The 144179-nt window shown below is 42.8% G+C and overlaps 1 protein-coding gene across 1 annotated transcript; it reads right to left on the reverse strand.

Annotated features, from left to right (window-relative positions):
• Positions 1-8429: 8429 nt before the first annotated feature.
• PKP2 (plakophilin 2) lies at positions 8430-69125 on the reverse strand. Its single transcript, XM_084622566.1, has 13 exons — positions 68632-69125; positions 60458-60570; positions 58398-59107; positions 51026-51164; positions 43239-43446; positions 37400-37577; positions 20427-20544; positions 17736-17897; positions 17051-17224; positions 16212-16365; positions 14763-14952; positions 13173-13260; positions 8430-10069 (listed from the first exon to the last, which is right to left on the reverse strand). The coding sequence occupies exons 1-13, from the start codon at positions 68846-68848 to the stop codon at positions 10001-10003; spliced, it is 2520 nt and encodes an 839-aa protein (XP_084478692.1). The 5' UTR covers positions 68849-69125; the 3' UTR covers positions 8430-10000.
• Positions 69126-144179: the final 75054 nt, after the last annotated feature.

Consider the following 144179-nt stretch of genomic DNA (forward strand, 5'->3'; position numbering starts at 1 on the left):
CTTTATTAGTGCACTCACATTCAGCAAAATAATGTAGAATTTAGCTTCCTGAATTTTGCTCACTCTAAAAAAAGCTTTGGGGTAGAGGTCAGTTAAGTTACTGACTTTTCCCCCCACTTCTATTTCTGGCCATGAAGAAAGCAGAAGTGCTAGTCATATGACAAGAAAATCTATTTGCACAAGATTTCCATCTTGTTTATTTCAGAACTAAAGACTTAATTTTCTTATCCAAACCTGAACTCCTATTTTTGGTTTCTCAACTGTAATAGAGATAGTTGCTTTTTGTATTACATGGTACCTGCATCCATCCACAAGTTTTCCCACTAAACATCACATACTCTATAGTGTCAGAAGCAGGCTGAGAGTCCCATTTACGGGGATGAACAAGATTTTCAAGTAGAATCACACCACCATGTTACATTTTATAGCATCTTGCATTAGAGGACCTCAAAGCATTTTACAAGCATTAATTCATAAATCCTTACAAAAGCCCTGTAAGGCAGGTAAGTATTAGCCCCACTTTACAGACTGGAACACCAAGGCACAGCTAAGTTGACTCACTCAAGTTCACAGACAGTCAGTAGCAGAGGCAGAACAGAACCTGATTACTAGTCCTGTACTTTAACCATAAGATCCCAGTTCCTCTTTACTACCGCAGTGCTTTTCCTCTCTTGGTTGGGAGGGTGTGCATGTTCAGAAGTCTCTGTGTCTTTGAGGGGCGTTCCGGTGATTTCTGTAAATTATATTTAATATTGACATGTCAAATGATTAACCCATTCCTTTCCTTCCTAATGTGCCTGGATATTTTAGGGCAGTCTTAGGGGCATATCGCTAGGAATAATGGGATAAAACTAAGGACATGAGAGCTTAGGATAACTAACAGGTTAATTTTGTAACCACGCTATTAAAGCCCTTTAACATGAATCATTTTAAAGTAGATTGGGTACAGCACTGGGAGATGCATTAGAGGAAAGAATTCAGATTTACGATACTGAATTAGTAACTCTCCTGCTATCTGCATATGGAAAAAACTTTTGCAATCAGTGTGTGAAAGAAATGAACAGATTGTTTCTCCCTGGAATTGTGATTCACTGGAAATAAACCTATAAAAGTGCAAAGTACACAGAAAAGGGTAAGGAAAACATCAACTTAAATTTATTGACTGCTATAAAAAGGCTGGTTGTTCTCTTTGCTGTGTCCGTGACAGAAGCACTGCACTCTACCGGCTAACGCTACCCAGAAAGTCACACCCTTGGGTTACCTTGTTTGCTTCTGTAAGCGAGCCGAGCTGTGCTCAAGGATCAAAAGATTCTTCCTCCTGCCCAAGGTCAGAATGAATGGGTTTTGTTGGTAGGATTTAAAAATGTGGAGCGGGGGGGGGGGGGGGGAAAGGAAGCAGTCCTGGGTTTACAATGGCGCCAGTGGTTCCATGGAGCCAGGCCCATGCTCAGAAGGGGCCCTGTCCTACTCCACTTGCACTGTGCCCTGAGACCCCACCAGCTCCCCTTCCCCCGTGCCCACCACTTGCTCCTCTTGGCCTGCCAGCCAGCCGAGGACTCCTCTCCGCCCCCTGGCTGGACCCCAGTGCACCTCTGGCTCTGGGCAGTCTCTGCTTCCCACCACCTGTGGGGCCCTGCCTGTCTCCCCGGAGCTGAGCTGCCTGGGACTGGTGCAGAAGCCTGGCCAGTCTCGGTCGGTTAGGGGTTAGGTAGCCACATGCATAGGTTGCTGATCCCTGGGTTACACAATCTCTCTTGGAAGCTCCATAGAGCCAGATTGTTTTGGTATCAGCAATAGACTGAGGGCATCTGTGTGGGCATATAGACAATCCTATCAGTGACTAAAGTCAAAGCATGGCAGTCTAGTTGGGCAGCTGCCATGGCCAGCATGCTCTTGTTTTCACTGAAAAGTCTCACAAGTAATTGGTGATTTGTCCAAATGGTGAAAGGTTTTCTGTATGGGTATCAAAGAAATGTTTTTATTCCAAAAATAATAGCTTGACTTTTTTCTCTAGCTGAGAATGACCCGGCTTGGTTTCAGTCAGTGACGCGGAGACATATTCACTTGACTGTTCTCCGACATCCCTCATGTTATGTGACAAAACTGGCCCTATCTCTCATGATGAAGTATCACATGACAGGATTCTTTGCCAAAATGAACAAGGAGCTCAGAGGATTTTTAGACTCCTGTAAAGGTCTCTCTTGCCTCTTTCCCCAATACCAGCACGTCTCCTTTCCTAGGAGTTGATGCAAGGGCTCTTAAAGGGCTGAAACATTTGGGAGAAACTCGTGATGATAACTTAGCATACCTAAGTATGCTTACAGCTCAGTTGTGTTCCAAAGGTCAGGAGCCTGTTCAATTGCCATGACCTGTCCGCCACAGAGTGAATCCCTTCCTTGTCTAGCTGGCAGCCCATATACGCCACTGCTGGGCTCATAAAAAAGCATTTACTTTGTTTTAAGCAAAGTTCTGCTGCCTCCAACCTTTGAAGGACTTTCTCCAAGCCTGACAGATGTTTGGTGTCATTTCTTCCTGTTACAAGGGTGTTGTCAGACCTCACTACAACACGCAACACCTTCAATTAAATTTTCCTTGGCCCTCTGACAATATTCCACATGGCAATCTACTGTACTGGCATAAACCCTTGTGGATATTTGGAGGCATATATTTCTTACAGTCCTCCTCCAGCCTCACCTGCTGGTATGCATGCAACAGGACCAGCTTACTGAATTTTTGATGCCTGCCTAACACAGCCAACAAGTCCTCCCTTCGTGGAATGGGGTAATTGTCTAACTTTGAGACTTGATTCACCGTGATTTTATAATCCTTGCAGATGTGGATGATCTTGTCTGGTTTCACCATTGGTGCTATTGACAGGGCCTATTCAGAAAACAGCACTGGTGAAATGATACCCTCCTTTTCCAGCCTGGATAACTCGGTCCCAATCTTTTTCTCTGCAGGCATACGGAACGGGTCTTACTTTAAGGTATTTTGGCTTGAGCCAATCCTAGATACCCCTGTTACATCCTCCAGGGTCACCAGCCCGTCTTTAAACATGGCTGGTTGAGCGTCCAAGTCTTCTGGAATGCTGCTATTTTGCTAAGTTCTAATTTGAAAATTTCCTCCCAATTCAGTTTTCATGGTTGCAACCAATCACTGCCTAAGAGATTTTGCCTTTGTCTCTGGATCACTAGGATCGGTAACTTTTTCTTCTGGTTTTCATATTTTACAGGAAAAAACACAAAATCTACCTCCTGTAGAGGTTCCCTGGTATAGGTACGTGGGCTGCTGCATTCACTAGTGTGCTCAGTCCTGCTTTGCACTAATATACATGTTCATTGATCACAGGATCTGAAGCCCCTTTACCTACTTCAATTTGTACAGATTGATTATTTAAACTCTACCATTACTTCGTACAGACCCACTTTCTTGCTTTTTAGATGGTACATATTGTGTACTTCCGTCTCTGTGTCTCCTATCTCCCCAAGGTAAAAAGCCCTCTGCTTTCTTCTTTTTGGCTGGCCTTTTGGACTCTACTCTCCTGGACATGACAGCTGTTTGAGAGTCACCTTTGCATTTTCTGGCCAAGTGTCCAGTCTTGAGACATATATGACACCAGGCTATTTTAAGTTTACAAAGGGTGGCAAAATGAGCTTCTCCAGAATGGAAATACACCTCAGGAGTCTGAATTCCTTGCAACTGGATTTGTATTTTGTTTATTGAGTCAGTTGGATTCTAAGTGCAAATTTTGTAAGTTTTTCACTGCTGCTTCCATTGCAATTGCTAAGTCTACTGCTTTGGACCAGGTTAAGTTCCCTTGTGGCCAGTGTCACAGAGTCACTGGGCGATGCTCTGGAACTACTCCATATGAAGCCATCAGGACTCTGGGGGAACATGCCTCCTCTCTCTGAGCATACTGTCGCCAGGGAAGGAAGCTTACACAGCTTTGACCTTCTTGGGTCTGACCTTGGAGCATTCAGCATCCCCTTCTACACTGTGTGCTTCCCGCAGCAAGTCTGTCTGGGCGGGGCTCCTGGGGAAGCCAGAGGGCCCTGCACCCCAACTCCGCAGTCAGATGTGACTCTCAGCCAGCCAGTAAAACTGAAGGTTTATTAGTCGACAGGAACACAGAGTAGGACAGAACTTGTTAGCACAGAAATCAGTGACTTTCAGCCAAGTCCATCTTGGGGAGTCCTGGGCCAGAAGCTCTGGACTCCCCCTATTCCATTTCCCCCAAGCAGACTGCCAGCTTCCAGCGACACGACCGCCGACCCCCCGTTGCTCCTTCTCCTTCTCCTTGTCTTGCTTCCCAGGCAAAGAGTCACCTGGTCATCACCTGGTGCATCCCCCTCCTGGATCTCAGGTTACGAAGGGCACCGGTCATAGTATATATGCAGGCAGCTAGAGCAGCCTCACCTGCCCCAGAGGTCTCAGCCAAAGTCTCACACCCCTATTCCCACCACCGAGGTATTGGTGCAGCACACAGGGCAACTGAGGCACACACAGTATTCATGCAAAACAGTAAAACTCATAGGCTCCACAGTAAGACGCACATACAACATAACAAGGGAACCCCCCCCCACTTCATCACAGCCAGCAATCGCCTTTGAATTCTCTCGTTCATAATACCACAAACGAATCTGTCCCTCTAGGACGTTTCCAAAGAAGCAATATTCAGTTAATCTTTTTAGCTCTGTCGCATACCCAGCTACAGTGTCACCCTGCCGCCTCATTCTACTATGAAACTGGAAACATTCTACAACGATGCTTGGCTTTGATGGATAATGCTCTGGTAGGGTCATCTGCAGACCTTCCAAATTTGTATCCCCTGGTTTCTGAGTTTGTAACAAACACTGCAAGAGGGAGGAGGTTTTACTGCCACAGGCACTGGGGAAAAAATAGCTCTCTGGCTGCCCTGATCTATCATCTCATTTGGAAGAAAATAGTTGCCGGATTTTTCAATGTATTGCTGCCATTCCTCATTTTCTGAACTTATCCCCTCAATTTTCCCATTGTACTCTGAGTAACTCAGTTAGCTCCTTGATGACCACTTTACTACACCTTACATGAGCTGCCATGACCTGTCCCAGCTTGTAGCATGACGGTAGCACTTTCATTGTGTTTAGGAAGCAGAATGTGTCTCAATCTAGGCAATGAGGAGGTGTGTGAATTCAGGCTGCTGGTCTCTGTCCTACAACCCAAGGGACAGGGAAATCTGAAATTCTTTGGGCAAGCTGAGATAACCCTTGAGACACACTAATATCCAGACTCAGGGTGATTGAAGAAACAGAAGAAGCAATCCCTCAGCTTTCATAAGCTGCTTTCTTTAGGGCACACTACCAGGCTAAATGCTTCTAAATGTTGCAAGGGCTGGAGCTCTTGTAGTCTCAGGGCTCATTATGGTTGCTAACTCTTCTCCCCCGCTGAGCTTTGCATGGGCCCAGAAGCAGTGGTTGGGTTTAACTTAATACATACCTTATCATTTCTATCCCAAACTGGAAAAAAAATCATATACGCAGTCTAATAAAGCTATTTTGGCTATGATACATAATTGTGGATGGCTGCAGCTGAACTCGGATTGGCAAGGGAGAGAGAGATAGAGAGCCCTGCCCCTCACTTACCAGCCATGACAGCAGAGAGAGGAAGTTAGATGGGCAGAACAAGGAAAAGAATGAACCACTCTCTGGCAGCGAATCCACCTCAATATCCCATGGTCCTAGCACAGCATTATTAACTATTAATTATTTCTGCTAAAAGAGAATGGAGGTTCTTCTGGTTAATACAGCAGCCCAAGACTTAGGAGATCTAGATTCAATTCCCAGCTCTGCCACAGGCTCCCTAGATGACCTTGGGCAAATCACTTAATCTCTCTGTAACTCAGTTATCCCTCTCCAAAATGGGGGGTAATAATGTTTCCCAGCTTCACAGGAACATAGTGAGGATAATTTTATTAATGTTTATGAGATGCTCAGATACTACCAGGGTGATCAGCCTGATAGAAAACACCTCTCCAAGGCTAGTGAGAACTCAGGAATGCCAAGTGTTTGGGCAGATCATTACTGCATCTGCAAGAAATGTTGCAACAGGCACCCTCTTGCAAACAGATTAATACAGGAGTTCTTTGGTATAACCAGAAACAGCTAAACTGCATCACTACATGGTCCTTTTACAGCAATTCTGTTTCTTCATATCAAGATCTAATAACAAAAATGGACTTACCCTCTTTAAGGTAGATAAGGCTTGAAAGCAGGAAGTTTTCACTCAGAACCAATATTTCCATTAAGAGCAATCCAATCCAAAGGCAGATTTTCCATTTGAGCGAGTGCTTTATTATTTCTCCAGTTAACAGTTTTTCCCCCTAGGAGTCCGGTTGAAATGTTTTTGATTTCATATATACAAAGAAGCTCAGCTGTAGTAAGTTGCCTTGGCAGAATTTGATTTTTATCAATTTAAATGTTCTGTTGCACAAAATTATGAGTTTTAAGCATTTTTTTCACAGTTGCAGGACATTTGGGTGGGTCAGACAGCACTTACTTAATGACAGCAGATACTGAGATTCAAAAAGTTACAGCTACCTAAATGGAGCCCCAGCCCCAGCTCTGCTAATGCCGGCATTACAACACATTTTGCACACATTAAGATGGGACTCTAGTAAGTTCTCAAGCAGCGTTTTTCTTACTTTGCCTATCTGTACATTTTGATTGTCATCAATGGAAATATTTTTTCACTGTTTTGTACGTGTATGTTGGTAAATGTCAATTTTACCATTTACCGATAAAAAACGAATCCTCCCAAGCCTAATAATAAGGTGTGTCCCTACATTTCTTCCCAAACATCCCTATTTATCACTTTCAAATGCTGGCTGCTCTGACTTTTCCTGCTTACAACGGCAAAATACATTTTGAACACTCATGATTTAAAGGGACACTGCCAACATAAAAAAAACCCATTCTGTACTTGCTATAACTAGCACCATAATTAATTCAATCTGACTTCAAGGGGAGCAGAGTTAGGCCAACCTTGAGCACTTTTGATAGTCTCCCTCTCAATTCTTAGATCTTCTGCTCTGTTTCTGTGGTACTTGTGTTGGTTTTCATTCTTCACTTTCACCCTCTATGCTCTTTGTAGACGTTTTTGCATTTCACTCATTTCAAGGCAAGTGCAACACTGTTCAGTGCCACTTCCTGGTGTCCATTCATTAGTACAATGTAGCAGGGTTTGGTTTCACAACACCAGAGAGAAATATTCAGATTTTAAATACCTGTTTTCAATCGCATTTAAAAAATAAAGAAAACATTTTAACATACATGAGGTTGTATCCTTGTCTTCCCCTTGTAGTTTTTTTTTTTTTTTTAGCAACATCTATATTTGGGAATAGAACTTGTTGCAAATGCCCCTATTTTAAGAACCTCCCACTTGATGCATTTGGTGTTAGTCATTCAAAGCAAAGAAAAAGCCTCAATTAATACATGAAAATGATCTAGGGTCGGAAAATAGTGATGTTTGTTAAACTTCCTGGGACAAATTCTGCATTGGGTGCATATATGTGGCTCCCACAGAAGTCAATGACAGCAACGTACATCTGAGAGCAGAATTTACCTCCCGAGTATCCAGAGATACATTTGCATATGCTACTGTGCTGTCCTTCGTTTGGTTATAGCTTTAGGTAAGGTAAGATCTGAAACTTTGGTGAGGACTATTAAAATGCATGGGAACAGCTCTTGGCCCATTAAGTCTTTGCTCCCAGTCATAAAGCAGACTCTGCTGAGGATTTCCATAATGTGGAGGAATCCTTGGGTGGATCAGGGCTACGGTAATAGCTCCTGTGCCAGAGGCTGGTAGTGAAGGTGCTGTGAGGGTGAAGGCTGGGCAAAAGAGGGCTATAAATAAGTATGGCCAGATTCTCAGCTGGCATAAAATTAGCATAGCTCCAATGCCTTCAATGGAGTGCCATCGATTTATGCTAGTTGATAATCTGGCCCATCGAGTTTTATACATTAAAGATCAGCTGCTGGCTCAAAGACAGCCGTGAAAAATTTATGAAGAGACAGTTCTTTTTTACAGAGGGCATTGCATGTTTTCTGTATTTTAGCCTACTTCCCCTCCTCCAGATACAGGACCATGTCATAAACCCCAAGTGTCGTATTACTTAGAATTTCATCTCCTGCTGTTACCTATTCCTACAGCTGAAGTCACATTCCTCTGATTGTCATATTGCAATTAACTGCTGCGGAGAGACTATGATTTTCCGAAGGATAATTTATGTCTGCAAGTGAAACCATATAAAGCAGGATAAGATGAACTCCTAAGCAACAATGTCCCTAATCTCTCACTTATATCCTTAGTAATAAAGATAAGGACCAATCTCCACTCTCGTTACCATTAAATTAAAAAATTGGCGTACAATATTTTAAAATTCTGCAAATTTTATTTGTCAAAATAACACTATATAATCATGTTAGTTTCAATTATTTTGGTACTTTATTTCAAAATACCAGCAAGTATGTCTGTACCAATATACACACAAAATTCCCCCAGGGGTAGAGAAACCCCTACGACAACCCAGTTCCTGTTTCTCCCCTCCCAAAGCCCAGCCGGGGGGCCAGACATTCACACCCCTTTCCCCCCAGAGCCCAGCCAGGGGGCCCTCCCTGGCTTAGACACTCACATCTGCTACTCTCCTAGAGCCCAGGGATCCAGAGGGAGAAACAGCCTGATGATGGGTCCCAGGCTTGCACGGAGTTTCCTGCATGCTACCACCTCCTTCCTTCAGGGCATGCTGGGAACTGCAGCTGCTGGGAACCCTCCAGTTCCCTCCCCCTGGCCTTGTTTTCTATTTTTTGAGCTGGGCTCTGATGGGTCCAGTGGCCCCTAGTGGCAGCCAACATCTTTGCAGCCCTTTTTTGTGGGGAAAAGAAGGAAACTCTGCGCACACAACATTGATTTCTGCAAAAATCTGCATTGCGCAGTGGCACAGAATTCCCCCCGGAGTAACTTGCTGGCACTTTTTAAAACTCCTTCTGGGACACAGCCAAAAATTCTGCCAGCAGTGAAAGGGAGGTGGGGAGGAAAGTGAGCTGAAGCTGTATTACTGCTTGTCAATTTTGCGGTTGCTGCTGAGATCTCAAAGCAAGAGAGACTGGTGAGCCATTGAGCACTTGAATACAAGAAATAGAAAAACAAAAAAAAAAAATAAAAAGAAACACTCCCTTCAAAAAAAAACCAAAAACCTTCTAACTCTCTGGGTGCTTTTAAAAATGCACATGATAAAACAACTTTTTGTATCTTCTGTTCCATTTCACACGGTGTGGAGATAAATGTTTAGTGCTATGCATGCATGATGAAAGGAAGACTACAATTGCGGCTAACAAAAAGTTATTATTCCCTGAGCAGCACACGTGAAATTTATTTCCTGGAGAATTCCATCTTTAAAAAGTAGCCTATAAAGAATTTGTTGCAGGTCAGAATTTCAAACCTCTCTGCACACCTATTGTTTGAAACACTGACTAGTATAGTAAGCTTAAAAAAATTTGCACTAAGAATCCCTAACACCACCATCTTCGACGATTGATATTTTGAAATACACTGAGAACAGTGTGATATAGGGTAAAGGCAGAAGACAGCATCAACTGTCATACAAAATCAGTCTCTGTTTTGTCAGATACTTGACAGCACTTTATCTGGTTGCTGATGTTGCACCAGCCCCGGCTGGGGACTGTTTACTGGTAACAGCTGCAGCAGAGCTGAAAATGAATAGATTGCAAGCAGCAGGCGGCTGGTTGTGTGCACAGAGAAGGGGGAAGAAGGACCAGGGACAGACCTGAGCATGGTTGGTGGTGTTTCTCTCAGGTCCAGCCAAAATACCCTCTAAACACAGAAAGGAAGAGAAATAACAGGACATTATTTCAAAAGATGCACTTGACAGTTCATGGTGGCCAGGCTGATATGAGTAGATAATTATACAAAACCACACACAGTCTCTATATATTTGTAGCCTGCCTTAGTCTTTGAGTGAGTTGTATGCTCTCGTTGTCCGGTTATTGATGAAATCTGTCTTCTTAAATTGAGCCTTTGGAATGAAACAAAAAGATCTAATTACAGTTAATGACAAGTCTGAAAACAAAGGGAATGCGTAGGACAAAAGCCAACTGCCAGACACAGACAAAGCATATGAAATGTTACTGTAAAAGGATGATCTAAGATTTTATTTGATATTATTTGGTCAAGTAATTCCTCTTGCTTCTTTGTCAGCCTAATTTTTCAAAAGTGAGCAGTGATTTTAGGTGCCTCAAATTTTCATTGCCCAATCTTAGACACCTTAAAAAGGTTTGATTTTCAGAAGGACAGCGCTCAGAAGTTTTTGAAAACCGGGCCCCTTTAAAGGAGTCTCAATTTGAGCACAAAAAAGTGCCCCTAGTGACTTTTGAAAACTCAGGCCATCAGCTTTTATCTTAACTCTATGACACTGTAATGAATTTGTGGTTGTACACAATGGAGACTAATGCTAAAGGTGTTTCAGTTACAGCACCTTACTTTACAACCTAGATTTCTGGTTTGCGTATATACTGCTGTGTATGCAGTACTGGTAACAGAATGTTCTGTATACTGTGGTGAAATGCTATTTTTTTATTATGAAAACTCGAGCTCCAATTTTGCATTTTGTCTACTTTAGCTTTGCTTTTTGCTACTGTGATGGGAGGCACAATGTGCAGTAGACTTGCTTGCCAGACCTTAGATGACATGCCATTACTTTTAAGTCTGCTTGGAGAGCTGTGACAAATTAAACCAACTTATTATATCTATGGTTGACTGATGCTCTAATTTCAGACAGGAAAAAACATGCAGCACCAACTCAAAGATCTGTTCTTTTAAGTTACCGAGGGTTTTAGAAGGTGAAAGTCCTAAACAGCAGGAAAAAAAGAATGAGGAAATTTTTAAGAAATTCAGGGAAGAGGCACCCAACTCATCAACCAGATTTAAGTGATCCCCCTTGTGGGCTGAAAAAAGCAATTGCGCAGGCTCCAAGTGGAAAGACGAGAGCCGGTTTGCTGGCTAATTCTGGTTTGACCATTTCCTGTTTGTTTAATTTGGCCAACACTCCTTCCCCTGCCACTCCCTTTTGTCGGTAAAACTTATGTCATGCAGGGGCTTGAAAAAAACCACACCCCTGACTGACATAAGTTACACCGACAGAAGCGCATGTGAGGACAGTGCTATGTTGGCAGGAGACGCTCTCCCACTGATATAGCTACCGCCCTCAGTGGGGGTGGTTTAATTATGCCGACGGGAGAGCTTCCTTCAGCACAGAGCAGCTCCGTGGGTGACCTTACAGGGGCGCAGCTGCAGCAGTACAGATGTGCTGCTGTAAACTCTCTAGGCCTTGTCTACACTGCATAGTTTTCGCAAAAAGAAAAGGAGTACTAGTGGCACCTTAGAGACTAACCAATTTACCTGAGCATAAGCTTTCGTGAGCTACAGCTCACTTCGCTCACTTCATCCGATGAAGTGAGCTGTAGCTCACGAAAGCTTATGCTCAGATAAATTGGTGAGTCTCTAAGGTGCCACTAGTACTCCTTTTCTTTTTGGGAATACAGACTAACACGGCTGCTACTCTGAAACTACATAGTTTTGTTGGCAAAAGGCAGCTTTTATAATTTATAATTACAGTTAATGACAAGTCTGAAAACAAAGGGAATGCGTAGGACAAAAGCCAACTGCCAGCCACAGACAAAGCATATGAAATGTTACTGTAAAAGGATGATCTAAGTACACACTACAATGTGGAGGAGTACACACTACAATGCTTCTTTTGTCGGCAAAACTCTCCTGTTTTGCCGACAAAATAAAACCACCTCAATGAGAGGCATAAAGTGCTTTGCGGCAAAGTTAAAGTGACAAAGCATCAGTGTAGATGCTGCCGTTTGTTATGTCAACATAATTGGCCTCCCCCAGTATCCCACAATTCCCACCGTGACTGCTCTGCACATTGTTTTGAACTCCACTGCCCTGCATTCCAGCTTCACAGGCATACAACCCTCCCCTTTCAAAGGTCCGGGAAGTTCTGACAACTGAGCACGCCGCTCCGCTCCAGAAGCAACCAGAAAACAATTAATGTGGAATCCTGCTCTCTCCTGCACTAGGAACACAGCGGCAAGCAGGCTGCTGCTGTGGGGGGGGGGGCTGATGTGTGTGAGGGTTCCCCCTCCCCCTAATTCAGGACTGGTTGCTTCCAGCTGCTCTTTGAATTTAAAAGACAGTATGCTAACCTACTCACACTTGCCCAACACACACACTGTCTCTGTCTCCCCCTTCCCCCCCCACTCTGTCACACATTCTCCCCCCTTTCCATTCCCCACACTTCAATTGAGAAGCGGCTGGTAATCCAGTAGGATGCCTATGGAATTATGGGATTGAGAAACCTGCATCATGTGATGGTGCACCTGCTCCTTGAGGTATTGCAGACTATTCCTAAAGCACCCTGCGGCCAGTTGCACCGTGGGATAGCTATCCACGGTGCACTGCTCTCTGTGTCAATGCAACAGCTGCTAGTGTGGATGCACTCTGCTGACACAAGGAGCATAGTGTGGACATGCAACAGTGGTTTAATTAAAGTGGTGGCTGCATGTCAGTGTAACTTTTGTCAACAAAACATTTTAGAGTAGACAAGGCCCTAGCATAGACATAGCCTAACACCTGGACTTTAAATAAACAAAGAAAAAAACCCAGCACACAACTGCCTTGACGGTGGTATCCTGTCCTGCCTTTGTTTTTGTTGATGTCTTATTTCCTCCATTTCAAATTAGTTCAGCAGGTGCTGGATTCACACCTGCTGATGTACAGCCTACCACCAGTACTACTGCAACAACAAGCAACAGCGTCTACAGCAACTCGAGCAGCACATAGGAAGCCCAAAACAGAGACAATTTGAGTATCCAAGGGGGGGTTGAGGGCACTCGTTACCGAGCAGGATCCGGCACACAGACACCAAATTAAGCATACAATTCTCCCCAGTGTGATCCACACCACGGATTTGTTACCACCAATGCAGACCTCCCAGATGTTCCACACGTGTTCTGTATACAGGACATCGCATTCTATGAACTGCACAAAGAAACCCGCAAAGCAGTTTAATTTGAAGGCAGATTCAATGTTTGCAATAACCCAGATCTTACCTTTTTGTAGGCACTGTGGAGATCAGTATGTGACCACAAGGAGTACAAGAGGACGGAGGCAGCTTTGCTAGCTTTGCTGAGCATATTACTGCAATTTGTAAAAATAAATATAAAACATTTAAAATACCAATTTGTGAACACAGTGTGTGTTCAGACTTAAAAACATGATTGTTTATGATCAGGTCCTCCTTCATTTCCCTGACAAGAGTTGAGTTCATTCTCCCAGGTTCTCCAAGACAGCTCATGACATCCCTACCACCTACAGTAGCATAGGGGACACGCTTCCTTGCTTTAGCTATTAGTGATGATATTCCCAACAGAGTAGCCTGAACTCTCCACCTCTAAGGGGTATTCATTAAGGGTGAAAGACACTGCAGCACAGTGGGCCCATCGAAGGCCCTCTGTACTAGTTAAACCCAATATTAAGGGTTAAAGTGGGGCTTTAGTTTATGGACAGTCCTGGGTAGGCCCCCTGCACTGAGGTGAATTTCACCCATATGAGAGAAGGGCTGGCACAAAGAGAATTATTCATATAAAAGACCTAATCCTCCAACAGATGAATTTCCTATAATATAGGGTACGCCTACGCTGCTCGCTCCTTACAGTGGCTGATAGACTACATACGTTGCACACCCCCCAGTACAGGTATAAAAAGCACTGCTGTGGGTATCTACACATGCCCTACCTGATGCCATCAGTGGTATGCAGTGGAGACACAGCCCTAGCATATTACTAAGGCTATGATTTAGTCATGGGTATTTTTAGTAAAAGTCATGGGGTCATGGCAATAAACAAAAAGTCACGGCCCGTGACGTGTCCATGACTTGTATTATAAATACCCCGACTAAATCTTTGGTGGTCTGGGGGGCTCCAGGGTGCTGCAGGTGCTCGGAGTGGGGGACGCTCCGGTAGACACTGCTGCCGCTCTGGCACACCACCGCTGTTGCTGGGAAGGTTGGCCAGGGCCCTGCCCTGCTAGGGGGGCAGCCCAGGACCCTGCAGCTGCTGCTGCTGATGGGGGGTGGCCCGAGGACCTGCTGCAGTTTTTTGTGGGGAGAGGGATGGCCTGGGGCCTCACCGCTGCTGCTCTGGGGTGGGGGAGGAGGGAGCGGCCTGGGCCACAATAGCTGCTGCTGGTGGTGCATCGGCCCGGGATGCAACTGCTGGTCCCAGACCATTGTTCTGGGGCAGCGCCCAGGACCAGTTGCCTGGTGCATCCGGAGCAGCGGCCGGTGTGGCTGGCCCTGGTGCTGTCCGAGCTGCAGCTGTTGTGGCTGGCCCCGGGGCCACCTCAGTTTCAGGCAGCCCTGGGGTCAGCCACACCTGCTGCTGCAGAAGTCACGGAGGTCCCGGGAAGTCACAGAATCCGTGACTTCTTTGAAAGATTAGCTGCCTTACCTATCACCTTTTGAGGAGCCATTAAAAAAGACAGGGTAGAGCAGTTATTTAAAAAGGCTTCGTTGTTTTACCCAATGTATTTGATTTGAGTCACACTACGATTATTATTTAGGCTGTCTATTCCTTTAAGCTTTATTCTTTCCAATGGTGCTGCTGCTCTTTTATCTTGGGGGGAACTTGAAAATGGCTTACTTGTCACTCATGCTGATGTTCATTATTTTTGGTAGGCCATCTGTATTTAGGAGAAGCCGTGCATTCTGGGAGCTGTTCTGGGTCAAGTTGTACAAGGCGTAGCAGACAGAAGCTATGGTCTCATTGGTAACATCTGACCCTTGGACAGAGTCAGGAAGTACGGAGACCAAATCTGGTAAGACGTTTCTGGCTAGAGGATGAAAGGGAAACAAAGAATTCAGCTACAAATGTACCATATATTCTGCTTTGTATAAGCAACACACGAATACCAGGTTTACTCCACCTATGTTACTGGGTGTCTGCTAACAGGTGGGCTGCCACTTCATAAGAAAGTTCACGGTGGTATTTTATAGCCAATTGTGGGTATAATGATGTCTAGCTATAAATATTGTTAGGCTGATATTTCCTCCCTACAGTGTATTTTGCAGCCCCCCAGCCTGAGGCAGAAACATGTATTATATTTTACTCCAACCCATCCAAGCTGGGGACACTTCACTAACTTTCAATTAATTCATGTAACTTATAAAATATTTTTGTACTAACTGTGCAAGGTGTGATGCATATAGCATAAATGTTAGCGTAGCAATTCTGAACTGTGAGGTATATATATTATGGGCCTGATCACAGGAGCTACTGAGCTTTCTGAACTCCAATTCAAGGCCCTGATTTAAGAAAGAATTTAAGAATGTACATAAACCAATCCTGATTCAGGAAAGCACCTAAGCATGGGCTGAACATTAAATGTGCTTAAAGTTATGCATGTGCTTAAGAACCCTTTCAGAAAAGTGATACTTGAGACCAAATCAGTGGGAGTTCTGGATACTCAGCACTTCTCAAGAGATGCATAGCAATATGCAGCATGGATCCCTACAACAAAATATACTCAAGTTATTGGGTTAAATGCTGCACTGGTACAGTGGGTAAGGAGCCTCCTGGGTTCGTGTTTCTAATCATGTCTATTACAGTAGGGCCTCAGTTATTCTCAGTTATTCACTAGTGCCAGTGGGAAGAGGCTGCAATGCCAGCATACTGTGAACTTGACAGCTAGTGGCTACACTCAAAGCGCCAAACATAGGGATTAATTACATCATGGTAAACCTATGAGTGTGTGAATTACTTTAAATGCAAGACTATATTCCGTCTCCAAAACTGGACTGATTTAAGTTCTTTCATTTAACCTTTTCTGAAAAGATATGTTGAGAAATACAGAATACTGTTAAACAGAGAGAATCTGAGCCTATGTTCCTCACTTGGGCAAAACCTATATTTTAGTCAATGGGACCTTTACCTGAAAAAAGACTGCAAGCATTTGGCCCTAAATCTGTTAAATCCACTAATCCAGTCTTTTCTTAAAAAAAAAAAAAAAAAAAAAAAAAAAAAAAAAGGAAAACTGAAAATAGAGAAGAAACAGAGATAAAATCTGAAAGAAAACATGAGTCCTTTGCTCACCTATTTCACTCTGCAGAGAGGCATTATGAGATAAGTTCCTGAGCAATGAGACGGCAGTCCTCCTTGTACTTGGATTGCTTACATGCAGCATGTATCGAATACTCTGAAGGCCATTTGTCTTCTGGACAACAGTATGAGCGGCTGAAAATGGCATCTGTCATAAGGCACACAACTCTAATGAGCAATTGTTATGACTCTACTGCTGTATAAATAAACATCACATTAAGTTATCTCATCTTTTGAAAAGTGCAGGCAATGCAGTTACGAAGGTCCCTATATACCATTTTCAGGAATGTTTGAGATATTAGCCCAGACCCTGAACTAAGCAGAAGCTGGGACAGAAGAGATGGGTGATGCAATAGCAGCTTTAAATCACTTTTGTACCACCTGATCCTGGGATTGTTTGGCCAGTCGGTGGCGTACACTAGAAAAGTGATGACACTTTAAAAATACTTTGGCTGTGGGTGTGCCAGAGGGAGTTCTCTGCTCTTTGGGGAAATTCATAGAGAAATAATTATACTATTAGAAGAAAAAATGTGTTACATCCTAATTATTTTCACCCATGTCTTCCTCCCTGTCCCAACGAATTAGCTTGTTACATAGAAGGAAACACATACAGAGAAGGAACAGCCCCTTAATGTGCTAAGCAGAACGTATCCACAATTCTGAGCCTGCTCCCCCACGTCCATAGTCTTAGATTCTTTCTTATTGATCAATTCTGTGAACTTGTAACTTCACAATGGGGGTCTGAGCTCAAAGCTGTAAACATCTCATATTGCAGCCCTAGTCTCCACATTTCTAAATTAAAGAAAAAAGAAACAAGAAACAGGATGACTCACTGGTCCACTGCCTGCTGTGAGGTTCTGGAGAGCTCCCAAAGATGCTTCTTGAGTGTAGTCTCTTGTACTTTTTGCTATTAAGGAGATATAGATCCTAATAAGTGTGGAATGCCAGAGTGATTCTACACCTTTGGGACTGCTCTTTTCCTCGGGTAGCAGAGTATCTTGTTGCCTCTAAACATGTAAAGAGATCCAACTTTTAGAACTGAAGACCTTATATGATCCAGCGCACCACAATCTAGAGGAGGCATTCTGTAACTGTAGCCTGATTTTGCTTTTATTTTTAATAATGTCAATCAGGAGTAACCCCACCAACTGAAATCAACAAAATTAAATCAGTGTAAAACTAGTGTACAATCAGAATCAAGTCCATTGCTTGGATCTTCAGACACCCAGATATAACAAACTACAATATGTTGTGGACTCAGACAATGGTTTATAAAAGATAAGTATTTAAAAATATTGTGACATCAGACTTTGTAATACTAACAGCAGTGGGTCAGAAACCTACATGCTTCTAGTGAAGTGTCATTCATTTGAAATGAGTTTGGCTGGCTCACCCTGCCAGACAAGTCATTAACCCTGAAGAACCCCAGGTCTATTGCAGCTGTCATTAGATCACCATTCGCCACCAGCCACACTAGATCTGCCTAATAATTCAAAGTATAATAAATTCACACATTACCACTTTTGCTTTCCTGCTGCGTGTTCCAAAGCACCCCAAGATTTTATCATTGGTAGGAGTATTTTTTCTTTGTATATAGATGTTCTGGGCATAACTGCTAGGCAGCTCTGACTCTAGCTGGTAGGAAAGGTTGTGAAGAATGCACACGCAGTTCTCTGTGGCCTAAAATAATGAAGAAGTAAATGTCATTATAGCTCTCTGCATGTGTCAAAGAGACAATACAGACATGGGCGGAATGTTTGATTCAGGATCTTACATGGCCAACCTTTAGTTTCTGGTCGCCTAAAGAAGAACTAGACAATAGTGATTAGGCCACCAGAAACCACAGGTGCTTTTGAAAACCCCACTAAGTACCCATCTACATCTTTAGGCTTCTAAATACATTAAACAAATCTAGCTCTAAATCACTTTTTAAAATATGGGACATTTTATTATATTCACTTAGACATTTTTGAAAAGTTTACTCTCTACCTATGTGTTATCCTCATAGGACACAATGATAAATCCCCCTACGAAAAGTGTCTCATCTGACATTTCATCTCTGCTAAGTGAAAATGTGGTAGTTGCTTCACAATCATTTCTGCATACAGTAGAACCTCAGAGTTACAGACACCTTGGGAATGGAGGCTGTCCGTAACTCTGAAATGTCCGTAATTCTGAACAAGACATTATGGACTTCAGCCACTGAGGTGGGGGGGAGGTTGGGGCTGCAGCTGCAGGGTGGGTCAGGGCTCCGGACAGGGTGGGGAGGGTCAGGGCTTCGGACCCTTGGGAGCACCAGGTCTCAGGGCTTTAGATGTGAGGGGAGTGCTGGGGCTTGGGGCGTCAGCCCGTGGCTCCATTCCTGGCTTCTGATGCAGGGGTGAGGGCGCTAGGGGTTGGGGCTGCCCACGGCTCCACTCCTGGTTTCCGCTGCAGTGGGGGGGCGCCCTGAGCCCCAGCACCCCGAGCCCCAGCACCCCCCACTGGGCTGAAGCCAGGAAAGGAGCCAGGGGGCTGAAGCTCCGAGCCCCAGAACTCCCCCCAGATCTAAAGCCCGGAGCCCTGGTGCTCCCCTACTGTGACCTTCTGTACCTTGGGGGAACACCCAGCACCCCCATGTTCATTCTTATAAAATGATTGTGTGGTATCCAATGCAAAGTTTGTCAGGTCGGGTGTCTTTGGAAGGCTCATGATGCACTGTGCATTGTTGTTATAGGCTCTGTCTATACTACCGTGGTAAGTCGACGTACCTTAGGCCTTACTCTTAGTACCTTACGATATCTTACTCTTCTCGTCAGGGGTAGAGTACAGGGATTGACTGAAGAGTGATCTGCTGTCGATTTGTCAGGTCTTCGCTAAACCCGCTAAACTGACCACTGGAGGATCGATCTCAGAACATCAATCCCAGCTGTAGTGTAGACCTGCCCATAGTGATGATGTTATAGTAACTGTTGTTATAGGTTGTATTTTCATGTATATAGTTATGAGGCTGAAAATGTGTCCTCACGGCTTAAAGCAAGCCCAGGCAAAACTCCCCAAGAGCAGAGGGGCAGTTCACACCTCATCAGGGCATGTATGGGACAAACCCAGCCCAACCTCACAGGAACAAAGGACACTGGCCCAGGTAGCAACAAACGATCTGTTGGACTCTTGAGTGAGTCACCCCGCTTCCTTTGGTCAGTTTGGGACTACCATGAGGTAATGCTCACCTGACTCTGAAGGGGGTAGGGGGTGCAAAGACAAGGGGAAAGAAAGGACATAATAAAAGGGACAGATGTTTTCCATGCTCTTCCTCTCTTTTCCACCTCCATTTACAGACACCACACCAAGCGACTGAAATGTCGATCAATGGGGAGAGCCTGGCTGAAGAGCAATCAGCCAGCCTGTGGTGACAGGCATCTAAGTTTGTAAGGGCACTGAAAGTGTTAAGATCAGCTTAGAATGCGTTTTGTTTTTATTTCATTTGACCAAATCCGACTTGTTATGCTTCGACTTATAATCACTTAAAATCTATCTTTGTAGTTAATAAATGTGTTTGTTTATTCTACCTGAAGCAATGCGTTTGATTTCAAGCGTGTCCGAGACTCCCTTTGGGATAACAAGCCTAAGACATATCAATTTCTTTGTTAAATTGACGAACTCACATAAGCTTGCAGCGTCCAGTGGGCATAACTGGATGCTGTAGAAGACGTAGGTTCCTAGGGTGTGTCTTGGACTGGAGATATTGGCAAGTGTCGTTCGGTTACACAATCTAAGGGGCAACTTACATGCCAGAGACTGTGCGTGAACAGCCCAGGAGTGGGGGTTCTCACAGCAGAACCGAGTAAGGCTGGCTCCCAGAGTCAAGGATTGGAGTGACCTAGCAGATCACGGTCCAGATAACACCAGAGGGGAATGTCACACCCGCCCAGAACCCTGACCTCCTCACCACCCTGGAGCTGCAGCCCTAACCTCCCTCTCCCCAGCTGAAGCCCTGAGCCCCAGGGCTAAAGCCCCAAGACAGTAAAGTATCTGCTTTTGTTTGTTTGTGTGTGTCTCTGCTGCTGCCTGATTACTTCCGATTCCACAGGATGTCCAGTTGACCGGTAAGTCCGGAACTCTGGTGTTCATATCTTTGAGGTTCTACCATATCCCTATGAATTGAATGGTTTGGTTGTTTTCCGCTCCCAATTAGTTCTGGTGCAGAATCCTTTCATTTTGAAGAGATACCTTGTCATCAGGCTTGTAGTCTGCAGTGGTTCCTTGGATGTAATACACAAGAGAATCAATCAATCCATCACATTCTCTCATCTTTTTCCTTCCTTCTGGGCCAGCAGAACTCATGTTTCTGTCCAGAAAGGAATACATAGGTAAGAAGAGATTTATATTGGTCACTTCCTTGTCTTCCTCCCACCCACTGGCTAAACAGTAGAAAAGATACTGAAGTTGTGGGGGCATGACTTGACTCCTCTGCTGGGTGTCACCAGATGTTGATAATCAAAAAGTCATCAGGTAACAAAAGACTCTGCTAATTAAGGTTGCCATCTTAAAACCCTGGAAGTACTCCCAGACAATATAACATACTGTAGAAGGATAGGTGAATCTATTTGTATAGAATAAGACAGGTATTAAACCTTCGCCCAGAAGCTGGACCAACACTTTTTTTAAAGTTCGAACAAGTTTGATAGACTTTTTCCATTATTTAATTTTCATGTGCCACTGAGATTTCTAGTTCAGTTCAGGACTGTAAATGGATGTGTCAAAATATCAACGGAAAGATTATTTTAAGATTTCTGCCACAGTATGGCAGACCCCAAGTCTTGATAAGCATCCATACTTTGGGGCAGTTATCTCAACCAATTAACTCCTCCAAACCACGATCACTCATCTAGAGTTACACGTGAGAAGAAGTTCTGCAACCTTTGCACATTAGTTATAAAATGTAGGTGTTGAATAATGGAAGACGACTCCCTTCTCCATACCCTGCATTCTACATACTTATTCCCCAATTCCACAAATTGACATAAAACAAGTTCATACTTCTTCAGCTCACTGCAATTTAAAGTCTTAGTTATGAGGCCAAATTCAAGTAGCCTTTCTATAGATTTTTTTTAAAAATTCTATCATATAGCACTTAATAGAGAACTATATTCTAGCAACAGAATTTATTAGGCTGATTTAAAAAACCTATAGAATTTAATAGAGGATTCTATAGATTATTTGAACCCTATTGGCTTCACTCCTACTATATTCTAATTTCTATGTGTTTGTTCAAAGGGGTACCAACTTGGTTGGTGTCTAGATGCCGCTGCAATACAAACTGCAAATTACATTAGGACTTTTCCATAAGGGTTCCCAGGAATCAGTAGTTCCTTTGGAGCTGAACTCCAATTGAGAGTTTGTTCTTCAAATTCACTTTCAGAGTTAATTCCATATTGTATTTCCTCTTTCCCCAGCCTCTCTTTCTACTTCCAGGTGGCTGAAAGCAGAGACCAGAGGCAGTGGTGGAGTCATGCTCTGTTCTTTTTGGGGTTTATTTTGGTGGCCCAGACATTATCAGAGTCCTTGTCCCAGCTCCTGTACTGGGACAGTGAACAAATGTATATTTCCCTCCTTTTTTGTGACTGCCCTTCACCTCACTTGGTAAGCAAACGAGAACCAGAGATTAATTCTGCTGCATAAGCAACTTCCCAAACTTAGTGAGTGTTGAAGAGAAGCCCACATCTCCTGTGAGTGTAAGGAGAGCTCAGTCCAGGAGGGAAAAAGGCCCAGAGCTTCCTTACAGCAGCAGTGATAGGAATGTGGCATGAGGGAACAGGAAGTAGGCTTTCGCTGGAAGTGACAGCAGCAGTCTTGCCTCACCTCTTGGAGTGAGGAGATGAGCCACTTTTGCTGCTGCATGCAAAAGGGAAGCAGGAGAGGTGACTTTTGCTAGATCCATTGGGAAAGGCTCCCTTCTCTCCCCTATAATCCCCACAGCGATGCTATGAAGAACTGATGGACTGGTCAGTGGCCAAGCACCTCCTCCTTGCTCACCTCATCTCCACGACCACCTGGTGAGTTTGTGGGCCTATCTCCTCATCAGCTATAAATCTTTAGTGCCCCTTTGCTCCCACAGGTGAAAGAGAGGTGGGGGGAGATTTACACTCTCCCGGTGTCCCAATATAGGATCCTAGCCCTGATTCCCTGTTTGCTTCAAGGCCCCTTTACATAAAAGGGGCTTAAAGGCAACAAGTAGGTGTCTCCACCCCAGGGAATGCCCTCTGTGTAAGGGGCTTTTGCTCAGAGGTGTACAGCTGACAAGGCAACTTTACACTGGCCTCCCCTGCTATCTCCAAAGGTAATTTACCGAGGGAATGGAGAGGTAGGGGACATGACCAGAGCATACTACTCTCTGGCTATTCTCTCCTTTCCATGGCCCATAGAAGCCTACTGGCAGTTGGACTCTAAGTCAGTCAAGCCCAGAGGGCTCCTGAAGAGTCCCAGAATATAGGAGTGCAAAGGCAGCTTAAAGCCATCTTTCCCTCCCTCCCCCATTCCAGCGCAGACTGCCACTGAATCTGTGCTGCATGATTTCTTCTGCCTCAGAGATGACAGCTTTCAGTCAGAAGATCTGTGGTTTGTGAGACAAAATCTTAACATGAACTATAAAAGTGATTTAAAAACCAAAAACTCCCACTTGAACCTGAGCCCCGAATGAACTACCAATTTATGGAGAGACCAATGAGGCCAATAACTTTAAGATATAGAAATAAATGTAATGTGATCTGTCAAGGTTTCTCCCCCACTCTGAACTCTAGGGTACAGATGTGGGGACCTGCATGAAAAACCTCCTAAGCTTATCTTTACCAGCTTAGGTCAAAACTTCCCCAAGGTACAAAATATTCCACCCGTTGTCCTTGGATTGGCCGCTGCCACCACCAAACTAATACTGGTTACTGGGGAAGAGCTGTTTGGACGCGTCTTTCCCCCCAAAATACTTCCCAAAACCTTGCACCCCACTTCCTGGACAAGGTTTGGTAAAAAGCCTCACCAATTTGCCTAGGTGACTACAGACCCAGACCCTTGGATCTTAAGAACAATGAACAATCCTCCCAACACTTGCACCCCCCCTTTCCTGGGAAATGTTGGATAAAAAGCCTCACCAATTTGCATAGGTGACCACAGACCCAAACCCTTGGATCTGAGAACAATGAAAAAGCATTCAGTTTTCTTACAAGAAGACTTTTAATAAAAATAGAAGTAAATAGAAATAAAGAAATCCCCCCTGTAAAATCAGGATGGTAGATACCTTACAGGGTAATTAGATTCAAAACATAGAGAACCCCTCTAGGCAAAACCTTAAGTTACAAAAAAGATACACAGAGAGAAATAATTATTCTATTCAGCACAATTCTTTTCTCAGCCATTTAAAGAAATCATAATCTAACACATGCCTAACTAGATTACTTACTAAAAGTTCTAAGACTCCATTCCTGGTCTATCCCCGGCAGAAACCCAGCATATAGACAGACACACAGACCTTTTGTTTCTCTCCCTCCTCCCAGCTTTTGAAAGTATCTTGTCTCCTCATTGGTCATTTTGGTCAGGTGCCAGCGAGGTTACCTTTAGCTTCTTAACCCTTTACAGGTGAGAGGAGCTTTCCCCTGTCCAGGAGGGATTTGAAAGGGGTTTACCCTTCCCTTTATATTTATAACACGCCCCCCAAATCTCAGCTAGGGTGAAACACTGGCTGGGATTTCTTCCTAGAGCTCTAGGAAAAACAGAGTTAATAAGACACATGCATCTCTAAATATACTACCAAGTACATAAAGACTAACAATATTTTCCACATCTCAAGGACGATTTTAACCAGTTGATTCTGGGAAACTTTCACGGGAGAGTGCATCAGACACTTTGTTAGAAGCTCCTGAGATGTGTTCGATGTCAAAATCAAAATCTTGGAGAGCTAAACTCCACCAAAGAAGTTTTTTGTTAGTTTCCTTGACAGTGTGAAGCCACTTCAGTGCAGCATGGTCGGTTTGCAGGTGGAAACGCCGTCCCCAAACATATGGGCGTAGCTTTTCCAGAGCGTAGACAATGGCGTAACATTCTTTTTCAGTGACTGACCAGTAGCTTTCCCTCTCAGACAGTTTTTTGCTGAGAAACACTACAGGGTGGAATTCTTGATCAGGTCCTTTCTGCATTAAAACTGCTCCCACACCACGCTCGGACGCATCTGTGGTTACTAGGAACGGTTTGTCAAAGTCTGGGGCCCTTAGTACAGGGTCAGACATGAGTGTCGCTTTAAGCTTGTTAAAGGCCTTCTGACACTTTTTGGTCCACTGAACAGCATTTGGCTGTTTCTTTTTGGTTAGGTCTGTCAGTGGGGCGGCGATTTGGCTGTAGTGCGGTACAAATCGTCTGTAATAACCGGCCAAGCCTAAGAAGGATTGAACCTGTTTCTTTGACTTTGGGACAGGCCACTTTTGGATAGCATCCACTTTGGCCTGTAGGGGGCTGATAGTTCCTTGACCCACCTGGTGTCCAAGGTAAGTCACTCTGTTTATGCCTATTTGACACTTCTTAGCCTTAACAGTTAGTCCTGCCTCCCTTATGCGCTCAAGGACTTTTTGTAGATGTTCCAGGTGGTCTGCCCAGGAATCCAAAAATGGGGCCACATCGTCAAGGTAGGCGACTGCATATTCTCCTAATCCCGCTAGGAGACCATCTACAAGTCTTTGGAAAGTGGCGGGTGCATTTCGCAGCCCGAAAGGGAGTACATTAAATTCATACAGCCCGAGATGTGTGGTGAAGGCTGACCTTTCCTTGGCAGATTCATCCAGCGGTACCTGCCAGTACCCCTTGGTTAAGTCCAAGGTAGAGATGAACTGGGCCCGTCCCAGTTTCTCTAATAGTTCATCTGTGCGTGGCATTGGATAGTTGTCTGGGCGAGTTACAGCATTTAGCTTACGGTAGTCCACGGAAAAACGTATTTCCCCATCTGGTTTGGGAACTAGAACCACTGGAGATGCCCATGCACTTTCAGAGGGGCGGATTACACCCATCTGTAACATATCCTGGATCTCCCGTTCTATAGCAGTTTTAGCTTGAGGAGACACCCGGTAAGGGTGGACCCTAATTGGGTGAGCATTACCTGTGTCAATGGAGTGGTATGCCCGTTCAGTCAGTCCTGGGGTGGCTGAGAACGTTGGCGCATAGCTAGTGCACAGCTTCTTGATCTGCTGTCGCTGCATACGCCCAAGGGTCATGGAGAGGTTCACCTCTTCCACACCACCAGCACATTTCCCTTCGTAGTAGACACCTTCAGGCCACTCAGCATCGTCTCCTCCCTGGGCTGTAAACTGACAAACCTTTAATTCTCTGGAATAAAAGGGCTTTAGAGAATTAATATGGTACCCCTTAGGCTTTCGGTTGGAGGTGGGGAATGCTATGAGATAATTAACAGCTCCCAGGCGCTCCTGGACCGTGAATGGCCCTTCCCACGATGCTTCCATTTTATGGGCCTGGAGCGCCTTTAAGACCATGACCTGGTCTCCTACTTTGAAGGAACGCTCTCTGGCATGTTTATCATACCAGGCTTTTTGCTCTTTTTGAGCATCCTGTAAGTTTTCTCTAGCAAGGGCTAAAGAGGTTCGGAGGGTGTTTTGTAGGTTGGTTACAAAGTCCAGAATGTTAGTTCCTGGAGAAGGTGTAAATCCCTCCCATTGCTGCTTCACCAACTGCAATGGCCCCTTAACCTCACGGCCATATACAAGTTCAAATGGGGAAAACCCTAAACTGGGATGTGGTACAGCTCTGTAGGCAAAGAGCAACTGCTGCAACACTAGGTCCCAATCATTGGAGTGCTCATTTACGAATTTACGTATCATGGCCCCCAAAGTTCCATTAAACTTCTCCACCATGCCATTTGTTTGATGGTGGTAAGGAGTGGCAACCAAGTGATTTACCCCATGAACTTCCCAAAGGTTTTTCATAGTTCCTGCCAGGAAATTAGTCCCTGCATCTGTGAGGATGTCGGAGGGCCAACCTACCCTGGCAAAAATCTCTGCTAGTGCCTGACACACTTTTAGCCCTGGTGTTGCTTAGAGCTACTGCTTCCGGCCATCGGGTGGCAAAATCCATGAAAGTCAGTATGTACTGCTTTCCTCTGGCTGTCTTTTCCAGAAAAGGACCCAGAATATCCACAGCTACTCGCCGAAATGGAACTTCAATGATGGGGAGTGGCTGGAGAGGGGCTTTGACCTGGTCTTGGAGTTTTCCCACTCTTTGGCACACCTCACAAGACTGGACATAGGTAGAAACATCCTTGCCCATTCCCTCCCAGTGGAATGACCCCCCCAAACGGTCTTTGGTCCTGTTCACCCCAGCATGGCCACTAGGGTGATCATGGGCTAAGCTCAAGAGCTTGGCCCGGTATTTAGTTGGAACTACCAACTGTCTCTGAGGATGCCAGTCTTCCTGGTGTCCACCAGAAAGAGTTTCCTTGTATAAAAGTCCTCTTTCTACAACAAACCTGGATCGATTAGAAGAGCTGAGAGGCGGTGGGTTGCTCCGTGTCGCCGTCCAAGCTCTCTGGAGGCTTTCATCTGCTTCCTGTTCAGTCTGGAACTGTTCCCTTGATGCTGGAGACATCAGTTCCTCATTGGATTGGAGACCTAGGCTTGGTCCCTCTGGAAGCGATATAGGGGATGGAGCTGTTTCTGTTGACTGTGAACCGCTCTCCGCTGGTGCACTATGTTGGGATTCAGGCTCCGGCTGAGCCTCTTGTGTAGGGTTATCGGCTGCTGCCAGTTCAGGGTCGGTGGGGCCCTCTGGTGTTGAGGTTGCAAGTACTGGATTCAGTGCTGACACTGGGTCTGGTGTTGGTTGTTCGGCTGGTTCCGGTTCTGGGACTGGTTCCATCTGGGTCTCTGGGACTGGATCCACTACTGCTGTTGCAGACATTGGCCTGGGGTCCGGGTCCATCACCTCTGACCGGGTCCTGATAGAAGTTTCCGGAACAGAGCTAGGCCTCACGGCTTGTTTAGCCTGGCTGCGGGTGACCGTTCCCACCCTCTTGGCCTGCTTCACATGATTGGCCAAGTCTTCTTCCCCCAACAGCATGGGGATGGGATAATCATCATAGACTGCAAAAGTCCACATTCCTGACCAGCCCTTGTACTGGACAGGCAACTTGGCTGTAGGCAAATTGAAAGAGTTGGACTTGAAGGGTTGAATCGTCACTTGGATCTCTGGGTTGATTAAATTGGGGTCCACTAAGGAAGCATGGATAGCTGACACTTGTGCTCCGGTGTCCCTCCACGCGGTGACCTTCTTCCCGCCCACACTCACAGTTTCCCTCCGCTTCAAGGGTATCTGGGAGGTATCTGGGCCTGTGGACCTCTGGTGTGATTCCGGTGCAATGAACTGTAATCTGTTGGGGTTCTTGGGGCAGTTGGCCTTTACATGCCCCAGCTCGTTACATTTAAAACATCGTCCAGCTGACAGGTCACTGGGGCGAGGAGGGTTGCTGGAGAACGGGGTGGCGGGACGATAAGGGGTCTGGAGGGTTCTTTGGGAGGTAGGTGGGGCTTTGGGCGGCCCCCGGTAATAGGGTGTGGTCTGGGGTGGTCCCTTCTGGTCTCCGCTCCAACTGCGACCAGTTTTCTTCTTCTCTGCCACCTCCACCCATCTGGCTCCAATCTCTCCTGCCTCGATTACAGTTTTGGGTTTCCCATCTAGGATGTATCTTTCTATTTCCTCAGGAACACCCTCTAAGAATTGTTCCATTTGCATTAGGAAGGGCAAATTTACTGGAGATTCAACACTTGCTCCTGATATCCAGGCATCCCAATGTTTCACAATATGGTAGGCATGTCGGGTAAATGACATGTCTGGTTTCCACCTTAGGGCTCTGAACCTCCGACGAGACTGCTCGGGTGTTATCCCCATTCTGACTCTCGCCTTGGATTTAAACAGTTCATACTTGTTCATGTGTTCTTTAGGCATTTCAGCTGCCACCTCAGCTAAGGGTCCACTGAGCTGCGGCCTCAGCTCTACCATGTATTGGTCAGTAGAGATGTTGTACCCAAGGCAGGCCCTTTCGAAGTTTTCTAAGAAGGCCTCAGTATCATCACCTGCCTTGTAGGTGGGGAACTTTCTGGGATGGGAAGTGGTACCTGGAGAAGGATTGCTAGGGTTTGTTGGTATATTCTGCTGGGCCTTTATCCTCTCCACCTCCTCCACATGCTTCCTCTCTTTTTCCTTCTCCTCCTCCACATGCTTCCTTGCCTCCATTTCCCTCTTGTGGGCAGCCTCCTGTACCTCCTTCTCCAGCCGCATGAGTTCTATCTGTCTTTCATGTTCCCTTTGTTTTTCCTCAGCCTGAAATTTGGCTAATTCCAGCTGTAGTCGAGCTGCGGATTTTGTCATTCTAACCTCTCTGTTTTTAACTAACTTTACACCCGAGGTTTAGAAATAAACAAACAAAACTTGGCTGTAAAATTTTGCTGTGCTGGAATAGAATACCTATTCTCTGATAGTGATTGTCAGCCTACAGAAAAAGACAATTCCCTTGTCTCTGCTCTGGGCCCAAATTAAAGCAAAAAACCTCCAACTACTTGGAAACCTGCTTACCCAGCCCAAAGAAAAAGCAAATGGGTAGAACACACACCCCCTATTTACTTTTAGGAAGAAAAGAAAAAAAAACAAAACTCTGGGTTGGAAGACTGTGAATTTCCCTGCAGGAGTTAAGTACCCTGCCTCCAGGCAAAGAAAACCTGCAATTCACAAAGATAATCCCCTTTTGTCTCTGCTTGGCCACAAAGCAGAGAAAAAACAAGCTGCTTTCAGTTTCAGCTGCTTTCTGGATTTCCTTTCCAAAGGGAAAAAAAATTTCCTTTTTAAAATCTGTATTTCTAGTTCAAAAAATCTCAACTGGATCTCAAAATGATTTCAGGTTAATCCCACCACTATGCCACCATGTCAAGGTTCCTCCCCCACTCTGAACTCTAGGGTACAGATGTGGGGACCTGCATGAAAAACCTCCTAAGCTTATCTTTACCAGCTTAGGTCAAAACTTCCCCAAGGTACAAAATATTCCACCCGTTGTCCTTGGACTGGCCGCTACCACCACCAAACTAATACTGGTTACTGGGGAAGAGCTGTTTGGACGCGTCTTTCCCCCCAAAATACTTCCCAAAACCTTGCACCCCACTTCCTGGACAAGGTTTGGTAAAAAGCCTCACCAATTTGCCTAGGTGACTACAGACCCAGACCCTTGGATCTTAAGAACAAGGAACAATCCTCCCAACACTTGTACCCCCCCTTTCCTGGGAAATGTTGGATAAAAAGCCTCACCAATTTGCATAGGTGACCACAGACCCAAACCCTTGGATCTGAGAACAATGAAAAAGCATTCAGTTTTCTTACAAGAAGACTTTTAATAAAAATAGAAGTAAATAGAAATAAAGAAATTCCCCCTGTAAAATCAGGATGGTAGATACCTTACAGGGTAATTAGATTCAAAACATAGAGAACCCCTCTAGGCAAAACCTTAAGTTACAAAAGAGATACACAGAGAAATAGTTATTCTATTCAGCACAATTTTTTTCTCAGCCATTTAAAGAAATCATAATCTAACACATGCCTAACTAGATTACTTACTAAAAGTTCTAAGACTCCATTCCTGGTCTATCCCCGGCAGAAACCCAGCATATAGACAGACACACAGACCCTTTGTTTCTCTCCCTCCTCCCAGCTTTTGAAAGTATCTTGTCTCCTCATTGGTCATTTTGGTCAGGTGCCAGCGAGGTTACCTTTAGCTTCTTAATCCTTTACAGGTGAGAGGAGCTTTCCCCTGTCCAGGAGGGATTTCAAAGGGGTTTACCCTTCCCTTTATATTTATGACATGATCTGAATTTCAGACTGCTGGCATCATAAATCTAAGCCTCACTATTTAGGCCTCAGGCAGTTCTGCTGGGGAGGGGCCTGCATAATGCACCACATTTCAGGTTCTTTGTTGGAAAACAATATAAAATACAGTCTGATATCACAGTTCATCACAAACAAAGTAGCAAAATTTCCCTTTAAATGAATCCCTCACAATAAATTCATCAAAAAATGTTTACACAACCAGGTGGCAAATTACAATAGTTTAAAATTTTATTAATGCCATAAAGCTGATGAGCTCCCACTTTAAAAGTTCCCTATTGTTTACGCATTGTAAAACAGATGTGGTGTTTTATATGTTGCCAATGCAATTCTCATGTTTTTTTGCCTCTGGTGGTATTCATACAGTTTAAACAAGGACACACTATAACTGCAGTTTTCTTTTCAGTCATGCTTTGTTGTTAGTATGCATAATTCTGAGTTCATACATTTCCTTGTGAAATTATACTGAGTAGAATTAATGCACTTGGAAATCAAGCTTATTCACATGGTGTCCATCGGTGTTGCTTTGCAATTTTAATTTTCCTCAGATGCAACACACTTGAAACAAGTCCTTTTGTCAGTTTACAGTTATGTCAACAGAGGTGTGTGTGGGTGTAACAGCCTTGCTTGTGCATATCAAAAATAGTTTCACTAGCACATAAGAGCTAAAAATATCATGAATGAGAAGTATGGAATTTCCATTACCAGCGAAGACACACTTGCTGATATGGAATTGCACTATGCCACCGCATACTAGTTTAAAATCACTGCACAAAAAACCATCCGAATGTATGAATTTTTGACAGCAGCAGCCATAGTGCATGGATATGTAATACTGTCAGATCTTACAAAGGGCTAGAGTGCAGCCTTACAATTGCTGGCCAGGGCTGGCACATGGCTGCACTGCCTAAGGAGCAGAACCAAGAACAAATTATGATTCAGAGGCACAACTCCTCCTCTGATCTAGGGAGAAGTAAGTTATTTCATCCCTCCCTTTACTCTCCACTGTGTGCCCAGCTGTGTGTGCGCGTGTATGGCCATAGCTCTTTTCGTTCCCTACCACAATTTGAGCAGGGGAGTAACAGGGAGGGAAGACTTACTCCCCTGTACATGACCAAGTAAGGGCTGCGACCATCTGGCCCTAAGCAGGGTCAGGCCAGGTCAGAAAGTAGATGAGAGTCCTTCAGGGAGCACCGTGAGGACAGAGGATGTTGTGAATCAACAGGTGGTGCTTTTTGTTCTGAGGCTGTACTGAATCAATGCTGCAGTGTGCTGGCGAATTCAGGGATGAATTTAGTAACCGACTAAGGTGGTGGGCTGCAAGCTGCTGAGCTGGAAAGAACAGGGAGGAAATGAATGGGTTGTGAAGCTGGGTGGGAGACCAGAAAAGATAGCAATAATTGGAAGGAAACTTTAGAGGATGGAGATAATGTAAAAAGGTCCTGCTGCAACAGGGGTCAAAGAGGTGTAATATCATTACTAATTTATATTACAGTAGCACCTACAGGCTCCAGTCTGTTGAGCACTGTACAACCACATTTTGAGAGACTAAGTGACTCTTCCAAGGCGTGTCAGGAATTCTGAGTCACAACTGGGAACTAAATCCAGATGTCCTAAGCCCTAGGTCAGTTCCTTAAGCAAAAGGCCATCCGTCCTTTCAAAGAACTGGGATACATTTTGCTGTGGGACATTCCAGTTATAAAGCGACCCATAGGAATGATTTTAAAAAGCCAGGACTCCTCTGCTGAAATAAGAAAGATTGGCGGCTGTGGTATGCTGAGCACTAGGTCCTACGCCCTAGGTCTGTGTTGTTTTAAACAAAGAATGAATTGGTATGGAGAAGGAGAAGTGGACAGTGAAGCGGGAATGAACATTCCAGAGACTATTAAGGGCAGCACACAGCTCTGATAAGGAAGCAGCCTTCCCACTCTGCAGTTAAGGAGCTCTGCCTCTCGCCTGGTTTGTGTAAATCTGCTTCTGCAGCAGCTCGGGCAGAACAAATCATCTTCTGTCCAATGCAAGGCATTCATCTCCTGTTATTCATGAAGAACCCTTCTGAACAGGTATTTCATGCCAAAAGGGAGATCACATTCTCATCCGTGTTCAAAGTACAGCAAAGAAACACGAAGTCTTGTGCTAAGAACAGGGTTTTGTTTTTTATATTAAAGGCAGAGCCATATCAGCCATTCACTGACATACCCAAGACCAGTGGTTCTTAAACTTTTGTACTGGTGACCCCTTTCAAATAGCAAGCCTCTGAGTGCAACCCCCCTTATAAATTAAAAATTCTTTTTAATATATTTAACACCATTATAAATGCTGGAGGCAAAGCGGGGTTTGGGGTGGAGGCTGACAGCTCGCGACCCCCAATGTAATAACCTCGCAACCCCCTGAGGGGTCCCGACCCCCAGTTTGAGAACCCCTGCCCAAGACCATATATTCAGTGTGTAGTGGCTACCATAATATTTCAGGCTGTGAGGCTACTCAACCCATCTAGTTCCACTTGTGGAATGAATGAAGCCAAAGCAGAGCAGAGTGCAGTACTTTCAGATCAAGAGAAAGACATGCAACATTACCTTTAAAACCCACAACAGTTTTCCTGGGTTCGATGCCAGGTCTGCAGCACTCCTTTGACTAACTCATCAAATAATAAAGCCAATTTTATCTATTTGCTTGGTTGTTAGGCAACACACCCTTTCTTTTGATTTACTCTGCGTGTTCAGGACACAATGCAGAAGTTGCTTTCAGATACAAACAATGCCATTGTGTCAGAAGCTCAGTGTCTGACAGCCACTGAAACATGCCTGATCATTTTCTAATGTTCAGCTTTATAACCGGCAGTATTTGCAAAAGGGAGCACACAATTGGAGGGGGATCACAAATATCACAGTAGGAAGGGATTTTGAAATTCTTCTAAAATCACAACCCACTATCACTCATATCACTTGCTCAGGGTAAACAGTGCCAATATTTTAACACTCAAAGCAAAATATATGAAAATCAGTTCAACCTTCATCCTCTGCCCACTCCCCACCCCTGCTCATGGGCCTGATCCTGGCCTCAAGATTGGACTTCTGTGTTTCTCCTGCAATAATTGACCAAGATCATATACACACTGGAACAGAGGTGGTAAGCATTTTCCTGTGTTCATTGCAGTGTTCTAGCTATTTGCAATGTTATCAGCTGTTGAAGGTGAATCTTGAATTTAGGACTTATCTTGTAAGTAAAGAAGTAATACATTTTTAAATATTTCAATGTCAATTTTTAAAAACATTTTTCTTACTTATTTTTTGGCCTGCATTTATCTTCTGCAGCTATTCATGAAGAATATCTTCATGAAGATATCAGGAAGAGTGTGTTAATTTTTTGAAAAGCAGCTTTGCAGTTCACCTTTAACACGAGAAATATGCCACGCATAATTTTTAAACTTCAAAGCACAGCTTTCATGCTGCAATACAGGCTGCAGGCTACAGACTTTAACAACATGAGCAACAAACATAGCAGTTATTACAAAAGAAAGGACTAATTACAGATTTATATTCTGGCAATGTATATACATTAAAACAAATTATTTGCCAGCATAGCACCTTCTGTGCCCTGTTTTTCACTGCATGACTTTTCTGTAGCATTCTCTTGGATTTCAGTGATCCTTTGAGCCAGATTCTCCTATATTTAATACAGACACACAGCAGGGGTAATTCCACTGTAATCTATGGGACAACAACAATGTTGAAGTGTGAGAGAAAAAAATCAAGACCATTTCTCTTTATCCTTTATTGAAAATGGACAATTTTATAAGGCTTGGCTTGGCAAGGATTCTAAATCTTATCAGAATCTTTTTTTTCCACTAAGAACTGGGTTACACAATCTGACAGGTCAGCCTTATTTGTGAGTTCCTCAGTACTTCTTGATCTCATTTTGGTCAGAAATACATCTTCTCGTGGTATTTCATTACACAAAAGTGGGAAGGGCAGAAGAGTGCAAACAAAAAGACTTTTGAAAAAAAGTTAATCAAAACTCTTTTGATTCTGTGAACAGGTTTTGTAATTCCACTGAACTCTGTGGAGCTACCCCAGCGACGAGTTTGGCTCAATGTCCATTTTTATTTGATCCAAAACAGTTCACATTGTAAGTCTTTATCCTTTACTAAGCAAATATCAAGGTTTGTTAAGTTGCCACAATAAGCTGTGTAAGACTAGTACCCGGCCAGAACTGGGAATAATTCTGTGCCTCTGCAACCTGGCTATGAAGTGGCTGTTCTGGGCTATATATGTAAACAAATAACTAATCGAGCCTAAGATGACAGATGCCCATTGTAAAGGGGCACAACTAACAGGCATATCTCTTTGCATACACAAAGCTTTGGTACAGTTATAGGTGCCAGGATTATCTTTTTAGTTGTATGTACAGTACCCCATAGTAGACATTAACTAGGACACAAAAGTTTATATCAAGTAGTTAATATTTGCCTCAGTTTGGTTTTATAATCCTTCAAATAAAATGTCTTGCCTTTTATATTGGTTTATTATTCCTTAGAGCAGAAGTTAATTAGTAGTTAGGATATCTGTGGCCTTGCAGTGTTCCTACAGGAACAGAATCTTCATTGTTGAACATAAAAAGAAAAGGAGGACTTGTGGCACCTTAGAGACTAACAAATTTATTAGAGCATAAGCTTTCGCGAGCTACAGCTCACTTCATCAGTGAGCGTTAGCTCATGAAAGCTTATGCTCAAATAAATTTGTTAGTCTCTAAGGTGCCACAAGTCCTCCTTTTCTTTTTACAGATACAGACTAACACAGCTGCTACTCTGAAACCTGTCATGGTTGAACATGTGTCTGGTATAACCACGACTGCATGTTTGCTGTAAAACCATGATGTTTGACAAAGGAGAATGGCTTATGCAATACCTTTAGCGCAGCAGCAGTGGTTTCTGCAATATATATGCAACTATTCCACTAAAGGAGATCTGTATGCCAAAGCCAAAAAATTTGTTAACAAAACACACATCTGCAAGCTGATTATTTTCAATTAAAGACAAAGGAACATTTCTGTAATGTCTCCACCACGAAGGTGTGTCTCAGTGTATCCCATATCAGATTTAAAGAAAAAAACCATATGCTGCAGACTGAAAGGACAGAGGGGAATACAACTGTGTTCACTGACTGTTCAGTTTTAACCTCCAGTTCTGACACACCTTAGGCTTCCATGGGCTAATTTTGCATCTCATCCATGCTCTCAATAACAAGTAAAAAGTCAGTGGCACAACACTTATCAGTAAGTAAGTGAGTAAGTGTTTGGTATAAAATTACTATAACTGAATAGTGTCTGTTTTACAATTCCTGGGTGAATAGTTTGAAAATTACTCATTTGGTTATTCAATGATCCTGACTCCTTAAAGTCCATGGAAAGACTTCTTTTACTTAGTACTGGATCAGAACCTAAACGCTCGATAGCTGAGTTCACAAATTAAATTGTTACCTATGGTGATTCTTTTCAGTGGGCTAGCTGCTTGGGGACCTCTGGAATCCAGTCTCACTCAAGCAGATGCAGTACAGCAGCATGGAATAGAAATATTTTGGCCAGCTCGAGGACCATAAATAATGCAGCTGTGTATTTGACGTCCTTCCCCTTGCTACATCACTGCTTCATAGCACTGTTACAACAGCTGGGAAGGCAGAGGAGCAAATTCTGCATGGGACTGATCCCAGTGTCACAGACTCACCACAGAAGCACCTGCATTGCTCATGTACCTGGAGCCTCCTCTCCAGAGGCTGCACAAGCCATTGTTTTACAATACCCTAAGCTTCATTAATTATAAAGGTAACCACGTTGCTGAAGTCTTGCCTGTGAGCAGTCAGTGAACGCAGAATTTCAGAAAATACCCCCACGACAGTGAAATCAATAGAACAGGCAGCCTTCTGCCTTGTTTGACAATATCTTAAGAAACCACCCCAAAGTAGCTATACGTGTACACAATACAGCTTTGCTTCACCTTTATTAGAAGGCCATGTTCTAATCAAGGAATCGATATATCAGTCACTTGAATGCTTAAGACAGGTTTCTTTGTATGTATGTATGCACTGAGGTGAGCTGTAGCTCACGAAAGCTTATGCTCTAATAAATTGGTTAGTCTCTAAGGTGCCACAAGTACTCCTTTTCTTTTTGCGAATACAGACTAACACGGCTGTTACTCTGAAACCTGTTACTACAATTTGTAAGTACTTTCCATAACAATGTTTCATTCTAGCACAATAAAAAAAATAACTAAATAAACTTTCTGGTTTAACTTTTATTCTCCAGCCGCATCAATGAGCATTGCAAAATTACTTTTCAAATAAGAATGCTTCATTTATTGCAATCCTAAATCCACCCGGCTGCCCAGAGGTACTGACAAATATCCAAGCTGTGTGTGAGTATGTTAAGTATTTAGGGCGTGTATGGGAGGGAGAAAACAAAGGGGCAGACCATGTTTTTGTGAGACTACCAAATGTACAGCTACTATTTGAATGAGAACTTCACTCTTCCTATAAATTATACTGAACAAAATTAAACAGGTATTGATTTTGCAAGTGATGTGACAACTGTGTCAGAGGCAGTATTTTTGTGGATGAGATACATGTGCTCTGACATCTCTTCCCCGTGGAGATGATCACTACCTTTCACCATCCACAGTTTAGAGCAGTAGGTGAGAGAACTTTGCTACAACGGCCCCAGGGTTTGGAAAACCACTCCTGTTGGATACTCAGTTTCACCCATCCCTCTACGCTTTACAACACTGACTGGAAAAGTATTTTTTCAGGGTTTTTTTAAATGACTGTCTTCCCTTGTATTGGACTAAATGACTCTCCCCACCCCTGCTCAGACTTTGTAATGGTGCACCTGGGATTTTTTTCAAAGACCTTTAATATTATAATGTATATTTAGGGCCTAATCCTGCAAGCCACAGCAACAGTTCCTGCTCACATGTACCTTCCCCTTGATTTCAATGCGAATAAGGCTTGCGTACCTGGATCCTTGATTACTGGTCATTTTTACTGAAAAGTTTTAGCTGTGCAGCACCCCTTGGAAAGGGTTGTAGGAACTTTATAGATAAAGTTGTTTTTCTGATACTGATCAGCAGCTCTTCAGTTCAGATGCATTCTAGGTTGGCATTTCAAAATCTGACCTACACATCAGCCTGAAAACAAGACATTCCCCTCTGTGCTTGGAAGCATATGAAGTTCAAAAAGAGTGTTCAACCCAGCATTCTCACCAGTAGCATTTAGGGTATTTGTAGATGGAGAACTCACCTCAGGCATCCTGTGGCATTGTAGAAGACATCAGGGTCAGATACAATAGTCGATTTTGGGTAATCTCTATCTGGCCAACCAGAGTAGGGGATAAGAATGGTCTCTGTCAGTGGCTCCAGGGTGTCTCTGATCAGCAGGGTCTTCAGCTGGTCATTGGAGGACAAGTTCCACAGCAAACCTACAATAGCCAAAATAAATTAGAATGGCAACAAGAACTCAATTTACAAGGTCTAATCCAAAACCCACTGTAATTAATGATGCACATTGACTTCAGTGGGCTTTGGATCAGAGGTGAAAATTTGATAACTTTTAAAAGAAGACTCAATCCCCACTATCCACAGTTATATTAGACCCAAAGCATCAATATGATGGAACAGATATTACGAATTCCCAGTGTTGGCAGGCTGAGAAGCATGGCAGTGCATCATGCACAGAAGGAAAGGCACAGTGATTTATGGCAGAGGTTCTCAAACTGTGGTCCACGGACCACCAGCGGTCTGCGAGCTCCATTCAGGTGGTCCACAGATAGTTCCCTCTACGGTGCGCATCTGCACACGAGAGAATGAAGGGCCACCACCTAATTAGTGGAGTCGTGCAAGTGTGGCTCCACTAATTAGGTGCCTGGACCCTGGAGAAGATGCACATGTAAGGTGAGGTGGTGGTCCTCCTTCCCAGCCTCAGCTCTGTGACTGCTGTGGTGGGGGAGACACCCCAGCTCGGGGGCTGCCATGGTGGGGGAGAAAGGGCACATCCATCGCATTAGAAAGGTAAGACTGCCGATTTTAAGATATGAGTTGTGTGCTTTTATTTGTAGAACAAAAAATATTAATTATTATTAAGTTTTTTTTAATATAGTGCTTTTATCCAAAGCGCTTTACAATAGTTAGCTACTGGTACAAACAATGTTTGGAAAGATCATTACGTGGTCCACAGAGACCCTCAGCAATTTTCAAGTGGTCTGCGAAAAAAAAAGTTTGAGAACCACTGAGTTATGCTTTTTAATGCATATGTTTAAATTTAAACAGGAATTTTAACTGAGCAAGTCAGATGTTTAATAGTTCATGTACTACTGGTTTACTAGACAAGTATTACATTGTTGATCTTACTATGTTTACAAGCCATAGCTTTTAATTCTGAAAGTACTGACAAAGGACTTAAAACAATTTTAATTGAAGTCCGCAAGCTAAGGTTTTGTCCTTAAAGACAACCCTGTCTTTTTTCTTTAAAACCAAGTATAGAAGAACTTCTCCCCTATACAGCAGTGACCAATTAATGAAAAGCAATGCCAAAAATCAGGAGACAGGCAGCTAGTGTGGAACAATGATCAAAGAACTCCATTTGGCATTTACTGTACCTGCACAAGCAGGTAAGAAGTGCCCAGGGGCCTACAATGGTAACAGAAGTGACTGCATGTTTCTGAGTTTTTGCTCATAGTTGATGTATTTTTTTATTCACTTTCCTTGCTCTCTCTCATGATATACATTTTAGCATTTAAAAAGCATTTTAGCATTTAAAAAGAGTTCCATAATGTAATTAAACACACAGATCAAATGAGTGAGAGCTCCCTTCCCCCACCATGGAGCTACTGTAACATAATATACGCACTATGTCAAAGGATAAAGACAAAAGGATCTGAACGACATGGTGGGTGGAATTTACCTGATCAGTGGATGGAATTTTAGCTCACCAACAATACTTCACTACAGAATATTTTGCACATCACCATCATATATTGTAGACACGAAGACGAGAGATTCCTGTTACCAAGTTTCTTCCACATTTAACAGCAGAATTCCTCACAGGAGTGAAAAATAGTAATGTTTGGAATTCTGTTATCTTCCAGCCAACCAGCCAGCCAAAGGAACGCTTTGGAAGAGGTGCTGTATACTGTGTATGTTCACAGTCTACATAGCTAGTTTTAACTAGTTAGAATAGTGTAGGGGAAAAACTAACAGACTAAGCCAAGGATTTTAAAGGTACTGTTCTGAGTGAAATATGTAAACTGCTGCTCTGAACTACAAAGAGATCGACTGTTTTTCCAGCTTGCTGCTCTGATTTTCATAAACCCCGTCCTTTAAAAAAGCAGCACAGTGCAGGGCTGATGTTCCTCTCAGCTGCTCATGGATACGGTCTCCTTTATAATGCCTAGATACAGCATGTGTTTTAATTTCAATAATTGCCAACAGTGCGGAAAAAAAAACACTTAAATTTTGGGAATGCTGACACACCTCTGTATTAAGAGAACTTTCTTCTAGGAAAAATGAAACACTAAACAAACAAACAAAAATCAGTGCAGGAAATAGGAATTAAAATGGAGGGTCCAAGTAAGATATGTTGTGAATTGGCTTCCGTAAAACAAAATTCATGTAACAAAACAACATCAGTTTGTCACAGGAACATAGGTGTTATATAAAAACAAGAAAAAAAATAAAAGCACCTTGAACAAAAGACTCACAGCTGCCAAAATATTATTTAAAAATGTTGCTGATACTGCAAACACTCCCACACACACTTAATTTTACCGATGTGAGCAATCCCACTGAGACTATAGGCATGAATCAAGTTACTCAGATGCAAAAAATGTTTGCAGGATCAAGCCCTTTACCTTCAGATATGCTACACAGTATGCTAGTAAAAACAATGAGGAGTCCTTGTGGCACCTTAGAAACTAACATTTATTTGGGCATAAGCTTTTGTGGGCTAAAACCCACTTCAACAGATGCATGGAGTGATGCATCTGATGAAGTGGGTTTCAGCCCACAAAAGCTTATGCCCAAATAAATGTGTTAGTCTCTAAGGTGCCACAAGGATTCCTCATTGTTTTTGCTGATACAGACCAACATGGATACCACTCTGAAACCTGTCAGTATGCTAGCAGTGGAATACCTTTCTCCCCTTAGAGAGCTGATTTGTGCAAGATGGGAGGGTTTTCCTTTTAAATTATTATTTCTTTCTATGACAGTTCGGCCTGTCTGTGCTGTAGTCCGGCCTGCAGGAGAAATTTTCTCTAATTTTTTAGATAAATGTTGCACAATAACAAGATCAATAGGTTAGACACTCCCCTGCAGGCTTACCTGGCTCACCTTCAAAAGCTGATTTTTCTTGTTGTTCTGCGTGTTCTACTTTCTGTTCCCCGCTGAACTCTCTACATAATCAACAAATATGCTGTTTGATGCATACACGGCAGTGAAACGAGGACAGACCCATGCATGGAATTAAGCAGTAGGCCGCAACTTTTATTTAACTTTTGCATATGGGAGGGTCGCTACCTGTCCATCACCCAGACTCTCCTGAAGCAGGCATTTAACTGGCTCCAGTGCAGGGGTTACAGGGTTCCTTACCATATAACCCATAACGTGGGGTAGACTCTCCTCAGCCTACCCCCCAGGACTCAGCTCTCTCCGAGTCCTAGCACCTTCCAAACTGCGAAGGGCATAGGCATGGACTCCGTGGGTGCTCCAGGGCTGGAGCACCCACAGGAAAAAAATGGTGGGTGCTGAGCACCCACCAGCAGCCCTCCTACCAGAACCTCCACCTCCCCCCAGTGGCTCCTGCATGCTGGCGGGCCCCACTGATTAGCGCCTCCCCCTCCTTCCCAGCGCCTACTGCCTGCCACAGATCAGCTGTTTTGAGGTGTCAGGAGGCGCTGGGGGGAGGAGGAGGGAGGGCGCAGCATACTCAGGGGAGAAACTGGGCGGGGCGGAACGTGGTGGGAACAAACAGGGCAGGGGTGGGGCCTTGGAGGAAGGGGGGGCAGGGCCACCCCGGTAGATTAGAAACCTGGCACCTGTGGCGAGGGAGACATAGGGTGCAGTGCAGCAGAGTGGGGACCTCAGCCCACGATGGCCACAAAATCTGACCCTAGCCCACAAATGCCACAAGGTCTCATCTTATCACATGAGCCCAAGGCCCATCACCAAAATCCCAGATCTTTCACCTCTGGGAACCGTTCATTTATCCTTTTAACTGCACTGGAACCCGACTGGAAGCTGAGACAAATTAACAACTCAACCCAAGTACCCGAGTTAGGTACTAAGTACATTCCTACTTAATCCACTGTAGCTTGAAGGTGCTGAGAGGAAGGCAAATAACACTCTGATCCATGGCCAATTGGCCCATGAGAGGAAAAAAATTCCTTTCTGGCCCCCAAATGGGCAGTTGGCTAGACCTTCAGCAGCTGTCATGCCGGGTTCCCATTCCTAGTTCAGGGTGGGTACGGTGGGGCTGCTGGAATGGAGCCAAAAGAGGCTCTACATAGCCCCTGCACGGGGTTAAATCCTGGGAGCTGTTGAATAGTCCCCTCCCCGCCACTGGCCAATGGGTGGCAGAGGCTCCCAGGAGGGGAAGGGCTACCTAGTGTCCCTCAGCGAGTGTCTCCTCCTTTGCTGCTGGGACTGGCTCCCCTCGCCACCGGTCTCATCAAGTTCTCCCACTCATTGAAGCAGGTGGGTGGCATTTCTCTCAGCTCGTCCACTCTCCCAACCAGACATACTCTTCTCCAACAATTAATTTGCAACTTCCTTCCCTGCCTAAAAAGAATCTGCAGTTAATTTCTATAACTTGGAGACGTATCAGTTGGAAGTGACAGAGGAGAAGAAAGACTGGGTGTATTGGTTGACCACAGGATGACTACGAGCCACCAATGTGATGCAGCCGTGAAAAAGGCTAACGCAGTCCTAGGATGCATCAGGCGAGGTATTTCCAGTAGAGACAGGGAAGTGCTAGTACAGATGAGGTTTCACCATTATCCACATGGCACAGGCATTTTTACCACCATGTCTTCTCACGCTGGGATTGGACCAATGGTGATGGAAAGTGTGAACATTCCCAGAGTGAACATTCCCAGTGTAAATGCACCACTATACACAGAGAGAACGTGTTGCATATGAAAGGACCTGAGGGATCTGATTTTGCAGTTGCTGCATGTAAGGAACTCTCATGCATTTTAATGGTGCTGTGGCTGCTCTGCCAGGCCAAGACAGATGATAACATGAGGCTTCGTTTCCAGTCCTCGGGAAGCACAATATTTCAAACACTTAAAAAAGACATCTTCAAGTGCTATCATTTTAATAGCTTTTCAATTCAATATTTTTACTCTCCTCTTGTTTGAGAGTAAAAATATCTTAACATAAAATCCCTTCAGTCTCCCCATTTTGTCTTCCTCCATTTGTGAAAGAACAGACAATTTTTTCCTTTGTGCATTAAAGAGCATTAACATGGCTCCCTGTTTGCTTATTTTCTAGTTTGTACACAACTGCCATAGAGAAGTATTGGGGAAAGCGTTTGTCCATTGACTGGGTGCTGTGGAGCCAACAGGCAGTGCTCACAGAGTGATCTTTTTCTCTGTGTGAAATGGTGACTTAAGTTCTCTCACAAACTGGAGTTAAGCTGTCAGGAGGTCAGGGCAGAGCTGCAGGGGGCCCAAAGCTGCTGCAGAGATACAGGGTGTCTGTACCAGCGGCCCTCTGTCCCTAATGGATTTCTCAGAGCAGCATGAGTCTGAAAGGTCCCCGCACTGTCTTCTCCGGAGCTATAGGTCACTGAGCCCCTCCAATGTAAGGAGTCAGAAGAAGATCAGAGAGGGGAAATTACAGTTTCCTGGCCCCTATGTGGCTATTACTCCCTAGGAGAACAAAGTGGCCTTGAATAAAGACTTCAGGGTTTGGTTGAGGACAGGAGCCCTAACTAGTTGACAATGTCCCTTTAAATTCTTGTTCCTCTCCTGGTTATGCTTGACCCATCAATCATCCAGCTAAATAAACAAACACATATATTACAGCAAGCCTGTGCACTATGTAGAACACTGCAAACTTGCATACAAATACTCTGCAAGTATTACCTGTTATCTGCTTTTTAGTTTCCACATCCTTGGTTTGTCTGAGTACATGGAGCAGGACTGGGATCCCGTTCTGCTCAGACACTTCTAGTTTGTTGTCATTGTCCTCATATACCAAGTTCCTCAAAGCTCCGCATGCCACACGCTGAACATCCTCATTCTGCGTTTTCAGAAGCTGTAGAAGCTTGGGAATGCCACCAAGTAAATAAACCTGGGGAAGGAAACCAAAGAGAAGTGTTTTCATTGTTTACGTATAGGGGAAAAAAATGCCTTCTCAAATATAGCTTCTGTGCACTTTTTCATTTGCTTAGGTCTAACAATGGGCTGAACGATTTGAAGCTCTGATAGTTAACAGTTAGGGTTGTGAATTGGCCATGACTGTACCTAGAGCTGAGTGAATAACTGAGTTTTTAGTTCAGTGGCGGAACTGCAAAGTCTGGAAGAAAACTGGTTAGTTTTGAATGGAAAGTAATTTTTTTCAGGTTTTCCTATTGAAATGAAAAACCAAAATTTCAAAATCAAATAGGTCATTTAGAAAATAAATGTCAAAACACTTTGTTTTGAAAATGTTTTTGGCTTTATAAAATTTCCCTCCCCTATATTTTGTATCTAGCCTAAATTATTCATCAAATGTGACTCAGATTCCTGAGTGATTTCAGTTACCCCAAAACTGCATTTTTCAAATGTGCTATTCACCTCCCCCGAATAGAAGAGTATGCCCAGCTCTAATTGTAAATTTTGTTATGGAACCCATTATCTTAGGGCTTCTGTATAAATCACAGTCAAAATCCACAGCTCAGGGCGGTAACATAGTTTAAAGGGTGGGGCTGGAATTAAAGAGATCAAAGTTCTGTTCCCAGATATGCCACAGTCTTGTGCAACCTCAGGTAAGTCATTTAACCTCTTTGTGCCTTAGCATCTACATCTATAAAATGAGGATGATGATAATTGTGCACCTCTCAGGGTTGTCCTTAGATTTAATGGAATAATATTTGTAAAGTGCTTTGAGCTTCGTGGATGGAAGATGCTACAGAAGTTCAAAATTATTATTTTCCTATGTTAGCCAGCCTTCTGGAAAGGCTGCAGCTTTCCTTCTTGTCCCCTGCTGCATGAGCTGAAGGCATAATAAATAACCCATGTTACTGACTAGGCACTTCTTAGCAGTAGCACACTATACAAGACTTTAATAAAAACACAAAACAAAGCCTCAGAGTACATACACCTATAAATTAAATAAATAAATCAGACAATTCTTAAGTCACTGCAGTACCTATAGAAGAAATCTCTCTTCAATCTCTTTTTAGAAGACCAGGTACTGAGGATCTCACCCAAAAAGAATGCAAAATAAAAAGAGCATTTTATACCACAGCAGCAGTAGGGAAATAAAATATTTTTCAGGGATTATATGCTGTGGCAACTCTCAGTATCCCAGTTATCCCAAGATGTGGTATAAATGAGTTTTGGCTTCTTTAGGAACAAGTTTCTTATTCAGTATGTCTTGCAGTCAAGCACAATTAGGAATGGTTTAATCCAATATCCCATAATGCAATCGGGTCTTTTGGACAAACTCATTCTTGTGTAGCAAAGGTTGTACGTACAAGACTTAGAAACGTGATATAACTATTATGGGTAGCATGGAGCCGTATGATAAAAAGAATATAATCTAACTGGCAGCTGCTGAGATCAGGAAGAAATGATATGCAAAAAAGCCTCCTGTTATCTTCATGCCCTGGCAAAGTAACTCTGCACGCCTGCCTTTGCTTTGACTCAGCTGCCTAAAAGGTAAAGTTTCCTGCTAATACACTACTGACGTGGTTCCCTATGCTTTCAACACTGTGATTCTCATAGAATAAGCGAGAGAAATAGCCATCTCTCATGATAAGTGGAGCATAAACACTGAAGGCCTATTTGTTTCCTGCTACAAAACTGACACGTCCCTTTGACATTGGTTTCTTAGTTTTGTTGTTTTTCTTTAAACATTTTTACCTGCTTTCTTTTTGTAATTGTCAGTGACTCTAGCGCTCATGAAAGCTACTGGCCTATTTATATCCACCAAACAACAGAAGGCCATGCTCTCAGATGAAGAAGGGGCCACAGGACCTAACAGATTACCGGGAACAAAGAATAAAAATATGGGGACAGGTGCAGGTGGAAGGGTTAAAACAAGGGAGCTCGAAAGGAACACCAAATAGAGAACCCCAGACAACATCCACTGCTTTAAGAAGGAATCCAAGGAGTCAGTGGACACCATCCAGAGGAACTCTGCCTGGATGCGTGAATGGACCAGGGAAAGGTAAAAGGCCCCACAGTCAAGCTGCCAGACCCGGGGGCTGAACTCTTTTGTTAACCCACACAAGTACAACACAAGCAGCAGCGATACCAGCTTCCTTAAGCTCTGGTCTGCTGGGACCGTCCTTCACAACCCCTTCGGAGACTCTCTGCGAAGACTGAAAATAAGGGTGCTAATTATGCCGGTAGTTTTTAAAATGCAGACATCAGTCCAGCAAGAAGTAGATGAAGACCACCAAAGAAGTGAACAAGGTTTGGTCTCTGCTAACCTAGATTTTATTTAGGGTTTCTGATTTTTGTTTTTAACTGATCAACACCCCCACTACCAAAAAAAAAAAAAAAATCAGTGGTTGTCTAATAAAGACTGGAAATGGTAACTTGCAGCTAAGGCTTGTCTACACAGAGCAGTAATACAGACTGTAGGGGGTGTGATTTCTAAAGCTCACTAGTGTGTGCTGGTGCACACTGGTTCCTGAGTGTGCTTTGATATAGTGCTGTTTGAATCAGAACTACATTAAAAGCATAATTGACACATTACAAAGAGATTATTCTTCACAGTAGATACCGGGTTCTGGTTTTTGGGAGTTTATTAATTTCATTTTTTTATTTATTTTTAGCAATTTGTGAGTTTTATGTAGATGTCCAAAAACTGGGTTTTTTTGAGGCTCTCTCTGGGTATAAACTGTAAAGAGTAATGTATACTTAATATTATATGTTATAATGTAGTATATACTGTAATGACTAATCTCTTTGTAATGTTCCCTAGTGCGCTTTAACATTGTTCTGTTTCAACGTTAAAGCACAGCAAGGAATGTTTAGGGCACAATGTTTAGGTGAGCATCTATACAAGCCAATTAATGCACAACATGTTAGTGTGCTTGAGAAATCACACTCCTGTAGTCTGTATTACTGCTCTGTGAGGACAAGCCCTTAGATCCAAGTAACCATTTCTGGTGTTTTTTCCAGTGTTTATTGGATAAATACTGACATTTTTTTAAAATCAGGGGCATTTTATCAGTGTTTATCAGTTAAAACCTAAAATCCGAAGCCCTCAGTATATACTAACATAATGTAATATGCATTATTTATTACCATATATACAAGAAGAAAGCCCAGAAACATGCTGATTTTTTCACATCTACATAAAACTCAAACTGCTAAAAATAAACCCAGAAAATGGAATGAATAAACTCAGAAAAACAGAAGCCTATGTGTATTTGAGCTGAGACCTAAGAAGGAAAATGCTCTGTAGCATGTAACCAACACAGTAAGCCATATAATCCCTTCAACATCTGGCATTTAATGAAAGAAGTAATAATCCATCCATACATAAGATTAGTATACATAGCAACATAACATGTTCCCAGAAAAAGACTACATTAAAATGGAGTTAAGGTTGAGAGTATATATCAGTAACTTAGGGTAGACTACACTACAAGGCTGTTGTAATTATCTCAAAACCAAGGAAACCCAGGAAATTCACACTTAGAGATTAAATTTAAAGGAAATCCAAACACGTTATGGTTTGGTAATGCACAGTTTAGGGCACCCAATCAACCTTAACTCTGCCCTGTACTGACACCATAAAAGGGAGAAAAATCAAATGTGTCTTCAAAACTCATTTAATCTAAGCAGACACGAACAAGCAGTCACAAACATGAACAAGCTTTAAACATTATTGTATTGCTCTTGCATTGTTGTCATTTCAGAGCAGAATTAAGATTTTTGCAGAAAGAGAAACTTTCAGTTATGAAGAATAATGGGGGGAAATAATAAGTATTAATCTGGAAAAAATTCAATGTAGCTTATGAGTTTTAACTATATGAGAAGATTGAAGGGTCTGTGAAAGGGCAGAGTTAAGGTGGTCCAGAAATTTCCTTGTTTATTTTTCAATTTAAAAAATTCACACATGAACCCTAAACCAGAAATTCAAAGGGAATGTTGCCCTGTAATATTTCTAGTGATTTGAAGATCTAAAATATCAACCTTTTTTATATGTAGATAGTAATTTTAACTTTTATGACCAGATTCTTTGACACACTCTTTGACTGCTTTGCCCCAATCTGGAGCAGCAAATAGCAGCCAAAGCATATGGGGCTAGTTAAAATAGGTTTACAGCTGCTTTATTTAGCCAGAGCAATGCAAACCAGCCAGAGTGTACACCCTGTTTCCCCCTCCCTCTGATCCTCCAAATGCCCCTGCCTCTTTCACCCCCCCCCCCGCACCACAAACCTCCACCCATCCAATTTCTCTCTCCCTCCTGCACCTTTGTGCATTATCCTGCACGTACATACCTGCTTACTTCTGCCTCCTGCACCCCTTACGTTTATAGATTCATAGATACTAAGGTCAGAAGGGACCATTATGATCATCTAGTCTGACCTCCTGCACAACGCAGGCCACAGAATCTCACCCACCCACTCCTGCATGCACTTGCATTACTTTTCCCGCTCCTCCCAGCCTACCAGTTGAGTACATCTGGTGCAAAGGACAGCTTTTGAAAAGATGGTTAGGATTAATGGCAATTTTTTGCCATTATTTTCCATAACTGAAAGTTTGTCACAAAGAACTGCTCCTTTCAAAATGGCTACCACCTCCCCTTGTTCTCAGTGGGACTGAGGACACAGCTGTCCTCAGGGAAAACTCCTATGCTGGCCCCCTATGCTGTGCGGCGGTAGAGACACTCAGAACCATTGAGAACAATGAGAGAGAGAGAGAGAGAAAGATCATACAATCATAGAATATCAGGGTTGGAAGGGACCTCAGGAGGTCATCTAGTCCAACCCCCTGCTCAAAGCAGGACCGATGCCCAATTAAATCATCCCAGCCAGGGCTTAAAAAAGGCCACCAGTAGAGGTCAGCAGTAATGTCAGTACAACTGACACCAACTAGAGAAAGCAGCCATTTTGAACGAGGGAGGTTCTTCATGGTATTCTCTGTAGGCCATTTTAACCTTTCAGCCTCTACTGCAGGAGAAACTTTCAGTTATAAATAATAACAGGGAAAAATGATCCTTTGATCCTTATCATCCATCCATCTATTCAAAATATCCCAAAATTTTAACTTTATGGGACGCTTGAAGAGTCTGTGTTATTGTGTCACTGAGTTTTTTGGGGGAAATGAAAAAACAAGTTTGATACTAGATACTCGCTTTCTTTAAAGGACCCATTTTTAATTAGTTTTAATTCCTAAACAAATTAACAGATTTACTTGTAAATTCTCAGAAAATTCATTCTGTATTAATTGCAGTAATTTTGGGGAGGATACACTGTATTTCTCTTATAATAATAAAAAGGTTGATTCTCTGCTTTAAGTGCAAAACTCAACTCAGCCTTACCTATGGAGTTACTCCAGACACCTCCACAGTTACACAAGATCATAGTAAAAAATAAAGCACTCAATAGCATCCAATATACTGTGAAAATTGATCACACAAAATACTCAGTAGCTTGGTTCCAGAGGTCATAAAACATGGACTAGAAGGAATGGTGTGCATACAGTCTACATTCTCCCTGCCCCCCCCACCTTCCAACTGTGGGACACTATATTCCTGAGACAGCTGCTGATCCAAGGACAGAAGAATTTGTTAGGGGAACATTCCACAGTTCACCATGATCAGCATTTTTACTGTATGACAAAAGTGGTTTCACAATCAACAGAGATAAAAATGCTTATATTGTAAGTTAATGCTTCTATTTAACACAAAAAGAAAAGGAGTACTTGTGGCACCTTAGAGACTAATCAATTTATCTGAGCATAAGTTTTCGTGAGCTACAGCTCACTTCATCGGATGCTGTAGCTCACGAAAGCTTATGCTCAAATAAATTGGTTAGTCTCTAAGGTGCCACAAGTACTCCTTTTCTTTTTGCGAATACAGACTAACACGGCTGTTACTCTGAAACCTATTTAATGCAGTTTTCTATGTAATTCAGCTTTTATGTAAAATAACCTAATAGGGCTCTTTAAAATAAAGAAATCTGTGTCACTTATCTATTTGCTATTCCAATGGTTACAAGTCTAGTAAGAGCAAACAAACATTAATATACAAAGCAGACAAACCCAGCACATGTAATAGTCTACATAATGACTTCATAAGACAGCATGCTGAGCAGTAACAAGAACTATGTATAACTATTCTTTCTACTTTGTATGTCTTGGGAGGGTGTACAAACACTTGGGTTATTTAGGAAGAAGGTGGGCATTACCAGATTTTGTATTTTTTTCAGGCTTTCATTCCATTAAAAACAGCAAGACCACCTCCCCAAATCTAGGCTTTCCTACACTATCAAGATTTGAGATCATCCGGTATAATTCTTACTACAATCCCTTGCTGAGAGTTTTGCCTTAATAAAGATTTGTTAGACCCATCTGCTGAGTAAGTGAATCTCAATCCAACACAAACACTACTCCTAAACCCCAAAAAGGTACTATACAAATCTAGGTCTTAACTTTGCAGCTCAGGTCCATATCACCTCAACTATAAACAGAATACAGTCATAAAAGGCTTAGTTTTCAAACCTGGGTGATCAAACTTAGATGCCCAAATTTGTATTTAGGTACACAAATACCTGTTTTAGTCATCCAAGTACTGGTTTAGGTATCTAAAATGGACACTTAGTTACTAAATGTAGATTTTGTCCAAGATCTTTTTTAACAATCATGTCTAAAGTGAGGCTTTTAAGTTCATATTTAGGAGCTGCTGGGTGCTCAATAGTTTTGAGAATGAAGCCACTATTTAGATGCCTTAATATGAATTTAGGAGCCTAACTCTGGTCACATATCTTTTAAAAAAATATTGGAATTAGTGGACCATAATTGATCATTTTCTTCTCAAATGAGGAATCACACTACTCACTTTACTATATATGTATATGTAATTTGCTGTGCTAGGTTCAGCAGGTTATGTGGGGTTTTTTTTGGTTTTGTTTTTTAAATTATTATTTATATGCCCAATCCTCAGATATTGTAGTGCTAAATAACCGGGTAACTGATTTCTCAACTTAAATGAGAAAGACCCTTAGATAATTTTGCTCTTTCACATTATCCCACAGTGTATACTCCTGTCCAAACACCACAGCACACTTTGATTTCCACTAGCACAATGAAAGTACCCTATTTTCTTTCTACCTAGGTATTTATCAGGCTGCCATCTCCACTGTAACCGAACATATATATTAATGAAATTGTCCCTCATTTTTAAAAAATGAAGAAGGGAGAAGAGAAACAGAAAATACATATTAATTGTATGGTAAGCACAACTGCTTGTACATACTACATAGAGGGCCAGATTTTTTCCCAATGTAAACTGGAGCCACTCTATTGACTTCAATGATGCTGGAGTAAATTGCAGCAGCAGAGAGTCTGGCTTAGAATGTTATTTGTTATTTCCCATGATGCTTCTTAAACTGTCATTTTCTTTCAGTGGCAGACAACACAGTACAGTAAATGCAGAACATTCCTTGCTCTACTAGCATGAAGTTGATATGAAAACAATTACTCACTTTCCTTCTGGCTTCTGCTTTCTGGAAGCACTCACGCTGTATAAAATTAACTGCAGCAAGGATCTTGGGTAACGAGGATGTCTTTTCAGTGTCCAGAGTGTTCACTGCAAGCTCCAGAGTCATCTCCCCTTCTGAACTCCTAAATATACAGCCATGGAAGTTATGGTGAATCAAGATGGCAGAATACCAGCATTCAGCCAGTGTTTTTTTACCAGGCAATTCATAACTATCAACACTCTTTAGTTATGCTTAGACTATGATGCTCCTCCCAGTAACTGGAGAGTTGAGAAAGGTCATGGTATCCATAACTGCCTAACACATGCTTTGGAAAAAATCCCGACAAATGGAGTTGTTATAACATGAAGTGGGTCAGCACATGATAAATCCTGCCAGAATTATGCAACCACACCAGAAGGTCCCAAGTCCCCCTCCTTGTGAGGTGCAGCGCAATCTCCACTCCCACTGACCTTAGGAGGTGCATAGCACCATGAAGGATGGGCCCCATGGGAGGCCAAATTAGAAAGAGTGTTCGTTTGTAACTGTCAAGGTTCTCTGATGTTTATTTTTCTCTGCAATACTATTATGATGGCATACACTCACCATGTCCTATCCTTTCTCAGCTGCTCTGTGCATGGAACATCTGCTGCATTGGCCCTTGGGTTTTTTGGGGGGCTTGAAAATTGCTTTTGTTTCAGACAGACAAAATTATTTTCCACTCACTGAATGAAACATAAAATTGCCTCACAGGAGCATTCAAAAGTATGTTCCCATTTCCCCCCTAATTGCCACCACCTTTGCCTGAATGATGACTACATCAGGCAAAATGTCAAAAGCTGGAAGAAGAAGTCACCAGGCCCATGTGTTGTCAATAAAATGTATCTACAGGGGATGTAAGCCAATAAAATGCATACATGTGCATGTGTAGAATTAGGACAGGTAAGGTACATCTCTCATTCCCTTTCACCCCCAGCACATTTCTCTACAATGTAAGCAGAGCTGGCCAGGAAACTGAATTTTAGTTCCATGAAAATTTTTGAGTTTTCAGAAAAGAAATTCATTTTGAATTGGGACAAAAAAAACCCCAAAATTTTCATGGAACTGAAATCCTGCAATAATTTATTTTGGCAACACCAAAGCATGGTGTTTCCAAAACAAAATATATTCCTGAAATCCCTGGTTGCTTATCTGATGGTCTGCAGCTGAACCCAGGACTCAGGAAACCCTGGCTGTTCTTGACTGAAATTAACAAGAATCTCCTCAGATTTGCTTGTGCCCACCACTGAATAACATGGTGAAACTGACCAGAATCTTGTTGTTAAGATAACAGTGGAAAGTCAGTTGCCATAGGAGCCTGGATGCCTAGAGATCACCAAATAGTGAGCTGCCCTGGAGCTGCAGACCCTGGAAGCTCTGGTGTTCCCTGCAGCCTGTGAGCTGAGTGAGGTGGCAGGAAAACAGGCAGGTTTCCAATGGAAAAATGTTGTGTCAGAGTTTTTCTGACCAACTCTAATTGTAAATTATAATCTATCGCTGCTGGAGGTTCATCAGAAGGCATAAGATGCGATGAGTATGGCTGCAAGAACAGCAAAGAGAAGGAAAACAACCGTGACATCGTAAGAATGGCCATACTGGGTCAGACCAAAGGTCCATCCAGCCCAGTATCCTGTCTTCCGACAGTGGCCAATGCCAGGTCCCCCAGAGGGGGTGAACCGAACAGGTAATGATCAAGTGATCTCTCTCCTGCCATCCATCTCCACCTTCTGACAAACAGAGGCTAGGGACACCATTCTTGCCCATTCTGGCTAACAGCCATTAATGGACTTAACCTCCATGAATTTATCCAGTTCTCTTTTAAACCCTGTTATAGTCCTAGGCTTCACAACCTCCTCAGGCAAGGAGTTCCACAGGATGACTGTGCGCTGAGTGAAGAAGAACTTCCTTTTATTTGTTTTAAACCTGCTGCCCATTAATTTTATTTGGTGGCCCCTAGTTCTTATATTATGGGAACAAGTAAATAACTTTTCCTTATTCACTTTCTCCACGCCACTTATGATTTTATAGACCTCTATCATATCCCCCCTTAGTCTCCTCTTTTCCAAGCTGAAAAGTCCTAGCCTCTTTAATCTCTCCTCTTATGGGACACGTTCCAAACCCCTAATCATTTTAGTTGCCCTTTTCTGAACCTTTTCTAATGCCAGTGTATCTTTTTTGAGATGGGGGACCACATCTGTATGCAGTATTCAAGATGTGGGCGTACCATGGATTTATATAAGGGCAATAAGATATTCTCCATCTCATTCTCTATCTCTTCTTTAAGGATTCCTAACATCCCATTTGCTTTTTTGACTGCTGCTGCACATTGCGTGGATGTCTTCAGAGAACTATTCACGATGACACCAAGATTTTTCTTCTGATTAGTTGTAGATAAATTAGCCCCCATCATATTGTATGTATAATTGGGGTTATTTTTTCCAATGTGCATTACTTTACATTTATCCACATTAAATTTATTTTGCCATTTTGTTGCCCAATCACTTAGTTTTGTGATTCATCCATATCACAAATGAAATACATTCTTATGTCCTGATGTCTCCACTATGTTTTCATTTATTATGAATCATGCAATCTCCTGTCTTCTCGTCTTCTCTGAATTAGTGTTTTGAACTGATCTATTTAACAGACAGGTGCCAAGGAGTGCTCTTGTAGGACATAGACATCTGCTAGGCATATCCATAATACCTTTTAAAAGGATAGGACAAAAATGAAAGCTGAAGTGAAGGAGAAACTGGAGGAGGGTGTCAAATAGAAGGGAGAAATAGAAACAGACTTATGAGCAAAAATAATATCAACATGGGTTAGCTTCTCTTGTGCACCAAACTGTGCTTGGCGCCAATTACAGCGCCCTGATTCTCGTGACTGGCCCTGGCACCAGTGCAATTTAGTGCAGCTGCTGAGGTACTCTAAATTGCAACATTGGTGTAAGGATCTTACAATTGATCAAAATCATACATAATGAACCTGAACAGCACTGAACTGAATCACATCCCTTCCTCTTACTCCCCTTAATGTGAGCCAGAAAAGTACACCCTTTCCCACTCTTTTTGCTATAAAAGTAGGCCTGATAGCAGGATATGTACATCAGGAACAGTTAATGAATGGCACTGAGATCAGTCAAGAAAGACAAGGTCATGTCCTACCCAAAATGAATACACACAACTCCCATTGAAGTCAGTGTAACTCTGCAAGGTGATCTAGAGCAATATGTGGTTCACTGAAAGTCTTTCTTCATGGCTGATATCTGCATTCACCTGTCATACCCCAAAGCCTCCATCCTGTTGTTGTGTACTGCAGTCCTTGCACTAGTCATCACAGAGTAGCTGCGATGCACCATTTTGTCTGATAATTTTAAGGTGGCACTCAGCACAAGTAGAATGATGACTCCAGAAGGAACTGCTCTCTAAACAGCTGTGTAACATCAAAGGGCAGCAGCACTCCAGGAAATCTCTAAGCCTTTGATATGGGAATGGTTCTGGTGCATCATCCTATTGGCATGTCCAAAAGATAGGGCTAAGTGTCTCTGTGCCCTGAGCTCTGAATTCACAGTGTTAGCTAAATATTCTGTAAATGTTTAAAATGCTTATATGTTATATATAAAGAATTTAATGATTTTATATCCTCTCAGCTAATCTTTAAAGAGACCGGAGTAGGATTAAATCCTTAAGTTTTAAATAACTTCCTGCACACAGCTGTAAAATACAGTGTGTGCCTTATTATAAGGCTAACTGCTGAATTGTTCTAAGGCTTAATGCTGAAGTTTTTACTCACGTCTTAGATTAAGAGATATTTGGGGAAGGGGATTGCTTACTCTGCATGAAATCTTGCCTCCACTGAAGTCAATGACAAAACTCCAATAAACTTCCATGGAGGCAGGATTTCATCCTCTGTGCCTTACATGAGTAATGCCCTGATCCTACTCTCATTTATTTAAATAGTGCAGAATCAGACCCCAAAGAGTCAATAAAGTACTACAGAATTGGACTCATAACATTTAATTATCCAGCATTTACTGGAAGAGAAAGACCTATCTGATTCTTCTTCATCTGTGGCGATTACTATTACAGAATAATATTTGTAGGGCCAAATTTTGTTTTTGGTATCACTGATGTAAACCCAGAATAAATCAATTTGTGCTCACAGTTTATTGTCTTGACTTCAGTGTAGTTACACTACTCAGTTTACAATGGTGTACATGAGAGCACAATGTGTCTGGTATCTCTTATACCTAATTCTACTTTATGTTGTGCAGTCTGTAAGAGTAGATGGAGCATGTTAATATGGAATTGAATGAACTGTAAAAAATACTCTATTTAAATGTTATTCACATCTAGAGATGTTTTTTAATAAGGGGGAATTTGTAGAGTTTGTAATTACCATTTTTGTAGGTGCCTGAACATAACACATCTGCAGAACACGGGTATCTTATTATACACCAGCACCTGTAACAAATCTATTCTTAACTCACTATTTAAAGACAGTTTACATGATTATAATTTATTCTTTACTTTTTGTCTAAGATCAAGTGTACTATCAAATGATACATCTCTTTTCAGGGACTATATCTTGACTATTTGTCTTTTCCAATCTCTAACTAATATGACCCATCATATAGGTTCTTATACTTCGAGTAAATGCCATATCTTTATGGAAATTTAAGGCTAGATTTTCATAATATGGCTGTAATTCAAAATTGCAGTTTAGGGCATTTGAACATCTAAACTTGGAGCATATAGGTATTTAGATACTCAAGTGACCTATACGCTTCCCACAATAATTTGTGCCCATAATTTGCGGGTGCAAAAATATAGAGTACCCACAAAAGCTAGGCTGAAAAAATTGGCTGTTAATTGCTACATTTTCAAAGAGGGCCTCAATCTGCCCACTAATTTTGCCTCTGTACTTGAACATGGTCACAATCAGTTATAGGCACAACAACAGAATACACACTTGTAGGTGTGAACAGCAATTTTGCCAACAAGCCTTACAGTCTGACATCTAAATTCTAGTATTTGTGCCCACAATTAATTGCAAACACAAATGTTATTCCAGCACAAAGCTAAAGGATTTTGTTTTGTTTTTAAATTGTGGCCCTTGAAGTGTTGTTACCTGTGGGAGATACAAGCCAAGTTGTTCGCTAACTGGATTTTGGCATTTACTTTTGGGCGCTGCCTTGAAAACTCACCCTCATGTTGTCTAATTGTGAATCATTTCTGTATTTTGTTCTATGCTGCTCCTCTAATTTTATAAAAAAACCTTCTCTATAAAAATATACTGGTGTCTGGGTAAAGCACTCCTTTTTCCCTTGAATGAGTTTAGTTTGAAACAAGTACAGAGTTAGGTCATGATTCTGGAAAGCACTTACGCACGTGTTTAACTTTAAATACATACTTAAGTCAGTGGGACTTAGGCATGTGTGTAAGTGCTTTCATGAATCAAGGCCTTAGTGGAGAAACAAATCCACTTAAATTACCATTCAACAGTTAATAGTAGCTTATACAGGAAAATATAATATGAGGGCCTGATGCGTTCTGCCTGTAGAATCCAAGATGTGGGCTTATGCAGTAGAAATTTCCTCTGGTGTTGGGAGCAAATGATATAAACATGTCCCCAGCCTGTGCACTGCTGGGGGACCTGGAGTCAACCGACACTGCTCACATAGTGAATAGAGTCAGCCTGAGAGAGCATGGGATCAGGGTACCCAGGAGATGCTCTGATTTACCTTAATTTCTGGGAAGTCTCAGACAGTGGCTGCTTCCCCCAGCAGGACCTTTGAGGGAGGGCAGCAATGTGACTTGTGTCTGCCTTATCTCCGGGATAAATGTCTCTGCTGGAGCAGCTTGACCAGGGTGAATCAAATCCAACATTTAACACAACGGAAAGTCATACAATGGAGAAGTGAACTGGCATGGATAAAATAAGAACTGGCCTAAATCTTGAGCTAAAACTTGAACCAACTCCTTCCTCCGCCCCTCCCCCCAAAACACACTTGTTCTGAGTTTTTTGTTTTTTAAAAAAGTGTGGCTAATTTTTATTCTGATTCTTTCATTTTCCTGTGTTTCTGTACTTCCTTGTTCTGACTAGGACCAGAAGTGCCATAACACCTCAAGGCAGACCATTCTCAGAACTGGCCAACTGGACACAGGAAGTAAGGAATACTCATGAGAGAGGCTCTTCCTGAGAGTTTTTAGGACAATTTCGCTGACCAACCAAGGTTCAGATATTTCTTTTCAGGTACAAATAAAATCTGAACTGAAATGAACAGCAAAACCTTTTAAGTTTCAACCAGTCACTTCCTCATACCTAGTCAGAGGATACATACAGAAATTCAGTTGTCAGCACTGCCTGCTCCATAGCCTCAGTCAGCTTAATCCCTTAACCTTGCCTGCTTTAAAAGAGTATCAGAATCATATCAGGAATTCAGTATTTTTGTTTAAACAGGCTGTATTTTGACTGGAATCGTTTTACTGTATGATAACTTGTCCTGACCTGACAACACACAGAACAATGCTCTACTCTGATACTGCAAACCTCAATGGTCTGTACACTTAATTTCTCAGAAAACAAATGATGCTGTAGCTATCTGATCAGAAATGTTCAAGCCCCACAGCAAAATTCCATCAAATAGAATAGCAAACATAAAAAACAACAACAAAATACAAAAACAAACAAAGCTTTGGAAAAAAAAGGAATTTGAAGGCTACATGTTTGTGGGGAAAAAAGGAAATTCTCTAATTACACTGTTGGTGCTAGCAGAACAATTAACATTTAAATTACATGTACAATAAACCATGAAATAGGAATGTGAAGTATAGTAAACTGTGTAATATTCTTCTGGTTATTAAACCGTTCAATCTATATAAGAACTGTCAAATGAACCAGAGCTGAAATGATCTGATCTACCCAACAGCACAAGGCCTGTCAATATGTCATTGCAAGTTAGACTGTAAATTATTCAAGGCAAATAACATGTCTCCCTATATGTTTGACTAGTGCCTAGCACAATGAGACCACAGTCACGAGGCTTTTGGGCACTACAGTATATATAGTTCACAATAATAGTAATAATAATAATTTTCCCTTCTTCCGTCCATTCATCCAAAATAAGAGTCCAAAAAGAAATCATAAAATGACTCTTCCACACTGAAATATTTTAGATTGAGTCGGCTGTTGAGCCACTGGCCAGAAATGCATCTATGCTTTGTGAACTGATGGACTAGGATCATTTCTTTTTCTACTGGGAAACACGTGGGATACAAAATCCGCATGAAAATGTCCAGGTATCTGTGAACTGGAGAAGATTTAGAGTCAGACTTACCCTAGCTGAGATCCACTGGAGACTGCTTTCCCAGCGTGTAAGAGAACATTTTCTGATGATGCTGCCGCCAGAGCTGCAGTCATTGCCATCCTCTTCCCACCTGTTTCGGCAGTAGCACTGGTCCCTGCAGCTGGCTGGGGAGTTTCCCTCATGGACGGTGTGCTTCTGAAGGTACTTTGTTGCCAGCTGGACTTCAGAGACTGCCTGTTCTGAAATCCAGGTTGGGAAGCAACAGGTGCTCTGACTTGTCCCACAGCACTACCTGTAGTCAGGTAGTTCTCTTTCTCTAAGAGGTTGGTCATACTGCGACTGAATCCAGCTTGTGGGTAGATAGATACACTTGGGCTGGTGGGGGCACTGTCAAAGACTGTGTCATTAAAAGGTCCTCTATGGAACTGGGTTTGATAAATCTGCTCTCTGATTGCAGAATCACGATTACCATGACCAACAATCTCAGAGCGAGCATATCTTGGTGGGGCAATAACATTGGATCTCCTGCTATCACCATGCCTTGGAGTGAATCCAACTTGGTTTCCCCTGTTGTAGCGGAAATCATTGTATACATATGCCAGCTTCTCAGGACCTTTCTGAGGAGAAACTTCTAATCTCTTCAGAGGCTGCCTTTGGTACCTTTCTTCCATGGTCTTGTATGAATTATATTGTGTGGCTGTATTCCCCCAGCCATTTCTGTAAGTGATTGGTAAGCTCATCTGTACAAAACCAGCAAAAAAAGGGACAAAAGTCACCAGAAGAACAGAGCTTTTTTTGTTTTCTTAACTATTATTTTATAATTTGGGTGGATAAAATGTTTTGCCAGTTGCTAGTAGAATAGTACAATAAAACGTGAACTTCAGTCAAAGACGCAGATGATAATGGGTTTTATTGCACTTCTTCATTAACCTCCCACTGAAACGAGGAGGGAGTGCATTCTAGTGCTTAGGAGCCCTGGGCTAGGAGTCAAGACTCCTGCGTTTTAGTCCCTGCTCTGCCACCATCTTGAAGTGTTATCCTGGGCAAGTCACTAAATTGAGAGATATTCAAAAGGGCCTCTACATTCTGGGTCATCTCCATTTTTAGGTGTTCAACTTGACACGCCCAGAGCTTGATTTTCGAAGACACTGAACACCAACATCTCAAGCTGAAGTTAAACCCTCAGACAGATGAAAGAGGCTATGTCAGTGAAGAGCATTAACAATGATATTCTAGTCAGGTTTGTACATGCAGTCAGCTTATCTGACCTTGCACTGGAGCAGTGATGAACAGCTTTTCTGGCATCAATGGTCATACTGGCAACTTGTCATAATCCCTAAACCACACCTTACTTACATACACATGCATTAAAAAGTTACTGTGAATTATGAATTTAGGGTGGAGGCCATAGCATCTAGGGGCCAGACTGCAAACTCCTTACTCTTACTGGTGAGGAGCTCGCTCCTCACAGGGATTGTCTCAAAAATGGGAATGCTCACCAGTGGAAGGAAGGGGTGCACAATCTAGCTGTAGGACTGGGTCAGGCTCGTGGGGTTGGTTGCATTTGTTATTGAAGAGAGATACGTATTTAAGGGCAATGGAAGGAACTGTAAGGGGGAAAAGAATGCTTCATTTCAGGAGTCACAGTCCCACACTGTGGTATAGGGAAGCTGCAAGCCATTGTCCCATGCCATCCACTCTCCCTGGTTCTTCCATTTCTACCATCAAAACCATGATATCTCCCTGAGGTTCCTGTGTTACCTCCAGTTTCTTCCCTCAGTGCTCCCTCCTTTCCAGAGATGATACTATTCATTCTGTAATGTGGAGTGGGTGACATGCTGCCTGCGACTCCCATTGGCCGAGAATGGCGAACGGTGTCCACTGGGAGCTATGCCAATGTAAACAAACAGTCTGGTGGCCCGCCAGCGGATTGCCTGCATGCCACAGCTTGCTCACCACTGGTTTAAAGAGATTACAGTGTGAACATTTAACATGATAGAAAAAAAACCTGAGCTACTGTTTGTGGCAGCAAACAAAGTCATAAATTTGCAATTCTACATATTTTCAGTTATTCCCTACATTTTCCTCACCTGGAGAGAGGGATAATATGTGACTCCATGTGCAAGTCTTGAAACAAAAGAATTATCAACTGTGTCCAGGTTATAAACATGTTCTGGAACACTGGTGGCCCGATGGAGACCTCCTGTAATTGAAACAAGACTAATGTAAATACAATCTTATTTTATAACAAATTATTTTATAACAAAAGGACAATATATGTCCAGCCTAAAACCTTGTGGAGCCAAGAAACCCAGCAGGTCTCAATATAATCACACCCCAGCTAGTCAGAGTCCGTTAGTGGTCATGATCTTCTCATGTTGCTCTGGTTTTTCACCTCATGAATCTCTGTTCCCCACCCTGTCTCAGAGTGGGTGAAAGCGTCCCCTACAGGTAACCTTTGGAGTTCTAGATTCCTGCTTTCTTCCTTCTCCTATTTCATATTCAAACATTCATGAAATACAGAAGCACTTAGATTTCTACCATACTGTATCAGCCCTTCGCGGAATCACAGATGCTCGAGATGGACTGAATGATCTGGATGACTCTATCTCCCTGCCAATGGAGGAGTGATCTCTACAGTATACTTCCTAATGTTTTATACTTTACATTTGTCCAGGCTGGAACAGTTGCACAATTTCTCATAGTTTAAGAAAAACAAAAAGGCTTTATTATTTAGGAAGAAGTAGCAAAGAATTTAACAGGAAAAAATATGAATGGAAGCCTTCAGCAAATGTTCCTTCTACTTAATGCCTCTCTCTACTACAATAATTTTAAAAGGGAATGATTTTCTTTGTTTTTAAATGTGAGATTGAGTATGATCCAACTTTCTACTGAAACATCTACTCAAACTAGAAGAGAGAAAGTCAGCTAAATGCAAGGGAGAAAAATCCCATTAAGACCTTGTCAAGGTTCCTTCCCCACTCTAAACTCTAGGATACAGATGTGGGGACCTACATGAAAAACCCCCTAAGCTTATTTTTACCAGCTTAGGTTAAAACTTCCCCAAGGTACAAACTATTTTACCTTTTGTCCCTGGACCTTATTGCTGCCACCACCAAGCGTCTAACAAATATAACAGGGAAAGAGCCCACTTGGAAACGTCTTTCCCTCCCAAATTCCCCCAAGTCCTACACCCCCTTTTCTGGGGAAGGCTTGATAAAAAATCCTCACCAATTTGCAAAGATGAACACAGACCCAAACCCTTGGATCTTAAGAACAATGAAAAATCAATCAGGTTCTTAAAAGAAGAATTTTAATTAAAGAAAAAGTAAAAGAATCACCTCTGTAAAATCAGCATGGTAAATACCTTACAGGGTAATCAGATTCAAAACATAGAGAATCCCTCTAGGCAACACCTTAAGTTACAAAAAGACACAAAAACAAGAATATACATTCAATTCAGCACAACTTATTTTATCAGCCATTTAAACAGAACAGAATCTAACGCATATCTAACTAGATTGCTTATTAACCCTTTACAGGAGTTCTGACCTGTATTCCTGCTCTGGTCCCGGCAAAAGACAACACAGACAGAGAGAACCCTTTGTCCTCCCCCCATTACAGCTTTGAAAGTATCTTGTCTCCTTGTTGCTCATTTTGGTCAGGTGCCAGCAAGGTTGTCTTAGCTTCTTAACCCTTTACAGGTGAAAGGGTTTTTCCTCCGACCAGGAGGGATTTAAAGGTGTTTACCCTTCCCTTTATATTTATGACAGACCTATACAAATGAAGAAACATAAGGGAGACATAAAAGGGAACCTAATCCATAACTGGCCTACACCCAAAACTGTCCTCCAAAACCTCAGAAGATTTATAGGTCTATTACTTATAAAATTGAATGTGACTTCTTCAGTGAAAGTAATTATATAGTCAGGGCCCTTTTTGATAAGCTATGGTGCCAGATTCACCCATCAATAAAATTGTTAACGTAAAGGAGTGTGGACTTTTGTCAATCACTAAAGGAATGGAAATGCGAGATACAGAGTTAAGTAGCCAGTAAAGACACATCAAAGAGATCCAGATTGGTGAAAAGGAGAAACAAAAACAATACAACCGCATTTGCTCTAGCCCCTCAGACAGAGACAAACACCTACAAGATCTCTATCAAGCATTCTTACAACTACAGTACTCACCTGCTGAAGTGAAGAAACAGACTGACAGAGCCAGAAGAGTACCCAGAAGTCACCTACTACAGGACAGGCCCAACAAAGAAAATAACAGAACGCCACTAGCCATCACCTTCAGCCCCCAACTAAAACCTCTCCAACGCATCATCAAGGATCTACAACCTATCCTGAAGAATGACCCCTCACTCTCACAGATCTTGGGAGACAGGCCAGTCCTTGCTTACAGACAGCCCCCCAACCTGAAGCAAATACTCATCAGCAACCACACACACCACACAACAGAACCACTAACCCAGGAACCTATCCTTGCAACAAAGCCCGTTGCCAACTGTGTCCACATATCTATTCAGGGGACACCAGCATAGGGCCTAATCACATCAGCCACAGTATAGAGGCTCGTTCACCTGCACATCTACCAATGTGATATATACCATCATGTGCCAGCAATGCCCCTCTGCCCTGTACATTGGTCAAACTGGACAGTCTCTACGTAAAAGAATAAATGGACACAAATCAGATGTCAAGAATTATAACATTCAAAAACCAGTCGGAGAACACTTTAATCTCTTTGGTCACTCGATTACAGACCTAAAAGTGGCAATTCTTCAACAAAAACTCTTCAAAAACAGACTCCAACAAGAGTCTGCTGAATTGGAATTAATTTGCAAACTGGATACAATTAACTTAGGCTTGATGGGAGTGGATGGGTCATTACATAAAGTAAAACTATTTCCCCATGTTTATTCCACCCTCCACCCCACACTGTTCCTCAGACATTCTTGCCAACTGCTGGAAATGGCCCACCTTGATTATCACTACAAAAGGTTTCCCCTCCCCCCTCCTGCTAGTAACATCTCACCTCAAGTGATCACTCTCGTTACAGTTTGTATGGTAACACCGATTATTTCATGTCCTCTGTGTATATAAATCTCCCCACTGTATTTTCCACTGAATGCATCCAATGAAGTGAACTGTAGCTCACGAAAGCTTATGCTCAAATAATTTGGTTAGTCTCTAAGGTGCCACAAGTACTCCTTTTCTTTTTTTGAGAAATATAATGGGTTCTAATTTGTTGAAGAGCACATGAAATCACCACTACTGTTAAATTACACATGTGAACTGAAGGGAGGAATTCCAGACCCATTATTGCATAACATTTTTGATACTGCTATCTCTCTCTGTGATTATAAACTCTCTGCCACTTGGTCTCACTGCAAAACAGAATCTGTTATTTATTTAGACAATCAAAATTTTCATTTGACTGCTTTAGTGCTCAATTTTATTTCTTTCTGACCAAACTTTTAACTTAGAAAGTGACAGCAACTGGTTCAACAGTAGCTGGAACTAATGCCACTTAGTATCTTATATTTAATAATAATATAATAATTTGACAATGGAGATTGTTTATGGGTATTTATCACTGACCAGGTGTTTTTCTTTTAAAATAGAACTGAAACAGCACTTAATTTTAATCGTATAGCAACTGGAGCAATTCTCATTTGAAGATTAACTATAAATTTTTTCAAGGAATAAAAATGCACATATTTCAAGATGGATTTGAACTTGTAACAAACAAACAAAAAAGAAGCAGAAAAACACCCACAACAACAAAATGCTTTCAGGATTCTTTATGCATTATGAAACAGCAAAAAAGGGCACAAACCCAATGTTTCTCTTTGTAGGTCACAGTTAAGGCTGAGCTAGAACAATTAGTTTGATGCCTTTTATAGAAAATATACTGTTTGATGCTATACTCCTTGCACACCCAAAACTTCCAGTTCAGTCAATGAAAACTATTAGGGCACAGGGACAATAGGATTGGGCCCTTAGTGCAGTATGTACCATTGTTTCCTCTTGACACATGTAGAAACAAGTGCTTATGTGTTTGCCTAACTTTAAGTGTGTGAAAGCTGGCTACATTGTCGGGCCCAGTGGGTAGTGATCAACTGCTCGATGTCTAGTTGGCAGCCGGTATCAAGCGGAGTGCCCCAGGGGTACGTCCTGTGGCCAGTTTTGTTCGATATCTTTATTAATGATCTAAGATAGTGGGAGAGGTAGATAGGCTGAAGGGGAGGGATAGGGTCCAGAGTGACCTAGACAAATTGGAGGATTGGGCCAAAAGAAATCTGATGAGGTTCAACAAGGACAAGTGCAGACTCCTGCACTTAGGATGGAAGAATCCCATGCATTGCTATAGGCTGGGGACCGACCAGATAAGCAGAAGTTCTGCAAAAAAGGACCTGGGGATTACAGTGGAGGAGAAGCTGGATATGAGTCAACAATGTGCCCTTGTTGCCAAAAAGGCTAACAGCATATTGGGCTGCATTAGTAGGAGCATTGCCAGCAGATCAAGGGAAGTGATTATTCCCCTCCATTCAGCTCTGGTGAGGCCACATCTGGAGTATTGCGTCCCGTTTTGGGCCCCCCACTACAGAAAGGATGTGGACAAATTGGAGAGAGTCCAGCGGAGGGCAACGAAAATAATCAGGGGGCTGGGGCACATGACTTACGAGGAGAGGCTGAGGGAACTGGGCTTGTTTAGTCTGCAGAAGAGAAGAGTCGGGGGGGGGGGCAGGGGAGATTTGATAGCAGCCTTCAACTACCTGAACAGGGGTTCCAAAGAGGATGGAGCTCAGCTGTTCTCAGTGGTGGCAGATGACAGAACAAGGAGCAATGGTCTCAAGTTGCAGTGCGGGAGGTCTAGGTTGGATATTAGAAAACACTATTTCACTAGGAGCTTGGTGAACACTGGAATGGGTTACCTATGGAGGTGGTGGAATCTCCACCCTTAGAGGTTTTTAAGGCCCAGCTTGACAAAGCCCTGGCTGGGATGATTTAATTGGTGTTGATCCTGCTTTGAGCAGGGTAATGGACTAGATGACCTCCTGAGGTCTCTTCCAACCCTAATCTTCTATGATTCTATGAATAGTCCAGTTATGTGTATGCTTAAGTGGCTTGCTGAACTGGGTCTGCAATGCTTACCAATAAGGCATTTATATCAGAGGGGATTGGGCATTCTCCTTTTGAAGTGCATGAGAGTTTTCCCATTGACTTTAAGGGATGCAGGATTAGGCATTTGGTGCATATTTAGCCAGTGGTGTTAAAGCAAAGTTTGAAAGGCTTTATAATTCAGGAAGATGGGTGGTTTTTTCCATCTAAACTAATAGCAAATCTCTGTGGAGGGGGCTTGCCTAAGTATAAAAATTAATATGAAGCAAATCCAGTTTTCTTGGGTCTTTCTGTGTTTTGAGTTGGAAATAACCCAAAGAAGTGTGATAAATTGAGTAGATAAGGAAGAACAACAGTGGTTAAAGTCCTTAGTGGAATAACTAGTGCACATATCACAGGTATTTTATATATAGGCTTCTTGTTTCTGAAGCCTATTTAAAAAAAATATTGGCATTTCAAAAATGCAAAATGTCTGAAATACTTGAATTTTAGATAAACAAAGCAAATACACCCCCCACCCCAATATCCCAAATCCACCAGAATTGCAAACAGAGGAATTAGAGAAAGTAGTAGGTCTGGAGGTCTCTTTCAGAGTGTTTTGGGTGTGTTGACATTTGCATTGTCCTAACTCACCCTCATTTGTCAGCTTCAGTTTAAAGAAGCATTTTTCCAAGTTTCAACTCTATTGTCAGCCATAATATAAAGTAAAATAAAAATGCATTTCAACAGAACAAATGACAACTGTTAAAATCTTTGGAAGCTTCTTTTATACTCAATACTTTTATAGCTCAGAATTTACATATAAACTGTTCTGTCTAGAGCTACTGGCCAGTTGATTGTGAAACCAAGGGTACGTGATTTTGATGGATGTCTTGCAAAGTTTTTTAACGAAGGTACAGTTATGACTGCATCCGATTCATTTTTAGTGAATTTTTTGAGCTGGAAGCCACCAATAGCACTAGATCAGATTTTTTTTTTTTTTGCTGGGGACAAGACAGCTGGATGAATTATATTTATCCATAAGGGGTACTTTCTCTCATATTTTTATGAAAACAAAAAGATGATAGCTTCAGTACTTAAAACTCAGCTTAAGACTCTTCACATCAATGGAGCATCAGACTATAATAAAGAGTGAGTCAATATTTCTCATCTTTTTACTTAAAAAAAACAGGATTAAAGCTTTCATGATTGATCCTTATACCCTAGCTTTGGGATGCCTCTGTTTTAAAATAAAATCATATTTCCAACACCAATTAATACGAATATAAGGCCATATTATAAGAAAAGCTGAAGGTATCTAGCTCTCAGCGCTTTAGAGGATCAGGTTCTTAGGCCCTGGATCCATGTGGTGTGTAAAGGGTGTGGCTGCATGAATCCAACCCATAGGTCAGAGACTCCTAAAGGTGGGGATTGATACCCTTTTATTTAACTATAAAGCACTACGCACACCAATGTGTAGTGTAAATAATAATCTTCTATGGCAGGGATCGGCAACCTTTGACATATGGCCCATCAGGGAAATCCGCTGTTGGGCTAGGGCGATTTGTTTACCTGCAGCATCTGCAGGTTCATCCGATGGCAGCTCCCACTGGCCACGGTTCACCATTCCAGGCCAATGGGGGCTGCAGAAAGCAGTACAGGCTGAGGGATGTGCTGGCCGCCGCTTCTCGCAGCCCCCCATTGGCCTGGAATGGCGAACCACAGCCAGTGGGAGCTGAGATTGGCCAAACCTGTGGACACTTCAGGTAAACAAACCGTCTTGGCCCGCCATTGGATTTCCCTAACGGGCTGCGGGCCAAAGACTGCCAATCCCTGTTCTATGGTATTATCATTTCCATGTCTCCTAATCACTCCTTTCCCATGTGTATTTTATTATGCCTCTCCTTTGTTTACTTTTTGTTTGCAGCCTGAAGGCAGGCAAGACATTATTTTCTTTATTCTTTCCATTTTCTTTAGCAAATGGGGACAGTTAGAAAAAATAGTTATTAAGAGAGGATTAAAATAAACACACTGGAATGGTTACAGGATGGCAACAGAAGACACAGGGAAGGGATAGCTCGCTGGTTTGAGTATTGGCCTGCTAAACCCAGGGTTGTGAGTTCAATCCTTGAGAGGGGCCATTTGGGGCAAAAATTGGGGATTGGGGGTTGAACTAGATGACCTTTTGAGGTCCCTTCCAACCCTGATATTCTATGATTCCACACCTGATAAACCAGGAATAACTCAGCTAAAGTCAGTGGAGTTATACTACTGTGAAAATACTGTAGCAAGATTGGAAAATCAGGGCTAATTTATTTAATTAGAAAGGAAAGAGAGAGGGAGCATTAAAGAAAAAAGAAGAAACACAACTATGATCTTATGGTAAATATTGTAAGAGGCAGGAAAGGCTCATTAGATCACCTCAAGGCCATTTCCCCGAGGACCACTGCAGTTTACAAACACTAAGACAGAGAACATAACCGATACTGAGCTTAATCAAAAGGCCCACGATCTTCAAAAACACTGATAGAGCATAAATCCCCTTGACTTTCAAATCAGTATTGCGCTCCTAAATCGTTTAGGTACTCCTGGTTACATTTATATAGCGACAATTTCAACTGGAGACATGACACACAGTTGAAAGAAGCCAGAAAAATGGAGAACCTCACAGCTGGTCTTAGCATAACAGCCGATAAGGGGGAAGACAGGCAGAATGGTTTCGACAGGGGGAGGAAGAGATTTGTAAGGGAAACATTTGACTCCTGGAGGTGACTGATTCAAACTTTTCTGTAGGCAAGATGAGAATACAGAGAGCCATGGAATATCAGTGTCACCTTCAGGAGGAGCCTTCCTACAGGATAAGGCTGCCTTGTGAGAGAACTGTAAAGAAGAAAGCAAAATGTACCAGAGACTATTGGTATTGTTGTATTAATCTTGGTAAGGAGGAGGGAGGAAGAATCAAAAGAACAAGGAGAATGAGGAAGAAAAGAAGGCGGGGGGGAAGAAGTGGTGAGGAAAGCAAGAAGAATGAGAAGGGAGAAAGGGAGTTGGGGGAATAAGAGGAAAGAGTGGAGAGAAGGGAGGAAAGAGTGGAGAGAAGGGGAGAGTCAGAAGGGGGGGGGGAAGAATCGGGTCCTGCTTGGGGCACTCACCATTTGACAGGGAGCCTCTACTTTTCCTGGCCAGCGTTTGCTGGACCTGCTGCTGGATGCGGAGACTCTTCTCCTCCCCGGCGCGGTTGCCCACGAGCTTCAGCCTGGCCTCGGAGGGCAAAGCCAGGGTGGAACTGTCCAGCTCCTGCATGGTCTGGTGGCCCAGGACGGTGCGGATGTAGCTGTGCTCGACGGCGGAGGAGCCCGGGGTGCCCATGGTCCAGCTGGGGGAAGAAGCTCCAGCGGAGGCGGCGGTGGAGCCTGCTCCCTACGGTCCCTGGCTGAGCAGCCGCCGCCGCCGCCCAACTCCAGCGCCCAGGGTTACGGGGCTGGGCAGCCGGGGGCTCTGCCACGCCCTCCCGCCAGCGCAGGTAGCAGCTGGCTGCCAGGAGCCGGCCGCCGCGCTCCCTGCTCCTCCCCCTGCCTGGCGACGGCAGCAGGGAGGAGCGCACCCTCCCCGTCGCCCCGGGGGCAGGGCTGCTGGACTTCCCGGGCGTGGGCGCGGCCCCCTCCGATCCCGCACGCCCAGCCGGCCTCGCCCTGCGTTTGCTCAGCGGCAGCTCGGCGTGGCAGGAAGCGCCCGGGTGTGCGGATCAGTGGCCGCTTTGCTGCAGCGCCCGCAGGGGCAGGACACCAGGCGGGGCGGGCTGAGCCTCTGGCGGGGCGGCCGTGGGCTCAGCCAGGCCGGGGGCGCGTTGCAACAAGCGCTGTATAGCAGGGGAGGGGAAAGAGCAACTTTGCCATGAGTTTTGGTCAGGGCAGAAAGGAGAATTCTCCTCCCCCCCCCCCCAAGCGTGTAGGTAACAAAGCGTGTAGGTGGCCAACTTTCCTGCCCCGCCCTCTCTGAGGCCGTGCCCCAGCTCACTCCATCTCCCCTCCCCTGTCGCTTGCTCTCCCACACCCTCGCTCATTGTCCCCCGGGGCTGGGCAAGGGGTTGGGGTGCAGGAGGGAGTTTGGGTTCTAGGGTGGGGGTGCAGGCTCTGGCATGGGGCCAGAAATGGGGGTTCAGGGTGCAGGTGGCTCTGGGCTGAGGCAGGAGGTTGGGGTGCAAGAGAGGGTTCAGGCTCTAGGAGGTAGTTTGGGAGCAGGACGGGGAACAGGAATTCAGGATTGGGGTACAGGAAGGAGTGCGGGCTCCAGGGTACAGCTCAGGGCTGAGGCAGGAGGTTGCAGGAGGTCGTTTGGGGTGCAGGCTCTGGGTGGCGCTTATCTCAGGCGGCTCCTGGAAGCGGCCAGCATTTCTCTTTGGCTCCTAGGCAGAGGCTTGGCCAAGTGGCTCTGTGCACTGCCCCAGTCCGCAGGCAGAAAGAAAAGGAGTACTAGTGGCACCTTAGAGACTAACCAATTTATTTGAGCCTAAGCTTTCGTGAGCTACAGCTCACTTCAAGTCCTCAGGCGTTGCCCCCGTAGCTCCCACTGGCTGCAGTTCTCAGCCAATGGGAGCTGTGGAACCGGCACTTGGGACAGGGACAGCATGCAGAGCCCCAGCGGCAGCTCCGACGCTTTGGGGGACGCATGGACATGCCAGCCACTTCCAGGAGCCATGTGGAGCCAGGGCAGGCAGGGAGCCTGTCTTAGCCCCGCTGCGCTGCCGACCGGACTTTTAATAGACTTTTAACTAAATGGCTCTGGAGCCACCAGGGTCCCATTTCGACCAGGCGTTTCAGTCGAAAACTGGATGCCTGGCAACCCTCTAGGCTGCAGACTAGCTCTTCTGGCCCAGTAGCACCCAGTGTGCCCCCACATGAGCAATACATGAATTATGCCCAATAACAGGCCTCCGTCAAAGTTTGTAGTGTAGATAGGGCCTAGAACAACAGCTTGAATTACAGATGTAGAAGTTTTGACATACACTGCCATACACCCGTGTGGCTGGGCTGCACCAATTTATCTAATCTGGTTTTAACTCACACCTGTTGTTATTTTGGTAAAAGTCTGTGGCCTAATCTACATTTTAAAAAGTTATGCCAGCATAGCTATGTCTGTTAGGAATGTGAAAAAAAATAAATCATACTCCCAATCAACATAGATGCTAGCAAAAGGCCGGGTGTAGACACAGCTTGTACCAGCAAAAAAGACCTTTTTCCAGTGTAGTGCGTGGGCACATATGTTAGAATAAAAGTGTCCTAGTTTGATTTCAACATAAAACCACATCTAGTAATACAGGCCTACACTGTCACATGCGTTAGTGCAGAGGGCTGGACTTGATGACCTCTGAAGGTCCCTTCTAGACCTACGTTTCTATGATTCTGTGCTCGCTCACACATTCAAACAACCAGCCATCAAGGCACATTTGCAAATGCAAATACTGCTAGGCACGCCCATGCCTACTCATAAACACACCCAAGCAACCAGCCATAAAGGCACATAAAAGATAGGCACACATTTACAGAGACAGCCCCCTCCCCCAACCACACACATGGACACAAAATTTTACTTACGATCAGCAGCAGGCACAGTGTGCTGGGCACTATCCATACAGGAACGAATGTATAATCCACATGGGCAAGGGGCACACAGTCCAAAGCACATCTAGATATGCCCACACATAAATACAGGACTTGTACATCTTTTCTCCCTTGTTAACTGTGGTGCTGATCCTGCCAACTCTTAGGCATACAGGGCAGTAAAGTTCAGCACTAGCCTAAGTGTTGGCAGCATCAGGTCCCTGTGTGGGGGTGGTTGTGTTCCTACCATGTTAGGAGGTATTTATTATTTTTAGTTCTTTCTTAAGACACAGAGGTCTTAGGGTGTGAGTACTTAAAATGATAAATTATTATTATAAATAATGACAATATGTACTACACTAAAAGTTATGTTAAAGCTATAATCATTTCCTTATGGTGAATATGGGACACCTGGTAAAATTACTCATATTCAAGCGAGTTCAATGGCAATCAGTCAGAACTATGCAGTTACAAACATTAACACATTGACTGAACCCCTGTTAAAAAGAAATATTGCGTAGTTGGATTCCTTTTATTTACCTTCTTATCTTTAAGGCTGTAGGGTTCACACAAGGAGGGGTGACACACGTACCCTTACCCAACCCCCCCCCCACAGAGGGAGAGGTGACACACACACACTCCCATACACCTCTCTCACACAGGGAGGGTGGCTGACTGACCTGACCCGACCCTCCCTGCCCGGTGCTCTCCACCCTCCATGCCTGGTTAGGGCCCCGGGATGGACCCGCCTCTCCTGGTACCTGGCGCCATGTCTTCCAGAGGTAATACATGGGGGGGGGGAGTCACACAGGTTCACATGCCCCCCTCCCCCTGCACGCTGGAGTCCTGAATCCACCCCCTAAAAGGAAAAGCCCTGAGAGGCCCCCCCCGACCGGAGAAGCCCCGGCCTGCCCGCCCCAGCTGGCCTCCCCGACCCACCGTTGGGCCGGGCCGAGCCGAGCTGCTGGCCACCCCGAGCGCTGGGATGGCCCCAGTGGCAGGCTGAGCCACCGGCTCTTCCCCCACCAGAGTCGAACCGGGCCACAGGCAGCCTCCCTGAGCACCAACTCCTCCTGCCCCTGAAGGGCCTCTCCCCCAGCTGATCCGCTGGCCCCAGCAGCGCAGTGAGCAGTGGGGACCTTCGTGGGTGGGTGGTGGAGTGGAGAAGGCAGTGGGGGTCTTGGGGAAGGGGGGGGCACCATGGCCCAGTTGTCCGGCGGCTGGTCAGCAGCTGCACCAGGGAAGGCAAAGCCTATTATGACCCAGCCATCTCTGGCTACAGTGCTGGCAGGAAGGGGTTAAGACAGGAGTTGGCAAACTTTTTGGCCCGAGGGCCACATCGGGGTTGCAAAACTGTATGGAGGGCCGATTAGGGAAGGCTGTGCCTCCCCAAACAGCCTGGTCCCTGCCCCCTATCCACCCCCTCCCACGTCCCGCTTTGTCTTATATAGGCGCCTATTACCCCCCACCCTCTGTCCCGATCTTTCATACTTGCTGTCTGGTCAGCCTAGCCCAGCCACAGGCCGTGCAGGAAGGAAGGAGCCTGCCGGCCAGGCTGTTAGTGAGCTGAGCACTCCGACCAGGGGCTGGTTCAGTGGGGCTGGGGGGAGGGGGTGAAGGGGCAAAGCAGGGAGAAGACAGCAAGAGGGGAAACATGTAAAGGGCTGATGGATGGGCAGCAGAGGTTACATGTAACTGGCTGCCACCTGGTGCCTGCCCGCACTCACCAGCCACCACAGCTCACAGCACGCACCCAGTGCTGGCAGGAAACGGGACAGGGGGCGGGGCCCTGCTGGCCAAGAGCCAGCAGGCAGTGGGGGCTGCGCTGATGGACCAGCCAGGGGAGCAGCTGGCCCCACTCTGTATCTTATCCCCACCACACACTCACCTCCATCATTAGCTGGTGGGTGGGTGGCTGGCGAGCAGGAATCCGGCCAGCAGCAGGACCCGCCAGTACTGCTGGGGGCAGGGCGTGCGGGGGGAGACAGAAAATACAGGACAATTTTCCCCTTTTTAATAAAAATTCAGGATACCTGCAGGAGGGCTTAAATACGGGACTGTCCCTTCAAAAATGGCACATCTGGTCACTCTAGTTATAACAGTGCTTTAATTGCTTCAAATGCAAGTTTGAATCCAAGTTAGTAGATTTACGAGAGCAACCAGACAATTAAAAAAAACACATTTTTTTCAAAACTAGAAGCAATGACACATTCCAAGACATGTGATACTGTAGTAGGAATGATCAGATCTTCATGCACTCAGACCTCAAAACATAGCTAAAATATGTTATTAGCCTATAAGGCGAGTTTTGACATGTGTAATAGCATACATATATCACAACCATGAAGTATTGTGAAGGCTACACTTCGCAGCTATGACTTCACAGAAGCAATATCCTTTTCAGAATGTGAGGAAGTCCAAAGGAAATTATTACAGGCACCGTTTTAACCGACAGAACCATATGCAAATAAAATAAAGAAATCAGCATAATAATTTTCGTTGTTATCTCTGATATAATCATCTTGCTGTTTTTTTGGTTTTGAAAAGAAACAAATGTGGGGGTTTTTTTACAACTCCCAAAAAGCTTCATACCTTCCTTCCCATGTTTTCAAGAAACTGAATTTTAAAAATAGTAAACATGCAGACAGGAGGATATATTGTATATGATTTTAATAAACATATTTTAAAATACAAAATATTGGACAGTTCTTTAACTATGACACTTCTAATCTGTGAATAAGTCTGTTTATGCAGGATTCTGACAACTTTGAAAATGAAGTCCTACTGATTTCAATGTTTTCACTGTGTAACAGATATGGCAATCATCTGGGAAGACCTTATTGTATTAAATTTATTAAGGTGGGCCAGGATTGTATGTAACTTCCCTGAGGGGAGAGATGTGACAGATGTGAGAACTGGAAAGCATAAAGGAGTTCAAAAGACTGTATTGAAAATGTGCCAGACAAGTATGGGAGAGACAAAGCGAGTGAGGGAATACCTGTTGTTGGACCAACTTCTGTTAGTGAGAAAGACCAGCTTTTGAGCCACAGCAGACAAGTATGGATTTTTGGGACAATAAGCATTACATGGATTCCTAGTAAATCCCTAGGGAGAGGTTTCCCCAGCTCCGGTTATGCAAAAACCCAGCCTTTTGAAGTTATGCCCTGAGGAGATAGTCATTGTCTGCTGATTACCTGATACATAAGGCCAAGTTCAAAAGCTAGAACTGTATAAAGAAATGGCTGCTCTGCCCAGCTTTTGTTCTGGTTCTAGATCAAAGGCAGATATGAACTTGTAACCATGGGGGAAACCCCAGTTGTGGGTTTTGAGGGACTAAAACCTCCCAGAACCCTGTGCTGGAGTTGAACTCTGATAGGCTTTCTAGCATCTGTCTAGCAGCTTCTTTTATGGTTGTAGTATTTTGTCTGAAGTGCTTTTATATGTGCTGGCTCAGAGGGCGCTGTGTGGTAACTTATTAACTACGGGCAAGGCAATACACTAGTCATGTTCGCCAGAGAGAGAGCAAAATGCAACTGCTGGCCTTTTTAAGCAGTTTGTCTTGCTGGGGATATCACAGTGTAAGGCAGGGAGCTGTACAGCCTTAAAATCCCCAGTCAAGAGGAAGTGAGATGCTGGTCTCCATCCAAGAGAGGTGACCTCTGGGAACCACAAGCATGAAGTGATGAGGAGTCCGGTGGCACCTTAAAGACTAACAGATTTATTTGGGCATAAGCTTTCGTGGGTAAAAAAGAAGTGGTTTTTTTATCCATGAAACCTTATGCCCAAATAAATCTGTTAGTCTTTAAGGTGCCACCAGTCTCCTTGTTTTTTTGGATACAGACTAACACGGCTACCCCTCTGATACTAGGTAAGCATGAAGTGGGTGCCCTTGGTGAACCATGCAGGGGAAATACGGGTGCAGTTGCCCTGAAACTGTGACATTGACATTATCATTAGAACTTCCTGAGATGTGTAAATATATACGTTCATTACTAAAAATAAGAAAAGAAAAAAAGAAAAGAAAAAAGTTGAGGTTGAATGATTTACTTAAAAGTCAAAAAATGCCAAAGTTAAGGCTCAGATACTTATGCATGTGCTTAACTATACTGCTGGGGGTGAAAGAATACGTGTGCAGAAGAGTTTTCTGGATCAAGGCTTAATTTTGGGCATGCAATCTCAAAACCAAGTGTTGATTTTCTGTTTCCAGCCAATTTGGCAATTGAGTGGTTAAAAACCCACAGGAATTTATTTAGAATGGGAAAGTGCATACTTTTCCTGTTCTAAAAAAAAAAAGAAAGGCACAGAGGAGCCAGTGTTGCTCAATTTAAAAACAAAACAAACAAAACCTTTGGACCAGCTTTGGGGAATTTTAGCTAAAAAGGTGACTTTTTTGAAAATTAGGAGCAAGTGGAAAAAGGGTATTACCCCAACAACAGGTAACTGTGAATTATGGAGAAATCAGGGCACAAACTGAGCTGGTATAGCCAGTATTTCCTCTTAGTGTTTTTTTCCATATTGACATACCTGCTACACCAGCAGTATAGGTCCCCTCCTCTGGGCTGATTCAGCCTATTCATCTCCCATTTTTCTTCACTGCAACTCCCTGCCTGTCCCTAATAGCTTCCCTTTCCCTCCCCTGGCGTTGGCCCAATACTTTTTCAGCTGCCATTTCCTGTTCTTTGAGGTAAACTGTGCTACTACTACGGAGGATCAGACATGATCTGGGAAGTCCCTTGAGGTAATGTGGCTCATCAAAGAGTCAGTGATATGTGAGGATAGTTTCAATGTAAGATAAGAAGAAGGGAGACCTACACTCAAAGTAAGTGATTTTTCTGCTCAGGGAGGAAAAGGAAGAAGAAATCTGGGGGTGAGTTAGTGTGGAACCTCATGGGAACAGGAGATATGGAGATAACTTGCAGGACAGTGGTTCTCAAACTGACTTGATTAGACCCCCCCCTTCTTTGTGTCTGTAATCGTTTACACCCCTCCCCCCCAGGGCATAAACCACCACACAGCTCTGAAGACAGAGTGGAGAGCAGCAGCTGCTGGCCAGGCACCCAGCTCTGAAGGCAGCGCTGCACCAGCAGCAGCACAGAAGTAAGGGTGGCAATGTAAAGAGTGATATGTTAATATCACTTCTCACAGCAGATTTAGCCCCTAATTGCCACCCTTACTTCTGTGCTGCTGCTGCCAGCCGGAGCCCTGCCGTCTCCCGGTGATGCATTGTGGAAAGGAGGGAAGGAGAGTCTGAGCCCGGGATGCCTCCCGGTGAGGGATTGAGGAGGTGGGCGGGGAAGGAGAGCTGAGCCCGGGTTGGGACACAGTCTGTCAGTTCCCGCACGGCGGGGCTCCATCTGTCCCCTTTATCCCTGCCTCCCGGGTGTACACAGCCCTTCTGCACAAGCCCCAGCCACCCAGGGCTGACAGCCCGAGCTCCTAAAATAAATAAATAAATAAAAAGCACACAGCTCGCACCTCTCTTGATACACTCCTGAGCCTCCCTTGGGAGGCATGCTCCAAAGTTTGAGAACCGCTGCTGCAGGGGTACCTAGAGAGAAAGAAGGACAAGGAATTTGTGGCGAGGAGGGAACCAGAGATATGGGGCAGTCATGAGGTAAGGGAGGACTTGTAGGTAGAGAGGGGTGAATGGCCAGAAAACATCTCAGGAAAATGGAGAAAAAGAAAATGTAAAGTGGGGAGAAGAAAGATGTTGGATCATATTAAAAGTTCTGTGAGTTTGATTCCCCATAGTTTAAATTCCAGGGTATTACTAATTAAGAGGTCTCTTGGTTTTTGGTACTGTTTCTCTCCCTCTCTGTGTGAAACTTGCAAGCTGCTAATTGTGTTAGTACATTCTAAGACAGAGTCTGTTCTCAAAGCAATTCTTTGTAACAACAACTACTCACGTAGAGAGAGACTCTTTAACAACAGAAAGAGCACCCAGAGACTCCCCGCCCTTTTGTTGTATTCATCTCGCTTTGTTAACAATTGTGATTAAAATAGAGATAGAGGATGTATGTGGATGGATGCTTGGTGTGGATAATAACTGAATGATCAGGGAGGTGCCAGCCAAAGAATCCAGTGTTCATCGGCTGAAGAAGGCGTCAAGTGGAAATAACCAGAGGACCCCCGGAGGGCAGACTGGAATCCACCCAACAGCCTCAAGAATGGGAGAACCAAAGAACACGATAACATCTGACAGCACGGAGCCGTCAGGAATGTGCCATCTGCTGATTGATTCAGCAACAGCATGATGAAGCAAGCACTGATTGGTGGGATCGCAATGTCGTGCAGGTGTGGGATGAAGACCAGTGGGTACAGAACTTTCGGATGCATAAAGCCACCTTCCTGGAGCTATGTGCTGAGCTGGCCTCCGACCTGCAGCGCGAGGACACCAGAATGAGAGCTGCCCTTTTGGTAGAGAAGCATATTGCAATCGCTGTGTGGAAGCTGGCGAATCCAGACTGCTACAGGTCAGTTGCAAATCAGTTTGGAGTGGGGAAGTCCACTGTTGGGGCTGTATTACTCCAAGTGTGTAGGGCTGTATTACTCCAAGTCCTCCACCCTGCTGCGGAGGACTGTGACTTTGGGAAATGTGCTTGAAATAGTGGATGGCATTGCAGAGATGGGTTTCCCTAACTGTGGCGGGGCGATTCATGGTGCACACATTCCAATTTTAGCACCAGACCACCTTGCCTCAGAATACATCAGTAGGAAGAGATACTTCTCCATGGCGTTGCAGATGCTTGTGGATCACTGGGGGCATTTCACGGACATCAATGTAGGCTGGTCTGGAAAAGTGCATGGTGCATGCATCTTCAGGAATAGTGGCCTGAACAGAAAGCTGCAGGGAGGGACTTTCTTTCCAGATGAGAAGATCACAGTGGGAGATGTGGAAATGCCCATAGTAATCCCGGGAGAGCCCGCTTAACCTGTACAGCCCTGGCTCATGAAATCTTACACAGGGCACCTGGACAGCAGCAAGGAGCGTTTTAACAACAGGCTGAGCAGGCGCCACATGGTAGTCAAATGTGCCTTTGGCCATTTGAAAGCTCCTTAGAGGTGTCTCAATGGCAGGCTAGACCTTACTGAGGATAATATTCCCGTGGTCATAGTCACGTGCTGCACTTTGCATAATCTGTGTGAATCTAAGCGTGAAATGTTTGCTCAGGTGTGGAGCACTGAGGCAGAGTGCTTGGCTGCACAGTTTGAATAGCCAGATGCTAGGGCTGTCAGAGGAACCCAGAGGGACCACTTTGACAATGAGGGGCAGTAACACATGTCTGCTTTGGAGTTGCTTCCCTGGTGCATCCATGTACAATTTTGGGGCCCAAGAGGCATGCAACAAAATGCTTTAGAAGCCTGTTCCTGAGAGTGAATTGATTGCTGTACGCTTTTGTAGAACACAGAATAAAAATGCTCTACCATTAAACACCTTAGCCTTTATTTATTATTAAAAAGGGTAAAACCTCACAACAGTGTGTAGCTCCAGCTATCATTGTGCAAGCGGTGAGCCGGGGGGGAGCGATGGGGAAACTCAGGAGGGCTGTGAAGTGAAAAGGAATGTGTGGGCATAGAGGGGGGTGGGGTTGGCAAAGAATTCTGCGTGTGCTGCAGTGGAAGTCGACCACGGATCTGCTCAGTCTGCAGCTGTATCAAAGACTTGAGCATCCCTGTCTGATCCTCCATCACTTTTAGCATCCGCTCTGCTGCTTGCCTAGCAAATGCTGCATTCTCTTTTCTGTCCTGCCTTTCGGCTTCCCAGCACTCTTTGCATTCCCTGGTCTGTCTCTCATCGCGCTGCAGCACCTCCCGGAACATGTCTTCTTTGCTGCGTCTCAGCTTCTTCCTTATTTGCGGAAGCTGGTCGGCAGGGGTGTGTGGTGTGTTCCTCAAGGTTTGGGCTGCACAGAAGAGGGATCGCTACATTCCAGCAAACGATTGAAACACTCTAGGCAGGCACACAGCTCCACGAGCACCCCAATCATGGTGAGTGTCGGGAATGGGGGGAAGGCAGTTGTGCGTATGGACAAAATGGTCATGGCTTGCAGGGCAGCTTTGCAGGGAACTCATTCTAAAATTATCCCACACTTTTTTCACAGGCAGCCAACGTGCTGGCTGACAACTCACTGCTGTGGTTAACCAGGGACACCAGGGCCCAACTACTGCATGCTTGCAGCTTTCACCCTGGTCTATATGCGGCTCAGCTATGTGCTGCTTTGGTCCCAGCTCCAGTGATTGCTAGATGGCATGGTACAGTTTCCTAAATGGGGGAACTAATAAGGCTGCAATCCCTTGGAATCTGCTGCAGAGGATTAACAAGTACCTCTTGGAAACTTTCCAGAGCCTCTCTCTGAAGGATTCCCTGCAGGTCTTGATGTCCATTGACACCCTGCTTGGCCATGCAGATTAGCTACACAGGGCAATGTCCAGCTCACAGAAAACACTACCTGCCTCCCACTTTTTGATTCCGTACACAAGCCACAGCAATTTACCTGGTGTCTCATCTGCTTCCTGCTCCCCGTAGAGCACTTCTGGAGTGGAGAAAAGTTCCTGGCTGCCTGCCCCACCAGGTGACCCCACTGGGAGCTCCACATCCTCTTCTAGCTCAACTTCTTCATCCAGCATTTCAGCCTCTCTTTCTGCTGCCTCCGCAGTGTCCACAGGGCTATCGGCGATGGAGGTGGGGTCACCACCAAGGATAGCATTCAGCTCCTTATAGAAGCAGCAGGTCTAGGTGCACCACCGGAGATATGGTTCGCCTCCCGTGCCTTATGGCACTCCTGCCTCAGCTCCTTTATCTTCGCTCTGCACTGCTGTGTGTCCCAATCATAGCCCTTTTCGCACAAGCCTTGAGAAATTTGCCCATATGTGTCCCGATTCCTATGGGTCAATCGCAGCTGCAACTGAACAGATTCCTCTCCCCATATACTGATCAGATCCAACAACTCAGCTGTGGTCCAAGCGGGAGTGCGTTTGGTGCGATAGCCAGCCATGCTCACCTGGGAAGCCACCTGGGAAGCTCCTCTGGGAAGCCAGCAAGCAGGAAATGAGATTTAAAATTCCTGGGGCCTGCAAGGGGGAGGGGCGGGTTGGCTGCAGGGCAGCGGAGTTCAAACCACTGACCAGAGCGGCAGCATGGGAATTGTGGGACACTTTCTGGAGGCCAATAAAATCGAAAAAAGAGCCGTGGTGTCTACACTGGCTGTTTGTCAACGATAAAGGGAGGGGAAAAGACAAATGTCTCTTGCAGGGGTGGAAGTTTTTTGTTGCCAAAACTGGGCATTTTTTCTGAAAAAAAGTCACATTGCAGTGTGTACGCTATCACTGTTTTGTCGCCAAAAGGCAGTTTTTGGCGACAAAACTTGACAGTGTAGACAAGCCCTAAGAAAGAGTGGAATTTGCACACATTATCAATGTCACCTCCTTTAGCAGTCAGTTTAAGACTTGGAATTAAAGCACAATCACAAAACGTGGATAGTTTTAAAAATCTAAACCAAGCCAGTTTCACATACACAATAATTGTGCAGCAGATTTGTTTAAGATTCTGAATACAGTGTTGTGGCAGGAGTCACCAGATGGCACTGTTACACACAGTTCTGAAGAACAGGGTCTTTTGGGCAAGCTCAATGCAAAAGACCAGGCAGTTTGTTCTCTGCCTTAATCTCTGCAACAAAAGTCAATTGTTGGGGCAAAGTTTCTTTCTGGGACCTAGACACTGGTGTTGGGGCTGAGAGTTCTGAAAAAGGAGTTTGCTTCATGCCATCTGTGACCACCTCTGTTCAAGGCCTGCGGTATAAAGTGCCAATAAAATGAATTACACTAAGAAAACACGCAGACTCCATTGTCACTGCTTTCTCCTCCAATGGGAAACTTCCCAAAATCTGCTAATGGCTGGTGGAGGGGTTGACTGAAATACAAAATGTGAGAGTTGCTTTTGAACAAAGCAGTTCATCAGGGCCATCTGCTTGATTTATTCCCAGAGTGACAGCAGCAGCTAGTGAAAGAAGAGTTCTCCCAAAGGGTTTGGTGGGACAGGACATTTGAATACATATAGTACACATATAGATTTGAATATATATGGTAAATCATTCAGAAGCCCCATACTAAGAAATCATTTATTTTCTGACTTGCTAGGTCATTTAACCAAAAACATTTCAAGTTAAAACTTATTTATTTTGTTGTAAAGTTTTTGGCCCCAAACCTGCAAACCTTAGGGGGAGTTTTGACTGGGTAAAGTAAATGGGAGTTTTTCCCTGAGTGAAGACTACAGGAGTTTTGACCAGGTCACTCTTTTCTTTGAATCCCTCCACTGGCTCTCCCTTTGTATAACATCACACATAAGCAGCTTGTATTCATTTTCAAGGCTGTTCCTGGTAAATCCCCACCCTATCTGTTGTCTCTCATTTGCTACCAGGCTGCTGATGCTTGCCTCGGATCAGCCCAGGATATCATCCCTCCATTGCCCACTTGTTACATTTTCAGCAACCACTTTTGTGCTTTCTCTCATGCTGCCCCTCATGCCTGGGAGGTGCTCCTCATAAATAGCTGCAAAGCTGCTTTGGTATTGCCCTTCAAAACCCTCCCCAAAACTCTCATTTGCCAAGATGCCTACAAAACACTTGGCAAACAGGCTGCTGGTGTGCAGAGAATAATGCCTACAATGCTGACAATACTGTCTCATTGTTTCCCGGTACTCCCCTGTCTGGTTGTGTCCATCACTCGTCTCTTGTCTTATACTTAGATTGCAAGCTCTTTGGGGGCAGTGACCATCGTTTTGTTCAGCACCTAGCGGAAGAGGGTCCTGCTCCGTGACTGGGGCTCATATGGTCGTACAAATAAAGAAAGATTTGGCTCTTTCAGCACAAATTTCCATTGCATGTGTCTGGGTAGACCCAGGTTCTGACCGTGAGGCATTGAGAACAAAATAGTGTCAGTAACAGGGCCTGGGTAGTGGAACTCCTTGTCAGAAGAGATCAGAGTAAGTTTAAGCCCCATGGAATTCAGATCAATGAGCAATTTGATTCTGTGCTGCCGACTTGTATAACCTCAGGGAGAGCAGACACTACACTGCCATCATGTGGAAACCACATTTATCTCACAATAATCCTCACAAGCAATCTGTTTTTCTTTCATTGAGTGTTATGGTATATCTTGCAAGCCCTGGACACCTCAGGATGTTTAGAACACCATGAAATTCACTGTTTGCACTAAACGTATAGGCGATCAGCATTTCATCTCAATTCATGACCAGTAGTAGAATTTTTAGGCCTTTTCTGCATGTGCAAAAGCACTAGGCAGGTCTCCTCAGTTTGTCTTTTAAGCCATCTAAATTCAGATTTTCAAAGCCACCTAGAAGCAGGGCCAGCCTTAGGGGTGGGCCAGCCAGGCAGCTGCCCAGGGCACCCGGTGATCAAGGGGGCGCTGTGTAGCAGTGCAAAGGTGCGCGCTGCCGGTGTAGTGTCACAAACTGCTTGCTAGGGGGTGCCCAGATTTCTCCCTGCTTCCTCCGAGCGGAGGAACATGGGTGGGGGGAAAGCGGTGACACACAGATACAGCACCCCTCCCACCACATTCCTCTGTGCCCCCATAGGGGGTTGGGAGGGGGTGCGAGGAGCAACACCAAGTGCTCCATGCATACAGGTCACTTTCCCTACCTGGGCTGTGCTGTGAGGCGAGCATCAGAAGCTGCTGCTCTCTGCCCTCCCCTTATGCAGCCCGGATGGGGAAAGTGACCTGGATGCAAGGAGCCCTGATTTCGCTCCTCGCTCCCCTGTAACCCCCTAGGGGTGCGCGGAGGAGCAGCGTTCCAGTGGGGAGCGGGCAGCAATGCCAGCTGTTCCATGCATCCAGATCAGTTTCCCCACGTGGGCTCAGGAGGTGGGTGCGGGGGTTAGGGGTGAAGAGGGAGCAGGAGGGGGCAGTGGCTGGGGGTGCAGGAGGGGAATGCAGAGTTAGGGACAAAGGGACACAGTGTAGGGGTTAGGGCATAGGAAGGAGCAGGGGTTAGGGGTGAAGGGGTGCAAGGGCTGAGAGTGCAAGAGCTAGGAGCAAAGGGGGAATGGGGAGCCCACGAGGACCAGGGGCAATGGGGGCGGGGTGCCAAAATACAAGTTTGCCCAGGGTGCCATTTTCCCTAAGGCCGATCCTGCCTAGAGGCTCTCTGTGCCTCAGTTCACCATCTGTAAAATGGGGAGGGTACTAGCCCTTCCCCATCTCACAGGGGTGGTTAGAGATAAATACATTAAAGATTGTGAAGTGCTCAGATACTATGGTGAGAAGGCTCATGTACCTCGGACAGATAAAACACCACACCACGGAGGGGAAAGAATACCAGAAGGGATGGAACTCTGCTGCTAGTCCTGGAAAGTTCAAGAAGCTGCTGTGAGAGCAGCTCAATCAATCTGAACTATGAGCTCAGAAAGCCAGACCTCAGACTAGTCAAGGCTTTGAATACTATAACTGCAATGTCGAATTGTATTTTACATGAATAGGATGCCCAAGCAGAGATCTATGGTGTGCCAAATTCATCCAGGATACATATCTAGATGTTATACACAACAGAAGAGATTTCAGGGCTAGATCATACTCTGAGATATGTGTGTGGATGGGGCCCTCCACACACAGGGGGTGTGTAGCTGCTTTTGTGGCCCCTTTCCTTGTGACCCTGTGAAGAGGTCCCTGGGAAGGATGAAATGGCAGAGACTGTGAGGGTTGGCGTGGGGAGTTAGCAAGCCAGCTTTGGAGTCAGCTCCATGGAGTTTCCCAGGGAGAGGAAAGAGCTGGGGTATGTATTACCCTGTCTGTGCTCCTCCAATGGAGACAAGCTGCCAGGGAGTAATGTGGGAAAGGGACCAGAGCTGGTTGAGATAGCGCAGACTTCCTACAAAGTTCATGGGTCCTGGGCTTAGACCTGCAGCTCATTCTGGAGTGGAGAGCAGAGGTGAGGCCAAACTTGCAGCTCATTTTGTGTGGGCAACAACCCTGTCCCACTCAATGGAACAGCAGTAGAGGAGTTCCTTATGGAGTACTCTACCCTTAACCCACTTCCTGCATGTTTTACCATTAATTGCCCATCTGTGCCCTCCGTTCCTTCTTTCCTCTCTCATCCCTTCTGTCCTTGTCTCTCTCCTTTAAAATTCCAGTGAAACAATTAGAAGCTGTTTATATTTTAGACTCGGATGGATAGGTAGTTGGGCCAGTTGAGGAGGGAGCTCAGCTCCTGTCACTTTTTGCTCGCTCTGGGCACAAGCAAGACAGCCAGGAAAGTGGCAGGAAAAACATTCAAATCATCTCACTAGTTGGTGGTGCTGAAAAGAGCCACGATGTGAGTAGAAAGTCACTTTCTTTGTACAGTCAGCTCAGTGCCGGAAAGCAACGAAGCAGGGATAATCCCTGCTACAGCCATTGCCTTAAATGACAAGTGTGATTAAACTTCTTGAACAGCTGTTGTTTCTCAATGCCTTGACAACCTGGCCACAGTAATAAATAATAACTAAATAGAAATGGTGTTGCCTATCTCAAGGCCTTATTTTTCATCAGCGCCCCCATAGTGCTGTACATACCTATAGTAAGAGAGTCTGTGTGCCCTGATGAGCTTACAGTACAAATAAACAAGACAGACAAATAGCGAGGCACAGAGAGATTAAGTGATATACCCTGGGGCATATAGAAAGCTGGTGGCAGAACTGGGAATTGAACCCAAACCTCCTGAATCTTAATCCAGTGCTTTAACCATCCCGCCCTGTAGGTATTGTTTATAGTTTACCCTCTAGACTAGAGAGTGGTGCAGAATTGTTCAGTTAAAACCAAGATGCAGCCGTACCTTAAAATCTATTTTGAAGAGTTTGTGGGAAAGCTTTTTTAATGAAAATGGCTTTTCAGCCACAAGAAAAATTTTGGTGGAATAAAATGGAGGAACCAAGAGGAAGGCAGCTGTTACCATGAGAGACAGTGAACTTCGAACAGAAGTCTCACTGACTTCTCTCAATATTTCCAAATTTCCAACAGGCTATACCCTAGTTACATAAAAACTAAATTATGCGCTTTCTCTCCTCCCTCCCTGCCCGCCCACATAAAGATATACAAGACTCATTTTTTCTGGGCTGGAAATGTATTGATTGGAGAACACCTTGTGCAGTGATGATATCTCCTTTGATTGCATTTTAATTATATTAGTTTGTATAGTTACAGGGTCTTCAATCCAAGGATCTCAAGGTGTTTTGTATACAATAATGAATTAAACATGACAACGTCACTTGGAAGAAAATGATTGGAATCCAGTTCCCTTATTCCAGGCAATCTGCAAACTGAAGTGAAGCTTTGGGGATTTTTCTACAAATATGCTGCTTGATCAATATGCTCAAGCTCTTTCCTGTTCTCACCCTCCTTGGACTTATTCATTTATATTTATCAGTTTTGTGTCACTTGCCATCTGTTAGCTCAGGTGTTAGACCTAAATGGTAGAAGTTCTCTGTGCCAATACATGGTTTCTCATGATTTGTGTGGCTCTCAAATAATATCATTAAAATATCTGATGCAACTCTGGATGTGTTGCTTCTATTGCCAACTCTTGGAATTATTTAAATAAATAATAAAAAATGCTAGGGCTCCAATTTCTGTCACTGCCGTGTCTGCTTCTTTTTAGCTCAGTGAAGTTGAGTACAAGCATTTTCCTCTTTCAGAGCATTTTCAATCCACAGTGTCCCTCCCCTTTCCATTCCATGATTCTTTATCAACTTTAGACAATAAGTCCAGATGGGAATAGAGAGCTCTGTAAAAGCATCTCCTGGAGATCTGAACATATCTGGCCAAACTTATCCCTCAAGTGGTGCCATTGGGGATAACAGAGATAAATCAGGAATGAATGTTGTCCATGGTGCCCAGTGAATCTTTCTAATTTGTTTTGGTAGAACATCCTTGGAGAATTTATTTAATGAATTAGCAAGGTCTGCCATAGTGCTAGACCAGGTTTGCTATTCTTATTCAAGCTGTGCTCTCCCAGCCAGTGGCCAAATTAATCCCTCAGAATACCATTGTTGATAATTGCTTTGCTGCTACTGGACTTTGCTTATAGCCCAGGGAGCAGTTTAAAATAGAATATTCATTCCAATGAACAGAATGGAAGGCAGCAATGTACACTTCTTGCTTGTACCCTACCTGTCACAATAGACTGCACAAAAGTATTCTAGTTCAGCTGTGTTTTGCTATTTACTGGGATTCCAGTGGCCGAGTATTTAGCTGAGAGTTTCATGTTGTGCACCCTCTGTTCCTGGTAGGTCTGTTACTCTGTTGTAAAAACTCTGCTACAGGTTTTAACAATACTTCTGTACAATAATTATGAAAATGAGTGTGGCCGTGGAATATGCAGACAGTTTCAAAATGTGAAAATTACCTTTACTTAGTTTGTTTTATCACGGTGGGTCCTCTGCACTTGCTTTAGAGTGCCAAAGTTCTTCCCCAGTATGTCCCCTCTACCCTTTTCGATCCAGTGTCATAGTCGTCATCTTCTCATTCAAAGAGAACAATTAGGAACTCCTTTTGGAGCCCCAGTCAGACATACTATGGTACCTACATGCAAATAGATTTTGCACAGGCAAAAAGATACTTGCGTGTACAAGTGCTGAATGTACATGTAAATTCTTTCAATTACAACAGACTTGCACACACAAAAATGTTTTGAAAATCTGACTCTGCAGATTTCTGTATTACTTTCCATAAAAATAGCAGTGTTGGTGGACGATTCATGGCCATTCAAGTAATTTATATTCTGCTTATCTATATTTCTGGTGTCGTTTCAATTTTTTGGGGTGATTTTTCTTTATTTTCTGTCCTAGCTGCTGTGCAGTGCTACTGTGGCGTTTGTAAGCTGCTGCTGTGCTCTGCTTTCTGAGATTGGTGGATTTTAGCAGTGGGTGAAGTGACACCTTTCCTCATATATGAGCACATGTATGTATTCATATGTAAACATACACATGCTGAAAATCCTGTATTCTTATGTGGGAATGTTAGCTGGGGTGTGGGGTTATGCAGAGCTGTGTTGCTCATGCACAGCTGTGGGGCAAGACTACAATTTAGTCCTCAAACAAGCACTTAATTGGTCACATGGTTATCATGGCTCCTAGCAAACCACAGCCATAAGGAGGAGAAACCTGCCAGGTTGAGGGCATGGACGTGAATCAAACAGATGTAGATTTGATGACTGTGCTCTCTAAAGCTGGTGTTGTTTATGATTGCTACCATTATTACTTGGCAATTACTGTAAAGTGAAAACAAATGAGACTGTGTTTGTCAGTCATTTTCCCTGCATTCCCTAAATACAGTCCCAGTCATTTAGGGACATTATGCAGCAGTGATATATCTGGTGGACCTTACTGAGAAGCAAAATTAAAATACATCCAGATTTACTTTCTGAATTAAAACTCTGATTGAAGTCAAAGTTGCCTAAAATGGTGCCTATTCCAATTTTCTACAGTTGGGTCTCTTACTTAGAATATGGACAATAACATTTTGATAGTGAGGATACTCCTGCTTTCACATATGTACTTGTACGATATTAATTTTGAAACCAAATGGCAAACCCTGAGACAGAGAGATCAGTGAGTCTGAACATGCCCTTTTGAGAGGCTTGGTTCCTTATTTGCAGATGAGTGGCCTGAGTCTCCTCGCACACTAGTGTAAGCAGAAGCAACTCCACTGAAACCAATAGAATTGCACTAGTGTAAAACTGTTGTGAGAAGAAAAAAATCAGCAAAACAGTTGTAGGAGCCTGAACACCAGCTGGAGTCCCTGATAAAAACAAAGCAGGCTTTAATGGAGAGACACCAATGGGAACAATCAGGAGAGACATGGCAGGCTGATACATTTGATGGGGGAGAGTAGGAAAATGAAGAAAGATGGAGAGGTCAAGGAGATTACAAGCTGCACGAAGAGAAGAAGGGAAACATGTTGGCACCATTTAATTTGATATCAACAATAGCTATCATGCCCTTGATGTGACAGGAGGAGGATCAAACTAAGAACAGCTCAACTGAAGAACACATGGCAGCACTGGGAGACAGTATTCACAAAGAAATCTGTCCATAATAAGGAATATGGCCCATGACATATGCAGTCCAGATAAGGTAAACAAAGGAAGGTAGGCTGCTGGGAGTGTGCTAAAATAAAGTATGTCACAATAAGAGTAAGAGCAATCCTTAAAAATGCTGGTACATACCACTGAATGGAATTAATATGGGAACAACTGACATCAGTGGAGAAAGGTTTGATCGAACCAAAAATGTCTTAAGGGCCTTTGCAGGAGCAGAGCATGTAATCTTCTCAAAGACCCTACCACTGGCAAGCACGAGGAAAGAAAGGAGAAGGATGATATCAGTGAAGGCCTCAACCGTGATTTGGATTCAAGGAGCACTGGAATTCCATACGTTACAAGAGAGGATTATTGGGATTTGATAGTTTCCATTTACGTAAAGGGTGTATCAACTGCAGGGTTTTAAACAGATGAAGTTTGTTAGGTGGGACTTAAAGTAGTTATGCAGGAGAGATGGGGAGCTTATGCTTATGACCTGTTGAAGAGTAAAAATACTATGTAGGAGAGACAGAATGGGAAGAGGTGGAGGGCTGGTGCTTTTCTACAATTACATACTAGATAAAAATGCTACTATGAAACCGGTAAGTCTGAGAAGATATATCTGAACATGGAGATGGAGACAATCCACATTTAGTTTAGGGATATTTGGATCTGGGGTTTGCATTATGAGTCTCTCTAACTGAAAGTAAACTTCAGGATTTTTTTAAATGCAGTGCAGTAACCTGTACATACTGAATGGTTGAAATAAAAAAAAAAGTAAAAATATGTAAACTCAGCTTCTGGAACTATAAAATAAATGAGGAGCGTATATATTAAATGCCATAAAATGTGGGACAAACATTAAAAGAAAAAACTAAGTTCTGCTTGTATCAGTTTGTAGAGACATTTTTAAAAGTCATTGCACGCAATAAAGAATGGTGGATCTCGGAAGCCACAGCAGATGTTCTGGGGGGATTGATTAATAGTCACAGTGGCGATTCATAAAAAGTCAATGCATGTCTCAACATTTACACTTCACATCCCTTATGGAAAAGGTACCAGGGGAGAAAATGTTTCCTACTTACTAAATTAACTCCTTCTATGGAATTTAACAGAAAGCAGCTACAATTATAGAGGCTGGCTCAGAAAAAGCCTAGAGAAAGATTATTGTTTAGAATAATTTATACAGAACCCCAGTAGTATTTTTTATGGAACTTTTTTTTTTAAATCAGTGGCATGGTCTATTTATGAAAATGTCTAAAGACAGTTACATCCACAAGCGGAAAACAACTCTATAAAATAGCTGATATTTAGAAGCAGTGTCTGTATGTGAAAATATGTTTAACGCTTTAGTTCTGCTATCTTTAATGTTTAAGTCTTTAGTTGTGCTGTGTGTAAAGCACTGCATAGAGACCCCTTGTTTAGCTGTGCTTAGGAAAGTGGGCCCCAGTTCTGAAATGTGTAATTTCACTAAGACCTTGATTGATCCTGTAATGAAGGGTGCAGAGTTAAACCCCTCTGTCTGAGTAGACACCCAATGAAGTCAATGGATTCCCACAAGGGGTTATAGGCCCACCTGCATAAACGCATTACAGGATCAGGGTCTAAGAGCTAACAAAGAAGGGGGTAATATTGTAACTGTTGCATATATTTGAAAGGTGTAAACGGCAATGATGGAGAGTCTTTATTTGAGCAGTAAACAAAGGAATAATCAGGATTAATAGGATGAAATTAAGACATGGAAATTCGAGCTTGAATATCAGGAAAAGCTTCCTGACAGTGAGATCTCTTAGGCTGTGGTATAGTCTTTCAAGGGATGTGTAAAAGGCTATCACTTTGGGGCATCTAAAACTGGATGGAACAATGCACTAGATAATGTCTTGTGGGAAACAATTCTACATTAACAGAAGGGGAGAGGGATGGACTTTTTTCTATCTTTAATTTATGTGAATCATAATTCCCATTGCACCACATGGAAAACTTCCCTGCCGTGGCAATTCAGACTGAGTGAAAGTCACCGTCCCGCTGTATCAAGCCCATGTAATTAATCTGCCCCCTAGCCCATGGGCAATCCATGGCAATTAGCCTGTGGACTACAATAGTGGTTCTCAACTTTACCCATATTGCAATGTCTTTTCCATAGTGGGACTACTCTCCCAACTAGCTAGGAAGGGCAGAGCGGCTGTAATTCCTTTGACACCTGTTGAGGGTCATGACCTGAAGGTTGAGAACTCATGGCCTACGTAAGAATACCTGATGTTTGTTTTCTCACTCCATTCACAGATCTCTGGGATGCTGGATCAGCATGGTTGTGGATCCTGAGGCCCCTCTCCCATCTCATTTCTACAAGCTGGCTCCAAGTCTCTTGGCTACATACAGGCGTGTGGAAATCCGGCTGTGTAACTGCTTTTGCTCCCAGCTTCTTCCCCTCTCTTAAGATTTGTCTACACTCAAGCTGGAAGGAGTAAACAGAAGTGTAACTGCAGCAGTGTGAGCGGTGGGCCAGGTTAGCTGTCCCAAGTATGAGCCCATCTGAGACCGTAGGTATGTACTCTGGGTGGGTAGCACCTCCAACCACTAGCGTCGCTACGGCTACACTTCTATTTTTAGCAGGGTAGCTCGACCGGAGCTAGTGACTGTGTCTGTTCAAGCTGGAAATTACACCTTCCAGCTCCATTGTAGACATACCCGTAGGTTTCATTGAAACAGAGGGCCTGGATGTAAGGGAAAGGAAAGAGTCAAAGTTATCATCCTCCTTGTCACTCAGAGCTGTGGGTTGTTACTTTCAGCACTGACTGAAAATGGGAGAATGTGGAAAGTTGGAGAGGAAAGAGGAAGAGTTTGGTTAGTACTTGGGAATCCTTTTCTCTATTCCCCTGTGAGAAATGCTTGTGCTGACATTGCAGCATCTCCTGACTTGACCATGAGGGGACCGGGAGTGAAACTAATTTATTGCATACAGCAATGTTACAAGCAATCCAGGGGTTCCCAACACAAGAAAGGGAACGTTAACATAAGCAGCATACTATAGGAGAAACAAGGATAAAATATGCTTTCTATTAAGACATGACTGAACTGTCTGGGGCCAGTGAAGACAGGAATTTCAGTCTCTTTTGGCTGATTTATTTTGAGCAGAAATGCCATAATTTCCTACATAAAAGAAGCAGTGATAAGTCATGATTGAAATAAGAAATCTCAATATTTCTTGCAGGTCATCACATAGTGATGGATTGAAAAACCTGAGCTAAAATGATAATTGTCAGGAGGGTGCTTAGATTTAAATTTAGCCTGAATGAGAGACTGTGGAAATGAGGTCATGAATGGTCTAAATTCCTCTCAAAGCCAGGAGGCTTCTCAAAGGAAAACTGAAGAGATCACTTTGGCTATTCAGCACCTATTAGAAATTTAACAGTTTGAAAGAACCAGCTAAATGGAGCCAAGTCAAGCTACACACTCTAAGACTACATCACGCTGCTTGAAATTGTGATTTGAAAATGTGGTTAACTGCAATTTAAGTAGTCATATAAATCCACATAAATTAACCTCTGGAATGACCTTCATTGGATCTAAACACCAGAGAAGAGAGAGAATATGAGGAAGTGTAGGAATGATCAGTATTGCACTCCCTAGAAAATCTCTCTTGTTATTAGGGTGTTTCTGCCTAAGCAGCTGGAATCAGGCCAAAATGATGACCAAGTGATGGACAACAGGCCTTATTCTGCTCTGACTTATGCCAGCATCACTCAGGAGTCATTGAAGTTAAAGGAGCTACTCCAGTGGCAGGTTGACTGAAGTAAGAGGAGAACCAGGCCAAGCAGTGGAAGGATAAGACAGCAATTTCAAATCTGTGTTAACGTTGTTCACCTACCCCTATCCACCCACATCCTTCCTCCAGTCATCCTTTCCAACTACCATCCTTCCTACCTCCCCCCAGGGAGTTTGCGTGACCTGTCCATTTCTGTGGGATCTTCAGGAAGTGTAGTCACTGACACCTCTAATAGGGTTTTTGTGCAGGTGTCCTCTATGGGCCTGTACACTCCTCCAACCTATATATGGGCAGGATTCACCTGTCCTTCCCAGGAAGACAATGAACGGCATGAATGTGTCCGATTCCTTCTGATGCTGACTCAGAGCTGGCAGGCACAGATGCCTCCAGTGTTCTCGTCACTACTCTATGCTACGGCACAATTGCTATGGAACTCATATAATCAAGTGACATACTGTCAATACGTGAATTTACCCTGTGCGATATGGTTTCCATGAACTTGCATGGCTTGCAAGTGACTACTGCAGAGTTTGCGCAGCACTATAGGCAGGTGTGTATTAAACCACAGGTTCATGAGATCCAGGACTAGGCTGTGGCAATTTTGGAGGTACTATTTTGGAGAAGGATCTGGGCAGGTAGGTGGCTCAGATTAGAAGTTGTGCAGGGATCTGCGCAGACACAAAAACTGCGAAGAGAGGCTGGCTGGGCATACATTTAATGGCTGGGAATTGCAGCAACAGCATGTCAGTCATGCACAGTGAAGGAACAATATGCTGACTGGAGAAGGTGTGGGAGAAGTGATGTAGCTGTCCTGGCTGGAGGAGTTGAGACGGAATGAGAGAGGGAGCAGGGAGGAACTACAGAGGGATGAGATCTGCCATAAAAATGGTTGCAGTGGATTGGGAGTACTGCTATTCTTCAGCCTCTGAGCTGTTTCAGATGTATCACACATGGTTAATTGCTAAAAATATAGAGGGAGGTGCACAAAATATTAGGGACTAAGGCTCTCATTGGTTCAAATCCTACCCTACACTGAGGCCACTTTGCACAGCAAAGACAGCACAGTTAGTCCTGGGAGGATCTTCCAGTGCCACAGAGCCTATGTAAAAAGAAAAGGAGTACTTGTGGCACCTTAGAGACTAACCAATTTATTAGAGCATAAGCCTATGTAATGACTCCTATGTCACTCCCTTCTTTGCAACTGGTGGATGAGAATGGCCATGGGAAAAAAGGGTATAGTTGGGGCTTCTTTGTGTTCTGGTGATCACCCACTGACATAAAAGCATTTGAAGGGAGTTGGCAGCCAAAATAAATTACAGGCACCTTCCAGCTGCCCTAGCTGATGATTGAGGATCGGCTCAGCACAGAACTGAGGGAGAGAAAAGGTGGCTTAAAGCCATCTTTGAACACACTGTTGGCCTCCATATTGCATTGCGTACTCTCCTTGTCTGTAGCCAATGACTGGGGCAATTGTGCCGATCTGACCCTGTCTACAAGCAGTGCAAGGTGTCCAAGCATCAATCAACTGTGATGATGATTTCTTATCACAGCATTGACTAGTGGTGGCAGCCACAACTGGAGTTTCATCGTACTAGACACTGCACATACACGTACTAAACACATAATGAGCTTACAGCCGAAAATGTTCTCTCTTCCTCCCCCACCCTGCACTCCAATTAAAAGAATATTAAGGTTGTGACGTCAAGTACTGAAAAGTTTGGAAATGCCCAAATTAAGGCATACACCTGGAATGTAAAATTTCCGTCTGATTGGCAAAAGTTTGGCAACATTATAACTGAAAACAGGGTCTCATGATGGAAAATGTCAGTGCACCCTTAATAATGGGCATTGCTACCAGCCCTGCCTATAATAGACAAGGCATGGAATGGGGAAACAGAGGCACAGAAAGGCAAAGTGACTTGTCCAAGGTCACCCAGCAGATCAGTGACACAGCCCAAGTCTGAGTCCCAGTCAAGTGCCCTTTTCATTGGACCATGCAGCCTCTCAATGATTCTTTCTTCTAGAGAGGATTGTTAATTTTTTTTACTGCCTATGTAAACACATTCAACATTTAAACCAATTTTTTTAGAAAAGGATCAAGTCTGATTATATTGTTATTTTCAATATGTTTTGACGCATGAAATTTTAACTTCTACATTAGCTCACTTGAACATTGTATGTATTATATATAACCCAGGTATTAATATGCTTTCTAATCCAATTGCAAACCATAATTGAAATAAAATTAACCAATGCCTAATCTCCATATCCAATTTCATTTTAATTAAATTACTGACCCACCTGCTCAAGCCTGTGACAAATACGTGATATTGACTAGAATTTAATAAAGTTGATGTGGCAGAATTCATTTACCAGGAAAACTGTTACATCTTGCAAGGTTATCAATTAAATATTCTTACCTCTAACTAAAAATAGCAGGCTAAACTTAATCTACTGAATAGCAGCAAAAAAAAAAAAAAAAAAAAAAAAAGCTAGTAATTTTGAAGTAATGTCTTTCTTGATTACATTTATCAAGGTTTGTTTACTAAACTGGCCTACCTATTTTCTGCTCACCTAATTAAAATGGATTAAGACAGGAGTAATTATATTTGCAGTGAGAGCTGTTACTCTGAGCAGATTATCTACTTGAAATCTAATTCTACAGATGCATCTGACTTAACAGAACTGAATGTTTGATAGGCTGACACTAATCTTTCAGTTTGTACAGTATATAAAGTGAAATTACTTGCATTAAGTATAAATACTGAGATTTAATTTTCTACTGTTATTTTGATCAGGAATTGGACAGGTTGCAACTTTGCCATGGACAGATGGAACTTACATTATAGAGCTACTGAGAGTTGTATAAGTACATTTTAAAATATACATCTAGTTGAGTTACTGCCTTTTCTTTGTGTATTAGAAGAATTATTTTATACATGCACACATACCCACCAACATACAGGGGGTGAACCTAAACATTTCTCATTTGAGAGGTATTACCAGTTCTATCAGCATTCCCCATTTTCAGCCTGATACAACACCCAGTGCAGTCCAGTGAGAGTCTCATTGACTTCAACAGGAATTGGACCACAACCTTTAAGAATAAGGAATTTCTCTCAAGTCAGTAGAAGCTTTTCAAATGGAAGAAACTTTCCATGTGCAAACAGTGTGTGTGTGTGTGTGTATGAGAGAGAGAGATGGCTAATACTGGTGCTCAAAAAATGACCACGGCTTTAAAAAATATTGCTTGATTTAACTGAATGAAATGCCTCCAGTCTTCTCTGGAAAATAATGTTAACAGTTTGCATCCTTATCAGTTAAGTGTAAATTCTAATTTTACATTTTGACATAGAAGTGAAAAGCATCTAAACAACTTGGAGATATTAAACATATGCATAATTTCCAAGCTACAAGAAATGAAGGCAGACACAAATTATACCGGTATAAAAGTTGATTTATGTCTGACCAGGAAAAGGTTACATTTTTAAGAAGAGCTTTCAAATGAAAGGAAGGGAAAAGTGATTGACTGACTAAATATTTCTATATACTGCAGAGTAGATACCTGCTGCGGTATTAAGGGTGCTGCATAAGAACAAAACCGGATTAAATTATAACCGTTGAGCTTTTCAAAGCATACTAGGGGATTTAGACACAGCTAATGGGCTACTGTGGCCTCAAGGCACGTATGGCTGTTGAGAGACTATCATGGATGTAATTAAAATGTTGCTTACATAAATTCAGTGACTGGAAAAATCACTTCTATCATGGCTGATAAATGGCTTTCCATGGTCTAAGTGTGGTTGAAAGTGACGCCAAGATTCTCAGCTTGAGGACAAATCACTCCCCCCACCTCCTTGGGAGAAAGCCACCAGCCGGGGGTGCCATAAGATTCCCTTGGCAGAACTGCAGAACCCATGCTGTTGGACAATCCACTGGAAACCAGGGGCTTCTGTGCTGCCTTCACACCCTCCTCCCTCTGTCAGCTTCCCTCACTGTCTGCTGCCTCCAGAACTCCCCCAATGGGGGGTTTCTGGCACAGAATACAACCACTCAGCCTATGGTCTCTTTTGAGCAGATTCTTTTGTGGTTGGGAGAACTTAATGTATTTAATTTATTAAAGAACAATATTACACCTTAAAGGACAACTGGGCCCATCTCTACACTCTGTCACCCTGGTGTAAATGTAGAGTAAGACCACTGAAGTCAATGGCTTTTCAGAATTTATTTCTTGAGGAAGCTTGTAATGCCCCTATTGTTTCTATGACTCAGTAGTCTGACTTGTACCTCTGCAGCAAGATTGTAATATATAATTCTGCCATCCCAGCAAAGGAAAGTAAATAATAACCTTCCAGGAGGGAGATACAGGATGTTATATTTAAATGGAATGATTCACCTAACCCTTGCTTAGAGTTCTATACCGCCAGTACCCATTTTCTATCATTATCCGTTAGCTATGTTCCTGCAAGTTTAACAGCTGTGCAGAATAAATTTAGTTACTACAGTGGTTTGTCTGTTCTCCCCGTGACGGGTCATATGCACCTAGAATGCACAACACAGGGGGAGTTGCTGGTCCTGTAGGTAGACAAAGGTCATCAACGTCTAGTGGATGTGCAGTGTTGCTTTGCTAAGACAAGCAAGGTGGGTGAGGGTACCTTTTATTGAACCAACTTCTGTTGGGGAAAGAGAAGCTTTCGAGCTACACGGAGCTCTTTTTCAGCTCTGTCTCTCACTAACAGAAGCTGGGGCGATAAAGAATATTACCTCACCCACCTTGTCTTTTTCTAATTGAATGGGACTAACAGCTATACCACCACTTCAAATTGCTAAGAGAAAGTCATTTATTACTATAAACTCTGGCTTTGGATAGGTTAGTATCCTGGCAGTGTTGTAATGCAGGTAAAACACTAAGAGCATCTGCTTCAGAGGGACCCTGTTTTGACTGAGATTTCTGATCATCACACAACCGCCAGAGCACACTGGGACCTTGGAATGTGTGAAGCACAGCATCAAATGGATCATCTGAAATCAAAGAAATGATCTTGCGAATGAAATAATCATTAAAAAAAAGACAAATGCAAAAATGTATTTAAAAACATCCTGAACAGTCTTTGAAAGTCTTACATAAAGTGGTAACATTTATCAAGATGAAATGAACACATTTACTTATAGTTTACTTTTTTTCTCCCCACCCCCCACCCGCAAAATTTGTCAATGAACACCCTAGTGGATGGATAACACTTCATGAGTTTAGAAAAAAACCCACATTTTTTGGGTGTACAGTTGGAATATCCTCAGAATATGCTGATTTATATTTTGGACAGTAATGAGGAAGAGGGGGTTATAGATGTTTTTAAATATCAATCAAAGACTTGCTGATATAGGGATGAAAGATGATTTTGTACTTGAAGTGGGTGGCCTGAGTTATCTTCCTGTGAGAAGGATTGGTAAATGTTAACTTAATTCAATGTCTGCTACTGTATAGTTCTGTAGTAAGATGCAATTTCCCCGTATTTTTAGATACATAGGGTATTTCTGTTTGTTTATGCCTTCTGAATGCTGCTTTCCTTAAGTAAGAAGTCCCAAACCCAGCTTCCTTAAACCAAATGTTGTCAATTGACACCTTCTAAACAAGATTGCCTTTCATGAAAGCCTCTCAGACATGGCTGATCTTAACCCAGGATCTCTGATCATAGTCATCCCTAGACAAGGCCTTCCAAAGCCAGCTCGCCAAAGCCCAGGGTGAAATCAACGGTGATTGACTTCAATGAGGCCAAGATTTCATCTTAAGTTTTCAAGATCAATGGCTGTTTGATTATGGCCTCTTGAATCCACCCATCCTGAACTCTGGGCTGTCTCAAAAATTTCATCAACTTTAAAATAAAGAAAGGAAAATAAAATAAAGGAAATAAAATCTTATGTGCTTTGCAGGAGAGAAGCTGCAGAGATCATAAGCTCCACAGGAGGGAGCCTTCCTCCCACTGAGCTTGCAAATGGTCAGTTGGAAGCATACAGAATTCATTACAGAATCTCAGGTTTCAGAGTAGCAGCCGTGTTAGTCTGTATTCGCAAAAAGAAAAGGAGTACATATGGTACCTTAGAGACTAACAAATTTATTTGAGCATAAGCTTTCGTGAGCTACAGCTCACTTCATAGGATGCTCACGAAAGCTTATGCTCAAATAAATTTGTTAGTCTCTAAGGTGCCACAAGTCCTCCTTTTCTTTTTGCGAATACAGAATCTGTTTCTGTATTGAAATCTGCCTGTGAAGGAAGTCTCCTACACTGAAAATTGGAGATGATGGAAAATTTATTGAACAATTTTTTAAAATAGAAAAGTGGCCCTTTTATCAAAAAATCTTTGAGAAAAATTGTCTGTTGTTAAACTTTTCCCAAGATATCTATAGAAAGTTTTCAAAGATGTCATCACAAAATTCAGTTTTCCAAAAAACTTGGTCTTGTAAAGAAAACTGGGCTTTGGTAAAGAAAAAATTTCAAAAAACAATTTCAGTTAAAAAAAATTCAATAGCAATTTTTTTGAAAAATCAGGAAATGGGTCCATTTGGAATCCTGTAAAATGGGGATAACTTTGAAATTTAATGTTCACATAATGATTTTCCTGTTTATCATCCAGCTCTCCTGAAAACACTCCATACAGATATCCACTACAAGAGTGAATTGGTGGCAAACGCTGAGCAAGCTGTCAGACCCATTGCACTCTCTGAGGCTACCTGTGCCACTGAATGTTCCAGAACGGCGTAGTGACGGAGCACAAAGAGAAGGCCTTGGGCCTGCTTTAGCAGCTATGAAACAGCTCAGATGCCACTCTGCTGTCTGGAGGAGGATTCCTTCTCCACTCCTTTGCCCTTCCTTCTCTCAGTACACAGCCCATTAATACTGGCTCTGTGTTGTAGACAGGCTTTAGTTTTGCAGTTAGTATTAGAGATCCCAATATTAGCATAAAATTACTCCTATGCATGAATGAAAACCAAGTATATAAATGCTTCCAACTCAGTCATTTTGTGAGAAGAAAGAAAGAACTTAATCTGGGATTTTCAAAGAAGTCTGAGGGCAGTTCTACATTTAATACACTGAACTGGCAGAGCTGCACCGCTGTAGTACTTAAGTACTCCAACGCTACTGACATAGCACTGTCTACAAGGGGGGTTAGGTCGGTATAACTCCATTGCTCAAGTGTGTGGACTTTTCACACCCCTGAGCGACGTATTTATACCGATACAGGTCTGTAGTATAGAAAGGGTGAGGTAACTGGCTCGTACTGATATGAGAATTAGGTGTTTAACTCCCTAAGGATTCTTTGATAATCCCAGCCTTTCTCTTCAGAGGTGGGCCTACAACATTTCAAATTGTAAACTTCAGCTGTTTTAAAGATTACGTATAATCTATATAATTCCCTACAATGGGATTTTTTTCATTCTCATAACTCAAAGACAGAAGGAGAAAATTTTGCTTCAGCTTTCCAGAAATAGTTCCCTCTGGGTGGAGGCTGACCACAGAAAATCTGAGCCCCAAAAGAGAATCTTTTAGAACACAACAAACATGTTGAAAGAAGGAATTTATAATGAAAGCCTCAACATAGCCTTAACTACAGCTGGCATAAAACATCTGCATGCATGCTGTGCTTATGTGTGCCCCAAGTCTGATGAAGAACTGTGTAGCTTGAAAGCTTGTCTCTTTCACCAACAGAAGCTGGTCCAATAAAAGATATTACCTCACCCACCTTGTCTCCCTATGGATGTATACACATGCTGTATGTACAAGATCAGATGTCTGCAAGTGTGGAAATGTTCTCAACTTATCTATAATGTTTTATTAGGTCATACCTTCATCTCCAATTGAATATCCTAATCTTAAATAATCATTAAAGGGAATATTTAAACTGTCTCACTGAGGCAGAAAGCTATAAGGGTGAAAATCTGAGAGCAGATTATTGAAATGTCATGTCATTTATGCGGGCATTTTTCATTAGTTTCTTTAAATGCCAGTAACCTTTGGGATACATCATAAACCCTTTAAAAGAAGCTAAGTAGGACAGGTAAACAACCATCAGATCAAATATAATCTAACTCCTTTGAAATGTTCCATTAGGAGGGAATAAGGATATGTTACAGCCATTAGCAAACTAGTACAAGGAATCCCAGAAGAGAAGCTAAAATGCTCCTTCAAGCCATAGGAGACAAAAATGGGGCCATCACACAGCTGGAAATGGAGATTATGAAGGGCTGTCTAGGGTGTTTAAACTTGTTAGGGTACAATTTAGTAAAGCACTTAAATACATGCTTAGGTCCAATTAAGCAAGGGATGGACTGAAGCATATGTTAAATGCTTTGCTGTAGTGGGGTCTGCTTGTGGGTAATATTAACTGCTCTTTTAGCCTGATGATTACTTTCCTCTGATAAAAGGCAAAATTGGAGTAAATTCTGTTATAATTGTAACTGGGTGAAATATTTCCCCCATTCTCCCTCCCCCTCCGTGCTTTTCTGACAAAAATGTTACCTGTCCATAAGACTTCACATTTTCCAAAGGCCAGACCTTTCTGCATGGAACAAGAGTCCGCCCTTTTGGATGGAGAGTCCTCTACTGCATCAGGCATACAAGGGAGTGGGAGACCAAGGGAATGAGTGTGCTGAACACACAACCACATGGAGAATACACTATCAAGGCAGTATAGCCCCAGACGTAGAGGTGGTCGGAAATGGATTTTTTGTCCTGCAGAAAATTGATGAAAACAAAATTTAATTTTCATCCAAAAGAACCACCCCCCAACTTTGCTTTTTGGCTACATTTTTGTTTCTTCAACAAAAAGTTGAAGGTTTCTGCATTTCATTTAGTCAAAAACACTGTTGCAGGCAAAAAACAGTTTTGATGGCAAATTTCTAACTAGCCCTGCTCAGTCACCTTCTCTGTGGAGCTCCCCTATGAGGGTTCTGGGGCAATAAAGCTAGAGACCCAGAGGACAGAGGTCTGGAAGCCAGGCTGGAGACAGAGACTTAGATTTTCAGAAAGCTTTTGATAAGGTCCCTCACCAAAGGTTTTTAAGCAAAGTAAGCTGTCATGAGATAAAAGGGAAGATCCTCTCATGGATCAGTAACTGGTTAAAAGATAGGAAATAAAGCTTCGGAATAAATGGTCAGTTTTCAGAATGGAGAGAGGTAAATAGTGGTGTCCCCCAGGCGTCTGTACTGGGTCCAGTACTGTTCAACATATTCATAAATGATCTGAAAAAGGGGTAAACAGTGAAGTGGCAAAATTTGAAGATGATACAGATAACAAGATAGTTAAGTCCAAAGCAGACTGCAAAGAGCTACAAAGGGTTCTCACAAAACTGGGTGATTGGGTGACAAAGTGGCAGATGAAATTCAATGCTGATAAATGCAAAGTAATGCATATTGGAAAACATAATCCCAACTATACATACAAAAAGATGGTGTTTAACTTAGCTGTTACCACTCAAAAAAGAAATCTTGGAGTCATTGTGGAGAGTTCTCTGAAAACATCCACTCAATGTGCAACGACAGTCAAAAAAGTGACCAGAATGTTGGGAATCATTAGGAAAGGGATAGATAATAAGACAGAAAATATCATATTGCCTCTATATAAATCCATGGTACACCCACATCTTGAGTACTGTGTCCAGATCTGGTCATCCCATCTCTAAAAAGATATACTGGAAATGGAAAAGGTACAGAAAAGGGCAACAAAAATTATTAGGGGCATGGAACAGCTTCCATATGAGGAGAGATTAATAAGACTGGGACTTTTCTGCTTGGAAAAGAGACAGCTAAGGGGGGATATGATAGAGGTCTATAAAATCATGATGGGTGTGGAGAAAGTAAATAAGGAAGTGTAATTTACTTCTTTTCACAAACACACAAGAACTAGGAGTCACCAAATGAAATTAATAGGCAGCAGATTTAAAACAAACAAAAGGAAGGTATTTCTTCACAGAAGAGAATGTTGTAAAAGCTAACACTATAACAGGGTTCAAAAAAGAACTCATGGAGGATAGATCCATCAATGGCTATTTGCCAGGTTGGGCAGGGATGGTGTCCCTAGCCTCTGTTTGCCAGAAGCTGGGAATGGATGAAAGGGGATGGATCACTTGATGATAACCTATTCTGTTCATTCCCTTGGAAGCACCTGGCATTGGCCACTGTTGGAAGACAGGATACTGGGCTAGATGGACCTTTGATCTGACCCAGTGTGGCCATTCTTATAGTCTAGAGAGCTACTGATGTCCCACAGTATAATGGGCAGCTGTTTCGGTCTCCAGCAGCCACAGTTTCCTTGAGGAATCCAGGCGACAAGAAAGGCACCTTGGATTTTTCCTGAGATGGAGTGATCTGGCCCATTATTTAGTATGTAAATATGATTATCTCCATATTACTGATTCTCAATTTCCCCAACTAAGAGGTCAAGTACCATGTCCAAGATCACAAAGAAAGTCAGTGTTGGAATCTGGATTCTAATACATGATTCTTGAATCCTCATAGCCTAATCCATTAGAACACAGTGCCATCTTGAAGATTCAAGAATATCCTTCAGAAACAGTCTAAATACTTAAAGTGAATCAGATGATACTGCATATTTTAGAGTCAGGCATGTGAGCTACAGAGAGAGAGAGATTATTAATAAAATATGCTGTTTCAGTTATTTTTCAGTACCACTCACATGATAACAAAATTACAACAATCTTGGAACTACAAGACTACATTTAATAACTTAAGGAAGGGAACACAATGTATGAAGAAGACAGTCGTCAATGCTATTTATTTCTTGGGAGAAAATATCGAAACAGAACCATGTGTAGAGGTATAGAAAATAAATCCTGAGCCCACTATACTACATTGAACTTTTTGACACCAGTCCAAAATTTAGCAGCAGATGCGTCTGTTATTTCAAATCAATAATATCAGAACAGATGCCAAGCAGGGCCAGCCTTAGGAGTGGGAGATCAGGGTTGCCACCCGGGCACCAACATTTGTTGGTGCCAAATCTCTGGGTATTTTTGGGGGGAGGTTGAAGGGGGAAGTGTTTTTGTTTGTGCTTTTTGGGTGTGTGGTCTGGCCACCTTTGAAAACTTTTGTTATTTTTACATCTAGATTGAGTTTTTGTCTTTTCTTAACCAGAAAACAAATTTTATTAACAACTGCTCTGTGCAGGCTGTATACAAAATGAGTTTAGCAGCCTGTTTTACAGAGCTAGACCTGCTGACAGCAGAACAGCGCACCAACTGGATATTTATCATACTGGACAAAGATTGTATGTAGCACAAACAAAAAAGCTCAGCAGCAGGGTTATTTCTTCCCTAGTAAATTTGCTCATTGCTGATATTCAAGGCAGTATCTTTGCCCTGTTTTCTTAAATTTCAGAATATTATACTATAAATTCTTTGTATCTCATTAGTGCCTAGAGCCTCCAACTGAGGTCGGGGTTCCATTGTTCTAAGCCCGGTACAAAAGCACATTTCCCTGTTCCCTTCTGTTTGCAGAAACTGCCACAGATTAAACAATATTGTACTTTTTCTTGGAATTACATCTGAACAGAGTATCAAATGCTGAGGATTAAATGCAACAATATAACCTAAAATACTGTTAACATATCACAGTGGGAAGTGATGTAGAGGTTTAATAATAATGTTATATAGAATTTTCTCTTTAGCTCTGATCAGCCTGTTGGAATTTATTGAGGGCTCTCTAGAGGACAACTGGATCAGAGAAATGCTGGAACGTGATCCAAATACAGCTGAGATCCAAAGACCTCAGAATTGAGTTTAGAAAAAGGTTCTGGGTGAAAATATTTGTCCAAAATAGCTGCAGTAAAGCAAAAATTCAAATATACAGTCCTGCAAAAACCTAGTAGGACTGAAGGATAATATTATCACAATGAAATTGAATGCTGTACCCTCCAGTCACAAGGCTTTGCTCATGTCACAAAACCGTGGGTTACCTACAGGCTACCAGTAAAAGCTGAATCAATCTGTATTTACCTTGTAAATTGATATTAATTGTACTAGTCTAGAGAATACAAGCTGCTTTTTCTTTACAAATATGGAATTCTAAGCAAATTTACATTCATGGAATTTGGTTATAGCTTTGCACAGGGGATGTGTGCCTTATTTACATCAGTTTACCTCCATTGACTTCAGTGGGTTTACTCTGTATTTCCACTGGTGTAAGTGAGACTGGAATTGGGTCCTACCTATATAATTGTGCATGCTCTAATTTGTATTACTGGTTTAAATCAGCTACAAATTCAATACATTGTGTTGCCCTCCAAGAAAACTGGCTCATACAGAACGTTCTAGAACATAAAGTTCTTAATAGGAGAAATAGGTTCCTGTGCAGGGAGCCAACACAACATGTATCAGTGACCTAAAATCCCACTTAAGCCCTGAATATAGTGCTTAAATTGTGCAGCTTGTACTCACCCTCTGAACAGGAGAAAGTTTCACCCAGTGCAAAGAGAAAAATAAGACAATTCCTTCAAAACTTTAAACAGTGTTAAAACCAGAGTGATTCATTGTGCCTGCATATGCTTGTTCTTTATTCTCTTGGTGAACTACTGTGTGTCAGGATAGGTACCTTGGCTGCACAATTTGAGAAAAAAATCTCTGGAATGTTGACTATTGCATGGCCTGGGAATGGATTATGCTTAACCCTAATTTAAGAGGGTTCATAAAAGAATGATTTTTGGCCTGGCAAACATGCCTTAGAATGAGGCTATGTCTAACTTAGGAGTCATGTACCAGTATAGGAACAGAGTATACTGCATAAGAATGGCCATACTGGGTCAGACCAAAGGTCCATCTAGCCCAGTATCCTGTCTTTTGACAGTGGCAATGCCAGGTGCCCCAGAGGGAAAGAACAGAACAGAACAAGTGATCCATCCCCTGTCACCCATCCCTGGCTTCTGGCAAACAGAGGCTTGGGACACCATCCCCACCCACCTGGCTAATAGCCATTGACGGACCTATCCTCCATGAACTTATCTAGTTCTTTTTTGAACCCTGTTACAATATCCTATGGCAAGGAGTTCCACAGGTTGACTGTGTGTTGTGTTAAGAAATACTTCCTTTTGTTTGTTTTAAACCTGCAGCTTATTAATTTCATTGGGTCACCCCTAGTTCTTGTGTGTTTTTGAGAAGGAGTAAACAACACTTCCTTATTTACTTTCTCCACACCCATTATGTTTTTATAGACCTCTATCATATTCCCCCCAGTCATCTCTTTCTCAAGCTGAAAAGTTGCAGTCTTATTAATCTGTCCTCATACAGTAGCCATTCCATACCCCTAATGTGGATGCAGCTTTACCAGGAAACCCATGCTTTGGGCCAGTATAGTAAAACCACCACCCTTACCAAGCAAAACAAGCTATGTTGGTAAAAACAAAGATTTGCTGGTATAACTGCATCTAATCTATGGACTGACCTACCAGTATAGCTATGTTGAAGTCTATAGTGTTGATCTGGCCTGTGACACTACAAGAGCTCAGTCTATTTAGTGCCTCAGATACTGTATAAGGTAGATGATTTAATCATGGTCTACAAGTACCTAAACCAGAAAGATGATATTTGATATTAGAAAGCTTCTAAAAGTTGGAGTGTTTTGCCATTGGAACAGGTTACCACGGGATGTAATAAGTTCTCCACCACTTGAAGGTCTTCCTAGGGGATATGTCGTAGTCCAAATACAAGTTGTTTGGCTTCATGCAGGAATCACAATGTTCTGTGTTACACAGGAGTCAGACTAGATGATCACAATGCCCCCTTAAAACCAGATGGTGTAGCTGAGTGCAGATTTCATAGACTGAGACAAGGAGTTCCTTCCCTCCCCACCCCACCATTTAACAAAGTTTTCATTTCAAATTACGCACTTTAGGCTGCAGATGAGCCTAAAGAATATTAGAATAATGTACCCAAGTGTTCCCACCTCCCCAGATGACTGGAGGGGTGTGAAGGGAAAAACCCACCATGTTTCTGCAGGATCAAAGCCCTGATGAATAGAGTCTGGCAAAACCAAAACTAACCCGCTTAGGTCATCTATACTTCAAACTCTATTTAGCAGTACCCAATAAACTGGCTTTTCTGTCTTCATGATTTTTCTCCTTGTGCATTTTCACTCAACAACATAACTTTCCTCATTCTGCCTGAATGCCTGGCTGGAAATTCAACATATCTTTCCTACCCTTGCTTTTTTTCTCACTTTAATCCTAATTACAAACCTAATTTGTAATATTTATAGCTAATTGATGGAAATTGCAGTCAGCTTTGTAGTTTGTTTTATTGTCTTAAATTTGCTATTAATTGGGTTGGACCTTATGTTAACCACTAACTCATTTTATAACATTACCAATGAGCATCCCTAAGGTGAATTAATATGATTAAGTCTGGGGATCAGTCTGTGCTTACTGCAAATTTTCCCAAAAGGAACAGATTTATTGCAGATGGCAACAAGGTCTACTCTGAATAGAAATAATTAAGGGCCCAATTTACATTCTAAATAAGGACAAGTTCTATTGCATTTTAAAAAGATCATTATGCATTCTGAGAGGTTATGCTTTTCAAAATGAAAAAGAATGACAGACAATTACTGAAGCAGATCCCATAATGTTTTGGTTGCAGCTGAAATGAATTATATTATTAAAAGTTTCATGGGGGTGGGTGAGCTACATCTAGCAGCCAATTTACTCAGCAACATGATCCTCTTGATATGATATGTAGGTGTTTTTAAAAAATGTTTCAGCAACTTGTGAAAAGAACACAACATTATTGGGAAGGCTGTGTATTTTGTTTCTAAATAAAAAAATTAGAGAAGCCAATTTTACAAGAGCTCAGAAGCAGTGATAAGTGTAAAGAACAATGCAGCCAAATAAGCTAAATAACATATTAATGCCCCCTAGTTGTTGTGCCATTTTATCTAAGCATATTAAAATTCACATCACTTATAACAGTTCATGCTTTAACTACAATATCATAGCATCTGGATGTACCAGAGAATGGCAATGAAAACATACATATTTTGTAGAACAACAATATTTTGGATATTAGCAGTAATTAACTAGCTGAAGTCAATGCGCTACTCACATATATAACACTATTCACTTGTGTAGTGGTTTATAGGATCTGGGCCTAAGTAACTCCAGAATATAATTACATTATATATTAATTATTGTAATTGTAATTGCAATTTAATTGCAGGTAATGTAATTGCAGTATAGTGATGTCTTTTGATCCCTGTCTACCACTCACTCTTATAAATGGAAGATGCCATAGTTAAGAGAATCTGCATCTGTATTCCCCCTCTGTGGTCCACCAAGAGAACCCACTCTAGGCTCCCAGCTGTCACACCTCTCTTGGGTAGAGATGTGTACCTCTTTCCCTCCTAAGCAGGGTTTTTCCAGGCTGCACAGTTCCTTGCCTACACTGATATTCCCAAAAAGCCAGGCTGCCTAAACAGGCCAGGGTCTGCACTTTGCTCTCTCCAAAGGCTATGAAAAGCTGTAATTGTCAGCAGTTATGAGCTACCACACAGCTCTTTCTAAGCAAGCACGTTTATTCTCAAGGAGAAAGCAGTACAGAGAAAACAGATTAAAACAATACAAGAAAATATCTGCATGCTAATAAACTTACCAACGATCATCCCCCCCCCCAGTTCCAGACAGGGCTCTGGTAGGAGTCAAGCCTTCAAACCAAGGAGTTTGTCTGTGGTTCCAAGTTCATGAAGCCTTAGCTCAGAACCAGAATCTCCATGAATAATCCAGTCTTTCCTTTATAAAACTTGGGTCTTTGAACTTCAGATTCCAGAAACAAATCAGCAGATGTTGGATCTTCTCCCAGGGGGTAGCTTTAAAAGTTAGGTTTTCACATAACCAGAGGTGGGAAATTTGCATTCACTTCACCCTAGAGATCACAAGGAAACCACTTGATACTGTTTGTCGTAAAAGTCCATTCTTGTCTGGCACAATGTTCAATACAGTTCTTTGAAGTTTGTAACACTTCCCAGGGTTCATATCATATTCCCCCATAGAGAGATTACATACAATCACTTTGCACTTAATACAATGGACTCTAAAGATACTTCACCTTAATTCAATAAGGTTTTTCAAGGCTATTGCATGAAATTGCCACATCTGTCATAGAAGCTATTTACAAGAGCAAGGATTAAAAACTAACACAAAGAAAAAAAGAGAAGAGTTTTGGAAGGGACACAAATCCTCTGCTTTAAAGGCACAAAAACAATTTGTAACAGGGATTAAGAGGAAATTTTCCCTGAGACCAGGTTACCTACATTTGATTACTGCAAGGTTTCTTGCACCTTTCTCTGAAACAGCTGGGATTACTCAGTGCTGGAGGCAGGATAGTGGACTAGATGGACCATTGGCCTGGTCCAGTATGACACATCCCATGTTCCTAAACTGCCCAGATGCTTTATTTATTTACTTAACTTTAAAAGACACTTTTCTGCAGATCTAAGTGCTGTGTAGTCGATTAAAAATAAGAACTATGAAGAAAAAAATTCAAAACAGAATTACTGAAGGGGAGGTTGAACATCTGGTACTAAAGTTAGATATTTTTAAAGTCAGCAGGTCCAGAAAACTTGTATCCAAGAGTTTTAAAAGAGCTGTATGAGGAGCTCAATGTATAATTAATGTTGATTTTCAATAAGTCTTGGCACACTGGGGAAGTTCCAGAGGACTGGAAGAAAGCTAAAGTTGTACCAATATTTTAAATGGGTAAATGCAAGAGCTACTATAGGGCTGCCAGACTGACATTAGTCCCAGGTAAAATAATGTCACTGGTAATACAGGACTGGTTTCATAAAGAATTAAAAGGAAGATTATATAATTAATGCCAATCAACATGATTGTATGAAAAATAGATATCAAGTTAGTTTGACCAGATCTATTTCTGACTAGAATACAATAGTTTGCTTGATAAAGGTAATAGTGTAATATACTTAGATTTCTGTAGGACATTTTCATTAAGAAGCTAGAACAATACAAAATCAACATGGTGCCTATTAAGTGGCTCAAACACTGGTTACCTGATAGATCTTAAAATATAATTGCAAATGCACCTGCCATTCAGAAAAATTAAGCTCCTTTACTTAATACGCTATCCCTGAACCAAGCAACAAAGAGGTGGTGGAGGATAATGCAAAATTTAAAAGGATACATTTATCTCTAATCAGACACTAAAAGGAAATGATACAAAAATAAAACTGCCGCCCTACTTTAAAATGTTTAGTTTTAAAACAAAACCCACAAAAATGTCTTATATTATATTTTTTTTTTTGGAGGAGGAAATCCCACAAACTCCTCCCAGTCATTTTTAGGTGGAAAGATATCTATTTTTTCCTGGGACTCTAGAGTCAGGCTCATTCAGAGTTTGAGGCAGCGGTTAAATTATTTACTAGTGCACAAATCCTTTGCATCCAGGGCTGGCACTAAAACTGGACAAGTTTACCAGTTGACACCATGCTGAGTGTGAAAAGGTGGAGGGAGAATTTAGGTAGGTCACATGTGGGATCTGTACTCTAGTGCTGCCTGGCTTCTGGTGGCTCCCTTCACATACCGACATAGTGAGGCAGGGTAGTGAGGTCTGGTGGGAAGAAGGTGAAGGGGAAGATGAAGCTACTATCTGCTGGCCACTGCTCCTTATAAAACAATGCTGCTGCAACAGGAAAGGCTGTTACAGCCTCTGAGCTACAACAGTGGTCCCAGGATTTAGGCATTCCCCTCTCACTGTCACAGAATCCTCTTGCACCAAGGCCAGCTATTTGGGAATGTCTACACTGCAGCAGCTACTGTAGCGTAGATGCTTCCTACATCAACAGAAGGGTTTTTCCATGGCTGTAGGTAATCCACTTCTCCGAGAGGTGGTAGCTAGATCAATGGAAGAATTCTTCTGTCCACCTATCTACATTTACAGTGGGGATTAGGTTGACCTAGCGACATCACACAGGTTGAGAAATATTTCACAGCCCTAAGAAATGTAACTAAATCTACCTAAGTTTTAGGTATAGGCAAGACCCCGGGATTGATATTGAAGAGGAAGGCTTGTTCCTACTATAGGATCCTATTAACTAATGCAGGACAGCATGTGCTTAGTTTTAAGCATGAACAGCCCATTGAAGTTCAATGGGATTATTTATATACTTAAAGTTAAACACATGCTTCAGTGCTTGGGCAAGAGGCAATATTAAAGTAAAGTTCATACCTTCCCACTTTACACATATACCTCCTTTAATATGGGTCTGCTAACGGCATGTCTCTGTAATGGATTTGTAAGGATACAAAAAGACAACTTAGTTAATTAAAAATATAGCTCCAAGTACTGCATTAGCAAATCTTTCTATACAATGGAATTCCTGTGAATGGACAATTCATCCTACTTCCAGGAAAAAGGGGTTTGAAAAGACCAAAATTGTATCTAGCCCAGATGCAGGCACATAGAATGGGGTGTGGTGTTGCCCCTACGGCAGGGCTATGCGCACTCCAGCCCATTGTTTGAAAAGGAATATTTTCATAGAAGAGATTTTGTTCATTAGGAAACAAAGTGTAGGGAGTTAGTTAAGTAGATGAGACATTTCCCTCTTGTTCAGTCAGCACAGATCAAAGACAAAATGAAAATCCCAAACTAACGGCCCTATTGAAGTCCGTGGAGGGTTTGCCATTGACTTCATTAGGGCCAGGATTTCACCCAGAGTCTTTTATACATATTTCTATGAGCAAAAGAGAAGACTCCAGGATGGGTGACAAAATCTACTAACAGCAGAGAAACCTTTCTTTCTATCCAGCCTATTCAGTTCAGGTAATTCTTTTATGAATGGAAACATGATTTGTTACCAAGAACGATGATAATGCTAGACTGACTAAAAAGGCCCATTAATACACTCATTTTAATTTTATTATTCTGATATTACTTTTGGAGACTTCTTTAAGTATCAGTTTAAACCTAAAAACGCTAGGTGGCTCCTAGGGGCTGTGTGTATGCTATAATAAGTACATCATTGCCACTGAAAGGGAAAAAACCTGTTAAAATCATGCAATGACTCTGCAAATAAAAGCATCACTCCACCAGGGATACCTCAGAACAGGTGGTAGGAAATCAATGAAAACAAATCTATCCACATTTACTTGGTGGACAGTTCAATATATTCTTGCTTTCTCATATCTCCAGCATTAATTACTTTCTTTCCTCTCTAGATCAATTTCTTGCCGTTGTAGAGCAGAGCAGCTGTACTGCTTCCCACTGGCCTGTGCTCCTGGGACATTCAGGGCAGCACTTAGTCTTCAGGGGCAGTCTTAACTTCCCTGATGCTGGGATCCATGCGTCTGCCATTGGGTACATACATGCTTGTATAAAACCTTTGACTTCAAGCTATCACCACAAAAAAAAAAAAAAAGTAAATTAGTGAGCAGTAGGCCAGCCAGGGCAGGGCGATAAAGCTTTAGGTGTTAGTCTTTTAAGGCCTTTTCAAGGAACATCAATGGAATAACACTGGGAAATTATTCCCCAGAAGCTTTTCCTGCTTTAACCAGCCAGGAGGAAAGAGAATACACCCGCTCCTTGGTTTCCCTTTGACTCAGCTTTCCCTTCCCTTTTATATTCTGTCCTTTAAGCAGCCATATACCAAGGACCTGTTAACTTTCCAGACTGCAGCACCCATACCTATCACATTCATATTACACACACACACCACGGAATATATGATGATGTGCTTTATAATTGGCCTGAGTGTAGGATGTCCTGAATGGCAAAGTCACACTTACTTTATGTTGGTTATCCCAAATCAATGACAATAAAACCTTTGTTCCACACTGCCCTGTTATGTGTTCACTATCCTTGCATATTTATGAGAGAAATTATTTCTGAAATGATTGACAGTTTTATAAAAAAGTGTCTTTGGCCAGGTCTATACTATAAAGTTTTGCCAGCAAAACACCACGTAGATGCAGCTTATACAGGCAAGAGATTCCTTTTGCTGGTATAGCTTATCTTGTTCCTGGAAGTAGTTTCACTATACTGACAAAACAACTTTTTGTTGATATATACTGTGGCTCCTCTAGGAGACTTTGCCAGTACAGCTATGCTGGCAAAACCTTTGTCGTATAGACTCGCCTTTAATATTCTTTTTTGTCTGTAAAGAGGAGTGCCAATATCTTCACTGCAACTGTATAGGGAGAAAATAACATTGTAGGAACCTAAAAGGAACTCTTCTATATAGAATAATGTTATGATTTTAAGATACGATATCTTAGAACCTATCAAGCCAGAAGCAAGTGCTCTTTGTCCCATTGCAAAATTGTGAATCTTCCTTTCCCAGGGGTATAAAGTTCTCATTTTTAGCCCTGAATGGTCACACTTAACTGTGTCACTATTACAGAACTGCATATTGCCCAGTCCTACTCCTCAAGCCAGTGTAATATGTGGGAAAGTTTACCTGGCAGTTTCGTTGCTTTTTGAAGGCAAAGCTCTTCTGGGGTTTGGAATGTTAGACGGAATCCTGGTGGAGATGAATTAATGTGCAAAGTACAGGTGAGATAGTCAAAGGTGCAAGATAAATACAATTTATCACAAAGGTCACCAGCACTTGTGTTATTTACAGAGAGACTATAGTAACACATACATTTTGGGCTCCAAAATGTCTCAGGCTATTTATATTAGAGTTGAAAAAAAAACTCTGAAAATGTTAACGGACCATTAGTATCAAATTGTCTCTTGCTCTTACTGCTGAACAGTCTAGAAAAGCAAGATGAATCCAACCCTTTGCCATCTTTATTTAATAGGTGACAGTGTTTAAAGTGTTCTTGTTCATTGTGATCAGCTGAACATTAGCGGCATGTTGGAAATATTTATGAACACTGAGAACACAATACTAGTAAATTAGGGCATTAGCCTTTGAGAACTAATTTATTTGGCTGACCATTCTTAGGCTTATCAAATAAAAAGTAAATTCTATGTACATTAGTGGCTCTTCTACTCTGTCCATCACTTATATCTGTCACCACCCTGTTTACACAGGGCCAGATCACATCCCCACAGTCTGCATGTGGATATTCCCCCTCCCCAGGCAAAAGAGTGGGACCAGCACCTCTAATGCAACATCACGCCTTTTAGGAACCCAGCAGATGAGGACTCAAAGGGCTGAGACAGGCAATGGGTGACTCCATATTGGCTGAGGGTGGGGATAGGAGGAAGTACATGACCCCCATCTAGTCTTGCAGAGATTACCTAGAAAAGGTAATACAACCTAGCTTCTTGGTAATGGGAATCCCCCTTTATGGATTCCCAGGTGCAGCTACTGGCAGGAAGGAGCTCCTGGTAGTGCGATTCCATTGTGGCAGAATTTTCAGGAAGCAGTAGGCTCACTGCGTGCAAAGAGCTGGTGTGGAGGCACAGGACTGCCCTGCAGATGGCTTTAGCCACTTGTAGAAACCTGGGGATCCGACAGGTTTGGGGGTGAGTCCCAGGGCTAGTGGAAGGCAACCCTGGCAGAATAAGTGAGGACAAATTTGATTAGAGGATCCTCAGATTCCTATTGCGTTAGCCACCTGTCATGGCTTGTACCATGGGTGGGTGTGGACTGGCTCACATAAGCGATGTCTGTTCTAAGAAGTGTTATCAACATTTCCTAGTCGTGCCAATGTTGGTTAATCTGAATGGATGTTAGCAATGTTAGAAGCCCTAGTTTAGATACAATTTCAATGAATGTCATCAAACCCTGCTGGGCCAGGCTAATCAACATGGTGCTGAAAACCATGTTGACAGCCAAAATCTTTTCTTACAGTAGGGTTTCTGACATTGCTAACACCCATTCGTCAGAACCACTGAAAATCCTCTAGCATAGATAAACCTGATGGCAAAGCTGTAAACAGTGAAGCAAGCTGCTAGATGTCAAATCTGGTGAAGTGTAAGCTGGCTGAGTCACTTAACAGAGCATGCCCTCATATCACACTGAAAGCTTTTTTGTTTTACTGGGAAAGGGAGTAAAAGATTGCATTGCTCAGTTAGAGGAATATATTTCAAAACACAAACAAAATTAATGTAAATCTATAGAGAGGCTCCAGGGTGAAGAAGGATATTTTTATAAGCGTGTACTTAGCTCCTGATCCTGCAAATGCTTATGCACCTGAATAACTTTACTCATGTGAACATTGACATTGACTTAACTATGAGTCCCAATGTTAGGTTTTTTTTTTTTAAAAACTTGTTTAATCAGAAATTAAAACATGGCTCTTAATATCAACAAAAGCAAGAAATGATATGAACTTTGACACATTGACACGCCGTGCAGCACAGTGGTAGTTTATTGTGCTGTCATGCTGGAGACCTGGGTTCAGAAATGAGACTGAGAATCCTGATGCCTTTGTCCAGCAGATACTATGCTCATTGGACAAGCAATGCACGGTGTAAACAGGTCTACTGGCCCTTTAAGGCTACGTGGGGTGGGGAGTCTTCCCAGCCAATCTAGGTGGAAGGAATTTAGAGGGCCAGCTGAGTGTCTTAGCCTGTCATATATTTGGTTCTGGGGAGGAGGGAGCCATAATCATCACTATGTGAGAAAGTGTGCTATAGCCAAGCCATCAGGCTAGCCAGGAGATTTAGAATTTAAAGATTTGGGTACATGCACCCACAGGGGTATTTGATGAGTCATGGATTAAGCTACCTTAAGAATCAAAATGGCCATAAAGCTTCATTTGTACAATCTGTAATTCAATTGAAACTATACTATTAAAAACAAGCTGTCATAAATATAAAGGGAAGGGTAACAACCTTTCTGTATACCGTGCTATAAAATCCCTCCTGGCCAGAGGCAAAACCCTTTCACCTGTAAAGGGTTAAGAAGCTAAGATAACCTCGCTGGCACCTAACCAAAATGACCAATGAGGAGACAAGATACTTTCAAAGCTGGAAGTGGGGGAACAAAGGGTCTGTCTGTCTGTGTGATGCTCTTGCCAGGAACAGATCAGGAATGCAGCCCAGAACTCCTGTAAAAAGTTAGTAAGTAATCTAGCTAGAAATGTGTTAGATATTTTTTTGTTTAATGACTGGTAAAATAGTTGTGCTGGATGGAATGTATATTCCTGTTTTTGTGTCTTTTTGTAACTTAAGGTTTTGCCTAGAGGGATTCTCTATATTTTGAATCTGATTACCCTGTAAGGTATTTACCATCCTGATTTTACAGAGGTGATTCCTTTTCTTTAATTAAAATTCTTCTTTTAACAACCTGATTGTTTTTTCATTGTTCTTAAGATCCAAGGGTTTGGGTCTGTGTTCACCTATGCAAATTGGTGAGGATTTTTATCAAGCCTTCCCCAGGAAAGGGGGTGTAGGGCTTTGGGGGATATTTTGGGGGGAAGACATTTCCAAGTGGGCTCTTTCCCTGTTCTTTGTTTAACACGCTTGGTGGTGGCAGCATATGGTTCAAGGACAAGGCAAAGTTTGTACCTTGAGGAAGTTTTTAACCTAAGCTGGTAAGAATAAGCTTAGGGGGTATTTCATGCAGGTCCCCACATCTATACCCTAGTGTTCAGAGTGGGGAAGGAACCTTGATGCAAGCAGTCCCCAAACATTTCTTGTACTTCTTTTGAAACTTTCTGTGCCTGGCACACACTGCTGAGTCAATTGGAGTGATGTTTGACATATCACTATTTTAAGTTTGACAAGGTTTGGTTTGTCTTGGGCTTCTGTGAAATTAGCCATCCCACATAACATTCATTAGGTTAGAAGATGGTGGCGGTGGTAGGAATCTTCAAAAATAAAGCACCAGTACCACAAGACTAGAATTAGAGCAGATTTCTTTTTACAGTGCTTAATCTCCTGAATCTCTCTAGGAGGGCTCTTGGTCACTCACTCTCCGACACAACAAAATGTATGGCAAGGGTTCAGTTTCATACTCTGATGAAACACTGACTCAAGGTCAGCTTTGTTTTTTAAGCAAGGTTGTTGAGCTAATTTTTGAGCTGCCTTCTCCATGATCCCACACTGTTACTTTACATTCCCCCTTCCTGAATAGCACTCACTGGGCCTTTTCTATCAGTGACTGGCATATCAGTATAGCTAGGAGGGATTCTTTACTGACAGAGCAGGTTGTAAACGTTATATGCCACTTTCATTTTCTAGTCTTCTGTATCACGCTTTCTGGTCCCTTTCTGAAGCAGTAGCAGCTGACTCCACAACCTCCCTTAAGGAAGAGCAAGTGGCCAGTTAAAGAACTAGGAGTGTAACAAATATGTGACAGTGAAAAGCACATAAAATGTTTCCTCCTCTAGCTAGCGAAGAGAACAACAAAAGACAGGAAGAAATCAACAAAACTGGAGAAAATGCAACATGCAGTTGTTAATGACTAACTCAGAACTCTGTTACACCTGTGTAAGGTCAGTGTAAGCTGATGGAGAAAGAGCAGGATTTGGCCTCACCAGTCATCCTTATTGTTAACAATTATAGTTTATTTTTAACCTTATAATTATAGTTGGGCCCACGCCAAAAACCTGGATCCAGATCTGAACACTTCCAAAGTTGGAGTGTATTTGGGGTCAGCCTATTGTAGAAGGGGCTATCTGGGGGGTTTGAATCAGTTACATAGCTAGTGCTATTTATCACTCACTTCTATGTTAAAGTCTCTTGGAAATTTGGAACAAAACATTTTAATTTGATGATCAGAACTGACACTCTGTTGCAGTCAAAGAGGCATGTTAGTTTTCATGAGACTTGGAAAAGAGGTTTTGCTTCTTAACACGGTCAGGAGCTAGAGGACTGGATGGTGGAGAGATTAATCATTCTGATACCTGAGAAAATCTCCAATCTGCTGCTTTTACCTACCTGCAGTCAGTATTTACTCCACAATGGGAAGAGGGCTGTCACACTGACTAATTTATTATAGATGGCATTAATGGAGTGTACAGTAAGTTTTAGTACTGTTTGACACTTCCAGAAGCCAGGGAATTTCTGCCATCATGGGTGATTCTATTGTTTTGACTCAGTGAAATGTTTTTACTTGCTTTGTGTGAAGTATCATGTAGGCAGCATCTACACCTAGGAAATGATGCAGTCAGACAGAGAGTAAGTAGTGAACAGACTTTACCAATGATGTGAAACAGCTTCTAGAAAGAACCGTACCCAAATTAACAATAAGCCTTTCTCTAACGTCCAACTGCCCGCATATGTATTCTGTTAAATTGAATTTGTAAGGCTATCTGCAATCATATCATCTGGTGACTTTCAAGAATATTGGCGCTGGAATGTCTGCCTTTACAATAAGTAATAAAATAATAATAGTGGCAATGGAATTAAATTAACCACCCCATATCTTCTAAGTACCTGGTTAAACAATGGGAAAATATAATAAAAAGAAATACAGCTTTATGCCTTGCAACAATGGCTCCTCATCTCTTCTGCCATCCAATCCTTGGACTTCAGGGAAGTCACCTCTTGATCCTTAGGGTCCTTTCCAGGTATGTCCTTGTTGGGCTCTTGGGTAGCTGCCACATGCATAGCAAACTTGCTGGATGGCCTGTCCAAGAGACTCAAATGCAGCTTTTCAAAGAAGAGCAGCTGAATCTGTTGGCTCCAGAATTCTGGGCCTTTCTGAACTGCACTTTCAACCCCTTTTTCTTATCATTGTGCAGCTTGGCACCAGCTTCAATGTCCAACTCTGTCAGTCTCTGTGACATTTTGCAAGTAGATCACCCAGGACTTTGGCAGAGACAAGCTTGGCCTGGATTGGCTGCTAGCTCCAGATTCTGAGCAGGTCCCTCACTCATGAGTTTGCGTCCATCTTGCAGCTCTTCATATTAGCTGAATAGTCACATGAGACAGGCCAATGGGGTCTGATTTGTCAACAGTATACTACTGGAATGGCCTCAGAGTGATTCTGAATATTCAGATAATAAAAATGTATTAAGTTTAGCATCAGAAAACAAGAATAAATGCCCTCCCATAATGTGCAATAAAAAATTCTTCACTGCAGCAGGAAGTGTTACAATCCAAAAGCAGTGGGAACCTAGCACAGGAGTTCAAGGAGCTCGCTAGTGGATGCTGCTGATCTGGTACTTGCTATAGTTACCTGTAACATATGTTTGCCTTTTTTTTATTACAGGTAAGGAACTTCCTGTAGCACTGCCCCATGGGATACTGGGGGGGAGGGGATGTATTGCTGTACCCTTGCAGTTATTGACATATGAGGCTCCGCATTGTGGGTTGGAACTTGGGGAGTGGCTGAATCATTCAGCTGCAATGCCTGTGATTTCCAAGCGTGGGAAAGCTGGTGCACGTTTCACTAGTACAACTGTATGCAAGTGTCACTATTATTATTATTATTATTATTACTAGTATTACCAGAGAGCCAAGGAGCCCTAGTTGTGGACCAGACCTCATAAAATCCTTCTGCCATGTGGTTAAGAGCAGTAATAAGGACCAGGTTCAATATGTCTAGGGTCCGTCTTGAAGAGCAGAGCAAGCTTGTTCCCCCATCCCAAATTCCATGAAAAATAAATAAATCCATTTGCCCTTAACAGGCAGAACCGCCTCTCCTGCAAATAAATTGTGTAGTCTGGTGGGCCTGTCTACCAGCTTGGGGGGAAACAGTCAGCCACACCAAACTCTGTTTTAGCCTTCTGCGCAGGCTCTTTTATTCTTCTGCCACAAATGCAAGAAATATGGAAAAAACTAGAAGTGATTGTCCTGACCTAGGCAGATACTGCAGGGTTCTCTACTACCCAGTAACTCAAGGGTCATGGCCCTCCCTTAATGTCAAGGTTACCACAGGGCAGGCCTGCTGCTGAGGAATGTGTTTGTTTCTCCTACCACCCCCTTATAGGCCTGGGTCCTCATTTATATCTTCCTGCTGGGAATCAGCCAATCATTAGGTTCTGCTTAGCTGGAGCAGCTGGTTCCCAACACCTGCCTGCTGAGCTTCTCCTTAAGCCAGGGCTTGCTGGTCCCTGGCTCTGGAGGCCCTTAAAGGGGCAGACTGCCCTATTGTACTCCAAGTCTAGATGCAAAACAAGGGAATCTTTATAAGTGGAAACAGGGTCATAGAATCAGAGAAAACTCAGCAATATTATAACACTCAAAGATTAGAGCACTCTATAAATCTACTATAATCCAATCAATGCTCTCCCCTCCAGTCTCTGTGAATGCCTGGCAGGTAAGACTTCCATGGGCACATCACTCCACCCACCCCAAATCCCATTCACAGCTCATGTCAGTAAATAGTAACAATCCACGTATCTAAGGACAGTGCTTTCTACAGATCTGGCTCCAGCACTGTTGAAACTGCTGCTTAATCCCATTTTAAAGTACCACCACCTGACCATACTTTGTATTTCAACTCAGTTTAAGCAATGAGGGAGAACCTCACTGACCTTGCCTCAGCTGTACTAACACCCCACCAGTCTCCGCTCAAGAGTCCATTCTGCCAAAGGACCCTCAGAAGGGGGATGTTAAGAGCATCTGACCCAAGAGAAGCTGTCTTGCTACTCAGAGATGAGCATCTCTCCCCAAAGAGAGAGATCCCCCCTCCTCTGTCAGAGTTCCAACCTCCCTTCCCTACCAAAGGGAAAGTCTGGTGCAGTTAGGGTGATTTCTAAGTGTGGCTGATGGAATTATGGGTATGTAACATATGTAAAATGATGCTCTTTCTATAGAGATAGTTTTCCCTTTTCACCAGCAGGGGGAGCAGAGAGCTTCCTCTACTCTGAGCTCCTGACTACAGACTTACACAAGCTCTAAAGGCTTGCTCCCAAATGGTGCAATCAACTGATGATGCAAACCAAGACAGCATTTATTTTGCATGTGTTGCACCCACAGTTTTGTAGCAACACCATTTTTTCTGAGCATAGATGCCCCTCATGTTTCTTCATTTGGAAAATAGATGGCTTATCTCACATCCCCCAGAGAGGGCTTCCAGGCTAAGATATGTTAATGTTTATAATGTGCTTTGAGACAGTCGGCTAGAACATGCTATAAGCATGACATTACCCAAGGTATAATCTGAACTGTTGAACAGCTGTGTCCCCTCAATTTTCCAACCTGGGGTGTCTTTTACACTGTTTCACTATGAGAGCAACCATTCCTGGTCTGCTCACCCACAGCCTCTTGCATGTAAATTACTCCCAACTGTAAAATACGAGTGCTCTAGCCAGCCACTCCTGAATTATATTAGAGCAATGCCAGCAAATTTCCAGTCCCAGATTTGTCCCCAGAAATGTGTATCATGTACTGCCCAGTACCCTTCTGGACAATACAAACTCAGAGAAAGTTTGTCATTTTATGACTAGAAGATATTCACAAACCTTATGGCAAATGGAGTTTCCCACATGCTTCAATCCAGACACACTGGTTTAGATAGAACAACAAAACAAATTAACTACAGAAAGATAGATTTTAAGCAATTGCAAGTAATGAGACGTAAAAGTCAGAACTGGTTACAGAGAAATAAAAAGGTACAACACAAACTAATACTTAACGTAACAAGCTAAGTGAATTCAAAGTGAAAGTCTCCCTCACCATATGTTCTGGCAGTCTTACTGGTTGACTCTTCCAGCCAGGATCTCTCCCCAGACCAATGATGATTCCTTTGTCTTTCAAGTGTTGTTGATGCCAGGAATAGAGATGAAGGGAGAGATTTGTGTTCTCTGGTCTCACTTATAGTTATTTTCCTCTTTGAAAATCATCTCCAGCTAAGGTTCAGGAGACAGAAAGTCTGTTTGTATGGGAGCCTCCAGCTGCTCCATTGCCAAGATGTAATTTTCTCACTCAGATCCTTCTTCCTGCCAGAAAAATGGCAACTTAACCAGGTGATAGTCCATTTGATTATGTTGACATCTGGCTGAGTGTTGATTAGCATTTTGTCTCTGGGGAACTGGTCTGAAGCTGTTTCTCCAGATTTGGAACATGTCTTATACAGTAGAATTTTATAAAACTTTATGTACAATGTTGCCACACATTTTACGGGGACAATAATGTTCTGCAGATTATGAGTTTTAAAAATGATGCCTCACAAAGTTCTTTTGTAAAAAAAATTGTCATAGTCTTGGAAAAAGGGTGAACATAAGGGTACAGACTGTAGAAATACATACAGAGTATTATTTACTTATCTGTACATTCATGGCTAATCTTTTGCGCTAGTCAGGCTTTTTGCATTGAAGTGTTGCCAATTTATACTTAATTTGTCACTAATCATGCAGTTCAATATTTACTAAACTGGTGACAAATGGTTTCCTATATCAATAATGTAGGCAGCTTTATCAAATCATTTATAGCATTAAAATCAGTGAAATTTGAGAGAAACTGGGTCCAGAACTGTTTGTCTGTGTGCCAGTGCTTTGTCAGACTGGAAACTGTAAGCCATCTGTCAAGAAAAAGCATAATTCAGAAAAGTCAACACATACAGTTTGAAGGGATCTTTCTAATTAAATGTGGATATGGAAGTAAGAGCTGACTCAGTCATTCATACTAAAGTAAATAGTGATTAGTATCTAGCAGATGAGATGAGAGCCATGTGATCTTAAATTCCTGCTTCTGGCCAAATATGAATTCTTACAAGGGGCTCATTCCCTCTACTGTGAATTACAGAGTGTAATTTCATGGACCATTTCCCTCTTGACACTCCCAAGAAATTACCATTGATGTTAATAGCAATTTGAAATAATTTAAAAATACATTTTGTATGGATCATAATTATTTTTTAGCTGTATAACAGTAGAACTTAGGTTTCAGAGTAGCAGCTGCGTTAGTCTGTATTCACAAAAAGAAAAGGAGTACTTGTGGCACCTTAGAGACTAACAAATTTATTTGAGCATAAGCTTTCGTGAGCTACAGCTCACTTCATCGGATGTATTCAGTGGAAAATACAGTGGGGAGATTTATATACACAGAGAACATGAAACAATGGGTGTTACCATACACACTGTAACCAGAGTAATCACTTAAGGTGAGCTATAACCAGCAGGAAAGTGGGGAGGACGGGACACCTTTTGTAGTGATAATCAAGGTGGGCCATTTCCAGCAGTTGACAAGAACATCTGAGGAACGGGGGGTGGGGGTGGGGGGAATAAACATGGGGAAATAGTTTTACTTTGTGTAATGACCCATCCACTCCCAGTCTCTATTCAAGCCTAAGTTAATTGTATCCAGTTTGCAAATTAATTCCAATTCAGCAGTCTCTCGTTGGAGTCTGTTTTTGAAGTTTTTTTTTGTTGAAGAATTGCAACTTTTAGGTCTCTAATCGAGTGAGCAGAGAGATTGAAGTGTTCTCCAACTGGTTTTTGAATGTTATAATTCTTGAAGTCTGATTTGTGTCCATTTATTCTTTTACGTAGAGACTGTCCAGTTTGACCAATGTACATGGCAGAGGGGCATTGCTGGCACATGATGGCATATATCACATTGGTAGATGTGCAGGTGAACGAGCCTCTGATAGCGTGGCTGATGTGATTAGGCTCTGTGATGGTGTCCCCTGAATAGATGTGGGCACAGTTGGCAACGGGCTTTGTTGCAAGGATAGGTTCCTGGGTTAGTGGTTCTGTTGTGTGGTGTGTGGTTGCTGGTGAGTATTTGCTTCAGGTTGGGGGGCTGTCTGTAAGCAAGGACTGGCCTGTCTCCCAAGATCTGTGAGAGTGATGGGTCATCCTTCAGGATAGGTTGTAGATCCTTGATGATGCATTGGAGAGGTTTCAGTTGGGGGCTGAAGCTGATGGCTAGTGGCGTTCTGTTATTTTCTTTGTTGGGCCTGTCCTGTAGTAGGTGACTTCTGGGTACTCTTCTGGCTCTGTCAGTCTGTTTCTTCACTTCAGCAGGTGGATATTGTAGTTGTAAGAATGCTTGACAGAGATCTTGTAGGTGTTTGTCTCTGTCTCAGGGTTTGGAGCAAATGCGGTTGTATCGGGCAGCTGGTCTACACTGGGGGCGGGGGGGGGGGAAATCGATCTGAGATACGTAACTTCAGCTACGAGAATAGCATAGCTGAAGTCGACGTATCTTAGATTGACTTAGAATCACTTACTTCACGTCCTCGTGGCACAGGATCGATGGCCACCGCTCCCCCGTCGACTCCACTTCCGCCTCTCACCGTGCTGGAGTTCCAGAATCGACGGCAGAGCAATTGGGGATTGATTTATCGTGTCTACACTAGACGCGATAAATCAATCCTCTATAGATCAATCACTACCTGCTGATCCAGCGGGTAGTGTAGACGTATCCTCAACCCAGGTTAACTGACTCGGACTGCATGAGTGTCTAATTGCAGTCTAGACACAAACCTTGAGACTCATCCCCCCACAACAGGGTTTCAGAACCTGGAGTTCAGCATGAGTCCAAACATCTACACTGCAATTAGCCCTGCTGAGCAAAGTCCCATGAAGCAGAGTCAGCTGACCTGGGTCAGCCATGATCGTCCCATGGATCTTTTATTGCAGTGTAGACATACCCTTAAAGGCCTTAACTAAGATCAGCCCATTATGCTAAGTGATGTATGAACACATGGCAGAACAGGACCTGCTCCAAAGATTTTACAATCTAAAGTGAGAAGACAAAGTGTGGGAGGAAGGAGATATTGATGGACTCATATTACAGATAGTAAATGAGGCACAGAGATACAGAATCTGATCCAAAAGTCACTGAAGACAGTGAGAGGTTTTCCTTTGACTTCAGTGGGCATTGCATTCTGGAAAGTCAATGGGAGTTCAGCTCCTAAATGAGCTAGATGCTTTAGAAATCTTATTAGGCATCTGCAGGTGTTGAAATATCTTTGTAAATCTGGCCGTAAGTGACTTTTCCAAGAACCCACAGGAAGTCTGTGGCGGAGCTGGAAATTCAACCCAGATCTGAGTCCCAGTCTAGTGCCTTAACCATGAGATCACCCTCTGTCTCTGGACAAGTACATATATACAGTGTACCCCTACTACACAAGAGACAAAACTACTGCTAGGTCATAGGAATGGTGGGGTGAACACGGAGCGAGAGGAAATGTGTATGTCAGGATTATTGTCTGATTAACCTATTATGGTGGCTGACTTTAGTAAGAGGTTACAGTTTTTTCAGACGAAGACACCACAATGATGTGGTAACTAGAAGCCTTGGACTGCTTCAAGGGGATTAAATGATTTTTTAATGTTCTGTCTCTTTTTCTATTGCTAGATTGCAGCAGCTACCATAAAGGAAAATCAGCACAGTAAATATCAGCTGACTGAGGAAGAAAGTTGATTTCACTTTAAATAAGTGAGCAGGAGCACACACTGTGTGCATATGATTAAATAATTTGGGCAATTTTCCCTTTGGCTGTAATCAACACAATATGAAATCTCACCAGGAAATGAGATGGAAGGAGATACTGCTGGAAGCCCTGTGGAGGGTAAATGCCCTATTTTGCTCCTTTTTGGTATGCAGGCTCATTCTGGGTTTTATTAGAATGTTGGTCACTTCTTGCCCCCACCCCACTTTTTAAGGGCTGCATCTCAGAAGATTTTAAATGATCAAAGGAAAGACAATAAATAGTCACAACTGAACAGACTGAATGCGTAACAGAGGTGTAGAATAACAAATGACTAGACAATGTAACATATCATATATGATTATTTTGATGATAGGCCAGCTGGTTGCATAGTGCCTGATTTAAATAATACGTTGTGGGCAAATGTTCTCAAAGTGATCCTGAATGGTCAGGTAATCAAAATGTCCTGGAGTCTTCAGCATAGAAAAGGGGAACGAACCAAACAATGCAATAAAAAATAGTGTGCTATTCAACTGATGAAAAGCGCTATATAAGAGCGAGATATTCATTATTATGATGATAGAGGTCAATCCATAGCCATGACTAAAGTCTTATAGTAAATAAAAGAGGCTTGCAGAAGTGAGGGTAGATCCATAGGAGGTGATAGTGTTCCCGTCTAACCTAAAGCCATGCACCAGCTGTTCCAACTCCCAAGGCAATGGGAAGGTACCCAAGAACTTGCAAAATGGCACAGCACATCGGTCACTATTCACCTATGCTTTAAGCTGCAATACCAGAGAAAAAAATCATGCAACGCACTGTGGGGGGAAAAAGCTAAATATTTCTGAAGGTGAACTCTCCAAAAGCAAGAGTGCCAAAAAATAATTAAAGGGGAATGTTTATAGTGGAGGTAATAAACACCATTTGCCAACAGAAGCTTGCCATTTGGTTCACAGAGATTGGAAGTGAATCAACCATTACATGTCTACAGATAGTTCAGTGATTCTGAGCTACTGAGGAGTACCTCCAACAAGCAACCTTATCTTACCCCCTCTGATGGGCCTTAAAGGTCAGGAGGCCTCACATAGGTGTCTCACAGGGGTTCTCATGAATGGAGGGGTCTGATCTTGAGGGATGCTGGTGGGGATATTAAGCTCATTAGTTCACAGCTATGTTAACAACCCTCAGCTCATCACAATGTTGAACTTTCACAAGTATGAGCTGAAGCCCACCATCATGCTGTGTGATAAACCCACTCAGGTTCATTGTGTGAACTTGAGTATTTCCAGCTCTAACTGGTGTTCAGCAACTAGACAAGCTGAATTACTCTGAGTTCCCTCCATTCATACTACATCTCAGCATGTGTCCAACGTTGGTATAGTTCCATTGGAATCAATGGAGGTAATGCCAGTATACACTAGCTACAGGTCTGGCTCGTCGTTCTTTACATGCAGGGAGAAAAAAGATTTAGTAAATCAGAGTGAAAAAAAGCATTCTTCCTGCCTCACGAGGCTTTAAAAGTTCCTTCGTGTCCTGTTTGGGGCCGAGTTTACATGAACAATCGCTCAAGGGTGCGTTTTAAAAAATGATAGATTTCAGGGATGGATTTCTATGACTTAAAGGGTCTCAATTAAGGGCTGAGTTTATTAATCTCAGATGAAAGAGTTTCATAACAAAAATTTTAAGGGCATGGTCATATTGCATCAATGCATTTTTAATGCTTCTTCTTTCTCCAGTGAAGCAGGGTTCTTTTGGTTTTTTTTTTAAATAATACTAGGTAGCAAACTCAACCGGGATTCAAATATAAAGTGGTCTGGGATTGTCATGTGACTGCACCAGCCACATGACAGCTGCCCCAGGTGTGGAGGTAATGCACCAGTTTGACTTTGCATCACCTTCCCCCAAATGACATATGCAGGACTGGCAAACCCAAAGTATCAGAAGATAAATAAAAATAGATCCATGAAATGTATCTCAAACCCCGAATGCACACAGAACCCAGTAACCGTGAATGTGACCCTGTTACTAGACTGTTCTTAAGCTTGCAGCAATTTATTGTAAGAACTAAGCAAAAATGAGGAAATGAATAGATATTATATTAAAAACAGAAAACTTAGAGAAGTTAATAGCCCAGCTTACATTCACTGCCTCAGTACCTTAGGTGCCAGTTTGTCAGTCCCCAGTCTTGAACTTGGATTGGTGTAGGCAGACGCTTCTCCTTCCTCCACTCTTCCCAAAGAATGAGCTACTAGCAGAAAAGCCAAAGCTTACTGCAGACAGATAAGACTGAGGCCAGAATCCTGGTGCTTTAAACAATCAATGCCCATTTCAGTAAAACATTATAGCTCCTCAAACTATAATGGACGCACAATGTCTTCTGCACAGCTTTATCAATTACCTGTATCTTCATACTATCCTGTTGCTACTCAAAGAGCTTTCCCAAATACATTTTAATAACTCATTCTAGTTCCTGTCTGCTAATGTAATTAGCAAAGACAAACTGTGTTTGATCCGTCTCACCAGATTAATCCATCACATCACACACTAAAATAATCATCTATGTGCTGTACCTCAGAGATTAATTCAGTTAGAAGACAAGGTGTCTGGAGAGTTTCCTACCTCCTTTCTGAAGTTTGTTTTCTAATCTCCTGTGAATATTCTGTAATGAGAAGTACAATAAAAGCTAAATGGTGTTCTTTAAAATACATCATTTATATGTTGAATTATATTAACTGATCATAAAAAGGTAAGGGACTAATCACATTGTATGCAACTTAATGGACCTCTAGCCCTACTGACATTAGAGCTCATTTCCTTGCACAAGGAGATACAAGTTATATCAGCAATATGTTTTACATACTGGCTGTACTAAAGCTTTATAGCCGCTTATGATTTGCAGCTGATTGCCTATCTGCATTTTTATGTGCCTAAATACCTAAGTCTGGCCACTAGTCCTAAAGCACCAAACTGCCATTGATCTCAATGGGAGCTAAGCACCTAATCTGTTTAGGAGTTTCTGAAAAATCCTAACAGCTGCCTAACTCCTTTAGGTGGTTTTGTAAATTGTATCATAGAATCTCAGGGTTGGATGGGACCTCAGGAGGTCATCTAGTCCAACCCCCTGCTCAAAGCAGGACCAAGCCCCAACTGTAATAGGTGCCTATCTGTAGTTTTAGGCAGCTAAATATATTTTGAAAATCTGGGGCTAGAAAAGTAGTCTATAGAAGGCAACATCATGTAATGCAGGCCCACAGCTCAACTTCATCTTGTTCTATTCAAATTTAGCTCCCTGTTTTTAAAAATAAATATATTTCCACCTCTTATTTAGTGCATTTTGTAATCTGATTGGCCAGCAGGGGTTTCAAAAGAGGGAGTAATCACTTAACTACACTAGATTAAAAAAAATTATAGCCTTTATGTACATTAACGCTCATCTTTAGTTTTTTGGTATCTGAGATGTCCTTGGCATCTCGAGGTGTATTTTTGCACTAAGGCCCCCAGTTCAGCAAAGCACATATGTTTAATCTGAATAGGACTTTAGCAGATGTTTAATTATAAGCTCATGAGTATGTCTTTCCCTACTCAGCAAATTACTTAAGCCCGTGATAGAATACTTCAGTGAACCAAAGTCTAAAACTAAAACTTGATTTCAAGGGGAGTTAGACCCCTAAATGCCACTGAGGATCTGGGCCCACGTTCCAGGGACTCCAGGTCCTGATACAACCCATAGTTTGCCACATGCCTTTTATTTATATACAGTATTCTATACCCAGATTTGCTTTCTCCTCTTTCAGTCAACCTCGCCTTATAACACACATGCAATTATCATAACCAATATGAGATGAACGGCTGCACACTGTAGATCACAGACCTCCCTGACCAGCCTTCCAATTTCAAATAGAAGCAAGAACTTGCTTTAACAACGTACATTATGTTCATTCCGCCTTGAATTCAAGCCACTAGGTAAGGTAATTGGGCTCCTGGCAAATGTGGCAGCTGTAGGCAGTAATCATAGCTCTGCTCCTGCTCCCATGGCAACCAATGTGTTTACATTCACAAAATTACACAAAACTTTCTGCCTCCGCTGCACAGGAGAACACAGAAAGCAAAGGGATTTGAGAAGGTGAATGTTTAACCAAGCGATTGGGGAGGAACCGTATTTACTCTTTTGAGTGCGTTGGAGTAAAAACTTCAAGGATAACAGGTTGTCTTTGGATAATGATTAAGCATCTGATTATCCCCCTCTCTCCCAATCTGCATTCAGCAGGTAAATTCCAGGAGCAGATCTCACTCCGTTTAAGTCAAGTTGCCCGGGAGACAGAGGGAAGAAGAGTTTCAGAGTAGCAGCCGTGTTAGTCTGTATTCGCAAAAAGAAAAGGAGTACTTGTGGCACCTTAGAGACTAACAAATTTATTTGAGTATAAGCTTTTGTGAGCTACAGCTCACTTCATCGGATGCAAGAGGCTCCCAAGAGTTAGGACACAGCTACATTGCAATCAATGATATGACTGCAGCATGTGTAGACATACCTGAGATAGTTTTAATCTAGCTAGTGCAAATATTAACAGGGAAATTGCAGCAGCACAGGCTTCAGGGTGGGCTGTACAAACCTGACCAGGACCCTGGGTACTTATTTGAGTGGCTAGCCAGTGATGCTATGCTTCACTACAAATGGTAGTGACAAAGCCCTAGCTGGGATGATTTAGTTGGGGATTGGTCCTGCTTTGAGCAGGTGGTTGGACTAGATGACTTCCTGAGGTCCTACCTCTCCTCCCAGTTTAGTGTCATCTGCAAACTTGCTGAGGGTGCAATCCACACCATCCTCCAGATCATTAATGAAGATATTGAACAAAACCGGCCCCAGGACCGACCCTTGGGGCACTCCACTTGATACCGGCTGCCAACTAGACATGGAACCATTGATCACTACCCGTTGAGCCTGACAATCTAGTGAGCTTTCTATCCACCTTATAGTCCATTCATCCAGCCCATACTACTTTAACTTACTGGCAAGAATACTGTGGGAGACAGTGTCAAAAGCTTTGCTAAAGTCAAGGAACAACACATCCACTGCTTTCCCCTCATCCACAGAGCCAGTTATCTCGTCATAGAAGGCAATTAGATTAGTCAGGCATGACTTGCCCTTGGTGAATCCATGCTGACTGTTCCTGATCACTTTCCTCTCCTCTAAGTGCTTCAGAATTGATTCCTTGAGGACCTGCTCCATGATTTTTCCAGGGACTGAGGTGAGGCTGACTGGCCTGTAGTTTCCAGGATTCTCCTTTTTTTTAAAAGATGGGCACTACATTAGCCTTTTTCCAGTCGTCCGTGACCTCCCCCGATTGCCATGAGTTTTCAAAGATAATGGCCAATGGCTCTACAATCACATCCGCCAACTCGTTTAGCACTCTCGGATGCAGTGCATCCGGCCCCATGGACTTGTGCTCGTCCAGCTTTTCTAAATAGTCCTGAACCACTTCTTTCTTCACAGAAGGCTGGTCACCTCCTCCCCATGCTGTGCTGCCCAGTGCAGCAGTCTGTGAGCTGACCTTGTTCGTGAAGACAGAGGCAAAAAAAGTATTGAGTACATTAGCTTTTTCCACATCCTCTGTCACTAGGTTGCCTCCCTCATTCAGTAAGGGGCTCACACTTCCCTTGACTTTCTTCTTGTTGCTAACATACCTGAAGAAACCCTTAGAATCATAGAATATCAGGGTTGGAAGGGACCCCAGAAGGTCATCTAGTCCAACCCCCTGCTCGAAGCAGGACCAATTCCCAGTTAAATCATCCCAGCCAGGGCTTTGTCAAGCCTGACCTTAAAAACCTCTGAGGAAGGAGATTCTACCACCTCCCTAGGTAACGCATTCCAGTGTTTCACCACCCTCTTAGTGAAAAAGTTTTTCCTAATATCCAATCTAAACCTCCCCCACTGCAACTTGAGACCATTACTCCTCGTTCTGTCATCTGCTACCATTGAGAACAGTCTAGAGCCATCCTCTTTGGAACCCCCTTTCAGGTAGTTGAAAGCAGCTATCAAATCCCCCCTCATTCTTTTCTTCTGCAGGCTAAACAATCCCAGCTCCCTCAGCCTCTCCTCATAAGTCATGTGTTCCAGTCCCCTAATCATTTTTGTTGCCCTTCGCTGGACTCTCTCCAATTTATCCACATCCTTCTTGAAGTGTGGGGCCCAAAACTCCAGATGAGGCCTCACCAATGTCGAATAGAGGGGAATGATCACGTCCCTCGATCTGCTCGCTATGCCCCTACTTATACATCCCAAAATGCCATTGACCTTCTTGGTAACAAGGGCACACTGCTGACTCATATCCAGCTTCTCGTCCACTGTCACCCCTAGGTCCTTTTCCGCAGAACTGCTGCCTAGCCATTCGGTCCCTAGTCTGTAGCTGTGCATTGGGTTCTTCCGTCCTAAGTGCAGGACCCTGCACTTATCCTTACTGAACCTCATCAGATTTCTTTTGGCCCAATCCTCAAATTTGTCTAGGTCCTTCTGTATCCTATCCCTCCCCTCCAGCGTATCTACCACTCCTCCCAGTTTAGTATCATCCGCAAATTTGCTGAGAGTGCAATCCACACCATCCTCCAGATCATTTATGAAGATATTGAACAAAACCGGCCCCAGGACCGACCCTTGGGGCACTCCACTTGATACCGGCTGCCAACTAGACATGGAGCCATTGATCACTACCCGTTGAGCCCGACAATCTAGCCAGCTTTCTACCCACCTTATAGTGCATTCATCCAGCCCATACTTCCTTAACTTGCTGACAAGAATACTGTGGGAGACCGTGTCAAAAGCTTTGCTAAAGTCAAGAAACAATACATCCACTGCTTTCCCTTCATCCACAGAACCAGTAATCTCATCATAAAAGGCAATTAGATTAGTCAGGCATGACCTTCCCTTGGTGAATCCATGCTGGCTGTTCCTGATCACTTTCCTCTCATGCAAGTGCTTCAGGATTGATTCTTTGAGGACCTGCTCCATGATTTTTCCAGGGACTGAGGTGAGGCTGACTGGCCTGTTCTTCCCTTTTTTAAAGATTGGCACTACATTAGCCTTTTTCCAGTCATCCGGGACTTCCCCGGTTCGCCACGAGTTTTCAAAGATAATGGCCAATGGCTCTGCAATCACAGCCGCCAATTCCTTCAGCACTCTCGGATGCAACTCGTCCGGCCCCATGGACTTGTGCATGTCCAGCTTTTCTAAATAGTCCCTAACTACCTCTATCTCCACAGAGGGCTGGCCATCTCTTCCCCATTTTGTGATGCCCAGTGCAGCAGTCTGGGAGCTGCTTCTTGTTACTCTTACTCTTAACATCTCTTACTACCTGCAACTCCAGGTGTAATTTGGCCTTCCTGATTTCACTCCTGCATGCCCGAGCAATATTTTTATACTCTTGCCTTGTCAGTTGTCCAGTCTTCCACTTCTTGTAAGCTTCTTTTTTGTGTTTAAGATCAGCAAGGATTTCACTGTTAAGCCAAGCTGGTCACCTGCCATATTTACTATTCTTTCTACACATTGGGATGGTTTGTCCCTGTAACCTCAATAAGGATTCTTTAAAATACAGCCAGCTCTTCTGGACTCCTTTCCCCCTCATGTTATTCTCTCAGGGGATCCTGTCCATCAGTTCCCTGAGGTTGTCAAAGCCTGCTTTTCTGAAGTCCAGGGTCCGTCCAGGGTTCAATTATTATTGAAAAATAAGGAAATGAAAATAATTTTTGACAAAAACTTGAAACTTTTCTTGGCGGGCGGGGGGAAGAATGTCTTGGCCAGCTGTACACCTTGCAGGAACAGAGCTTTCGAGCATAGAATGAACCTAAAAGTTGTTTTGTGTTTTAGAAGGGAGAGCGGTTCCTTTGGCCTCTGCTGTACTGGCTTTACAGAAAATCAAGGACATCCATTCCCAGAATTATCGCCTTTTACAAAAACTGGATTCGCTATAAAAAAAGTGTTTGACTTGTTTATTCAATACACTTGTGTAACTGATTTGGAGATTATCGCAATGAAAGACAAGCTAATTTGCAGTCCTACTGTTCTTTTATCAAAAATCCCTGCTGCAAAGCAGCCATAAGAAGAGAGGCTGACAGCTTTGGCTTAATTACTCTCCTTAAAAGACTCTCTTCAATAGAAGTATCAAATGGAGGATTTCAGGATCATGAATGCATTATTCTGGTACCCCATCTGACAGTAATGGGGGATTTTAATATATGCGGAATATTAGTCTAACAGAGGTTCTCTTGTTATTAAAGTGAAATAATTTTCATAACCATTTTAGAAATAAAGCATTCAGGTTTGGACTAATTCTGTTGCCCCAGCTCATGCTCAGTAGCCCCAGTGGAATCAGTGGCACTGTTCACATGAGTGAGGAAGTGCTTGATGTCAGTAGAGGTGGCAGAATCAAGTCTATATGTGCGAAGACTGAGTCAGGGCACAAGGTGATGCTTTCTGTTGTAGTAAGATCGTTAGAGGTGGGTGAACAAACAACACTGACTGGATCATTTGTCACTGGTCAGGGCAACTGCACCTGTATTTTCCCATCATGGTCCAGGAAGGGCACACACACTTCAGCTGCCAGCTCCCAGCCATCACTTCTCCTGTGTGGAGACCTGCATCTCTTTCCCTCTTGACTGGCGTATTTTCCAGGCTGCACAGTTCCCTGCCTACACAGAATTTCCCAAACTGGGCAGACTGCCTCAGTAGACCTGCTCTGCCTTTCTTCTTCAGATGCTGTAAATACCATAATTGCCCACAGTTAACTTACCACACAGCTCTTTTCTAAGCAAACACATTTATTCTTAAGCCAAAAGCATCAAAGTGAAAATATTACAAACAATGCTAATAAGCTTACCAGAGATCACCACAACCCCAAACAGGGTTCTGGCAGGTTAACTGTCCTTCAAACCCCACTAAGGGGTTCTTCTGCGATCATAAGTTCTTAACTGTCCTGATTCAGAACAAGCAGCCTAATGAATCAGTCTTTTCTTTATACAGTTGGGGTCTTTGGTCGGCCCTCATGTAACAGGTGGTCAGCAGCAGACAAAAGGTCCCCTCAGAGCAAAGCTCCAAGAGCTGAATTCTTGCATAACCAGAGGGTTTACATTTGCATGTAACTCTGCCTAGAGATTTCCTGGGAAACCCACATAACTTTAAAAGTTCACATAGATTCAAAGAGTCATTTGAAACTCATAATACTTTCCAGGGTTTGCGTAGTCTGGTCTCCTCGCTAGAGATGTTACAGATAATCCCACAATATATAAACTGTTGCATTTTTTCCTACAATGAGCTCCTAAGGTACTTGCACTTAATTTAATAAGGCTTTGCCCTTTCACACCCTTTTCCATTGGAAAATGCAGTTCCAGTAAAATCAAAATGTTTTGTGAAAAAATAAAAGTCAGTTTTGCCAAAATTTTGTTTCTGAAAAAAACTGAAAAAAGTTGACACATATCAAAAGTGTCATGACAACATTTTCAGAATGAAAGGTTTCAATTTTTAGTTTTGAAATCACTTTGTTTTGAATTATTTTATTTTGTATTATATTGTAATAGAAAATTCTATAAAGTCAAAGTTGAAATAAGTTGGTTGGTCAGAAGTGAAAAAAGCTTTTTGGAATTTTCGTTTGTGGAGACTTGAAAAAGCCAAATTTCAAAATCTCCAGACCCTTGAGAAATGGGTTTTCTGTCCTCCATCTGTCTCTACAGATCATGCATTGTTTTCCCCTATAATACAACATATTCCTATAGTGATGATGACTGGTGACAGGATAGCTATGGTATGTTACATTCCATGTTGGATTAAGATCAGGTGTGGCAATTTGTGCTTCCTTTCTGTGTGATGTTTGCTTGTCAGTACACCTAATTTTAGGGAGAAAAAAGCGAGTTGTAACAGGTGTAAAAAAGGCAGCTCAATTTGAGACACATTTACAAGTAGGGTCTAAAATAAATCAACAGCCCAGAAAGGTATCCAGGTAAGAAAGAGGAGTAATCCTCTGAACTGCCACTTAGCTGCTTAGTCTGTCCAAACTGAACAAAAAAGGCCCAAAAAAGGTTTCTGAAGAGCTCCTTCAATAAAAGTGACAAGAGCTTTCAAAGGTACAGACAAGGACACAGTTTAACTACAAGAAGCCTTCTTTGCCAATACCCCCATTCTTCTCCATTGGCAGGTGCATGCCAACAGCATAGGACATCGGTTTCCTCTTTTGTTTTACAGAATAACAGCACACTATCAAACATGGGGTGACTCTACAATGCAGCCACTTTAAAACAGATTTCCTTTGTTGTCTGAATTGGAAATGGGAGAACAAGAGGGAAAGATAAATATTTAATTAGGGGTGCTGAAACAATTTTTAGTGGGGTGCTGCTGATGGAAACCCATGTATTTGGGTTATTACTACTTCAAGCCAATAGGTACGGCAGCAACCCCAGCTCCAGCCCCATGGTATTTAATCAATAAAATGATCTCAATTTCCATTTACCAGGGCAATGTGGGAGGCATGGAAATCAAATACAGCCCATGTAGTTGGGAGGTGGTGGGTGGAGACCGTTGATCCCATTTCTGGGTCACTAACCAATTTTCAGACCACTTACAATAGTAAATTACAGTCTTAAAATGAAGGATAGTGGAGAAAGTCACTGTTTGGTTTCCTTCTATAGGACATTTAAAAAGTTAACTGTTTCATGTCAGCCACAAAATCTGAAAAATGCTGTGAGAAAACACTCGTATGAGTGACATATGAAAATGTACCTTCTGCACCAGCACTTGAGCATTAGGATTGTAGTCTGCCTCATACAATATGTACAAGCTATTTCTGAAACAAGTTGGGATGTACAGTACATGCTGATGTTCCCACAAGAATATCAAACACGGCATCAATCAAGCTCACGGCCAAAGAAATATTGGTGATTTTTTCCAGTCTTTTCCCTTCTCACAATACTTAACACATTTGCGAAGATGAATTTACTCCCGATTTCCTTGTTTTGGTGCTGCTGTCATTAATGATTTGTATTGCATGCTAAATTAACAGCACTTTTTATATGCCGAGTAAGATGCCTTCCTTACTGCAAAGCGTTTACAATGCAGCGAATGTCCCTGTGAACATGTAGAGCTGCATGGAAGTCAGTGGGCTCTGAGCAGACACAGAGCTCTGCCCCAATGGAATTCCATTGGAGGATTGGGGCCTAAGATGCAGCATAGAATCGTCTGAGTGTGCAAAGTGATTTATAATGAATGTAAACTCAGTTTATTCCTACTAGTTTCAGTTTAATAGATATTAAGCATATCAGATCAAATCCATTTTGATGTCACTCCAGTGAATTAAATGGAATTCCATCAAGGATAAATTTCTCCCAGTGATCCCAATGACTATTGCCAAAAATCAAAATATTTGTCACACTTGAAATGCAGATTAATTCTTAAAACAAATTGCTATGTGATCACTGTATATCTAAATGTTACTTAAACCACTAACAAGTAGCATTCAGTCACTTTTTGTGGCAACTTATCTTTTCAGAAGTAATCTGACATAGCGTGAGATTTAAGTGATCAACGCAACCATGATCTGATGCCTTTAATCAATGAACGGATACTCAAATAGTTTTTACTGTCCTGATTATTCCAGACATATGCTAAAGAAACCTAACAGCTGTTTCTTTTGAGAAGAACAATGAATGCATGGTAACTAGACCCCGTCTGGTGCCAATGCTGCAGTCTGCACTCGGGCAAAACACCAACTTGAAGTCAATGGGAGTTTTGCTGGAGTGAGAACTGCAGGATCAGGATTGCTGAACCTGTTGATTTATTCTTCTTTCCAGCAGAGGGCACCAATGAATACTGAAATGGCTTTCAGATTACCGACGTGCTCAGAAAGACCAAGCCAAGAGTTTATTTGAGGTAAAAAGAGAAAAATAATTCTATTCCCTTCTCTCAAGCAGCAGTGGCTTGAGCTTTTATTTATGCTTATGTAAGATACCAAAGGCTTTTGCAATTTAGCAGTATTACTTCAGGTAGGCTAATGAAATAAAAGTTAATTTGATCTATTACTTTTAAAAGTTTCCTTTGAACTTTTCCAACTGGGGGTGGGGATTGCCTTCTCCGTGGCAAGAACAAGGGGATTTTGGCCTCTGAAACTCATGGTTTTCACTCAATCTACCTCATGCTCCTGCCCCTTGAAAGCCTGTTGCACAGCAAGAAGCCAGCTCAGCTTGGTGTTTTGTGAAGTCTCAGTCACATCCCCTTTGCCCAGCCCCATCCCTCTTCCCACCAGATTGCTAGGCCCCACCAGGAGACTTCCATGGGCTCTAGGAAAAGAGAAGGGGGTGTAAAATGCCATTTAGGCAGCTGACCCCTGCCCTCTGTATGGAAAGAGAGTCACAGGGCACAATCTGGCAACATGGGCCAGAATGAGACCAGCCCATTCTTGAGCTCTCTGTCCGAGTACATGGTGACTATATGTCCATGCTCAGCTCCTGCAGCAGGGAAGTGCGTGTGTGTGGTGAGAGTGGGAGAGAGAAGGGAATTTATACAGAACAGTGATATAGTTCCAATCAAAAATGTCTTTTGTAGCAAAATCCCATTTACCCTTCAAGATGTAAATATTGCTTACTTCACAGGTATGCTGGGGGGCTTGTAACATGCTCTCAAATTTCCTGTACAGTGTAACTTTCACTCAGTGGGGCAAATTATGGTCTCCTTGACTCTGATGCAACGAGGGTTCTGAGAACACAATTTAGCTTAGTAAGTACAATGCATTATTAGAATAATCACACCAGTCTTTGAGCCAAGACAGAAGAGCACAGGGAAAAAAGGAAAAATATATGTTGGTAAACCACTCTTGTCTTATCCTAGTGCTGCTGACATCCACTTTCTCCTTTTAACTCTATCATCAAAACCCATTTCTTCCTTGAAGCCCTGCAGTGTTACTCCAATATCTTTGTGTGGCTGAATTGTCTGTTCAGTTTGTAAGTTCTTTGATCCCTGCCCCATTTTCGTCTCCCTTTTCTCTGCACCACTAAGCACATTGTCAGTACTCAGCAAACAAACTACCCTAAATTCTACTTTGTAATCACTATATTAAACACCTATGGGGAAGCCCTCTTGGTTCAATATACCCTTATTTCAACAACTGCTGTATTTGCCCAGGGACCTGGGGATTAATATGAGAATTGAAAGGTGGATAAGGAACTGGTTAAAGGGGAGACTACAACGGGTCATACTGAAAGGTGAACTGTCAGGCTGGAGGGAGGTTACCAGTGGAGTTCCTCAGGGATCAGTCTTGGGACTAATGTTCCCTCTAATTTTTGACAGGCCGTGTGCGCAAAAAATTTCTTCTGTGCAAATTGTTGTGCTTCAGTGCAAATTTTTGTGTGCGCGGTGTTTTGCTGTGTGCGCGGGGTTTAGGATCTGTGTGCGTGCACACACGCGCACAGCTTAGAGGGAACAGTGCTTGGGACCAATCTTATTTAACATTTATATTAGCAACCGTGACACAAAAATTGGGAGTGTGCTCATAAAATTTGCAGATGACACAAAGTTACCAATACTTTCCAATATGGAGGAGGACCGGAATATCAGACAAGATGATCTGGATGTCCATGAAAACTGAAGTAATAGAAATGGGATGAAATGTAATAGTGCAGAATGACAGGCCATATACTTAGGGACTAACAACAAGAATGTTTTCTATAAGCTGGGGATTTCAGTTGGAAGTGACAGAGGAGAAGAAAGATCTGGATGTATTGGTTGAGCACAGGATGACTATGAGCTACCAATGTGATGTGGTTGTGAAAAAGGCTAATGCAGTCCTAGGATACATCAGGTGAGGTATTTCCAGTAGAGACAGGGAAGTGTTAGTACCGTTATACAAGGCACTGGTGACACCTCATCTGGAATATTGTGTGCAGTTCTGGTCTCCCAAGTTTAAGAAAGAGGAATTCATACTGAAATAGGTGCAGAGAAGGGCTACTAGAATGATCAGAGGAATGGAAAACCTACCTTATGAGAGGAGACTCCAAGAGCTTGGCTTGTTTAGCCTAACCAAAAGCAGGCTGAGGGGAGATATGATGGCGCTCTATAAATACATCAGAGAGATAAATACCAGGTTTCCTCCCCCCTTCCCCCACTGCTCTCCTTGGAAGGCTGTTCCAGAACTTCACTCCTCTGATGGTTAGAGACCTTCGTTTAATTTCAAGCCTAAACATGTTGATGGCCAGTTTATAAGCATTTGTTTGTGTCCACATCAGCTGATTGCCTATGGGCATCAAATAGGCATCCACATCACTACCTAACTGGCTTCAAGACTGAGCTTGATAAGTTTATGGAAGGAATGGTATGATGAAGCTGCCTACAATGTCATGTGGCCCATCTGCAACTGCAAATATCTCCAGTGGCTGGTGATGGGACACTAGATGAGGAGAGCTCTGAGTTACTTCAGAGAATTCTCTCCCAAGTGTCTGGTTGGTGGGTCTTGCCCACGTGCTCAGGGTCTAACTGATCGCCATATTTGGGGTTGGGAAGGAGTTTTCCTCAGGTCAAATTGGCACAGATCCTGGGGTTTTTCCATGTTCTTCTGCAGCATGGGGCACAGGTCACTTGCAGGTTTAAATTAGTGTAAGTGGTGGATTCTCTGCAACTTGAAGTCTTTAAATCGTAATGTGAGGACTTCAGTAACTCAGCCAGTTATGGGTCTGTTATAGGAGGGATATGAGTGAGGTTCTGTGGCCTGCAATGAGCAGAAAGTCAGTCATACTTCCATGCAGTATGGCCCTGATCCAGAATGGGATCTCTAGGCACTACCACAATACAAATAGTTAACAGTAACCTGGGAACATTCTCACTGTTCGTATAAAATTTGCTGTTTTCCTGCATGTCTTCGCCAGTACGCTCACCTGCTAGAATACTAATGTAGAGCAAATGCAGTAAAAGAGAAGCCATTCAAGTAAGTCAGAAGTTCACAGAAACCTCAGCTCTGATCCCAGACCATAAAACAATCTTTGTAGACTGGTGGGCAGTACTGTCCCTTCCACCTCCGTCCTTCCCATGTAGTTGTGTTCCATGGTTCCGTGGACCTGACCTAAGCTGCATCATTTACCTTATGAATCAGCTCTCCGGCAGATCTTTGGTGCTTTGATTGCATGGCTAAACAGAGGTCAGACAGTGTGCAGCAGAATCCTGCATCCAATTTAGACATGTCGAGAGTCTGCTTTCTCTCAGATAGGGCTGGGGTATACTTTTTCTTGAGATGGATGGCTGCAGCACCAGTGGAAAGCCTTTGTTCCATAGGACAGGTCTTTCACCTACACATGAAAGTTTTGTTTTCTCCCTCCACCACTTGTTTGCTTACATTGCGGCAATCCCACTGTAGTTACTCTGCAGTAACAGAACAGAATTTTGCCTATAGGTGTCTGTGAATGTAGATACTGTGACAAAGTTCCTCCTCTGCCTTGGAGGGTCCTGTGCTTGTTGGCAGATTTGCTCGCCTCAGAGGTTCATGGCAGCCTTCAATTTGGCCACTTTCGTGGCTCAAATCTGCCGTTCATTCAGTTAGCCTCATCACTGGCCAGCATCGGGAAAGGAAGAACAATCCCCACAGTTTCTGCTGATCCACCTAGTGGATCGGGGAACAGGCTAGAGACTTCCCCTCTGGTGGAACCCAGAGTCCAGGTCAATTCCTCCGGTATCAAGTAGGGAGTTGGAGGGATGGGGAGAACCCAGGCCCGCCCTCTACTCAAGGTTCCAGCCCAGGGCCCTGTGGATTGCAGCTGTCTACAGTGGCTCCTGTAACAGCTGCGTGACAGCTACAACTCCCTGGGCTACTTCCCCATGGCCTCCTGCCAACACCCTCTTTAATCTCACCACAGGACCTTCCTCCTGATGTCTGATAACGCTTGTACATCTCAGTGTGCCAGTAGTACGCCTTCTCACTCTCAGCTTCTTGCACCTCTTGCTCCCAGCTCCTCGCATGCACACCACAAACTGAAGTGAGCTCCTTTTTAAGCCCAGGAGCCCTGATTAGCCTGCCTGTCTTAATTGATTCTGGCAGCTTCTTGATTGGCTGCAGGTGTTCAGCCTGTCTTAATTGTTTCCAGAAAGTTCCTGATTGTTCTGGAATCTTCCCTGTTACCTTACCCAAGGAAAAGGGACCTACTTAACCTGGGGCTAATATATCTGCCTTCGATCACTCTCCTGTAGCTATCTGGCTTGACCCTGTCACAATATCTTTTACGCTATTGCACAGGAACATAGGAATAACCAAACTGGGTCTGACCAGTGGTCCATCTGGTCCAATATCCTGTCTCTGGCAATGGTCAGTGCCAGATGCTTCAGAGGAAATGAACAGAAGAGAGCAATTTCAAGTGATCCATCCAGTCCCAGCTTTTGGCAGTTGGAGGTTTAGGAACACCCAGAGCATGGGGTTGCGTCCCACGCCATTTTGGTTAATAGACTTTGATGGACCTATCCTCCATCAACTTACCTCATTCTTTTTTGTACCCAGTTATGCTTCTGGCCTTCATAACATCCCATGGCAATGAGTTCCACAGGTTGACTCTGTTGTGTGACGAAATACTTCCTTATGTTTGTTTTAAACCTGCTGCCTATTCATTTCATTGGGTGACCCCTAGTTCTTGTATTATGTGAAAGGCTAATTAAGACTTCCCTATTCACTTTCTCCACACCAGTCATGATTGTAGAGACTTCTGTCATTTCCCACCTTAGTCCTAGCTTTTCTAAACTGACCAGTCCCAGGTTTTTTTGTTTCACTCTCATATGGAAACTGTTCCATACTCCTAATAATTTTTGTTGATCTTTCTCTGCACCTTTCCAAATTCTAATATATCTTTTTTTTTTTAGATGGGGCAACCAGAGCTGCAGAATCACCAGCGACATATTGGAAATACAAATAGATTTCACATTAAATTTGCACCTTCCTGGAATCTTTTCAATCCTTAAGAAATAATTTATATCACAGAAAGTTCAAAACACTGTGTGCAAGGATTGCTTAACATGAGATCCATAGGAGTTAATTAGTAAAGCCAGCAATTTCAGTAGTTTGTAGGGGATCGTGCCAGGTCCTCAGGGTATGGTTCAGCATTGGTTCTTGGTAACGGATACCTTGGCTGGAGAGCTTTGAGTGACTGCAGTTTCTGTGCAACTGGACCGCATCAGGCTGAGTCAAATCTCTGAGTGACCTCTAGATATAACCTTTTGAGGATTCCTCTTGTGTGGGGGAGTTGTCAGGTGGCATCCCCTCAGTGCAAGGGGGATGGTCAAGGGGGAAGGGTTTTCCCTGGCTGCCAGAATGGCCCCTTAGAAGCCACTTGCAGCTTCCACAAAGTAGAGCAGCCCTAAAGCCCAGCTTTATGTCAGGAATTGACTGGCTCTGGGAACAGGGTAAAGCATAAAGGTGGCTTACAGACATCTTTGTACACTGACCCTGAGTAGTATCAAGTGCATCTCAGATACCCTCTCACTAGCTCCCAATCCATTTTGCTCATATAGTTGCATTTAGTTCTAACTAAAGTCAGCTATTTTCTACTTGGTTTCTTGGCTTTGTTTAACCAGGACTCCAACCCCATTAGCACATTCCTTGTTTTTATTTTTAAAGAATGTGTTGCTTAGAAACTTATTTTTTATTTTACTTTGAATGTAAATCTAATCTGCCATAACGGACCAAAGCTTATTTCTTGAGAACAATTCCTTTCTGGGACCAAGGCCATTAAATCTTTACAACGAGCACTATAGGTTACAAACATTCTGCAGATTGTAACTTTGTTATGGAGAAGGGACATAAAACAGTCAGCTTTGAAATATTTACAGCTGAAGGGTGTGCAGAATGGGTAATCAGCTTTGTGTCTGGCATTGGGTGTAAAATCAAATTATCAAACGAATGATGGAATCCTTTGTGGTACAAGGAAATTTCCTGCTCCTTTTTGGAAGTGGGATAGGATTTTGCCTCTCTTTCATGGCAAACTTCTATCTTTGTGGTGATTTTTTCACATTTTATAAGAAAAATACCAGTGAATGACTTAAATGTTCCTTCTGTGCTAACACAGGTCAGAATACTGTAACTGATGCAGAAAGCATTGTAGCCAAATATATAAATAATTATATTTGATATTTATTAAGGTTGCTTAACAGTTTCCCCATACCTCTTCCTTTGAGTTGCTTATAACTGTCAAAACTAACCTTTTGGGCTGAAAATTTCCCTACTTGATGTGTTTCTTAGGATTTTCTGGAGGGGTGGATCCCAAGAGGTTAATTTTGTTCTGAGAATGAGATCAATGAAAAAATAGATCATTTTGATGTAAAATATTTTTCCAGCTATTTTTTAAAACAGTTTTAGTGCCTCAGGGGTTGGAGTAGGAACTTGAAATTTGTTTGGCAGGGGTGGGGAGGGAGGTCCTGGAATCAGAATTGCCTATCACTGTCCCCTTGGAAATCATTCCAGATTTGGCTGAGTTGTAAGCTGCAGTTAATCACCATTTGCATGTGTGCAGTAGGAAGTCTGCCATGTTTCACTGCACATTTATCTAGACCAGTGGTTCTTAATCTTTACTGTAGCCTGCACCCCTTTGGTTCTCAAAATATGTTCACACCCCTTAACAAAATCATTGAAGTAGGTCAGTTCTTTAAACCTAGATATATCATAACTATAGAATGAAAGACAGAATTATATATTTATTTTAATTTCACAGTAAAATAAATACACGAAAAATTATACACTTTTTAAAAGTTTACTGGCTCAGTGACTCTTCTGCTGTTGATTTTTTTCCGATGATGTTCAAGAAACGAGGAACTTTTTTTGAAATAGCCACACGCATGTCCTCCCTTGCATTTAGGTGGTTTCTGGCCTTTGTTTTGATGTGTAAGAGTGATGAAAATCCTCTCACACACGTATGTAGTCGCAAATGGCGCAACGATCTCCAGCACTGTCTTCGCCAGTTGTGGAAACAGTGCTAGTTGAGTACACCAGAAATTCTCAAGCTTCATTGTCTCAAACTCCATTCGGCTTTGGCCATTGGCTCGTAATTCAATGAGATCATCTTTCATCAAATCACTATCGTTGATGGAATCCAGGTTAAAAAGTAATGGATCCAGTATCCATTTCTTTGCCAAATCAAGATCTCCAGTGGAAAAATATTCTTGGAAAGAGTCACTCAACTGTTGCAAATGCTTTGTCACTTCAGTTGCGATGGTCATGCCTTCATTTTCTGAAACAATTGTTTCTTCAAGAAAAGGAAAGTTAGTGAAATTTCTCTTCTCAACATGCTTTATCCAAACTGGAAGTTTCCGAATAAAAGCAGATAACTTCTCTCTGGCCGTTACTGTGTTCATCCCAGTTCCTTCAACAGATGTGTTGAGTTCATTGAGGAGTGTGAATACATCTGCTGTGTATGCTAGGCAAAGGATAAACTCTCTATTTTTGAAATCATCAACTAAATTACTGCTTTGGTTACAAAGAAACTGACTTATTTCTTCGCGCATTTCAAAAATACGAGTAGCATTCGACCACAGGAAAGCCACCTCACTTCTCTATGGAAAAGAAGGACCGTGTGCTCGGCACCAATTTCTTTGCAAAAAGCATGGAAGAGGCAATGATTAGAGCACGTCCTCTGATGAAGTTTACTGTGCTCACCTCAGTAGACAAAAGTATCCTTCAATTTTGTAGGCAGAGTCTTGTATGACGGTGCAACATACAATATGTGATCATGATAGGAGGTACTTCTTTCTTTACATAGGCAACAAATCCTGAAATTTTTTCTAGCATGGCAGAGGCACCATCGGTGCAAATTGATCCACACACATCAAGTGTTATCTTATGCTTCAAAAAGTAGTATTTGACGAGATTGAACACATCGATTCCTTTTGTAGTTAATTGCAATGGTTCACAGAACAAGAATTTTTGTCAAGCTGAATACCCACTTCAAGAGGACTAGCTTTGATATCTTCTGAAACTTGCTGCAAGATATCCTGGCTCATTGCATGAATTCTAGAATGGATCACGTCATTTGACGAG

The sequence above is a fragment of the Lepidochelys olivacea genome (assembly GCF_965140295.1).
Source record: "Lepidochelys olivacea isolate rLepOli2 genome assembly, chromosome: 1".
In the NCBI taxonomy this organism is placed as follows: Eukaryota; Metazoa; Chordata; order Testudines; family Cheloniidae; genus Lepidochelys; species Lepidochelys olivacea.

Coding starts and splice junctions, on each gene's coding strand:
- PKP2 (XM_084622566.1), bottom strand. CDS start 68,848: ATGGGCACCCCGGGCTCCTCCGCCGTCGAGCACAGCTACATCCGCACC. Junction 59,108..60,457: donor CATATTATCCCTCTCTCCAG/GTGAGGAAAATG, acceptor GGTTTTGTACAG/ATGAGCTTACCAATCACTTA. Junction 10,070..13,172: donor TCCACAGTGCCTACAAAAAG/GTAAGATCTGGG, acceptor TTCATTCCAAAG/GCTCAATTTAAGAAGACAGA.